Consider the following 116778-nt stretch of genomic DNA (forward strand, 5'->3'; position numbering starts at 1 on the left):
CTTAAGGACAATATCACCATGCAGCTTATATATAGAGTGTAACACGTACAGTGTGTTACATGAACAGAGTAGAAATAATCATCTGAATATTGTATTACAGTCCAGAAAATCCTGTTCTTGAAGGTTTTATCAGACATGAATTGGCATGTTGGTTGTCAGCTGCTAAGAGGATTCTGCTTATAACAGTGCTACTGTCTTAGCTTCAATCTCATCATCTTGTTATGTGCTCTTCATGTAGCGATTTCCCCTGCTAATAGTAAAGAAACCAGGGATGATCGGATATGGCTGTTGTCACAGATCATCTGTGACTAGCACTGCAAGGAGCAGAGTGCAGTGGTACCTTGGTTTAAGAACAGCTTAGTTTATGAACAGCTTGGATTAAGAACGCTGCAAACCCGAAAGTAGGTGTTTCGGTTTGCGAACTTTGCCTTGGAAGAAGAACATGTTTCACTTCCTGTTGAGTGTGTTCTATTTGTAAATTGAGTCCCCCGATGCTATGGGAATGCACGCCTTGGTTTAAGAACGCTTTGGTTTAAGAACAGACTTCCAGAACAGATTAAGTTTGTAAACCAAGGTACCACTGTAGTTATATTTATATCCTGGCTGTCATCCAAGGAGCATAAGGCTGTATAGATGGTTATCTCCCCTTTCCTTTATCTTCACAACAACTTTGTGTGGCAGGTTGTGCTGAGGGATGGTGTCTGACCCATGATTACCCAATTAAGATCACAGCTGAATGGAGTTGTGAATGTGAATCTCCCGTAACCCAGCACTAACCAAATGAAAGGCTGTCCTGGACAATGCAATACAAAATATATGCAACATGACAGAGACACATTCATGCAACTGGGCACAAAAACCTCTTCCATTGTTTTCAGAAAGTGCAGCTAGTAGGGTAGCATATATAATGAATTTAATTTGTTATTTTCCCCATTCTATTGACTTTTGTGCGTATTCTTTGGTTGGAAGGCTGTGTCACAAAACTGGGATCAATAAGAGTTTCAAAGGATAGCTGTGTTCCGGTTCAAGAAGTGCAGATCAGGTAGCTTCTTATTAAAAACAAAAACAAAATCAATTTATTCCTCCTACTTTACTTGGAATCCCTTTTGAGCCATGATTCTCGATGGGTGACCTTGTGTAACTAATGATTTATTTGCCTAAGCAACCGAATTGGGTGGTGGTGGTTCAAATAAAATGAATTGAACATACACTGCAATTCATTCTTGCAACATGGCAGGAAAAGAAAAGTAGGAATAAAAACAAAATGTGTGCTCCATCCGAGGAGATGAATTTGGGAAAATTCTCATGACTATTCATTCCTTTAACACCATGTTTTCCTTGGATTGTTTCCAATACTGCTATGACCGAGTTAGTGTTCTAGTGGTTTTGATTAAGGTTTAAGAAAATTAAGACTAGTGTCTGTAATGATTAACTTACAACAGGTTTAACTTAGTTCCTTCCATCACATTAACTCTGGCAAATTATCCCTGTTCAGCATAAGAAGTTCCAAACTCCAGCTACTGTTCCCTGCAAAATGTATGATTTTTGGTTTGTTTTTGCTGGCCAGTGTTACTCAAATAAAACTCAAAATGGTAGTGGAAAATCCATGTCAAACGTACTGTACATTCTGGAATGGCAAGGATGGGAGTATGCGTGTTCAGTACAGTATGCACTTAATTTTTAAAAGGCAAATATATCTACATCTAATTTAATTTGCAGCTGTATGTAGAAAAAGAAAGCTAGAAAAATTGATTAATTTGATTTTTTTTAAGTAAAAAAATCAGTCCATCATATATATCCCAATTCTTTTTATAACATTGTATATTCATTCTCCATCTCTTTAATTACTATTTTTCTTCCAATGTATTGCATGACTTAATCTCTACTGCCAGCAAACATTAGGAACATAGATGGGTAGATAGGGTATTTCCACGTATAATAATATAAAAAAAAACCTAGGAAGAAGTTCAAATATGTTAGAATATAGGATCAAATTTAAAAACAATATCAGCCTACAAAAGCTGGTCAGGCTGCTGAGCAGCACAGAATCAGATGTGTGAGTGGATAACTATGCAGTCAACTATAAGGAAGATTTTAAATTGATAACCAGGTCCACTGTGTAACAGGCTCAAGGTTCTTATCCTACATTAGCTGGTTGTAATCACAAACTCATAGGACCCTGAGGATGATCCAGTCCAACCCACTGCAATGCAGGAATATGCAGCTATCCCTTATGGGCATCAAACCTGCAACCTTGGTGTTACCAGCACCACACTCTAACCAAGTGAGCTATCCCCAGCTTAGGTAAGTCAATATTCATTTCCCCCGTGTTTCAGAGTTACAGTATGCATAATGCCCACCTCCAATCAGCGGCAGAGCAAACTGATCGGGCGACTGGGGTTGCGCACATGCCCTGCGCCCAGGGGCGGGGCCAGCCAGGGCAGGACACTCCGCGGGACCTCCAAGGAGTTTGGCTGTCTCCTCCCACTCAGCCGCCCTGGGGGGGGGAGGCAGCGGGTGAATTTTTGGGCACCAGGGATCCCACGTGCACCCAACCCACCGCGTCACTCACAGGAGAGATGCATGGGTCGGGCACGCTGCAGGCCCCGTGGTGATTGTAACTTAGAAATCAGCCCTGAGTGCTCACTGGAAGGACAGATCCTGAAGCTGAGGCTCCAATACTTTGGCCACCTCATGAGAAGAGAAGACTCCCTGGAAAAGACCCTGATGTTGGGAAAGATTGAGGGCACAAAGAGAAGGGGACGACAGAGGACAAGATGGTTGGACAGTGTTCTTGAGGCTACCAGCATGAGTTTGACCAAACTGCAGGAGGCGGTGGAGGACAGGGGTGCCTGGCGTGCTCTGGTCCATGGGGTCACGAAGAGCTGGACATGACTAAACAACAACAACAATATGCATTGGCAGCTAAGAAGATCAGGAGAAAAGAACTAGATAAAATAGTAGTGAATTGCAAAGGTGATTCGGACATTTAACCTGGCACATTCTACCTGAGAACCCCTTGCTATTCTATCGTATGCAACAAATAATTCTTAGGAGATGTGATCGTGGTTTATTGCATCTGCAGTACCTGATGTCTTTATGGTTCTTGTTGCTTTTCTTTTTGTTCCCTTTGTGAATGATGCCATGGCCTTTGGCCAGTGCAATAAAGTTGTTGTTGATGATGATGATGATGAGTGCCACCCGGCATTTTGTCACCCCCCCCCTCGGTAGTGACACCTGGGGTGACCCGCCCCCACCACACTCCCCTTCCTTTGCCCAAGCCTCCCAATAGCCATATTGAAGCTGCAAAAGAGGGGCTTGCTAAGGAAATTCATGCCAGAGGCTGAATTCAAACTAGGGGCTTCCTGATTCATAACTCTTAGCCGCTAAACTGCACTGATCTGACTAAAAAACTGAAAGGTGCTGTCAGGGGCTCAGGAGCAGAAGCACAGGAAAGGGAGGAAATGGAGAGCGAGGGGGAGGAATCCGAAGGAAACGTAAGCGATGACAGTGGTCCGACGTCCCTGAGTCTTTCCAGCGAATCGGAAGGCTCACAGAAAGGGGCTCCCATGGTCAGAGCAAGGGGGGTGCCTAGGGGGACACCCCAGGAAGAAGGGGCCAGAGGGGACTCAAAGAGCAGCAGTTGGAAATCAGGACCAGCTTCCCCACCAGAGCGCAGTAGGGGGGAGGAGTCCCAGGTATCGGGATCAGGCTGCTCACAGCCAGCGGGAGGAGATGAGTCAGGATTGGCCACGCCTCCATCGGAGAGCGAGGAAACGGTCAAGAGGAAGGTTGGAAGCTGGGCGCACGCGCCAAGTTCAAATGTACAGGCGAGCGGCACAGTGGGTAGCCCGGATAGGGAGCCAGGTCCTAAAGCCAGCCGAAAGGAGGGACAGGAGTCAGGGGGGTCAGCGTCAGAGGAGTCCAGGAAGGAGGAGACCCCGGGGGGCAGAAGGACCCAGAGGAGAAAGGAGCGACGGAAGAGGTGGAGTAAGGCGAGAGTCTTAAACTGGTGTACAGGGGGTGGAGACTCAGACGGAGCTTCGCCGATCTAGCTTCTAGACGTAGAGCTGCACGCTGCAGCTTGTAAATGGAAACTGAACTTCAATAAAGACTTTTGTACATTACTACCGGCTAGCGTTGGTCCTCTGTGAGCTGGGACCTGGAGGCAGCTCTGACAGGTGCCACAACTACGGCATGCCTGATATTTGGGAAACAGTTTTATCAGCCAATGTAGATGCTTGCTCTCATGTTTCATTTGTGCATATTGTTGTTTAGCCATAAAAAGTACCATTAGAAGGAGCCATGCAATGACTATGCATAACGCGCATTAATTCAATTGCTTCATTGCACTGGCATATTTAAACCCTGAAACCCAAATCCTGATACTCATTTGACCCCTGCTTTTCCTGAAAAATGACACCATGACATATGACTGCAGGGTTCAAATGCTAACTTCAGGCTGTCAGATGTCTGTTGCTGACTTAGAAGCTGACTGCTCTAAGCTGGGGACGGACACATATTTCATTTTTGGCCCTGTTCTGTTCTGCAGACAGTAGCCTGAGTGACAGAAGGGTATTCTGCTGCAAAGATGATCGGACTCCGTGATAAAATATGTTATGTACTGAAGTTCTCACCCTGGGCCAGCAAACAAAATATGTGCTCCCCAGCTCTAGGGGTGCTTCACAGTGATTGAACACATTTATTTGGACGTAGCAGGGACATTAAACACAGAGAAATCCAATGTAAAACTGCACAAAAGAGGTCTTTTGCACATACAACTTCTGGCAGGCCAAACTTCAAGAGATTCTCAGAGGACAGACCATCACTAGGTTACTTTAATCAAGGGGTGGAAAGGGGTGAAACACCTACCCCAAAAGGGAGATTAGCCCCTTGAAACCCCCCAAACATCAACAAGCTAAAGGGCAGGGATTGTTGCTGTAACAGTGTAGCTCTGTGAGGCTCTAATTCTGAACAAACTACAGTTCCCAGAATTCTGGGGAGCAGAGACTCTTAAAGTGGTACCATAGTGCTTTCAATGTATGGTGCAAAAGGAGGCGTGTTCTTATTTCACAACCTCACTAGGAAGCATATTCCAGAGCAGAATAGTTACATAAAGGTCTGATTTCTTTGTTGTTTTAATGCAATCTGCAGGAACAAATGGAAGTTATGATTTCTGAGAGCAGAAATGACAAAGCGGAACAAAGCCAACTGTACAGGAAAAGCCAAAAACTTCACTGCTTTTAGCTGAGGTTTGATATGCAGAAATCAGGAGTAAAAATTTTCATGGGATGCAGGTACAGTGGTGCCCCGCAAGACGAAATTAATTCGTTCCGCAATTTTTGTCGTTTAGCGAATTTTTCGTCTTGCGAAGCACGAAATCCCATAGGAATGCATTGAAAATCAATTAATGCGTTCCTATGGTCAAAAAAGGTCTAAACAAAGCCAAATTTGGTACAACAACAGTTTATTAACTGCTCTTTAAAGTCACACATACTGTAAAGAGCAGTTCAAAAACTGAAGGGAAAATAAATTAACTTTATAAACAAAACATGTCTTTGTTTTTAGACGTCGCGAGACGTTTTCGTCTTGCGAAGCAAGCCCATAGGGGAAATTCGTCTTGCGAGGCAAATCGAAAACGGAAAAACCTTTCGTCTAGCGAGTTTTTTGTCTTGCGAGGCATTCGTCTTGCGAGGTACCACTGTAAAATGAAAACCTGCTAATCTCTGCAGAAATAAAAGTGCTGCTACAGGGAGCAGCTACAGGGACCAGTTCACAAGCAGGCAACCCCAAAAAACCAAACCACAAGGATCTATTAAAATCCACTCCTTAATTTTATTTTGTCTTTGGAAGTTCGTCCTATCACTTTACAACCAATTTACTCAAAAATCAGCGCTATTGATTTCATTGGATCTTACACTCGTCATTGCAGTGTGTACTCGGAAGTCTTACTGAGCCCAATATGGCTTACTCCCTCCTAAGTAAACTATGTCTAACCTTTTGCATCCCTAGTCGTCCTTACCCTGCTTTATTGAGTGAAAGCTCCATTCGTTTTTGCTCTGTAGTATTTAAGCCTATATTAAGTTTTTTCTTTGTATTACTGAATTCATTCTGTGTTTGCTAAATGGATGGTTTTCGTTATTTCTAATTTACTGACATGATCTGCATTTTGTATTCCCAGGGTGCTCCGTTGTGCCGTTCCGAAAGTTTGCTGCGAGCTGCTCCTTGTGGAAAAGCGGCAGATAAGTCAAATCCACTAAGCAACCAAAACATTCGGCTCGGTCGGGGGCATCATTAGTACAATTGTATATTTATTAAATTTGTACACCATCCTTCGTCCGAAGATCTCGGAATAAAACCACAAAGTACATAACGAAAACAAGAGGAAAACCAGACCAAACCATCCTAGAAACACGTTTCAAAGGACACAGTCTGCTAATCTGTAAGGGAGCCGTTCCTGGGAGCAAGCGCCACGGAGCACAGAGCGCGCCCTGTTGCATCTCCAACTCCCAGGCCAAGAGGCGCCTCTGCGCCTCCTCCAAGGAGCCGGTGCATTTCTCCAGCCTCTCGCTTGGTTTTACAAGGGGTTAAAGACGACGTCAGACGTCGAGCCCCCTAACCCTCCCCCAGCTTCGCATCCCATTTGACAGGCGCGCCCTGCTCTCTCTTTTTTTTCCGGCAGCCTCGCGCCCAGGGGGTTGGGCATCAGCCGCCGCCGCCACCGCCTCCTCTTCTTCTCCTTCTCCAAGGCCGCTGTTCGCCCCGGCTCCTTCCTGCTCGCCTTGCACGCCGCGAAGCGCACGAAGATGGCGGCTCAGAGCCTCCTGGCCCGCTTTGCTCGCTGCCTGCCCGGCTCCGGCACGGCGCAGCTCCTCCGTCGAGCCCCGGCCAAGGTAAGCAAGCGCGCGGCGATGGTTGCAGAGGACCCTTCTGCGGCGGCTTTGTGCGCGCTTACTCGCGAGGAAGCCTTGGCAGCCTCTGCAACTTGGACCGGCTCGCCGGCGCAGCTTGAGCCTTAGCAGGAGATCGGGTTTCGCTCCATGTGATGCAAAAATCCTCCCCTACGAAGGCGCAAGAGCAGGCCATGCTGCTTCTCTCCGCCACCTGCCCCACTTTTCTTTTTTCTTCTGGCCACTGGGCAGCCTTTCGCCCCCTTCTCCCCCTAAACAGCAACGCGTCCCACTGACATTTCCATGCCCTCTTGCTCTCTAATCCGCTCGCCGGCCTCCTGGCTCCCTTCCCTTTGGCCCCTGGCCGGCTCTGAACCGTGGATGAACCTCCTGCTCGCCTTTCCCTTCGTTGCGCGCGAAGGTTTCCTCGCAAAGGCGCAAAGATTCCCCCGCGACGCGCGGCAGAAGGAGCGGCGCGCCTCTCTCCTTGCGCCCCTGGGCTGACCAGGCCGGAGGGGATCCCTACCTGCTGAGCGCGCGTCCTTCAGCGGAACAGAGGCGCCTGTTTGTTTAGCTGACCTTGAGGAAGAAGGAAGGGAGCGAGCTTTGCTTGCAGGCCCGCACTCTGTCCCTTTCTGTCCCCAACCCCAGGGGCCTGGCTGGCTAAATGACTTAGGATAGGAGCAGGCTGGCTGGCGGTAAGACAGGCCTAGCCAGAGGTCTTGCACCTTTCATTAAGGCGTTCCCTTACGCCTCTTGGAAGATGTGGAAACACAGAAACAGGTACGTTCCAAATAGAACTGGTATAGTCAGGTGGGGTCAGGATTTATGTTGGCGGCAGGAGACCCACCTGTCATCACCCTCTGTCTGACTGCCTAGCCGATTGGGAATGAAATGTCTCAACAACAGTTGTTTTAAAATACTTTCTTTTGACCCCAAGTGCTCGGGGGAGGGGGGGGACCCCTGTCAAAATCTTTCTACAATTTCTGCTTTTAGTTAAGTATTTTTATTTATTTTATTTCCTTGGCTACGCCCATGAGTGCGTAGCCAAGGAAATAAGTGTGAATGTTTCTCCCCTCCCTTCTACGCCCTTCAAGGAAAGTCCCCCTAAATAAACTGGAAAAAACCCAAATTTAAAAAGTTTTAAAGAGCCAAATAGCATGCAGAAAGCAGTGAAATTCTAAAGTTTTTGTTGTTTTTTTAGAACGTTTGCTCCCCGGGGCTGATGGGAATTGAAGTCCTAAACATTTGTTTATTTGTTGCATTTATATCCTGCCTTTTCTGCAAGGAGCTCAGGGTGTTGTATGTGTTACTCTCTCCTCATTTAACCCCCCAAAGGGAATCTGGTTTGCCTGGTTGGCAAACGCTAGTCTAGGCCGTGTTTCTGGTCTGGACTGTGCCAGCCCTACCTAGAGACTGAATCTGGTACTTTTTGCATGCAAAACAGTTGCTACCTTTTGAATAAGAAGACAAGCCTGCTGGATCATGCCCATTCAGTCCAGCATCCTCTTCTCACTGACCAGATGCCAATGGGACATGAGCAGAATAAGTGGTATTCAGAGGCCCGATTCCTCTCGCAGCAGAGGCAGAACAAAATATAGCCTTGACTTGTCTAACCAGTGCCAGAATTAGTGGAATGCAGGTAGTTCCCATGCCTAGGGTGCCAAGCCAAGGGGGTGCAAAACCACCACCACAACCCTATATTTATGCTGGTACCTACTGAGAAGATCCATAAGAAAGCAACTATACTAAAGACATTACAGTGGTACCTCTGGTTTCGTACACTTCAGGTTACAGACTCCGCTAACCCAGAAATATTACCTTGGGTTAAGAACTTTGCTTCAGGATGAGAGCAGAAATCGTGTGGCGGCAGCAGGAGGCCCCATTAGCTAAAGTGGTGCTTCAGGTTAAGAACAGTTTCAGGTTAAGAACAGACCTCCAGAACAAATTAAGTTCTTAACCTGAGGTACCACCGTATTGTGAAAATAAGCAATGCGGTGGCAAATTTTGTCCTTGCTCAGGGCACCATATTTATTACCAAAGTCCGCCCCTGGTCTGATCCTCTTCTAAAGCCATCCAACTTGGTGGCTGCCATTGCCTCTTGCGGGAGCAAATTCCATGGCTCTGCTTCTAGTCTCCTGCTTTGGGAAGGAAGACAGGGTGTGTCACTGGGGAGGGAAGCAATAGCATAGGCTTAGCTGTGTTGTGCCATAGACTCAGGCCCTCTGGGCTCTTCTGCTCCTGTCTAGAAGTGCCACAACTTTCAGCTGTCTGCGCTAGAGGTTGGCCATTTCTGTTCTGCAAGTGAGCATGTAATCCTGTGCTGGTCCCTAGCAATCTCTTGTTTATTGGGACGCTGCTTCAGGTGTTCTGCCCTGTTCTAGATTTCCTGACAAGGCAATGGAAACCTTGTAGGCCAGATTTAATGTCACACCAGTAGATTGAACAGAATTCCCCTCCCTCCCTCCCTCCCTCCCTCCCTCCTCATTCTGCTCTTGGAGGATTCCCCAGAGGACGGTTAAGTAGAAGTCCTTCACTGGATGCCACAATTCAGTGTCACCCAGTGTTTTTAACATGCTGGACACAACTTTTCTCAATGTGCATAATATTGGCTCACAAAGTTTCCATATGCAGAAATTTGGACTACTGTACTGCAGTATAAATTGGAGACTAGCTGTAGCTCTGTGTCAAAGGATAAGTGACTTTGACCTAGTCGGCACACTTTGACTGGCTGAGAGATGTGTCCTTGTTGGAGAAAGGGTTGCTTGGGGTTTCTGTTGTTGTGCCAGTGTTGATGAAGCATAGCATGTGACTTTCCATGCTGGGGAGAATTGTTGGCTGGTTCTTCTTAAAGTATCTTGTGCAGAAGGCAGCCAGAAGCTTCTGGTTAAGAAATCCTGAGTGCTCCATTGCTCATTATTTCTGGGGTTTATTAGTAAGGAAAATGAGTTCCTCCCCACTCCTATTTCCTATCCCTGTCTCTGTTTATCTGCTTAATGTATGCTTAATAATTTGTCTACAAATATGGCATAATTTTACATATTTGGTCAGGACAGGAGACATCTCAGATTTTTGTAAATAGGTAAGAAGTAGTTCAGATGTCATAGGATTACATGGAGGATGTGTTGCTATTAATCAAACTTACTCCTAGGTAAATGGGTATACAGTATAGCAGGCACCCCCAAACTCAGCCCTCCAGATGTTTTGGCACTACAGCTCCCATCATCCCTAGCTAACAGGACCAGTGGTCAGGGATGATGGGAATTGTAGTCCCCAAACATCTGGAGGGCCAAGTTTGGGGGTGCCTGCAGTAAAGTATATGCTGTTGGATGGATTTCCCCCTTAAATTGATTTTTGAATTCTGAATTTATTGTTATTCACGTTTTATACTGTATTTTAAGCTGTTTTTTGTTGCATCAATTAAGTGTTTTAAATTTGTTGCTAACCACCCTGAGCCCGGTTTTCTGAACTGGGAAGGGCAGGGTATAAATAAAAATTTATTATTTATGATTATATTACAAAACAGGATTGAACCCTCTGGGCCAACCACTTCTTGCAAGAAAGTAACATGTAGAGCCAAACCAAGCTGGATTAAAGTCCTGCCAATCAGTTGATGTCACCTGCTCATTGGGTGATGATGCTTGATTGACAGGTGACCATGAAAAATGGCTTCAGAGCCCAAAATGGAATCCCTGCTGGGCCAAACTGGCCCATGGATTGGAAGTTCCCCACCTTGCTGTATCAGAATGCATCCTGAGACTACATTTCTAAGATCATTTATTAGGGAGTACTGTATGTTTCATAGAATTCAGTAGAACTTGCTGCTGACTGAATATACTTGCACTGCCAGGTTTATTAAGAGATTTACCTGGCGTTGCCATTTAGAAACACCCACAAGGTGACTGACACGTAGTTGAAATTCCAATAGAAAGGGTTTTCACTACAATAGAATCAACATTTTACTGTGTTGCCCTAGCTATGCCTACTCAGAAGTGCTGTAAGTCCTGTTGAATTGAATGGAGCTTACTTCCAGGTAAGTAGGGTTATGATTGCAGCCTTAGAACCTTGGATAACTTAAGACTTTGTGTTGTTTACTCAGATGGCAAAACATTTTCAAAAATAATGAAGAATTGTAAATAAATTTTAAATAGGAACATAACTCAATTGTATGTCATTTTACAATAAAGTATATTGTTAGTATGACTAGACAGATCCTTGTTTATTTAAAAAATATTTATATATTGTTCTTTATAAGATATACCACATTAGTTTTACTATTTAAAATAAAACACTCAGCCTTGAAGTTTACTGGGTCACCTTGGGCCAGTCACTAACCTGCCCCCCCAGGGTTGTTATTCTATGAGGATAAAATGGGGAGGGGGGGACAAAGTATGACACCTTGAGCTCCTTGGAAGAAAGATAGGATATGAATGGAATTTTTAAAACAAAACAAAACAAAACAAAATAAAATAAAATCCATAAGTATCCATGTCTGCAGAATCAGAATGAAATTTAATGGCTTCAATGGAATTTACTTCCTACAGGATTTTAGCCTGTGATCTATGGCAATTGCTTCTAAGTTAGTCTTTTTAGGATTGGAGCATAAAGTTTCTTAACTCTGATTCTGCAAGTTTGTGAAGCTCAGGCATTTTGTTGAAATCTGAAATATACTCACCCTTGCCCTAGTTGCATGTCTAGAGAAAATATATTTCCTAGGAGTTGCTTAAGATAGTAGTACTGTCTGTTCAGACACTGTTTTCTTTAATTAAAAATGTGGCCAGACATATCGAGGACAGACCCCTAAATGTGGTTTTGGAAATTCAAATTTACAACATGTTTATTGCTTAAGAGTATCTGTATTTGTAATAATACCCTTACTTCCAAGCTGCAAAGAATAAACAAAGAATTTAAATCTTTCCCCTACTGTCCTTCACCTAAATACAGTATTTGCTAAAGTGATTCAGAGCTCATATTATGCAGAACATGGCTGGAACTGCAGATCCTTCTGATGTTTCAGGGTGCATTGCCTGAAAACTTTCAAGCACAGTAGCTAGAAATTTGCCCTTTTAAAAAGGAAGGAAAGCAAGCTAGGATTATTGGGAAATTCAACATCACATTCATTTTATTAGTTGTATGGTTGTATAAAATGGCAGCATACATGTCGTTTTGACCATAGTGACGTACACCCTTCAAATCTAGTGTTACCCATGAGCCTCTAGCATGCATTCTTTGCACTTTTTGATCAGCACAAATTTCTTGTGCATGTCTTTCTAAAAACTGCTGGCGGGATATCCTTTGTTACTGCGAATGAGCACCTAAGGTTGTACCTTGACGCTTTCTCCCCTTTGTTTCTTCTACTCTTTCTAGAGCTGTGGCTGCTATTTTTCAACAAGCAGCCGCCACAACACCCAGTTTTATAATGATCCGGTGGAAGCAGTAAAAGACATACCCAATGGGGCTACGCTCCTCGTTGGTGGTAAGTACTTAGGAATCTACTTGCTCAGTTTTATAAATTGGAAACATTTCTGCTACTCCATGAACATAAATGATAGGCTTTAGATTTTCAGTACTTCAGACAAAACATACCGTATTTTTTGCTCTATAAGACACACATTTCCCCCTCCAAAAATGAAGGGGAAATGTGTTTGCATCTTATGAAGCAAATGCAGGCTCCTTGGCTTCAGCGATAGCAATGCGAAACCTCTGAAGCGCAGTGGGAACGCTCCTGCCGTGCTCTGGAGGCTTCACATTGCTTTCGTTGAAGCCTGGAGAGCGAGAGGGGTCGGTGCGCACCGACCCCTCCCGCTCTACAGGCTCCAAAGATAGCCACCTGAAGCCTCCGGAGCGCAGCGGGAGCTCCCGCTGTGCTCCGGAGGCTTCAGGTTCCTTTTGCTGAAGGGTAGGTGTCCCTTCAGCTAAGGCGCAGCGCCCCTCCAGCTAAGCGGGAGGAGAAATGGAAGGGGCTCCGTTTCTCCTGCCACTTCGCTGAAAGGGCGCTGCGCAGAGAGGGGGAGATTTTTTTTCTTGTTCTCCCCCTCTAAAACAAGGTGCGTCCTATAGAGCGAAAAATATGGTAATACAGCAGTACCTTGGTTCCCAAACTCAATCCATTCTGGAAGTCTGGTTGACTACTAAAACGTTTGCAAACCAAGGCGTGGCTTCTGATTAGCGCCAGAAACAATGCTGACAGCCAAAACGGACATTTGGCTTCCAAAAAACGTTTGCAAACCGGAACACTTACTTCTGGGTTTGCGATGTTCGGGAGCCGATTTGTTCAGGAGCCAAGCCATTCGGGAGCCAAGGTACCACTGTAAAGGATTTCTAGGCAGTTGGTAAAATGGGAGAAAGGCTGTAGGTCAGTGGTAGAACAGCTGGTTTGCATGCAGAAAACCAAGGTTCAAACCCTGGAGAGCCTCTGCCAGTCAGTGCTGGTAATACCATACAGCTTCCTATGTTCCTGTATAATCAGATGTAACCTGATTCCTTTTCCCTTGCATTCTTCTATAGAAGCCTTCTCCAAAATTGGGTCTCCACAAATTGTTGGACTACAATCCTCATCATCCCTAGCCAGATTGGCCAAGGATGATTGGAGGCCAACAACCATCTGGGCACTCAAGGTTGGACAAGGCTGTTCTACAGGTTTGTTTATACTTCCTCTGCATTCAGGGAGCGAGGAGTAGAGCTGGGCTTCCCAGCACCATTCCCAACCTTTGGGTGCCTTGGGGTTCTGCCCCATATGTATTTGGTCAAAGGTCTCGAAGCAACCTCTGCGTACATGGGTTCTCTGCACAACTTGGAATCCCGATTAAACCGGGTTCTGAGTTTGTGGAACGGCTACATGCCTACATGACACCTGTATGTCAACAGAGGCCCTTTTCAGACCTTCTGCCAATTGTGTGAAGGTCATGGGGTGGAGACAGTGGGTGTGGAACTGCTTCCCCTCCGCGCATTCAGTATGCATGTGATTTAGAAGATGAGAAAAAGGGCTTCCATTTTGATTGGACCAGGAAGTTGGGCTTCTGCCTCTGAACAGGAGCTGCTACCATCATTGGCTTCAAGGAACCAGCCTAGGAGACACACCTAGTGCTTTTAGAGCTGCAAAAAACACCTTCGCCTACTCAGACTTATTGTCTTCAGTGGCTTTGTGTATCTATGGGCTTTTCAGGGATGGTGTTAAAATGATGGGGAAGCAAGCATAAAACACTTTTTACGAGTAACGTTTCTAGGGCAGGGTGAGGGCTTCAGAATGCATAGTTCTCACGTCAGGGCATTAAAAATACTTAAAGCTGAGAGCTCTTAAGACTATAAAGGGCTGTGGTTTGGTCTCTGCTGACTTCAGAACTGTACCTTTATCACCAAGAGAATTGCTCTAGAAGTTGAACAGCCCAGGGCAATAGAAAGATAAGTAAAGGAAGCATTGTGTACGCTGTTTTATTGTTGTGGAGGGAGAGTCGTTATATAGGCCAGTAATTTCACAAAGGGGAGACCAGTGCAGAGTTCAGTTAAGAAGGAAACTGTGTTGGTCCTGTCCACCTGTCAAAGTTAGTCCGCAGAGGTGAGGGAGAATTGAACTGCTGCTTTCTGCAGGTTTGAGTGTTTCCACCCATGGTTTCAGGTGCTAGTTGGGTTTTTTGCCGCTTGGCAAACCACATCATTTGATCACAACACTTAGATTTAATAGGATCTGTGTGTTTTGGGTCGGCTTACTAGTGGGCTGAAATTTGTGGTCTCCATTGGCCCTTCCCATTCCCCATATCTTCTGGGTATGCAAACAAAAATGGGGGTTGTGTTGGCTTTGAAGACCATCATAATATGGGAGAGACCCCTTCTTCTGGGTTGGAAGGCAGGGTCTCTGCTTGAGGTGAACGAATGGTTGATGGTGGGTCATTTTTGCAATGGAGATGTTCACTGCTGAATAATTTGTGTTGCATAGGTTTTGGGCTCTGTGGCATCCCTGAGAACCTCATAGGAGCACTGTTGAAGACTGGTGTAAAAGGGATAACCGCTGTCAGTAACAATGCAGGGTACGTGTGCATCTGTTCTTGGAATAGATTTTGTACAAAATCTAATTGGGATTCTCCTTTTGCAACTGGTGATGGACCCCAGCCTGTGTATGTGTGAGGAAGCTCCCTGGTTTCCCTCTGGAGGAACCCACATTTCAAAATAGAAGACTGTTTTGGCATAAAGCGATATATACATTTATACAGTGGTGCCTTGGTTCTCAAATTTAATCCGTTCCGGAAGTCCGTTCCAAAACCAAAGCATTCCAAAACCAAGGCACACTTGGATTAATCCGTTCCAGACTTTTAAAAACAACCCCTAAAACATGAATTTAATATGGATTTTACTATCTAATGAGACCACTGATCCATAAAATGAAAGCAATAAACAATGTACTGCAGTCACACAATCAGTCAGTAGGTAGCTGAACTGGGTTCCACACAGTCGCAAAAACAAAACAAAAAGGGCCGCAAAATAAATAGCAAAAACAGACAGACTTCAGCGTAACACTCAAAACAGAAGTGTGGCACTCAAAATGGAAGCGTAACACTTGAAACGGAGCACATTCATCTTCCAAAAAAAGTTCGCAAACCGGAACACTTACTTCCAGGCTTGCAGTGTTTGGGTTCCAAGTTGTTTGAGTACCAAGGCATTTGACAACCAAGGTACCACTGTAATTAATAATAACTTGAAATGATGAGGCTGGTACTACGCTAAATGCATTACAGTTTATATAAGTGCAATGAGGGCTGAGCTGCCAGTGGCCATGCCTGGTTACATTCACATAAGCAGAGCACCGAGACCTGCATTTTCATTTAAATTAACTTTGTCCCATGTTATCAGTGTTAACGCGTGTTTACAGAACACCAGAGGGATTTGGATTCTTGGTGTAAAAGACCTGAATCTGGTTAAATATTAATTAATAAATAAGGTTTTCCCTGATACTGCTATTTACAGTGTAGCTAAATGATAAGATCATGCTGATATCCTCTATAATCAAAACACTTTTAGTCTTTTTTCATTACCCAATTTGAATGTCATTGCTGGAAACTTGACACAGTACTTGGAATACATGAAATGCTCAAGTTTTTTTGGTGATGCTGAAGAATATATATGCACAAGATATACATATATCTATATATCTATATATCTATAAAGGGACGCGGGTGGCGCTGTGCGTAAAACCTCAGCGCCTAGAGCTTGCCGATCGCATGGTCGGCGGTTTGAATCCCCGCGGCGGGGTGAGCTCCCGTCTTTCGGTCCCAGCTCCTACCCACCTAGCAGTTCGAAAGCACCCTTAAGTGCAAGTAGATAAATAGGTACCGCTTTATAGCGGGAAGGTAAACGGCGTTTCCGTGTGCTGCGCTGGTGCAGGCTCGCCAGAGCAGCTTCGTCACGCTGGCCACATGACCCGGAAGTGTCTCTGGACAGCGCTGGCCCCCAGCCTCTTAAGTGAGATGGGCGCACAACCCTAGAGTCGGACACGACTGGCCCGTACGGGCATGGGTACCTTTACCTTTATATATCTATAGCTATGCATACTGCCCAGATAACTTTTTGTTATGGGACGTCATGCAAATTGTGGAAACAAAGAAAATTATGCTTGTTGCACCCAGTGTTAATCTTCTGCAGTCATTTACATATTCCCCCAGTTGTGTGTCAGATCTATTACTTTTCTTTTGACTTCAGTCATATATTTTCTTAATGCGTGTCAAAAGGGGACAAAGGGTATATGGGGTCATGATGACCAATATTGGCTAAGTTCCTGGGCGACCTATTTTAAATTCTGCATCCCTTGATGCTGGCACCAGTATCAGCATTCCCGAGTGCCTGGCTCAACCAGTTGCTCTGCTGCCCTACGCTACACCTGTGAAGAAGCTCATTGAGGCATTTCCCCAGGGCTTGGGTTTCTGCTTTTTGTATGGGGGTTCTTGTTGTTAATTAAATTTGTATACTGGGTGGCAACTTCTTTGGGCTTGTAGGCACATTTGCAAATGAGTGAAATCAGAAAGCACACGTGCTACAACCACACACACAATCTCTTCTCTCTCTCTTTCTTCTTCTTCTTCTTCTTCTTCTTCTTCTTCTTCTTCTTCTTCTTCTTCTTCTTCTTCTTCTTTTTTCCCCCACCTCCAAAAAATAAGGCTGTATGTTGGTTTGCAGCCTCTTTCTATGCAACACTGGATTGCCTATGGATTTGTTTGCTTTCATTTCATCTCACAACGGCACCCAATTCTCACCTTGAAATAAATGGAAATACATATTCGGAGCAGCCAAACTGGTCCTAAATTATTTTAGCATATTTCACCAGATGTTAACTGTGTTTATTTTTGAACTGACAGTTTCAACGCTACACACTTCAGAACAGCACTTTCTTTTTATAGGGAGAAGGTTACTTCAGCATTCTGGCAGGTCAGACAGTCCCGGTAATAATTCCTAACATACAGAGGCTCTGAATATTCACACACTGTCGACAGGGTTGTTTGCTATTCAGGCGACAAACGAGGAATGGAAACATGGGAGGTTTTCCAACCCTGAAGTCAGCCACTGCATTAGAACAGTCTGTCATGCATGAGAGACAAAAAGATTAACCTTGGCTTGCAGCCCCTATTAGATGTCGTTTAAAATTTATTTATTTATTTATTTATTTGGTTCTTCGAATTACAGTTTTACAATCACATATCCAACATGCAACATAAAAACAAGATTCCAAAGAATCTCCTGGACTTCCCTCCTCCTCTTTGTGGGTCCTATTGTTAGCCATTTCTTCCTGAATCTTTTATAGTAATCCATCTCCATTAAATCCAAAATTCACCATTAAACTACAAGTGTTATTCCAATCCTACTAACAATTTTAACTGTTTACAATGCTTTTTAGATAAGTTATAAATTTCTCCCATTCTTTATTAAAATGTTAGTCTTCCTGATTTCTGATTCTTCCGGTCATTTTTGCCATTTTGGCATAATCCATCAACTTATTCTGCCATTCTTCTCCGGTTGGGACTTTATCGTCTTCCCAGGCCCTATTAGATGTCATTTGCTAGGCCTGTGTTGTGAGTATTGTGACTGACTGCATGATAGCCATAATGTATAACATGAAGGAGGGGACCCCTAAAAACTTGAGGTTTCCTTTTCTGTTGTACTTCTATTTCCTTCACCCTCAGAGTGACCAAGAAACAGAAGCTGTTCTAGGAAAAAGAGAGGACACAAATGAACTGAACTGAGCTGGGGTGGAGAACCATTGGCCATTCAGTTGCGGTTGGCTTTCAACTCCCAAGAGAGCCCCAGCCAGCATGGTGGTAGCCAGGGATGATGGGAGCTGTAGTCCAGCAACACCTGGAAAGCTACTGGGTCCCCATCCTTGGCCGAGAGGAGGGCTTTCCAAACTTGGGTAGAGACAATTGGTTGGACCACAACTCCCATCATCCCTAGCTAGCAGCCAGTGGTCTGGGACGATGGGAACTGTAGTCCAAAAAAACAGCTGGAGACCCAAGTTTGGGAAATCCTGGCCTAGAGCACTGGTCTTCAACTGATGGGTCCAGGATCCACTACTAACCCCACTTGCATCTCAGCAGGAGCACTGCCAGCATGTAAGTACAGTGGTACCTCTGGTTATGAACTTAATTCGTTCTGGAGGTCCATTCCTAACCTGAAATTGTTCTTAACCTGAGGTACCACTTTAGCTAATGAGGCCTCCTGCTGCCGCCATGCTGCCGGTGTGCGATTTCTGTTCTCATCCTGAGGTAAAGTTCTTAACCCGAGGTACTCTTCCGGGTTAGTGGAGTCTGTAACCCGGAGTGTTTGTAACCCAAGGTGTTTGTAACCCGAGGTACCACTGTATTATAAGGCTAGGGCCAGGCGACCTGGGGGCTAAATGTGTCCTCTACCAGACCTTTCCACCTGGCCCTCGGGACTCTCTCTAGGCTGCACCTCTCACCAGCCCTGCTCTGCACCTCCTTTTAAGCGCCCTTTGCCTGGCAGGAATGTGTCCTTGAACTGTGGCGAGGCTTCTTGCTGTATGGAGATATAGGTCTTAAAATACCAGCAACACCCACCGGCTCCCTCTGCATGGCTGGAGTGCACAAAAGTTTGGAGCTGCATCTTTTGCTCCGCCCATTTTTGCCTCTGGCCCCACCTACTCTTGGCACATAGCCCCCAGAAGGTTGTGTGCAAGGGAACATGGCCCTCGGCTAATACTGAACAAAACATGTATTTGTGACCCTACGGCAGCATTGCAGGGAGTTTTAACACCCCTGTTATGTGCAGATGCCAAAGTTACAGCTGCATTGTGTGCTGCAGTAGAATCCACTACAATTATCCTTACTGCTGTTTGCTGCTACAGTGGTACCTCGGGTTACATACGCTTCAGGTTACAGACGCTTCAGGTTACAGACTCCGCTAACCCAGAAATAGTACCTTGGGTTAAGAACTTTGCTTCAGGATGAGAACAGAAATTGTGCTCTGGCGGCATGGTGGCAGTGGGAGGCCCCATTAGCTAAAGTGGTGCTTCAGGTTAAGAACAGTTTGAGGTTAAGAACGGACCTCCTGAACGAATTAAGTACTTAACCCGAGGTACCACTGTATTTCCATAGGTATGCAGTGGTACCTCAGGTTACATATGCTTTAGGTTACAGACTCCGCTAACCCAGAAATAGTGCATCAGGTTAAGAACTTTGCTTCAGGATGAGAACCCGAGGTACCACTGTATCTGAATTAGTGATGCTGAGATCAAAGTAAGTAATGCAGGCTGTTTGCTCTTGCTCCCTGCCTGGGAGTTAAAGTGGTTCATCTCTCTCTCTGCGTGTTTCTGTGGATGGAGGCATGGCTTTGCTTAGGGGCACTGACAACTCTTTAGGAACATGATTCTGTGATCTTATCGGCTTCCATAAGCTCAGCTTTGCAGCATTGTCTAATGACCCCTTCCAGCCCGGTTTCCTATCTGATAATTACTGGACGATAAAGGGAGATGTATTTCCCTGTAGTTCACATCTGGCAGTTTAAAAGCCTTGGGGCAGCATTAAATCCTGCCTATCCTACCCACTCCTGTTCTTGCCATCGTTCGCCAAGTCCATTTCACGATGGCGCTTATGGTGACTTTTATGACTTTATGGCTTGGAGTTAGGCATGCAGGAGCCAGCCTTGCAGGATATTTTGCCAGATGGGCCAGTCCTATAACCTAGGAAGAGCAAGCGAGCAAACTGAAAAATTCCATATAATTATTGAATTCTGAATTACAATGTGTCCTCTATCCAAACTGGTGTCCTAACGCTGAAGAAGATAAGACACTCACAATTTCCATTCCTGGCACCCCCAGATTTAGGGGAATAATGCCAGTTGGTGTACACCATTGTTTCCCAAACTTGGGTCTCCAGCTAATTTTTTTTGAACTACAGTTCCCATCATCCTTGACCACTGGTCCTGCTAGCTAGGGATGATGGGAGTTGTAGTCCAAAAATGGTTGGAGACTCAAGTTTGGGAAACACTGGTATAGACCCAAAGTAAGGAGCCTCAGGACTGGGGTGGGACGGTGGAGAATGTGACCTTCCAGCCCTCCTTATCTGGACCTCAGGACTCTCACCAGGGCACACCTTCTCTTGCAACTTGACACCGCTTACTGTCTTTGCTTCAGCCCCTCCTTGATTTTCTTTGCTTTGAACTCAGATCATGAACTCTTTCTCCTGGGTAGAGGACAGTGAGGGGAGAAACTAGCTTAATGAGAGTGATATTTACATTCATTCTCCACCCGCTGTTGACTCTGGTGCTGCCCATCTCTGGCAAGTGGCCCTTGGAAGGTTGCCAGAAGGGGTAGAAGCAAAAAATGGTCCCCCACTCCTGTTTTCGAACAGCTTTAATTCTCGAATGTTTTGGCTCCTGAATGCTGCAAACCTGGAAGTGAGTGTTCCAGTTTGCGAACTATTTTTGGAAGCCGAACGTCTGACGGGGCTTCTGCGGCTTCTGATTGGCTGTAGGAGCTTCCTGCAGCCAATCAGAAGCCACGCTTTGGTTTCCGAACGTTTTGGAAGTTGAACCGACTTCTGGAAGGGATTCTGTTCGACTTCTGAGGTACGACTGTATAGACAAATGAATGGTCTGTCAGCTTCCTTTTGTTACTGGCAAGATGTAAGCACAAACTGATTGCCTCATGGCTGGTCCAGCTGTGCGATACAATTAGTGCCACCTAGTGATGGGCCTTTGCAATTCTGACACAGAGGCACTTGTGCAGGTTATTACATACAAAACTCAAAGGGTGATGCCAAGTATGGCATATCTATCTTATTCTCCCTTTTGGAAGGCGCGTGCCCCAGGGTGGAATTTTCATGATATTCTGTGGCATTTGTTTTGTTGTAACTGTCGCCCAACAACTTTTTCTGTGCAGGGTAGACAATTTTGGGCTGGGACTCTTACTCCAAACGAAGCAAATCAAGCGCATGGTGTCGTCCTACGTTGGGGAGAACGCAGAGTTTGAGCGGCAGTATTTATCAGGAGAACTGGAGGTTGAGCTTACGCCACAGGTAGAACACCTTTCTTAAGGGGCTAAATATTTTTTTAGAAAATGTGTTTCATTATTTAGCTAATAAATTTATAGACACGCACGCAACACACACATGCACACACACACACACATATATAAACAAAAATGGAGTACTTAAACAAGACACTGAGCAGTGCCATCTAAAAATTAACAACAGGAAATGCCTGAACAAATAAATACATTTTTAACAGGCCTGTAGAACACATCACAGCTCACTCCTCTTGGATTTGGCAGGAGAAGGTTTTACAGAGAATCGCTGCTTTGGAAAGAGACGGCTTCTGCTTTGTCACCAGATGTCAGCCTGCTAGCTGTGGCCATTTAAATATACCTAATAGAGTGAACCTTGGCTTCTTGGCCTGTTCTGGGTGGGGTTAGACTCCCCTGGAAGGAGCAGGTCTGTAGCTTGAGGTTTTTCCTGGATCCAACATTTTCACCAGAGGCTCAAGCGGCCTCAGCTCGGAACATCTGCTTTCAGATCCTGCTGGTTCACCAGCCCCTTTTGGACAGAAATGAGTTGGCCACTGTACTACTCCAGCCTAGATGATTCAATGTGTTTCATGTGGGGCTGCCCTTGAAGAAAACTTGGAACTTCCACCTGGTCCAACACGTGGCTTCCAATGAACTTAAGGGAGCTCCTCTTGGAACTTGCATAGCCCCTGCTCCAAAATAGCTGTGTAGGTTTCCAGTTTATTTCCAGGCCCAACACTAGTGTTTGAAGCCCTGAATGACTAAGGCTTGTGACATGGACCACTTATAAAGACCATCTACAACTCATCGAAGGATTCCATCCAAGGTGTCTCTGAAAAATTTTACACATCACTTGGGAAGACAGGCGAACTATGCCAGTGTACTGGAAGAAGCAAAGATCACCAGTGTTGAAGCAATGATTCTTCAACATCAACTTCGTTGGACTGGTCACGTTGCCTGATTATCGTCTTCCAAAGCAACTACTCTATTCCAAACTTAAAAATAGAAAGCGTAATGCTGGTGGTCAACAAAAGAGGTTTAGAGACTCTCTCAAGGCAAATCTAAAAAAAATGTAGTATAAACACCGACAACTGGGAAACACTGACCTGCTAGCACTCCAGTTGGAGAACAGCCTTTACCAAAGGTGTCATGGGCTTTGAAGACACTCGAACTCAGGATGAAAGGGAGAAATGTGCTAAGAGGAAGGCACGCTTGGCAAACCCTCACCATGATCAACTCCACTCGGAAACCAATGTCCCCACTGTGGAAGGACGTGTGGGTTCAGAATTGACCTCCACAGTCACTTACAGACTCACTGTTAAAACCGTGTTTATGGAAGACAATCTTACTCAGCTACAAGTTATCGCCAAAGAAGAAGGCTTAGGCCATCATATCTGAAAGACCACCTCCTTCCCCACAGACCCTCGTAAGAGTTGAGGTAGACAGAAGGGGCCCCTCTTGGTGTTCCACCACTCTTGGAGGCTCAGAGGACATTCTCCACAGCAGTCCCTTAGCTGTGAAATTCCCTCTCCATAGAGGTGTATTTGGCACTTCCGTTATTTACCTAAGAATCGCAGCATCACAGAAGTGCAGAGATGTCTTTACCCTGGTCTTTGACACCTGAGACACCCCATTCTCTTCACTAATTTGGTTTAAATGGTTCTTCATATTGTATTTTGAAACCTTCTGGCAAAGGGCGGCTAAGAAATCATAAGCTGGGGTAGCTCAGTTAGCAGAGCATGAGACTCTTAATCTCAGGGTTGTGGGCTTGAGCCCCACATTGGGCAAAAGATTCCCACATGGCAGGGGGTTGGACTGGATGACCCTCGTGGTCCCTTCCAATTCTGCGATTCTAAGCCCAAACCTGGAGGCTTTTCCCCAGCTCGGTCTTATTTGTGGGAGTTCTTATGGCTGACAGTTCTAACTGGCTGGACAGAAACGTTACTGCCGCTTCTGGGTCTTTTTGGAAGAGTCAGATGTTCAAAACAAATCATGAGGAAAGTTACAGTAAATAGAGAGCAGATAGTCCATAAGGCACACATTTACCAATAGGTATTGGTATCTTAAAAAGCAGAGACATCACCTTGCCAACATGCATGGAAGTGAGAGCTGGACCATCAAGAAGGCTGACTGCCAAAGAATTGATGCTTTTGAATTATGGTGCTGGAGGAGACTCTTGAGAGTCCCATGGACTGCAAGAAGAACAAACCTCTCCATTCTGAAGGAAATCAGCACTGAGTGCTCACTGGAAGGACAGATCCTGAAGCTGAAACTCCAATACTTTGGCCACCTCATGAGAAGAGAAGACTCCCTGGAAAAGACCCTGATGTTGGGAAAGATGTAGGGCACAAGGAGAAGGGGACGACAGAGGACGAGATGGTTGGACAGTATTCTCGAAGCTACCAGCATGAGTTTGACCAAACTGCGGGAGGCAGTGGAAGACAGAAGTGCCTGGCATGCTCTGGTCCATGGGGTCACGAAGAGTCGGACATGACTAAACAACAACAACAAATTGGGTGGGTAGATAAGAATTGTCAGAGACAGGTTTTTAAAGTACAGATGCTGCCATCTTGTGGATCAAACTTAAGTATGGAATGAATTTATTCAGGCCTTTCTGAGATCAAGCAATTTTTTGAAAGGTTTGCAGGTTTGCTGGCATGTTGAATTTCCTAGCAACAAAAAGTACTGTATCATATCCATAAAATAGGCCACCGTTGCAAAGGTGGAATAAAGCAGGTTCTAGCCAGCAGGTCCTAGAAATTGTCTGTTGCTCTGGCAGGATGTTCTCCCATAAAATAGTTTCATGGACCTTTCTGCCTCTCTCTGTTGTCTTTGGGTGATCAGCTTTCATGTCACCGTAGGGAGGAGTGGTTCTCCAGGCCAGGCAGCAGAGTGCTAAGAGAGCCTGTGACATCAGAGCAGGCCAGCCAATGAGATTCGAAATCTCGAAACCATGTGCACCTTCCGTGAAACCAAATCCCTTGATGAGGGCTGTTCTGCATACTTTTGCATTCAGATGGCAGTACATGCCGTTTGAGGGAAACTGGAGCTGTTTGGTGGACAGCAGGGAGAAGAAGTCAAAGGAGAGAAAGCAGGAGAAGTAGGGAATTTGAGAACAGGATGCTGGACTAGAAGGGCCATTGGCCTGATCCTGCTGGCTCTACTTATGTCCTGAACAACCTGGGAATCTCTCTTGTTATCGGTCTCTGTACTTACCAGTTTCTTTCCTTCTAGGGCACCCTGGCTGAGCGCATTCGAGCAGGAGGAGCGGGTATCCCAGCTTTCTTCACCAGCACGGGGTACGGGACTTTAGTACAAGAAGGAGGGGCTCCGATCAAATACAACACAGACGGTACTGTTGCCCTTGCCAGCGAGCCCAGAGAGGTAAAAGATCATGCCTGTGTGTTTTAATGGTGGAACTTGGGCAGCGGTAGGGGACCATCATTCTTGGGAAGAGAGAGTCCATAACAGACAGACAGAGGGCCTTCTCGGTGGTGGCGCCCGGCCAGTGGAGTGTCCTCCCATCAGATGTCAAGGAAATAAGCAGCTATCTTATTTTTAAAAGACATCTGAAGGCAGCCCTGTTTAGGGATGTTTTTAATATTTAAAGCTGTATTGTTTTTAACACTCGATTGGGAGCCGCCCAGAGTGGCTGGGGAAACTCAGCCAGATGGGCAGGGTATAAATAAATTATTATTATTATTATTAGTATTAAGGTAAAGGTAAAGGTACCCCTGCCCGTACGGGCCAGTCTTGCCAGACTCTGGGGTTGTGCGCCCATCTCACTCAAGAGGCCAGGGGCCAGCGCTGTCCGAAGACACTTCCGGGTCACGTGGCCAGCCTGACATTGCTGCTCTGGCGAGCCAGAGCTGCACACGGAAACACCGTTTACCTTCCCGCTAGAAAGCGGTCCCTATTTATCTACTTGCACCCGAGGGTGCTTTCGAACTGCTAGGTTGGCAGGCGCTGGGACCGAGCAGCGGGAGCGCACCCCGCCGCGGGGATTCGAACCGCCGACCTTTCGATCGGCAAGCCCTAGGCGCTGAGGCTTTAACCCACAGCGCCACCCGCGTCCCGCTATTATTAGTATTATTAGTATTATTAGTATATAATACTAATTATTAGTATTATTAGTATTTTATTAGTATTAAAGCCATGTGAGGCTTTTGACCAGTTAGCATCAACCATGCCCCCATCCCTATTGCTTGGCATTGTGCAAAGGAATAATTTAAAATGCCAACATGGGAAGGAACAGTTTTCAAGATGAATAACTTTTCAAATATTTCCTCCCGCTCCCGACTTCTCACAGGTGAGGGAGTTTGATGGGCGACACTATATTATGGAAAAGTCGATAACGGGGGATTTTGCTCTAGTGAAGGCGTGGAAATCTGATCGCGCCGGGAACATTATCTTCAGGTACAGTATTGCACACAGCGCAAATGTGCTTTTCTCCAAAGCAGCAGTTTTCAAAGGGTTCGCCAGGAAATCTTGGACTTCCTTTGGAAGCTCACCAGAGTATCCTGAACGAGAAGATCAGTCATGTTGGACAAAGCTGACCCGTCAGTGTGCAAATGTTCTTCCCCTGTAATACGCAGCTCCAAGGGGCTTCCCCCCCCCTTGTGTTGGGATACACCTGCAGCTCACATGGGGCACATTATGCTCACTTGTATAATAATTTAAATTTAATTTAAAAGTTGTTTAGACCACTCTTCAAGGTTGGGTTTTTTTGGTTATGTTTAGGTTTTGAGTGTGTTAATGCAGACAGTTTTCACCCAGAGGGACCAGTGGTCTGACTCTGTTTCTTATAACCTGTGAAAAGTGGAGATTTAGGAAACATAAGGATTAAATAGACGGAGAATGAATTTATAATGCTGTAAAAAAACAAATGGGGTAGATCTGAATTTTTTAAAAAAGAAATCTGCATTTCTTGTATCATGCAACTCTAAACACCCAAATTTGGCGACCACAGGGACTTACTTAGCATTTACCATATTTTTCGCTCCATAAGACGCACCTGACGACAAGACGCACCTAGTTTTTAGAGGGGGAATGCAAGAAAAAAATTCTTTAAAGGGAGCGCTGAGCAGAGCCTGTATGCACCCCAGGCTCTGCTCAGCGCTCCCTTTCACAAGCCGCAAGGAGTGTGTGTGTGGCGCTTGCAGGCTTTTCCCCAAGGAGGGAGAAGAGCGCGGCTCTTGGGGGCTTTTCCTCCTGCAAAAGCCAGGGATAGCCCCGCGAAGCCTTCGCAGGGCACGGGGATGAAGGCTCCCCGTGCCCTGCGGAGGCTTCATGCGGCTAAGCCAGAAGCTAGAACAGCTAGAAGGAGTGCTGCGCAGCGCTCCCTCTAGCTGTTCTGGCTTCTGGGATAGCCGCGCAACCTGCATTCGCTCCTTAAGACGCACACACATTTCCCCTTACTTTTTAGGAGGGAAAAAGTTCGTCTTATAGAGCGAAAAATATGGTAATAAAGCAAAGGTGTCCAGGAGGGGGCAGTAGAAGCCCAAACATTTTTTTATGTTGTATGATAAGCTCAGGATAGAGAGAAATATCTAGAAAATAGGATCCTTTGATTCAGTTTTGAGGCTGCTCTACCAAGGCTTAGAGTCTGTGCCTTAGACCATCATTTGAGACACATTATCAGAAAAACTTGACACCTCCTGTATAACTGTGGGATTGACCCCCTGTTTGCTCTGGTCACCAACACCCCCCCGCCCAATTCCCTTCCCCCTCTTCCCCCATGTACAACACATGCAAACAAAGACAGCTCATTTCCAGGAATGGAGAGTTGCTCTTGCACTCAGATCCTCCTTGCTGGTTTCCCATAGCATCTGGTTGGCTACTGTGAGAACAGGATGCTGGACTAGATGGGCCATTGGCCTGATCCTGCAGGCTCTTCTTACGTTTTTATATTCTTAAGCATATGTCAGATTTTTATATAACACCCCCCCCCAAAAAAAAACCCCAACCAGTATTGTGTTTGCCATAGGCCTTGGTTTGCTAGTGGGAATCTTCTGGGTAGAAGGCAGTGAAGTATTTCTGCAGCTAAGTCTTGCTCTTCCCCCATTCAATGGTCAAATAGGGGTCACAAATGATGTGCAATTTGGATTATCTCCTTTCTCCCCTCCACGTTTCAAAATGTGCCCTGATGTGCATCCTGTTGCCCATTTTATTTAGCTGGGAGTAAACACTGCTGAACTCGGTGGAACCTACTTCCCAGTTGACACTTAGAAGGCGTGCATTGCAAAGCCCCTCCCCCCTTTCTTTAAACAGTATCACACATGCACACAAACACACACTGCATGGTAAACAAGCCTGCAATTTTAAATGTGTTCTTAAACATCTGCTAGGTATGCAAAGGTCTATATGTTACCTCCTTACTGCAATCTTCTCCCTAATTCCTTTAAATTTAGGTTGACCCAGTGCTTTCCCTGATATTACAGTAATATAACAGCCTGAATGTGAGCAGAAAATACTCTCCTATCTTTTGCTTTCAGTTAACTTTAGCTTCCCCTTTTCTCTGCCTCAAATAGGAAAACTGCAAGAAACTTTAACCAGCCCATGTGTAAAGCTGCCAGAACAACTGTAGTAGAGGTAAGGTCAAACAATTTGTACTTGTACTTCAAAGCTTGCAAGGACTCCTTACAGATCTTAGCGAATTGCTCAGATGAAGTTGACAGATGCTGTATACATGCATAACTGAAACCAGGCGTGATGTTCTGCTCCAGTTGAAGATGATATGCCTTTACCTGCAGCAGGGATAGAAGAGGGAAGGATTTTAGAGAAGCCCAAATGATGACAAGCTGTGGTATCATTTGTGTGAACGTAAAACCTGAACACCTGTTTCTGGTAGACAACTACGAAAGGCCTAGTGCTCACCTGAGGCCTGCAGGCTGAAGGTGGAGACCCCCAAGATTTAATGTTCCTCAACCAACTAAACCTAAACCTAAACCTAAACCTAAACCTAAACTAAACTTTCATTGCATAGAAAGCAGGGACGATCGCAGTCCTCAGAGTGGTTTAACAGTCTGTCCCTCTTCCCAGGGAACTATGGGAATTGTAGCTCTGTGAGGGGGAATAGGGGTCTCCTCACAACTCTCAGTACCCTCAGCACACTACATTTCCCAGGATTCTTTGAGGGAAGCCATGGCTGTTTTAAAACAGCATCATACCACTTTCAGGTATAGTGCAGATGAGATCTTCAGCAGCTGTATGCTGGCATACCAGTCTTCCCGTGCTTGTGCTTATGAAGCCAAAACTTCACTGACGCTCAAGGGAAGAAGTACCCAGCAGACTTGAAGTAATAATTATACATAGACAGAAAAGCAAAACAGTAGCTAAAATATAACCTAGAGGGTGGGCAAGCAGCCACACAAAAATTAAATGTTGTAGAATACCGACAGACTGAAAAATGGGGAAATTGAGAACTAGGTAGCAGAAGGGAATAGAATAGACTGGGCAGAACAGGCTTATGTGAATATATAGATTATATAGAGAGCTTTATAACCATCTTGTTTTCTGGATAGGTTAGTTCCTGGTTCACACTGAGAAGCTATTTTTTGACTCCCCCCAGACAGCCTGTTTATTGAGCTTTCACTCTGATCTGCTTGTCCAAAACTTACCCAGAGGTTATTTTATTTATAAAATTTGTTTCTCACCCTTTCTCCCAAATGAGCCCAGGGCAGTATATGTCCAATTTTTTTACTTGAGCTTTCAGTCCGATTTGTTTGCAAGGAAGGTTTATGACTGTCAGCATTCATCCTGACGAACTTACATGGTGATGGAGTGTGACTGTGTTGGACACCATGACTGTACACCTTCCCTTTAACCATTCATTCATCTCACCTGTTTCAGTGTGTTTTCTGGTTACTCTCCTGGCCCCAAAAGACACTCTGGTCATGGTGGTGGTGGTTTTTTTTAAAACAGATTTGTTGAGCCAGGTCAAACAGAGCAACTTTGTTCCTGTATTTTTGATTATTATTGTCTGTTTTTCTTTCTTTGTAATTGTTAAACTTTAATAAATATCTTTTAAAAAAAGAAAAAGAAATGAACACTCCAGAGATGTCCGCTGGTGCTTACTTTGCTGTCCTTTTGGCACCAGGCAAAGACCTTTCCATTCTTCTAAGCCTTTTATAGATTCAGTTTTTATCCTGCTCACTGTTTAACAAAAAATATAATAAAATATTTTTGGCCGAAAAACAAACAAACAAACAAACAAACAGAGCAACTTTGAGGCACTTTTAATTTGACAAACCTGAGTTTCCAGTGTGTTCTTGTTAACCCTTCTGCAAAACAATGGGTGTTCTGAAGGCCGTAATTATTTGATTGTTCCCAGGGATGGAAGAGAAAGCTGCCCTTATACATCTAGAGAGACGTTGAAGAATTTTGTGTAGCTAGGATTGGGCACAAGTATACCCATCCCATGGAGTTTTCTTGGCAGGGATACTGGAGTGGCTTCCCGGTTCCTGCTCCAGGGGGATCACGTTTGGTCAAAACTCTTCACTATGACCTGTCCATCTTGGGTGCCCTGCTCGGCATAGCTCATAGCTTCTCTGAGTTATTCAAGCCCCTTCGCCACGGCAAGGCAGTGGTCCATGAAGGGATCACTTTGCCAACAAAGGTCCGTATAGTTAAAAGCTATGGTTTTCCCAGTAGTGATGTATGGAAGTGAGAGCTGGACCATAAAGAAGGCTGATCGTCGAAGAATGCATGCTTTTGAATTCTGTTGCTGGAGGAGACTCTTGAGAGTCCCATGGACTGCAAGAAGATCAAACCTATCCATTCTGAAGGAAATCAGCCCTGAGTGCTCACTGGAAGGACAGATCCTGAAGCTGAGGCTCCAATACTTTGGCCACCTCATGAGAAGAGAAGACTCCCTGGAAAAGACCCTGATGTTGGGAAAGATGGAGGGCACAAGGAGAAGGGGACGACAGAGGACGAGATGGTTGGATAGTGTTCTTGAAGCTACCAGCATGTGTTTGACCAAACTGCGGGAGGCAGTGGAAGACAGGAGTGCCTGGCGTGCTCTGGTCCATGGGGTCACGAAGAGTCGGACATGACTAAACGACTAAACAACAACAACATACCCATCCCACCTCAAACGAAGAGACAAACCCCAATGCAGGATATAAACAGCAAATGGAGATAAAAATTCCAATGTAGTCCAGCGAAGATTGAGCATGCTGTTTTCACATGCCATTATTTTCTTTTTGTATCCCATTTGTAGAATACTTTGTAAGTGGAATGGTTCCTTACTAAAGGGAAAAACAAAAGCTAAGATAACAGAAACCTATTTTTCCTCCTGATTTTTGAGTTCCTCATTTATTATGGAATAGTTGGGAGACTGGAAGATGATGTTTGATTTAGCAAGGAAGAGGAACAAAGGGGTGGGGGTGGGGCACAGATCTGAGTGCAGAAATGCTCTTTCACCCACAACTAATTAAGGAAATGTAATTAAAAAACCCACAATGTATCTTTGGTTACTTAGCAACGCCATTAGAATGCTGCTATCGCAGGTACAATGGACTTTTATTACGTTGTGGGACAGGAATGAATAGCTCCATTAGTCACCAAAAATTGTGGTGTTGCTTTCATTGTTAACGATGAGATGCTGAGAAATGGCCATGCTTATAAATGCACACTCTTATATTGCCGATAACAGTCCTGGCTCTTCCATCTCAGAAACTCTGCTTAATTCTAATTCTACCTCACAAATTTGAATTCCGAGATGCGCCACACTGACTACGCATTAGCCAGGAAGCTGCAATAGGGGCTTTGGCCTACCAGTGAGTTTCTTCAAACACAATTCAAAGTGTTGGTGCTGACCTTTAAAGCCCTAAACATCCTCAGCCCAGTATACCTGAAGGAGTGTCTCCACCCCCATCGTTCAGCCCGGACACTGAGGTCCAGCTCCGAGGAACTTCTGGCAGTTCCCTGACTGCGAGAAGTGAGGTTAAAGGGAACCAGGCAGAGGGCCTTCTCGGTATTGGCGCCTGCCCTATGGAATGCCCTCCCATCTGATGTCAAGGAAATAAACAACTATCTGACTTTTAGAAGACGTTTGAAGGCAGCCCTGTTTAGGGGAGTTTTTAATGACTGATGTTTTATTGTGTTTTTAATATTCTCTTGGAAGCTGCCCAGAGTGGCTGGGGAAACCCAGCCAGATGGGCGGGGTATAAATAATAAATTATTATAATATTATTATTATCTTGTCCCTTTTTTCTAATTCAGGGGTAGCTAACCTGAGACCCTCCAGATGGTGTTGAAATCCATCTCCTGTTAGCCATAGGCAGCATGGCCAAAGGTCGGGAACGATGGGAGTTGGAGTCTAATAACATCTGGAGGGTCAAGGGTTGCTTCCTGGATCGTGTCCAAGCTTCCACACAATCACTTTTCCGCATCAAACATTACAGCGTTTGCCACTCAAAAATGCTTTTATATACTGGTGTAAGATATGAATTTGCACCTGCTGAATGGATGAACTTGGGCATCTGTCTTTAGCGGCTTCCCAGCTGCAAGGACACAAGAATTAGCCTTTTGTGTCCAGGAAATTCCCGTGGCAATTGTCACTAGTAGTGAATCTTTGCACACTTTGCGAAGAGCAAAGGTTTGTACCCAAGATTCCCAGATGCACCAGGCTGCAGTGCTTCACGCAACTTGGGAGAAAAGTAGGATATCAATACATACAGACGACAACAACAACAACAATGTATTTGGCCATGATGCCATCTTGGTCTTCCACATTTCAGCCTTAGCAATCCATCTAGTTACTGTTTTTAGAGCTCTGGTTCTGTTTCCCCCTCTTTCATAGTTTAAGGTGGGGGGTAGAATTAATGGTTTGAAAGGTTTATTAGAAGGCTAGAATAGAAAGACATTTTTCCTTTGGTGTTCTGCTGGGTACCTACTGCTGTTTTGCAAAGTAAGGCAGGATGGAGAGAGGCTTGGCTGTTTGCTTGCTTCTGTCAAATTGGAAAATGGTGCGTTTTGTTGCTTCCCCCACTCCCACGGTGCTCCTCAATCCTATTTGGAGTTTCTGTGGGAAAGAGGCTTGCTGTGCTTCGGCTATTATGTTGCATGCAATGCGCATCTTGAGTTATGATGAGTTTCTCCGACTGGCATTTCAAAACGCTTATTCTTTTATAAGCCCATGGGGACAACCCACCTGCTTAAATAAATGTCTTTGGTGTTCTTAGCACATGTTATGAATTGAAATGTCCCAAACTATACGCTCAGAATACAGTGGTACCTCGGGTTACATACGCTTCAGGTTACAGATGCTTCAGGTTACAGACTCGGCTAACCCAGAAATAGTACCTCGGGTTAAGAACTTTGCTTCAGGATGAGGACAGGAATCATGCTTTGGTGGCGCAACGGCAGCTGGAGGCCCCATTAGCTAAAGTGGTGCTTCAGGTTAAGAACAGTTTCAGGTTAAGAATGGACCTCCGGAACGAATTAAGTACTTAACCCGAGGTACCACTGTAAATGCGTGCTCATATATATATATATTTTGCTTTGTAAAATGCTCCTTGCTTCCAAGAAGTAAAGTGAAAGATCATGGATATATGAAGAGAGAGGGAAAATAGTGTCTGCTCAAATATTTTCCTCTTGGAAAGGCGTGTATGGAAAGAAGCCTCCCAGTGACTGTAGTAGCTGCTGGTTCTCAAAGCAGCTACAGGCACAGTTGCACCTTCAGGTTGCACTTCTAAGCTGTCGCCTTGGCTGAATCTTTGGTTAAAGAGAGGACCATTGCACAGTACCTCACTGTTTCACTGGAGAAAACAAGAAAGTTAAATAGTGGCAGGGGACTTCCTGTTCCCATCTGGCAATTAATAGCAAGACCTTGCAGTGCTGAGAATGTGAGTAGGCAGCCGAGGCGGCTTTCTCCTCTAGCATAAACATGCAAACGCTACCTGCTTGGCTTCAGGCTCTTTTATTCTAGAATATTCAGTGTGGAAGCTTCGGTGGGGTGTCAGGAGTCGGTGTAGTATAGTGGTTGGCCTGCTAGACTAGGAAAGGAGAGACTGGATTTTAACTCCCCACTCTGCAGTGAAGCTCAGTGGGTGATCTTGGGACAGCAAACTACCTTGGGGAATGGGTGGCATAAAGTATTTTGCCACAGTTATTCTTGGGAACCACCTGACGCTCTTGACTTGAAAGCATGCTGTGCACATGGCGCTCAGTGTGTTTAGACACAATCTGTGTAACGCTTACTTGCAGAAAGTAGAGAAAGTGAGACTTCCAGTTAAAGGATCTAAGAAGAAGAAGAAGAAGAAGAAGAGTTTGGATTTGATATCCCACTTTATCACTACCCGAAGGAGTCTCAAAGTGGCTAACAATCTCCTTTCCCTTCCTCCCCCACAACAAACACTCTGTGAGATGAGTGAGGCTGAGAGACTTCAGAGAAGTGTGACCAGCCCAAGGTCACCCAGCAGCTGCATGTGGAGGAGCGGGGAAGCGAACCCGGTTCACCAGATTACGAGTCCACCGCTCTTAACCACTACACCACACTCTCCCAAGCCCTCACCTCACTTCATAAATTGCGAGCTCTGGAGCTTGGAGCTATGTAACTCATTGTTGCTTCAAAAACAAACCCGGGGACTTACCTCTTCAAAAGGAACTGAAGGGCCCTGCATGTTGCCATCTGCTAATCTCTGTGTACTGTGTGCACTCTCTGATTTTTACCCTTTTTGTTTTTCACATCTGCTCAGGTAGAAGAAATTGTGGACGTTGGTTCCTTTGCCCCAGAAGATATTCATGTCCCCAAGATCTATGTCCATCGTCTCATCAAAGGGGGAAAGTATGAAAAAAGAATCGAGGTAAGTTTTAACGAGTTTGGGGCCATCCTGTGTGTTTGCCCATGCAGCCTGGGCACATTTGTGTTGCTGCTCTTATTTTGCATAATTATGGGTTTTGCTAGTTACAAGGAGTGATGCATTCCTAGCACGGGTGAAACTTACCTCTCTGACTTCTAAAAAAATTCAACACACCCACACCCACCCAAGCATATCTTCATCCTGAGGGGTTGGAAACTTGATTTTTTCCTCTCTTTTTTGAAAAAAACAAAAGCTGATAATCTCATCGGAGCTTGAATGTATAAGCAGTAAAACATTTTTGTGCCTCTGTGGACCTCAGCAGACACCATGCCGTTTCCATATCCAATTATAAATGAAGGTTGAATCCCAATGCGACCCACTTAACAGAACGCATCCTCAGCACTTCATTAATTACATCTGAATTTCACTAAATAGCCCCCAAAACTACAGCTGTGTCCAACATCCTTTGGTGAGAAATAGTGGATGAATTCTGAGCTCACGTTTAGGATCCGGTTATTACCATATTTTTGCATTGGCAAGAAACCTGACCTGCCATCCTAGGATCTGGGGATGCTTGGCTGGTATGTTGTGTGTGGGCATGTGTGCCCAAGCATCCCTCAGTCTTTTAGCTTGGCTTACTGAAGTCAGCTGGGACGCGGGTAGCGCTGTGGGTTAAACCACAGAGCCTAGGGCTTGCCGATCAGAAGGTCGGCAGTTCAAATCCCCGCGATGGAGTGACCTCCCGTTTCTCAGTCCCTGCTCCTGCCAACCTAGCAGTTCCAAAGCACGTCAAAGTACAAGTAGACAAATAGGTACCGCTCCGGCAGGAAGGTAAACGGCGTTTCCGTGCACTGCTCTGGTTCTCCAGAAATGGCTTAGTCATGCTGGCCACATGACCTGGAAGCTGTCTGCGGACAAACGCTGGCTCCCTTGGCCTATAGAGCGAGATGAGCGCCGCAACCCCAGAGTCGGTCACGACTGGACCTAATGGTCAGGGGTCCCTTTACCTTTACTTAAGCCAGCTAGAGCTCTTGTCTCTGCAAGTGCACGCCTCTTCTCTGGAGAATGGGTGTTGTTTGAGTGACCTTTGGGGGGGGGGGGTAGCCAACTTCAGTTGCTCCCAGCCAGCATGACAAATGGTCAGGAATGACAGGATATTTTGGAAGGTATCCTGACTACCTCATGCCAAGAGGGGATCCTTTGGAAGCCTGTTGAGCAGATAATTGTGTTTCATGTTGCTGGTGGTAGGGCCAGGTGGCTTTCATTTCTTACGATTCTGTTGACCTATTATTAGAAATGGTTTCCATACTGTTTTGCGAGAAACGCTGAGATTAGGGAAGAGCTGCGATTCAGAACTGGCGCTCATTAGTTACATGCAAAAAGGTTCAGTCCATGGCAATCTCCAGCAACTGTAGAGAGAGAGAGACCCCTGGCTGAAACTCTGGAAAGCCCCTGCCAGTCAGTATTAACTGTGTTTTGGAGGTTTAAGTTATGTTTAAATTTTTGCACAGTGTCTATTTTTATTGTTGGCAGCCACTTTGAGACCTACCTGGTGGAAATAAATAATGTAAAATAATTAAAAAATAAACGGACCCATGTTGTGACTCCCAGTATAAGGCAGCTCCATGGAAAGTTTGAGGCAAAAAAAAAAAAAAGCTTGAATTGGGAAGAAACACCAGGGCAGTGTCTCACATCAATTTGCACACCCTCTATATAACCTGCCTCAGAACTCTTTGCAGAGCACAAGGGGTCTGTGGCAGATACGGAACCGTTCCTCAGCAGGCATATCCATAGGGGAAGCTTTGCCTGAACATTTGTTGTTGTGGTTGTTTAGTTGTTTAGTCGTGTCTGACTCTTCGTGACCCCATGGACCAGAGCTCGCCAGGCACGCCTGTCTTCCACCGCCTCCCGCAGTTTGGTCAAACTCATGCTGGTAGCTTCGAGAACACTATCCAACCATCTCGTCCTCTGTCGTCCCCTTCTCCTTGTGCCCTCAATCATTCTCAACATCAGGGTCTTTCCCAGGGAGTCTTCTCTTCTCATGAGGTGGCCAAAGCTTCAGGATCTGTCCTTCCAGTGAGCACTCAGGGCTGATTTCCTTAAGAATGGATACCTGAACATAGAAAACTTGAAAAACCGACCCTTGTAATAAAACTCTTGTTTTAGTGCTTTGGTTCCAAGGCAAGGTCCTAAGGGCATATGATGCAGCCCCCTTGCTGAAGATAAGCAGATCAGGGTCTGACCGGTACCTGGACAGGAGACCATTTTGGAACCTCCATATATGTCACTTTGAACTCCAGGAAGGAAGGAAGGGAGAGAGAGAGAGATAATAAATAATTAAATGCATCTTACATGTGCTGAACGATAGCACTGCTTACCTTTTCCTTTTGAGGCTAAGCATCAAATATTATTCCTGATTCTTCTTCAGCCCGATAGGAGGCTGGGTATAGATTTTCGTTACTGCATAGCCAAGCCATGATTGTTTTCAGTTTTTCTCCTGTTCTCCAGACCGGCTTCTCCCCACCCTCCCTACGGCGCCACTGCCCTCCCACCTTGTTTTTAAGTGTTTTATATCGTCTAGACCAAAGTTACAGCAGGGATTAATTTTGGTCTGCTGAGTTTTGTAATCCTTCTAGGGATCTGCCTTGTCAAAACAGGCGATGAAACAGCAAGCTCCTCTGTTTACTGTCTTAAGAGTGAGAATGCCTATAAAAATTGCATCTACCTTGGATTTTCTGGGCTCGCTTCTTCAAACGTAAATTGGTCTTGGACGGAATGCGGTTATCCACCCGAGTGCTGAGTGAGGGTTCCAGTATAAAGCAGATTTAGCTTAGAGTGCCTGGAAAAGGAAGATAGTTTATCATATTAGGAGAGGAATAATTATGGCTGTAATATCTAGCCTGGCTCTGGCTGGGAGAGCAAAACATCCCAAGGGAAGCCTAATTCCGATTTAAGCTGCTATTAAACATATCTTCGTGTTTTCTTTATGCCTCAGTTTCAAAAGTGAGAAGAAGCAGAGACTTGGGCCAAGATGCAAGTCAGAGTTTTAGATTCAGAAGCCTTGGTGCTTCGAATGCATGGATACAGTATACAGTCGTACCTTGGTTCTCGAACACCTTGTGACTCAAATGTTTTGTCTCCCGGACACCGCAAATCCGGAAGTAGGTGTTCCGGTTTTCTTTTCTTTCTTCTTCTTTTTTTGTATATAATTTTTATTAAAATTTTCCATTATATCAATTCCAATATCAAACAATTTTCACAAATTTCAATTTTTAGACTTCCATCAGCTTCTCTGTCAATCATCCATGTTTACCCATTTTTACATATTTTCTAAATTTAATATTGCATTTTAATATTACTTTTACAATCCTCTTTCTGTTTAACAATACTCCTCTGACTTTCACAAAGCCTCTTTAAATCCCACTAGCGTTGTTTGTTCATCACATATACTTTTCAGATATTCTGTAAATTTTTCCCAGTCCTCGATGAACTTGTGGTCCCGTTGATATCTGATCTTCCCAGTTAGTTTGTCCAATTCAGCATAGTCTATAAGTTTCATTCTCCATTCTTCAAGAGTCGGTATTTCTTCCTGTTTCCATTTTTGGGCCATTAATATTCTTGCTGCTGTTACTGCGTATTGAAAGAGTTTATTGTCCTTTCTATTTATTTCACTTCCTATTATTCCTAACAGAAAGGCTTCTGGTTTCTTTACAAATGTGTATTTCAACATCTTCTTCAATTCATTATATATCATTTCCCAGAAACCTCTCACTTTCTTACACTCCCACCACATATGAAAAAAAGTTCCTTCTTGGTGCTTCGAATGCATGGATACAGTATACAGTCGTACCTTGGTTCTCGAACACCTTGTGACTCAAATGTTTTGTCTCCCGGACACCGCAAATCCGGAAGTAGGTGTTCTGGTTTTCAAACTATTTTGGGACGCAGCTTTCATGGCTTCCAATTGAGTGCAGGAAGCTCCTGCAGCCAATCGGAAGCTGTGCCTTCGTTTTCAAACATTTTCGGAATTCAAACGGTCTTCTGCAACGGATTCTGTTCGAGAACCAAGATACAACTGTATAAGCATCCTGGTAGGGACGCGGGTAGTGCTGTGGGTTAAACCACAGAGCCTAGGACTTGCCGATCAGAAGGTCGACGGTTCAAATCCCCGCGATGGGGTGAGCTCCCATTGCTCAGTCCCTGCTCCTGCCAACCTAGCAGTTTGAAAGCACGTCAAGCGCAAGTAGATAAATAGGTACCGCTCCAGTGGGAAGGTAAACGGCATTTCCGTGCGCTGCTCTGGTTCGCCAGAGCTGGCCACATGACCCGGAAGCTGTACACCGGCTCCCTCGGCCAATAAAGCGAGATGAGTGCCACAACTCCAGAGTCGGCCATGATCGGACCTAATGGTCAAGGGTCCCTTTACCTTTACCTAGCAGTCTTGCTGCTTCCAGGCTTCCACTTCCAGTTCTGAGATGCATGCAGGAGTGCCCCTGGCCTCTGTCTGCAGGATTCCTGTCTTCCTGGAGGGAGAATGTAAAGATGCGTAATTTCTCCCTCTCTCTATTTATCTACTTGTACTTTGACATGCTTTTGAACTGCTAGGTTGGCAGGAGCAGGGACCGAGCAACGGGAGCTCACCCCGTCGCGGGGATTCGAACCACCGCTTGAGAGCCAGTGTGGTGCAGTGGTTAAGAGCGATAGACTTGTAATCTGGGGAGCCGGGTTCGCGTCTCTGCTCCTCCACATGCAGCTTCTGGGTGACCTTGGGCTAGTCACACTTCTCTGAAGTCTCTCGGCCCCACTCACCTCACAGAGTGTTTGTTGTGGGGGAGGAAGGGAAAAGGAGAATGTTAACCACTTTGAGACTCCTTTGGGTAGTGATAAAGCAGGATATCAAATCCAAACTCTTCTTCTTCTTCTTCACCGACCTTCTGATTGGCAAGCCCTAGGCTCTGTGGTTTAACCCACAGCGCCACCCACATCCCAAATCTTGGCATATCTGCAGCTAAAAGAATCAAATGGTCCCCCCTACTGAACGCAGCCCTGACTCACCTTCTTCAAACAGCTGAGCTAAAGGACATCCATACTGTGATTATATCAGCTAACTTTGCTGCTGAGGCAATGAAACTATTCAAGACACTCACAGAAAGGCTGAAACTACACTTAACAACTGTGATCCAAAATACGGCCACAAAAAGGTTAACGGAATTTGCCACCTGGTTTGACTCTGAGTGCAAACAGGCAAAGGGACACCAGCAGAGAGCTTACTGTAAATATAGGACCTCCAGGTCGCCTCTCTTATTTACTGCAAGCGTTTCTCTTCGTTTACGTTATGTGCAGATCAGGGCAGTGTTTAGCATAAACCAACCCAGGCCATCTTAAAAATGTTTCTTACTGCTTCAGGGTGCCTGAGGCCTGCCTTTACCAACTGTGATATAATATATGCTGGTCCTTAATGTTCCACGAAAGAGTGCAGCTGTCACCACCCTTTTCACTCTGCTTGCTTTTCTAGAGGTTGTCGCTACGCAAAGCTGAAGATAGCAAAGGCAAGCAGAAGAAAGATGGCGATAACGTAAGAGAGAGGATCATCAGGCGAGCGGCCCTTGAATTCGAGGATGGCATGTACGGTATCCTTTGGCTGTGTGGAATGCAGTCGCTTTTTAAGGCGCATTTGAATTCAATAAATTTGGGTACAGAACTCGGATCCGTTTAACCTTGACCGAACCGTTTAAGCTAACCTGGGTATCGGAATCCCACTGCTTGCCAGCAACTTCATCAGTCCAGAAATAACTGTTCATCTACAGAGTGAAAATGGAGTCCTTGGCTTGGTAAGAATGGGACACAGGCAATGGGAATCAATAGACAACACAACACAACCATTTGACTGGAAAGTTAATGCAAGTGTTTGTTTTGTGTTTTAACTAGGGACCTTACCCATCTGAAAGTGAAGTTGACCCTGACCTCATCAATGCAGGTTAAACCCGATTTTTGTCTTCCTTTCACATATTTATACTGCCCTTCCTTCAAGAAGTTAATGGGGAGGTGGGAGAGGAAAGCCAGAGAAACAGAACCGTGGGCAGCTTCAGATAGAGCCAGGCGGAATTCAAGTTTGATACAGACATTCAAGAGCAACAGTCTCCTTTCTCAACCTTGGGTTCCCCAGATGTTGTTGGACCACCAGTCCCGTCATTCCTGACCGCTGCCCCTATTGACTATGGATGATGGGACTTGTAGTCCAACAATATCTGGGAACTCGAAGTTGAGAAGTGTGGACTGGGATATTGCTCCATCAAAGGTCTGGAGCCAACTGAGGGTTTAAGCAAGTCTGCAGGTAGGTTAGAGTTTCTTGCTCAAGCCTTTCTGGGAAAGCTATCAGTCTCTCAAAGGGGCTGCACTCAGTTCTTCAGGTATGAACTAGCATGGTAGAACAACGGGTGGTGGTGATCTCCTTTAGAAGCAGAGCCATCAGAGGTGGAGGCCAGATGTTCTCAGATAGGAGAACTGGGGGCAGTGGTGTTTTCTGGAATTCCCCTACACCAAGGTCTCTGATTGAGTGGAGTCTCTGAGGGCGATCCCCATGCCCGTCTTTCCTGGATTATCTAAATCCTGGGTCATGTCATGTACAGTGTTCTCCTTTATCTTCTCATCAACCCCCAGAGGTAGGTAGAATGAGTGCCCCATGGTCATTCAGCAAGCTTGATTTCCTGATACAATTCAAATATAGTCATAACTTGGAAGTCAAATGGAATCTTTTCTGGAAGTCCATTCGACTCCTAAAATGTTTGGAAACCAAAGCGCAGCTTCTGATTGGCTGCAGGAAGTTCCTGCAGCCATTCAGAAGCTGTGCCGGTCGTTCGGCTTACGAAAATCATTTGAAAACCGGAACACTCGCTTCCGGGTTTCAATCGTTTGTGAGAGCTGATTTGTTTGGGAGCCAAGGCATTTGAGATCCAAGGTACGACTGTGCAGCATTTGAATGTCTCTGGCATGCTGGCTCTTAAGTAAGCTTTAATTTCTCTGCAACCTTTATATAAATATATTTAAAAGGTTGCAGAGAAATTAAAGCTTACTTAAGAGCCAGCATGCCAGAGACATTCATATACAGTGGTGCCTCGCAAGACGAAATTAATTCGTTCCGCAAGTCTCTTCGTCTTGCGAGTTTTTCGTCTTGCGATGCACGGTTTTCCATAGGAATGCATTGAAAATCAATTAATGCGTTCCTATGGAAACCGCCTTTCCCCGACCTCTTCTGGCGGGCGGCATTTTAAAATCGCCCGGGACAGCGGAGGACCTCTCCGCTGTCCGGGGCGATTTAAAAGCCCCTGGGAAGGCAGGCAGGGGGGACAAAGACTTTTGCCCCCCGCCTGCCTTCAGAAGAGGTCCAGGACAGGCTTCGCGGACCTCTCCGCAAGGAGCGCTCCAGGAGCGCTCCAGTTGCCAGCGCGCCCAGGCTTCGCGGCCCCGCCGCCCGGCTTCGGGACATCGTTCCGAAGCCGGGCGGCGGGGGGAGGCTTTCTTGCCCCGCCGCCCGGCATCGGGACGATTCCCCGAAGCCGGGCGGCGGGGGGAGGCTTTCTTGCCCCGCCGCCCGGCATTGGGACGATGCCCCGAAGCCGGGCGGCGGGGGGAGGCTTTCCCGCCCCGCCGCCCAGCTTCGGGACATCGTTCCGATGCCGGGCGGCGGGGGAGGCTTTCCCGCTCCGCCGCCCAGCTTCGGGACATCGTTCCGATGCCGGGCGGCGGGGGGAGGCTTTCCCGCCCCGCCGCCCAGCTTCGGGACATCGTTCCGATGCCGGGCGGCGGGGGGAGGCTTTCCCGCCCCGAAGCCGGGCGGCGGGGGGAGGCGTTACCGCCTCGCCGCCCGGCATCGGGGCATCGTTCCGATGCCGGGCGGCGGAGGGAGGATTTCCCGCCCCGCCGCCCGGCATCGGGGCATCCTTCCGAAGCCCGGCGGCGGGAGGAGGTGTCCCCGCCCCGCCGCCAGGCTTCGGAGGAGGTCCGAGGACAGCGGGGAAGACGCGCTGCGCTTCCCCACTGTCCCGGAGATTTCCCTATGGGCTGTCGTCTTGCGAAGCAAGCCCATAGGGAAATTCGTCTTGCGACGCGCCTCCAAAACGGAAAACCCTTTCGTCTAGCGGGTTTTCCGTCTTGCGAGGCGTTCGTCTTGCGAGGTACCACTGTATATTTAAAAATCTGTGTCTAAAGGAATGTCACAAAATTTTATCAGAGTCACTGGCATTCTCCCTTGGAAGAGTCTACTTGAAGTTTGGAGGGACTCTTGTCATTTGTGTTTTATTGCTTTTGTCTTTCTGTTTTCCTCACCCCCCCCCCAAAAAAGAGTACAGTCATACCTCATGTTACGTTTGCTTTGGGTTGTGCGTTTTCAGGTTGCGTCCTGCGGTGACCCGGAAGTACCGGAAAGGGTTGCTTCGGGGGTTTGCTGCTCGTGCATGCGCAGGTGTGCAAAATGAGTCATGCGCATGTGCAGAAGCGGCGAATCGCGGCACGCGCAGACACGGGTTGCATTCTGCTCATGTTGCGAATGGGCCTCCGGAACGGATCCCATTCGCAACCAGAGGTACCACTGTAGAAGCTTTGTGAAGCCCTGTTGTGTGACACAGACAGCATCGATTCCCAGCACCACCCTGGGATTTTGCCTGTTGGCCATAGCAAACTTAACACTGAGTTTCTTCTACAGGCAAAGAGACGGTCACCGTGCTTCCAGGAGCTTCCTACTTCTCTAGCGATGAATCTTTTGCAATGATTCGAGGGTATGTAATGAAAAAACCTAATTTGCTAAATGTCAAGAGCACAGGCCCAGCTGGTGCCTGAACTTATTAGTAACCCACACCAAAGTGACTATCCGTCAGTCTTCTGCGAAACAGCAAAATAATTAGTAGCTGGGTGTTGGAACTCAATAGATTTAGCAGCTGGGTATCGAACTCAAAATAGTCAACTCGGCTGGTGCTGTCAGTTGTCAGGCCAACACTTTTTTTGTATTAATCTTTTGTGTTGTATGAACAGAGTATTAAGGGTGATTTTGTGGTACAGGCTGTGCAGTGATGTTTTGTTTTTACCGTTACCGCCTTGGTGTGTTGTTTAGCAAATGACGAATGGTACCAAGTTTGACATGTAGATAATTATCCCAGGCCGCTGAGTTCAGTGGGACATAATCCCAGGTAATGACACTACTCTTATATCTGCCTTAGAATTCAATGGATCTTACTCCTCGGTAAGTGGATATAGTCTCGCAGCTATCCAGCGGCACTTGATCTTTAAGCTATTTTTCTGCCCTTGTTTTTATAGAGAGGTACTATTGGGATGCGGGTGGTGCTGTGGGTTAAACCACAGAGCCTAGGACTTGCTGATCAGAAGGTCGGCAGTTCGAATCCCCGCGACGGGGTGAGCTCCCATTGCTCAGTCCCTGCTCCTGCCAACCTAGCAGTTCGAAAGCACGTCCCAGTACAAGTAGATAAATAGGTACTGCTCCAGTGGGAAGGTAAACGGCGTTTCCGTGCGCTGCTCTGGTTCGCCAGAAGCGGCTTAGTCATGCTGGACACATGACCCGGAAGCTGTACGCCGACTCCCTTGGCCAGTAAAGCAAGATGAGTGCTGCAACCCCAGAGTCGGCCACGACTGGACCTAATGGTCAGGGGTCCCTTTACCTTTTTACTGTTCAGGAACGGTTAGAGGGCTTGTAGATGGAACAAACAAAAACTGTGCCAGAATTTCTGATGCCAAAAGCGTGCTCGTTTCTTTCTTTGTTCCTTTTATCAGGGGACATGTTAATCTGACAATGCTTGGAGCGATGCAGGTGTCTAAATATGGTGATCTAGCCAACTGGATGATTCCTGTAAGTAGATGGAGAAGCGTCCTTATTATATATTTGCATCATGCATTTTATTCGAAGTGATTAGAAGCGTCTTTTCATTTCACTGAAATGATGTGTTCTCAAGAATAGTAAAAATGACTCCTTTTGGATGCATGCAATGACCCCAATGCTTTGTTTTTGTTCTGTAATTGAAGAACAACTTCTTCCTTTTTTTACATATAAAAAAATCCAGCATCAGTTCATAAGTTCTCGGAAGAGCAGGGTGGGTGCTCACAACTCCTTCTAACAAAACATGTTATTGTGTAATTAAAGTAGAGAACGGGCTAGTAACCTTCACCTACCAATTGGGCATTGGAAGCTGTCTTATAACTGGCCCATTTAGCTCAGTATTGTCTAAAATGACTGGCAGTAGTTCTTCCTGATTTCAGATAGTCTTACCTGGAGGAGCTGGGGATCAAACCTGAGATCCTTTGCATGCAAGGCAGATGCTTCACCATTGAGCCACAGCCCTTCCCTAAACATCTTTGGTTCTCTACTTTGTAATCTATTCATTCCTAGGCGTGTTGGCTTTTTCAGCAAGGAATCCAGCTGTCCATAGAGAAATTGGCAAAGGCCTAAAATGTAGGTGACAGAATGAATTAAATCAATTTCCAGAAGTAAACACACATGTAATGTAGTCACCATCGTCATCACCATAATATGGGCTGTTTAAAAAACTGGTTTTTTTTTCTTATTGCAAGGATTTCCTTTTCTTAGTGTGTATGACTGTAGTTCAGAGTCTATTCACCTCCCACTGAGAACTTGCAACTTGTGATATTTCACTCTCAGCAGTTAAGCCTTTTCATGCAGCCTCGCCTGACACCAATTTAGGGATCCTGGGAAAAATAGTCTGGTTCAGTCTTGAGGCTTGACCAACGAAAGATGAATCTAATATTTAGGCCCTCTTTGCTTTGCTTGGAATCTGAAAGAGCAATGGCTTCTTAAGAGTTAACCTCTTAAGAGTCCAACTCCTATCAGCCCCAGCAAGCATGGCCAGTGGTCAGAGATGCTTCGACTTGGAGTCTGAATGGCTATAATTTCCTCCTGTTATAAACCTGCTGTTAGTGTTTAAGATCCTCACTATAGTCTAGTTTCTTAAAAGAGTCCTAGTTATCCTATTTATGTCCCATTGAACTTCTGATTAAGCATGTAGGTTTGAATGAAATCATTCTTTTCATACTCTACTAAGCTCCATGTGAACGGTGGGGCTATTATTTTTGAAAGATTGGGGGGGGGGAACCCCAGCCTACCCCTATACCCTCACCCCCCAGATTTGAAAAACCAAAGCATTTTGCAACACAGCAGCACCAGGGGCTTCCATTTGAAAGCGAATAGTCAAAACTCTGCATCCCTATAATTGAGCCCATTCGTGCATCTGAAGGAGCTTTCTTTTCAGACGAGATACACCTTCATTTGAAATAGGAGGAAAACAATACGTTCTGACATAAAACATGCACAAGTCATCATTTTTACGATTTGCAGGAGGTGTTTCCAACCCCGTAGTATGTCCATTTTGAACAGATTTGACGTTCACTAGCAATTTTTCCTTAATAGTATTTGAAGCACTAATTACTATCGATTAATTTTTTTGGTTCTATCTTGTAAAAACAAACAAACACAAAGCACAATTTTAAACTGGTTCTTTTGTGATGAGTTATCTGGAACGGCTGCATCAAGAAGTACATTTTGCGATGAATTATGTTGCTCTTCTGGATGGAACCCTCCCTCCTTCCGACAGAAACGTTGAATATGAGGCTGTAGTTTCTTTGACTAATGATGCTTTTATATTGGTAAAATAGCCCTGAGCCATTGAAGATCACACTTTAAGAGCAATGGGGTAGGAGTTGGAGGAGAGATTAAAAGTGATGGATGAGGTCTCCTAGGGATTTATTAATATTAATAACATAAATACTGGTGCTGCTGATCTGATGCAACAGCAAATAAACCACTGAACCAGTGACAGATGCCCTGAGGCTAACTGTAGATGAATCCTGAAGAATAAATTTTGGGAAAGTTCTACAGTCGGCATGCAATCGCTTCGAAACTTTCTGCCAACTTTTATCAGCTCTCCTTGTATTCAGAAAGGGGTTCTTGAGAAATGCCTGTTCCTGGCAGCTGCTTCTCCTGGGCAAAACCATATTACTGAAGATGCCTTATGACGAGGCTACCAACCATGGCGGCAGGCACCCCAAGGAACCAGGCAGAGCCCTTTCTAGCCTCCTTGAATGCTTCTTTGTAGTGCTTATTGGCAAACGGCCTTAAAGTTGCTTTCCTGTTCATCTCCACAGCAACCCCATGGGACAGTAAATATTGCAGGGTGGGGGTAAAGTCACCTCATCGTGACTCTTCCACTTCAGAAATGGTAGACTAACTTACAATGGCAAACCTAGACAGCATCTTAAAAGGCAGAGACATCACCTTGCCAACAAAGGTCCGTATAGTTAAAGCTATGGCTTTCCCAGTAGTGATGTATGGAAGTGAGAGCTGGACCATAAAGAAGGCTGATCGCCAAAGAATTGATGCTTTTGAATTATGGTGCTGGAGGAGACTCTTGAGAGTCCCGTGGACTGCAAGAAGATCAAACCTATCCATTCTGAAGGAAATCAGCCCTGAGTGCTCACTGGAAGGACAGATCCTAAAGCTGAGGCTCCAATACTTTGGCCACCTCATGAGAAGAGAAGACTCCCTGGAAAAGACTCCCTGATGTTGGGAAAGATGGAGGGCACAAGGAGAAGGGGACGACAGAGGATGAGATGGTTGGACAGTGTTCTTGAAGCTACCAGCATGAGTTTGACCAAGCTGCGGGAGGCAGCAGAAGACAGGAGTGCCTGGCGTGCTCTGGTCCATGGGGTCACGAAGAGTCAGACACAACTAAATGACTAAACTGTTACCATAAAGCACCAAAGCTGCTGCAAGCAAAGGCTCTAGCAGCTAAGGCAGCTGCTTGTGGCTGGAAAGCCAAACAGGATGTTTGTGACTGTTGCCATGGGAACAAAGGGGCAGTCCATTCTGTACTGAGCACCGGATGTTAGCTCAGTGTGTGTGTGTCATATGACCCGTACTGGAAGTACATGGGTGGAGTTTATTCTTACTGCTGTTGAGTGCAGACATGTTTCTCTGTACTGATGTAAGAGACAGAAATAAAAGATGTAAATAGTTTTCTGTCTGCATCTTTCCCCTCCCTGGGGGACACCAAAGGGGAGAGAGGAAGAACGGTGTGTTCCTCTCACACATCTGAGAAGAATCGCCGAGACCTCGCCTGCTTATCAGCAGAGTGGCGTAGCGGGGAGGTCGACAAGGAATATCTGCCGGTGCCTACGCTGTGGCACATTCCTCTGACCCAGGCAGAATTCCAACAACAACAAAACTTACATCCCAAGTAACTAGAAATAGGGTTACATTATACATGGTATTTTTCAGGTGTTGAGAGCCTCCCATTTGTGTGGGGTGGGTACAGTGATGGAAGTCGTATTCCAATACCACCTGAAAGATACCACATGGGGTACCATAAATGGAGAGGAAGAGGGTATCAGGAACTCTTTTAAAGATTACTTATCTTAAGAGTTATTATCAGAGTCAGAAGAAAGAATGCATGGTGCGGCTTACCAGAAGACACAGATGTGGTAAAAATGTTGCTCCTTTCCAGGGTTTGTATTTGCATTTGGTTTTCCATAGATGCCACAAGACAAGGAAAGTCAGATACATTAATGAATGCATCAATTTATTACAGTGGTACCTCAGGTTAAGAACTTAATTCGTTCTGGAGGTCCGTTCTTAACCTGAGGTACCACTTTAGCTAATGGGGCCTCCCACCGCCTCACGATTTCTGTTCTCATCCTGAAGCGAAGTTCTTAACCCAAGGTACTATTTCTGGGTTAGCAGAGTCTGTAACCTGAAGCATCTGTAAACCCGAGGTACCACTGTATCTTTAGAGCTCAGTGTAAGCCAAGACCCTAAATAGGGGGTAGGAGAGCTGAAAAGAATTTTGCATCTGCCAACCAATGCACCCCTTTGGTTTCAGGTAGTACATGGAGAGAAGAGTCTAAGAAGCCCAGGACACAAATTTCCACAGCCCTCTAGCAGCTATGGCGGCTCATTTACCAGAAGTGATTTATTTAGATTTAACTCTGGAAGTGTATACCGAATTCTGACCAAACTAGGCCTCCTATGTATATTTTGCTCTAGGAGGCTTAGTTTGGTCAGAATCTAGAATACACTTCCAGAGTTAACGCTAAATATATTGCTTCTGGTAAATGGGCCAGCAGAGGGCCGCACAAATTTGTGTCCTGGGCTTGTTAGATTTGTCTCCCTATGTACTATCTGAAGCCCAAGGGGCGCATGGTTTGTCAGATGTGAAATATATTGGCATTATTTTCACCTCTCCTACTGGACTATGAAGCTTTAAGGAGGAATTAATTTCCCAAATTGGCGTGAAAGAAAGAGCAATTCCGCAGTGGAACCAATTACCTCAAAGGGATGCGCCCTCTCGCTCTCTCTGTGTGTGTTTTGGAGGGGGGAAGGCATTACTGTTTTGTTTGCTATTATGTTATGCATTTGTGTGGTTCTAGGCTGCAAACTGCCCTGTGATCCTTGGATGAAGAGCGGCGTATACATTTAATAGCTAGAAAATAAATAAATGTTCTACGCTCCGTAATGGGGAGGTCTTCAAGCAGATCCCGGCTCTGTCGGGGATGTCCTAGGTCTCACGCTCCACCAGCTGAGCTATCACAGAAGGATAAGCTGCATGCACCCAAAGGTGACCCCCTATGGATCATTTGAGGTTTCCCCACTGATCCAGCAGATAATTTCTTCTAAAGGAAGCCTTTTTAAGATCGGACTGTGGCTTGCCTCTTTGCCCATGGGAACGTGGGTGGCAGAAAGGTCCAAGCAAGCCTGCCATTTTCATAGGCAGAATTTCAAGTCAGTTCTGGGGTCTGTGATGTATGTCAAGAGTGGCAAATGGCATGAACGTTACATGTTTGTCTCTGTAAATAACGGTTGGTTCAAAAGCAGGATTGCTCAGACAGCACTGCGACAAAGGGAGGGAAGTGTCACATTGTGGATATAGGATACCGTATATTTCGCTCCATAAGACGCACCTCTTCCCTCCTAAAAAGTAAGGGGAAATGTGTGTGCGTCTTATGGAGCAAATGCAGGCGGGAGGCTCTGCTTAGTGCTCCCTTTAAAGAATCTCTTTTTCTTGCATTCCCCCTCTAAAAGCTAGGTGCGTCTTATGGTCAGGTGCGTCTTATGGAGTGAAAAATATGATGTATACTCATCTTTTGGAAGCTTTAAGCGTGCATGTGCTCAGATTGGCGTTTGTATATCTTTCTGCATTGCACTTGAAGGATTTTTGAACCAGCTTTATGCTTTTATTCCTTGTACTGCCGGGGGGCGGGGGGGGGGGATGTCAGCATAGTAATTTCCTTGCATTTCTTGATAAAGTTCATTGGGCTCTTCTTTCCTCCTCTGCATTCCTCCAGATCTAATCTATCTGTCGGAGATAGCAATATGATGACAATAGTTCTGTAATTGTACCATTCTGAGGCTGGTAGTCACTTGGGGGGAAAATGACACAGCAAATATATTTCAGGGCAATTCATCTTTGGTTCTATCCAGTCATGTACTTTTTTTATTGAGGAAATGGGAAAACAAAGTATTCAAGCACAAGGGGATTGCTTTTGGTTTTTTTTAAAAAAAATAACTCAAGCTGCAGTAGCAGGTAGTGGATATTAATATTGTTTACATTTTACACACAGTACTTTACATACAGTACAAAAAAAATATTTCAAACATACTGACTTGGGGAAGAAGGAAGTCCTTATGGTTAGTTTTTCATGACTTTCAACGATTTCTAAAACTGCAAAAAATTACATATTGCCGAACACTTGTTTTTGTGCTGCTATTTTTAAATCTTTTCAATTTCTTCCATGGAAGGAGAGTATGAGTAGAAACTCGCTTTAACACCTTACCCCAGTGGTTTTCAACCAGTGTGCCGTGGCTCCCTGGGGTGCCTTGAATGATGGTCAGGGGTGCTGCGAGCAACACTGGCCTCTGTCCCTCTTTCCTTTCTTCTCTCCTTCCTCTGATGCTCTCTTGTGTCTCTGCCTCCCAAAGGCTTGCACAGCTGTTTATTGCAGCAGCTCCGGCTACAAGCTCCCCAGGCGAATGGTGCCTCTGGGGCTGGCCAGGGGGTGCTTCCCAGGTCCCTGTGGGGCAGTGGGGCAGCTCAGAGACCAGGGGCTGCAGTTGCAGCTGCCCAGAGGACTTCCAAGGAGAGGGGAGAGGAGGCTGAAGGAACTCTCCACAAGGGAGGGTGTTTGAAGAAGGGTAAGAGGCTGGTAAGAGGGACGACAGAGGATGAGATGGTTGGACAGTGTTTTCGAAGCTACCAGCATGAGTTTGACCAAACTGTGGGAGGCAGTGGAAGACAGGAGTGCCTGGCGTGCTCTGGTCCATGGGGTCACGACTAAATGACTAAACAACAACAAACAAGAGGCTGCCAGATCTGCAGGCAAAGGGTGACATAATTGGGCTCCTGAGCCCCACAGAGCTGCAGAAAGAATGTAGTTGGTCAAGGGAGCCGTGGACTCAAAAAGGTTGAAAACCTCTGCCTTATACGATGCAGAGCCAGCTCTGGTTAGCTGCTGCCTCAGTTCTAAACAGGTTTATTTGGGTGTGGTCCTGTTCATTGTGGAAGGGTCTTGGCTCAATGGTAGTGCATCTACTTGCATGAACAAGGTTCAATCCCTGGTATCTCCAGGTAGGACTGGGAGAGATCCTTGCCGCAAACCTTGGAGAGCTGCTGCCAGGCAGGTTAGACAGTATTGAGCTTGATGGACCAATGCTGATCCTGTCCCTGCTGAATTTTCAAACAATTGGGCCAATCCAAAGAACCAGCTGTTTAGATACGTCAAGGCAGTCACACGAGGCTTTCGGCAGCAGCGCTTGCTTGGCGGTCTTCTGCTTCACATAAAACAAATGGGAATTACCCTTCAGGTGAATGTGTGCAGTTGTCACCTGCATGTTGGGAAAGCACTCAGTCCTTCCTCCGGAAAGATCCTGGGAAATAAAGTGAATTAAATTAAATTTGAGTTTGCCATTTTGAAAGGACTGTATTTCCCAAACAACCATGAACGCTAAGTGGTTGCTATCAGGTTTGCAACTAAATTGAGCCTTTCAGTGGCCTAGCAATATAATCCAAAACTTTTGGTCACATAACCCATGTGTGCTGAAGAATTATAGTTATTTGGAGACAAGACGCAGTTCCTCGTTTTGCCCATCAATCTTCTTTCCCCATAAATAATATGGTAACACTCTCAAAATGGTATAATTTATTCAGAATAATTTATTCAGAGAGAAACTAAAGGGACCGTTGGCATAATTTTGCATTTTGTGCGGGTTTGATGCTTGTTTTCCAAAATCTGTAGATTAAATGCATCAAAGCAAAGAGTGTTGGTATGCTGAGCTGTGCTGTTGACATCTGTTCTTCTTTTTCTTTTTTTGTGTGAAATCTTGTGTTTTTAGGGTAAGATGGTGAAAGGCATGGGAGGCGCCATGGATTTGGTGTCCAGCTCAAGAACTAAAGTGGTCGTCACTATGGAGCACTCTGCAAAGGTAATCTTTTTATAAATATTCTCTTCTTGTGGATTTCTCCTTAGACTGAAAACATACCCTAGGTTCTGTCCAATTCTGTGTGCACAGAGTTCCAGTCACACAATGGGTCTTCTTCTCCTCTTGTGTTTTCCTCCAACTATCTGGAGCAGGTTTTCAGGGTGCACGGGTTGTGGGGAGGAGGAGAAAGTTTTGCTGCACGAGTGGAAGAGCAGATTTAAAAGCCTGTGGCTACTAGCCATGATGGCTGTGCTCTGCCTCTACAGTCAAAAGGGACACGGGTGGCGCTGTGGTCTAAACCACAGAGCCTCTTGGGCTTGCTGATTGGAAGGTCGGCAGTTCCAATCCCGGCGACGGGGTGAGCTCCCGTTGCTTGGTCCCTGCTCCTGCCAACCTAGCAGTTCGAAAGCACGTCAAAGTGCAAGTAGATAAATAGGTACTGCTCCGGCGGGAAGGTAAATGGTGTTTCCGTGCGCTGCTCTGGTTCGCCAGAAGAGGCTTAGTCATGCTGGCCACATGACCCGGAAGCTGTATGCCAGCTCCCTCAGCCAATAAAGCGAGATGAGCGCCGCAACCCCAGAGTCGGACACGACTGGACCTAATAGTCAGGGGTCCTTTACCTTTTATGCTTCACAGTTGAGGGGTGTGTTGGTGTTTGTGCAAATGGACCAATGGGAATATGCTGCAGAATGGGACTGTGTAATACAGATTTTAGAAATAATAATGCTTTGACTCTTGACCTTCAACCTTTGGGCTAAGCATGAGTCTTCCCTTATTAGTTGCTTGTGGGGAGATTTGATAGGACGATGTTACAAAGGCTGGGCCAATATCTCTGTTCTTCTATTCCCATTCTGGCGGCTATTTTTCTGTAGATGCGGCTTCAGAAAGGTTTTAACCAGTGACAGTAAGATCATATTTAACTGCAGTTAAGCAAGATCATATTTAACTGCAGCATTCTGCAATGCTTGGGGGTCACAGCAGCTGCCTGGAAAGCAGTCTTCTTTCCTCAAGCCTGAGCATTTCAATCTCCCCGGGATGCTTAGAAGGAGATATTGCATGACCTTAAAGGTATACCTGATGGGTTGATGAACACTTTTCTATAAAAATAGCACAGATGAATTGTTCCTTTCCCGGGAACAGAACTTGGAAGGTCCTTGAATTAAGCATTGTCATTTCCCCTTAAATACCTGTCAGTTTCACTCGGGGGGGCTAGCTGCCTTGAATGCAGAAACAGATGTTAACTGGTAGGAATTGGAGTGAAGCAATTGTTCCTTGACATAAAGTGGGGAGGGGGGAGAATAAATTAAAAACCCATTTTGGTAGGCAGAGTCGGCACCGCTGTAAAATTCGTAAAATCATCACAGTTTAAAGGGACAATGCTTGACTACCCAGGAAAGCAGTTTTCAATTCTTTTTTTGTAATTGGGGCAACCTGCAAGGAGCTGGAGAGAGGGCTTGATTTTGCAATAAAACATTATAGGCAACAGTTTTTTGTTTTTTTATGTGCCAATCATAAGAGAACAACAGGGCAAGAGTAGGAAAGATTTTAAGATAATCCCATATGCCCCTGTCCTTTACAGTGTTGCCTGTTCCTGCATATAAAGGAGGACATACCATTGCAACAGTATATTGGGACAATTTTTAAAATTGTTATCACAAAATATGAGCAGAGAATAGCTGTGTATCGTTCTAGGCAATGCTACTAGGAAACTTCAATATTCCTGGAGCACAATTTCCGGGCACAATTCAAAGTGTTGGTGCTGACCTTTAAAGCCCTAAACGGCCTTGGTCCAGTATATCTGAAGGAGCGTCTCCACCCTCATCATTCTACCTGGACACTGAAGTCCAGCACCGAGGGCCTTCTGGCGGTTTCCTCACTGCGAGAAGCCAAGTTACAGGGAACCAGGCAGAGGTCCTTCTCAATAGTGGCGCCCTCCCTGTGGAAGGCCCTCCCACCAGATGTCAACAAGAACAACAACTACCAGACTTTTAGAAGACATCTGAAGGCAGCCCTGCTTAGGGAAGCTTTTAATGTTTGATGTTTACAGTATTTTAATAATTTTTTTGGAAGCCACCCGGAGTGGCTGGGGAAGCCCAGTCAGATGGGCGGGGTATAAATAATTTTTTAAAATTATTATTATTTTATTTATTTATTTATTTACTTACTTACTTACTTGCTTACTACTACTACTACTACTACTACTGGGGAAAATGCCGTTTTTACTCATAAAGTGAAGCGGCATTAACAGAGCTATTTTAGAAATATACTGATAGTATTAGAATCTGCTTCTGTGTGGTGAATCCCAGAATGCACCAATAATTTCTGGCCAGGCAGCCAACATGATTCCTTTTAACACCAATGTTGCTGTCTGCTCCCTCCCTTGAGAAGGGACATCACAAGCATGGAAAGGAACTATATGGTCTAGCTGTGATTTTTGCATTGCTGGGGGTTGGACTAGATGACCCTCTGGGTCTTTTCCAACTCTATAATTCTTTGATTCAGTGATCTGCCGAACCCATGTCTGTGTTTCATGGTGTCCCAGAAGTGAGCAGGAACAGGGAGTGCTGAAGTTATTGTTGTATTGCTATTTTTATCTATAAAATTTGCACCCTGCCCTTCATCCATAGTTCTCAGGGCAGTTCACAGCATAAAAATACAAGACAAAACCACAAAATTCGTAAGGAAAACAAGAACAAAAGCAAAGCAAACCAATAACTCCCACCCCCTTCCACAAACACATTTGAAAGGATATAGGATGTTGCAAACTGGTTGAAGAGGAACGTTTTGCCCTGGCGCTTAAAGATGTATAACGAAGGCTCCAAGTGAACTTGAGTGTATGCCAGTCCTGTTGTGTATGCCTTCTTGAGTAAGTCATCGTTACCCATGTCACTAAGGACCTCGGAATATTTCAGCAATGAATTCGTGAGTCTTCCGCAACAGGTCCAAACACAGTGGAAGCTTCTGAGCTGGAGGTAGCATATATTTGTCTCATTCTGAAGTTACTGACTGCAAGTCCTTTTGAATTTCAAGCAACTAGTTTGCTCTGACAAGCTGATCATTCATTTGTATGTGTGTGTGTGTGTTCACTGTAGGGCAATGCCCACAAGATTTTGGAGAAATGCACTTTGCCAATTACGGGAAAACAGTGTGTGAACCGCATCATAACAGAAAAGGTAGGTTATCTTACGTTCGTTGCATTTCTGATCCATCTTTTTTGCTGAGTGGCTAGGGAGGGGCATTTTTATCTTCTCGATAATCCTGTAATGAGGGTTTGAGTTGCCGATGAGTAACTCTTGAATTTTTATATCCTGGCTCCCTTGATGAGAAGGGGTGTTGCAAACCTGGCCCAGGAAGAAGATGCAGATGTCTCTCACACGCTATCAGCTCTTGTAACCGTGCAGCAGTCAAGCCATATTTCCCAAATACTACAGTTTGCATAGCAATCTTAAGTCCTTATTTCATTTTATTTAAGGCATTTATAACCCCATCCAGCCAAAAGTGCTCCCGAAAATCAGTGCTAAGGTGGAGGGAATTGGTATTTATCAACTTGAAGCATTGGCTTCATTCAGCTAGCAAGGCTCCCTTCCTTTCCTTTTCTTAGACCGAAACATTTTGCATTTCTTTCCGAACCTGCAGGCTGTGTTTGATGTTGACAAGAAAAAGGGACTGACACTGATTGAAATCTGGGAAGGGCTGTCTGTGGATGACATCAAGAAAAGCACTGGTGCTGAGTTCACAGTAAGTCATTGTCTGGCTAACATTGCAGTTGCGTTTCTTGGCTTTGAGGGAGCTTGGTAAGGAAGCAAAGATCAGCCCAAATGAAGGTTTATTTATGCCGCTTGTCCATGCTGCAGGTGCAAAAGGCTGCTGCAGAAGTTTGTTCTGGAGAGGTTTCTGGTGCTTTTGGAGAGGGAAGTATGAAAAAAGGTTCAAACACACACACACACCAGTTTCCATTTGTTTGGTAGGATTTTATTTCTTAGATAATAATAATAATAATTTTTATTTATACCCCACCCTCCCCAGCCAAGGCCAGGCTCAGGGCGGCTAACAAGCAACAATAAAAACAAGTTGAATGAATACAACTTAAAAACAAGATTAAAATACAACAATTAAAATATTGAAACATTAAAATATTAAAATGCAGCCTCATCACAGGAGGAGAAAGGAAAAAGGAAAAAGAAAGAGGGGGAGGGAATCAAATTGGCTCCAAGCCAAAGGCCAGGCGGAACAACTCTGTCTTACAGGCCCTGCGGAAAGAAATCAGATCCTGCAGGGCCCTAGTCTCATGAGGCAGAGCGTTCCACCGGGCCGGAGCCAGCTTCTGGTTGAAGCTAATCTAACTTCCTTAGGGCCTGGGACCACTAGGGTGTTGCTATTTATGGAGCTTGAGGCTCTCCGTGGGGCATACCAGGCGAGGCGGTCCTGTAGATCTGAACAGAGAATTGAAAGTGGGTGGAACAGTGAGTGTAATTTTTACCTTTCTTAGTTTCTTCACACACTCACATATCCCGACTGATTCTTGCATGAGTGGATGGAATTTGAGGACACGTTCCATCCAGCCGAAAACACCCAGGATGCAAAATCAGTTCCAGTGAGGACTGTGGCCTGGGGAAAGCTCAGAGTGGGTACCACATTTACTTTCCTACTCCTACTGTACATTGGATGGAGGCCTGCTCTGTGTGTATCTGTATTCACGCATAGATTGAACGTGGAATGAAGTGAATATCTTGCTTTTAGCTGGGAGCGTTCGGTTCCCAACCAGCAATTTGCTCACTTCAGGGACTGCTTCAAAGAGAGAAGCCTCAGGGAAGTCCTGGAAACTTAGCTTGCTGCTAGAACCGTGTGAAACTTAATTTATATGTCTTGTTCAAAGCAAGACCTGTACACTTTGCACCAAAATGGCTCCCCTCAAAAGAAACCACGCAGCAGCACTGTGGCTTCTTTGGAAGGCTGTGACTGAACTTTCTGGTTTTCACAGCTTTATTAGAAAGAGCATCCTCTAGGCAGCATGCACAGCAGCCTCATAACAAGGGAGGAGTGATTTACAGCCTCCTGTCTTTTTTATGAAGCTGATATTATAAGCAGTCCGCTCGGGATTTTGTTGGGCCCCAAAGACAAAACTTTGACTTTCCCTGTGCCCTTAAATCAGATCTGTTACAGCTTGGCTTCAAGACAGATTGTCCCACCAGGACGATTTTCATTTGTACGTGTCAAATTTATCATCTGAATTACAACGCCACCATGGGGAAAAAAATCAACCAGAATGGAAAGCTGTACCTGGATAAATCGGATATGTTTTGTTTGTTTTTAAAGCGAGCAAGTCCACAAACAGCAAGATTCAACTGCTTTATCTTCCTGTGAAAGCTTGGTTCTCTGTCAGGGGACACAAAAAACCATTAAGGCTGCAGGCCTATACTCACTTCGTGGGAGCAGTCCCCATTGACCTCAGTGGGGCTTACTTCCGAGTAGGTGTATAGGATTGCACTGCAAGGCCAAATACACTGGCTTCCAGAACATAGATGGAGAAGTTTGGTGTGTGCAGTAGAATCCTTAGTTCCTCCAGCTGTTCTCTTTCTCATGTAATCATCACATTCTTCTTTGCAATTGCTAGCATTGATCATCTGTCATTAGCGCACCTGTGGCTCATAGATCAGCCATAGTAGGAGACAGAAAAGATGATTATTTCAGAGAGTTGGAAATGGCATTTGACATGGCCACATCGATGTTGGGGCAAAATGGCAAATGGAAACTGAATCTGTAAAAAAAAAAAAAAAGTCTTTCTCACCCCTGGTACAAATCAAAACAGGCAGGATGGAACCTAGGAAGATTCCTTATATCGAGTCAGAAAAATGGTCCAACTAGCACACGGATGGCGCTGTAAACCACTGAGCTTCTTGAACTTGCTGATCAGAAGGTCGGCAGTTCAAATCTTCGCAATGGGGCGAGTTCCTGTTGCTCTGTCCCAGCTCCTGCCAACCTAGCAGTTTGAAAGCACGCCAGTGCAAGTAGATAAATAGGTACCACTGCAGCGGGAAGATAAACGGCGTTTCCATGTGCTCTGGCTTCCCTCACAGTGTTCTTTTGTGCCAGAAGCAGTTTAGTCATGTTGGCCACATGACCCGGAAAGCTATCTGTGGACAAACGCTGGCTCCCTTGGCCTGAAAGTGAAATGAGTGCCACACCTCAGTCACCTTTGACTGGACCTAATCATCCAAGGGTCCTTTACCTTTACCTTTTTTACGCTGGGTGGCAACAGCTTTCCTGGATTTCAGGTGCAGGGGTCTCCCTCAGCCTGGAGACACCGGGGCTTGAACCTGTGATCTTCTGCGTGTGTGTTCTCTGTAGACATAGGATGTCACGTTGTCCAATCCTGAGCTCACTGTGAGACCACAAAGTGTGCATGGATTTCTCCTGTAAATCATTACATGAGTATTCTGGTAGACATAAGTGATGTATGGTATTAATCAGGAGACAGGGAAGCATCTCAGTCCAGATCTTGATAGCCTTCAGCTTCCATCAACTTCACCCAGCATGGTCTCTCCTTGGTTTCTGCATAGTCGTTGCTGAAGGACTTGGGCAGCTGTCCAGCAACATCTGGAAATAACATATTCACCATTCCTGCCCATGATACTCTGATATCTCATTGGGAACAGTGATCATGGCGCTGTCAAATTCAGCATCTATATAAATGGATAATTGCCAAGACAATCCAGCATGGTCACATTTTGATTTCGAAAGAAGAAACTTCCAAAAAGGAGGGGAATGATTAAAAAGGAAGCTGAAAGGCAAAATGGAGAGGGTCATATCTCTCTAAAATACATTCTAGATGCTCAGCTAGAAGGTATACTGTATATGGCACCAAACTGCATTATTCATTTTTTGATTTTTCTTTTCTTTCATCACTAGGTTTCGCCAAAGCTCTCGCCAATGAAGCAGATTTCAACTTGAAAAGTAGACTGGGCTTAACATCCACGCTTCCAACGAAGGGGAAATCAAATGTCTGTTTTGCAATTATGCATTTTAAAGAGGTCTTTGTAAAGTAGTTTCTTTGGTAGTTAGCGTTCAGGCTGACTATGTAACTAGAACTATGTAAATGTTTATTCACAAGCAACAGTTTCCAAAAATAAATCCTAGCTGGTACCTAGATATTTATAATTGCCACACTGCAGGTTTGACTGCAAATAAACGCTGGCAAGAGACAATAACCTGTTTTGGATGATCCTATCTTGGTTTATGAAGCGGAGAAACACATGAGCATTTTCTTGGCGCATGCGCAAGCCACAAATCACCCAGAAAGTCTTTAGTTAGCCAAAGTTCCCTTTGTGTGGGTGTGAGCAAGCCAGGATCTTCAGCCACAGCATGGCTTGAGACCTTGAGTTGTTCCAAAGCTGGTAGCCATAGTTTCCTGGTTGGGATGAAACAGGTGACTGTGGTTCAATAGGAGCTCCATGCTTTGCTGCGCAAATGGGCTGCAGGTGTGGGCAACAGGCTCATGCATATCTCTGCTTAAGCCGAGATAGGATCAAACACATCCAATCCCTTGTAGATGTGAACGTTAATACTGTAACTCTGTATGGAGGCAGAGGTCACTTCCACGCACAGAACATGCTAATTTGCAAGTGCCTGTACGGTAGGCTGCAACTGCGCACACACAAAGAAAAAGGTACAGGACAAGTTGTTGGTTTTCAAACATGTAAATAATCAGATGTTTGGAGATTCAGGAGTTCTACTTACAGAAGTTTGCATAGCTAAAAACCTGGGCAGGGGGAGCTGTTTATATTCTGTAATTGAAAGTCCGTGTTTTGTTAAACCACCATGTTTCTGGTCTTCAGGGCTGCAAAGACAGAAAGTCTGTGGGCTCTTCCTGCTGAAACCTCAGAAACCAAGGAGAGACATTTGGATTTGAGATTTCCAGCAGTAAGGGAATTGGGCTTTGTGCTCTGCGTTAACTAACTCCTTCCCCTTCTTCATAAATAGCACTTAGGACACTTTTGTGTTGAATTTTCAGAGTAGAAGTAAATGAAATGCTAGCAGAATGAGGTATGCAAAACAAACAGAGGGATGCAAATTTAATTTGCATAAATTATGCAGGCCACAGAATGCGGCTGTACTTTATACAAAATTTGGGTTACCTCGGCATAGGATTTTCATTATTTAAGTTCTATAGACAGCCCTAGGTTGCATAGGAAACATACAGTGAGTTGATAAGCTTTCAGATAATGGAAGTTTGTTGAAATGGAAGCCATTGTCCTGCTCTCATGGTTAATTTTTTTTAAAAAACTGACTTCTTAATAAATGCATACAGAGTTGCATGTTTACAGTTAGTGTCTGGAGTCTGCCTTCCCCTTGATATCAACAAATCATTCGCACAAATATCTAGCGACACAGTGGGAGCAAGGTAGGGCCTTTTTACGGCAGTTGTTGTGCCATTTATCTGTTTGTATAGTAACTATGCCACCCGAAAGTGGGCCTTTCCCTCCATACTTTAAAATGGTAGCAGGTCACATTTCTCTCTTTTTGCCCTTAGCAGTTCCAAAGATGGTGGAAATGTACGAATTGGATTGTAAAAGATCTTATCTAATACTTGATTAATAAAGATTCCTAAAAGAAAAAGAAATTACTGGATGAAAGCTACATATTAGAACTGGGGCAACTGAGAACCAGTGTCGTATAGCAGGCATAGGCAAACTGGGCCATCCAGATGTTTGGGACTACAACTTCCATGATTCCCAGCTAACAGGACTAGTGGTCAGGGATGATGGGAGTTGTAGTCCCAAAATATCTGGAGGGCCGAGTTTGCCTATGCCTGTGGTTTTCAACATGGAAGACTTTATTTCAAGTCCCTGTTTAGCGATTAAGCTCTGGGTGGCCTTGGACAAGACATTCTCAGCTTAACCTACCTTAAGGGTGGCTGTGGGCCAAGGTGCCATTCCTGGAGGAACATTGATGGGGCTCTGATGTGCTGGTGTTTGGCTCCTTCTCTGAAGATGTTGGTTGTGTTATCTCTCTCTCTCTCTCTCTCTCTCTCTCTCTCTCTCTCTCTCACACACACACACACACACACACACACACACACACACACGTTTCCTCGGTAAGGCTCAATCACCACCCCGTCTCATCTTGCTCAAACTTTGGCAGTGGTGGGGAATCACAAAAGTGCCATGGGTGGTGTCCTTTATTAATGGTCCCCTCCTTTTTTCTCATAAAGGTTACATCAAGTACAATGGTGTCCTAACTCCCTAAGTTTGCTGCGTGAGTTCAGACTTCCATGCCTTGATCCATGTCGACCTCCTTCCTTCCCAAATATCCTGTGCTTTTTTTTTCTTTAAAAAATATGTTTGGGGGTACTCTCATTTTGATTCAAGAAAATCACCGGGAAAGGAAATGAAGCTGCCATTGGAGGTGGTAACAACGAAAATGACAAATCACCGTGTTAGATTCCGACTCCTACTTCACACATTAAACACTCGCTTCCGTCTGAGACTTGGGAAACACAGCGACAGGAAATGAGGCAGCCATCGGGGGTAGCAAAGGAACCGATGATTCACCGTGCTAGAGAAGAAATGGAAATTGTAATTTTTTTTAGTTTCTTCTCCCGTTAGATTAACAAAATGTTTAGGGGTATGCATACCCCCAGAAAAAATCTCTAATCTGGCAATCTCTAATCACCATTGCCAGAAGCCACCACTTCTTCCAGAATCAACATCCTAGGGCCCTGCAATCCTACAGAGTTTAGGTATTTGCCCCAAAAGAATAATATTGAAAGCCCAACTACAGTCATATCTTGGGCTACAGACACTTCAGTTTGTGCGTTTTTGGGTTGTGCACCATGCTGAACCCGGAAGTACCGAAACGGGTTACTTCCGGGTTTTGGTGCTCGCACATGCGCAGAAGCACTAAATCACGCTTTGCACATGTGCAGAAGTGCAGAATCGCAACCCACGCATGCGCAGATGCGGCGCTGTGGGTGGAGAATGTGCCTCCCGCACGGATCATGGTCGCAGCCCAAGCGTCCACTGTACTGTACTATTCCTCAGGAGCCTAAGGATGGATATTGTATTATTATTATTTATTATTAATTCAATTTTTATACGGCCCTTTATCAAAAAAAATCCCAGGGTGATGTACAATGTTAAAAACACATAACAGAGCACCAGTAATAATACTGACATGCTTTCGTCAATGCTGGATGACCCAAGATCATATTAGCACGTGCCCCTGCAGTGCCATCATTTTGTGTGACTATCAGGGGGAAATGAATCAACTTTACATCTTGACAGCCGATACCTCCTTTTATGGATGATGGTATGCATGTATGGCAGTTCCCCCGTGCCCCCAAAAGCACTTGCAGATTTCTTCTTAAAGTATACAGTTATGGTAGTGGTCATGACAGGCTTTGGGAGGGCTGTAGCTCAGTGATAGGGCATCTCTTTTTCATGCAAGAGGCCCTGGGTTCATTCCCTGGTATCTCCAGTTGGAGCTGGAAAACCTGAAATCCTGGAGTACTGTACTGTGGGCAGGACTGAACTAAGTGGACTTTTGAGGCAACCGCCTATGTTCCTGTGGAAAATAAAATGAGAAGTAGAATTTTTCATTTGTCCTTCACAGCATGGGAACTGCTAAATACTTAAACGAGATGCAGGCCCATCATGACACACATTAGCAGGTCCTATTTTAGTGGCACCTCAGGTTACATATGCTTCAGGTTATAGACTCCGCTAATCCAGAAATAGTACTTCAGGTTAAGAACTTTGCTTCAGGATGAGAACAGAAATTGTTCTCCAGCGGCACAGCAGCAGCAGGAAGCCCCGTTAGCTAAAGTGGTGTTTCAGGTTAAGAACGGACCTCCGGAACGAATTAAGTACTTAGCCCGAGGTACCATTGTATACAGATGTCCCTGGGCAGCTTTGTAGATGTCAGGCTTTGGGGACTCTGCGTCCTCCCCCACTTTGGCTGTAGATAAGCAGGACAAAGTGAACAGAGCTCCTTACAATTTAAAGGGTTTTTAATAATCACAACAAAAGAACAAAACATCCGTACTCAAAATAAAAGTGTTCCCAATTAAGGATTCCACCCACTTCCCCCCTAGTCAATTCCATCTTGCAACCTGATCTTGCAACCTGCTTTATATGTCGCCACGTTATCTGCTCTACGTGACCTTGGACTGATAGGCTGAATACTTTCCAGCGAGAGAGAGAGAGAGTCTGTTATATATCATTTATACCCTGCCCATCCAGCTGGGTTTCCCCAGCCACTCTGGACGGCTTCTAACAAAAGATTAAAAAATTATTAATACATCAGTCATTAAAAACTTCCTTAAAAAGGGCTGTCTTCAGATGTCTTTTAAACGTCAGGTAGATGTTTATTTCTTTGACATCTGACGGGAGGGCTCTCTTCCTGTTCTTCATTTTACTGTCCGCCCCTCAGTTCTTCCTAACTTCGATCTTCTGAACTATGTCCCTCTGCAAACCACTGTTCGAAATCTATACTGATCTACTGCTCCTGGGCAGCTTAAGAATCCAGGTGGGGGGGGAGGCTCCCACCATTTTCAATCACCTCAGACAGTAGCTGACTGAACTCCCACCAACCCCGCACTATCCAATGTGCCCAACTGCCCTAAAAGCTAATAGTTTATAATCACGTTTAAATGGAAGGAAAGAGGCAGGAAAACCAGTGGCCAGTGGGTGCATCTGGGATGTGGAGAAAGTGTTGTGGGTGCCAGTCACAAAATGGCTGCTGTGGGAGTGTGGCGTGGCACAAAATGGCTGCTGGTTGTGTGTGCAGGAGAAGCAAACGAACTGAGTATTTCCTGAATTGTGGATCATTGAGAAAATATTTACTGAGACCTTTCTCTGGGGCCAAAGGTACCAGCAGGCTACAGGCACATACTGTGGGTGCCATGTTGGTGACCCTAAAGTCAATTACTTTCTGAAAGAAAACGGTTACATTCAAAGAACTGAAGGCATCCTGCTTGGTCCGTGGTGCTTTCCTGCCACTGTCCCACTGCATCATCATCATCATCATTATCATCATCATCATTTATTTATACCCCGCCCATCTGGCTGAGTTTCCCCAGCCACTCTGGGCGGCTTCCAATCCAGTGTTAATACAGCATATACAACAATACAACCTCACACAAGACACCTGACCAGTTCTTGAGGATTTGTGGATACTGTCCTGGAATAGAATATGATGCAGGATGAGATGGGAGAGGAAATCGGCAAACGCACCTCCCCTCTTCCTCGCTTATGTGTGCAGAAATGCCTTCTGATGGCCTTGCACAAGGGGCTCATTTGGATCCAAGTTACTGAGTGTAAAAAGAACTGGTGACACACCGCAAAGATCCTTGGGAACAAGAAATTTCACGAGGCATAAAAATTTAGCATTTTCAGTTCCAATAGCTCCCTGGTAAAGGTTTGTCATGCAGGGTTACCAACACAACAAAGCCATTCCAGCTACAAGTCAACGCCTAATAGAAAATCACTGAGAGAAATATGGCTGTTTTCTAAATACATAGAGAAAGGCTATACAGCAGATATACCTCTTTCCAGAGGAAAGAGATACCAAGTGGACTCTTGGCAACAATAAAGACAAATGCCTTGTTGCTATCAGTATTAATAGATCTGTACTGGGTGTGTGTGGATAGGGAGAACTCTCCTATCCTGTTGAAATGACCGAGAGCAATTTTATGCCTGGGTATCTGTGTGAAGATAAGTCTGCTGCCCCATTATTCAATTTGTTGGTTAAGAACAGTGAGAACTGTGAAGAACTCATTTTACAGGCGCCATTTCTCGTGTTCTAGCAAACAGTTGATGGCTGCCATTATCACATGAAAAAGGCCCATTTTGCATTATTCTCCTGTGATTATGCAACTTGGACTGAGTGATTTAGAAAGCCTTTTTTAAAAAATAAAAGGGCACAAAATGCTCGAGGTGAGATGGGCAGAAAGTGCATTTCATTGCTTTGAACTTAATGTCACTTATCTAAGAGCAGTCCAAGGTTGATGCTATTGTCTCCAAAGATACTATTTAACCTCTTCATAAACCCAGTATACCCAGCGTCTGTGCTTCTTTATTTTTAACCGTCTTGTATCCCGCCGTTGTATGTATGCTCTTTCTTACTCCAGCCCGACAACTTGGCAACTGTCAAAATTCTTCCTGATCAACACAGTTATCAAAGGACAGCAGGCTGTGAGGATCCAGTGAGTTGCAATGCAATCCTATGCAATGCAATCCTATGCAATTCCATGCAGTAAGTTCAATGGCACTCACTTTCAGATGAGGGTGCATTATCAGTCACTGGACATCTGTGCTTGGCAATGCTACATCAGTTGAATTTCTACTGCTGGAAATGCAAGTACAAGGTGGCTGTTTCCATCTCTAAACAGCCCTAACCTATCCGTCAGCTCATATTTTCCATGTTTTGGTTAAGGATTGTAGGGTCACAGCCACACTATGCATTTAAAGCAATACTACAACACTTTAAACAGTCATGACTTTCCCCCAAATAATCCTGGGAACTGTAGTTCGTGAAGAGTGCTGCGAGTTGTAAGGAGACTCCTGTGAAGGGTTTCTGGGAGATGATTTATAATGAAATGAAAAAGATGTTAAAATATACATTTGTAAATAAACCAGAGACCTTTCTTTTAGGAATTACAGGGAATGAAATTAGAAGAAAAGACTGTAAACTTTTACAATATGCAGCCACAGCAGCAAGAATTCTACTGGCCCAGAAATGGAAACAAGAGGAAATACCGACAATAGAAGAATGGAGACTGAAGCTGACTGACTATACAGAATTGGACAGACTAACCGGAAAAATTAGATATCTCCAGGACCAAAAGTTCATCAAGGACTGGGGGAAATTTGTTGAGTATCTGAAAAGAATATGTGATGTGCAAACAACACTGGCGGGATTTGAAGAAGCACTGTGAAAGAGGAGTGGGAGGGAAGTTTAATGGCAATATAAACAGAGGAATGTGTAAACTGAGAGATAAATACGGATGATTGTCAGAGAAGCCGAAGGAAGTCTAAAAAGAACTAAAATTGTGAAAATTGGGCAGAATTGTATATTTGTAATGGAATAATAAAATTATATATATATATATATATATATATATATATATATATATATGCTTTCGTAGATTTTCACGGGTACAGGAATGCAGGTTTTGGTGTCCTCGGGTGTCTTCCCGTGTAAAAGTTGGGGTGTCTAGGCGACGTTTCGACGAGGTCTCACTCGTCATCTTCAGGCTGGTGCTTTCGGCTTCTTGTTACTGGAACAGAGCAGGATCTCAGTGTTTGAGTTCCTATAAATACTGTTGAGGGGGTGTGGTGTATAGCCTCCAATGTTCTGGGCAGAGAGGAAGTTCCCAGGCTAGTGTGCCTTTTCTTCTTTTGTTCCTTAATTACTTGAGGGATATCTTGAGTGATTTCTTGAGTGATATCCTGAGTACCACTTAGGTGGGTCATTAGGTGTGGATTAGTTGCTAAAGTCTTTGTGTCTTGACCTCTTGAACTTTGTGAAGAGTTTTTCTGAGAAGATGGCTGTACTGCACTTAGTTGTGCTCTGGCTTGGCTTCGTGTATAGGGGCGAGCTGTGGTTTTGTGGCCTGTGTCAGCCAGATCTGTGTAGGGATTGCAGGGGGGTGCAGCATCCGGAGGTGCCACCATGGTTTGGCTACTGGATGGTGTCTGTAATTTATCTGTGGAGAGGGTCTGGGTTTGGGTCTGGTGTGGTTGATTGGTGATGGCGTTCTGTGTGCCTCTGGATCTGGTGTCAGTTTTTGTGGGGAGGGCTAATTTCCAGATGTCTGGCAAGCGGGATGTGTCGTCACGCTTGTTCATGTTGTGAGGGTGTTTCTCTATCTCGATGGCTTCCATGATTATTCTCTTGTGGTGATGTTCCATGTTAAAGAGCAATTTGGAATCTGCAAAATTAATTTCGTGTCCTGTTTCTTTCATGTGTTGGAAAAGAGAGGAAGTTTTTTCTTCTTTTTTGACGGCATTCTTGTGTTCTGCGATACGTGCATTTATTCGTCTGTTTGTTTGTCCAATGTACGTGGCTGGGCAGACTTTGCAGGGTATTTCATAGACCCCTTGGTTTTCCAACTGGATTTTATCCTTGGGGTTTCTGAGGATATTGGCTATTTTTTGGTTGGTGCAAAAGGCTGTTTTGATATTGTGTTTATGGAGGATTTTGCTAATTTTATCTGTAGTGCCCTTGATATAAGGAAGGAGGCAATCCCTACACAGATCTGGCTGACACAGGCCACAAAACCACAGCTCGCCCCTATACACGAAGCCAAGCCAGAGCACAACTAAGTGCAGTACAGCCATCTTCTCAGAAAAACTCTTCACAAAGTTCAAGAGGTCAAGACACAAAGACTTTAGCAACTAATCCACACCTAATGACCCACCTAAGTGGTACTCAGGATATCACTCAAGAAATCACTCAAGATATCCCTCAAGTAATTAAGGAACAAAAGAAGAAAAGGCACACTAGCCTGGGAACTTCCTCTCTGCCCAGAACATTGGAGGCTATACACCACACCCCCTCAACAGTATTTATAGGAACTCAAACACTGAGATCCTGCTCTGTTCCAGTAACAAGAAGCCGAAAGCACCAGCCTGAAGATGACGAGTGAGACCTCGTCGAAACGTCGCCTAGACACCCCAACTTTTACACGGGAAGACACCCGAGGACACCAAAACCTATATATATATATATATATATATAAAAAGAGAGTTGTAAGGAGACTCCTATCGCCTTCAAAGAGCTACAGTTCCCATAGTGGTTTAATAACACCTCTTCCCAGGAAAGTGGGAATTGTAGCTTCAAGTGGCACAGGGGGTTTCCTAACAACTCTAAGCACCCTTCACAAACTACAGTTCCCAGGATTCTTTGGGGGGGGGGAACCATGACTGTTAAAATGGTATCATAATGTTTAGAGGGCAATATTCAACCAACTCATCGCAATAGCACATTGATTACCACTAGGACAGTGTTTCCCAAACCCAACAGTCTCCACCTGTTGTTGGACTACAACTCCCATCATCCCTGGCCACTGGTCCTGCTGGCTTGGGACGATGGGATTTGTAGTCCCAACAACAGCTGAAGTCCCAAGTTTGGAAAACACTGCACTAGGGCAACAGGGCCTCCCCAAATCTGGTATGGAAGGTTGGGGGAACCTGTAGAACATATTTAGGGGGAGAAGTCCAATTGCACAATGGAACCCTTAGTGCTACTTTGAATACAATCCACAGTGTGAATGTGGCCTAGGAAAAATGCAGCATTGCCTCCAGGGATTCGCTGCCATAGTTCCTCCCTGTACTCTTCCAGGAGACCCATGATGTTGCTGAAGAACCCCTTCCTTTTCCTGTGTTATATATTATTCAAGTAGGTTCTGTGGCTAATCCTCGTCTCCCTTTGCCCTCTGTTTACTCAAGCAGGTGAAATTTGTGGTAGAATGCGTTCAAGGCTTGTAATCCGGGGAGATGAATTCAGACCGCAATAAAAATGAAAGGGCTACCATGAGGGAGAATCTTTGTCAAGCAATAATGCTAAAGGAACCTTTGTTTTGCTGCGCTATTGATCATCATGTCAACGTGTAATCCATGCTTTGTGAGAACCGGGGCAATCATGAAACACTTTGTATTTTGTTATCGTCCTGCTTCACATTTCACAACGCAGATGATTTCACAACGCAGCTTCATTTTTCTCTAAATCTCCATAAGGATGTGGAGTGACATTTGTTGTTGGGGTTTTTTTTTGGGGGGGGGTTATAGAGAAAAACAAGTGAGATGAGTTCTTTCTTTTTTAAAAAAACAAAACAAAACAAAACGCAGACAGTTCTACTGCCAGCAGAGTTTGACATTTCAAATAAGGGGGGAAATGAAGATTTCTAACACCTTCTGCTTGGAAAACAGAGCAGTAAAAAATATAGAAACAGAACTGCAGCGAGGTGAGGGTTAATATTAGGAGGCGGAGCCACCTGCTTCCTAGTGGAATGTAGGCGGAATTTCCTTTGTGCTTGAAAGTGGCTATTTGAGTTAGTAGGAGGTATCTAATGCACTTGTTCCATTAGTGCAAGGATTTACGCTTGAGCAATGGTACTTTCCCTGTGCGCCTCCATGCGCTCCCCAAATTGGCTCTGGAGAGTTGTGTGAACCCCCCCCCCCTAACAAATGTCAGGGGAAGGTGTACATGCTTGCACTAATGGAACAAGTTACTAAGCACTGTATTGTCTATCACCCCCTGAAAATGAAAGGCTTGGTAGTGTTAATATCAAAAATAAGCAGTTGGCTGTCTTCATAGGTGAGATGGTGTCTTCGGTGGAAGCTATGTGGAGAACGGCTCTAAAATGTTACAAGGAAAAATGGTGGTGGTTGTTATAGAAATTGCAGCCTCTCCCTCTGCAGCAGGGCTGTGAAACCTGTGCTTCTTGCTAGACTCACAACAGCCTCTACCCAACAGTGATGAGAGGTGAAGCACCACCTTCCCCACCCCACTGTATAAATAGGGAGCCAGGAGAACCCACATTTAATCCGACTTGTGCAATGAAGCAGGAAAAAACCTTAATCAGACCATTGTCCACCTAGGCCAGTGTTGTCCATACCAGGAAAAGGCCAACCTGGTGCCCTCTGCCTGTTAGATCACAGCTCTCGTCTTCCCTGAGCGTTGGCCATATTTGGTAGGCACTGATGGTGACCCCATACCTTGTGCATACATACATATTCTAATTGCAGCTGAAGAGAGTCTGAGCAAACTGTAAGTTAGTCCTAATCCAAGTCAGTGGGTGGAAGTTGCTTGCCTGCCATTGCAAGCATAGGGCGAGGGAGGTAGAGCTGAGCATCTTCGGCTGGTAGGCTGCAGTTGCCTTGATGGCAAGCGAATTAAGAGCATATTCTGTTGGCCGATCTAGCTCAGTACTGTATACAAGGAGAGTTTGGATTTGATTTCCCGCTTTATCACTACCCGAAGGAGTCTCAAAGCGGCTAACATTCTCCTTTCCCTTCCTCCCCCACAACAAACACTCTGTGAGGTGTGTGGGGCTGAGAGACTTCAGAGAAGTGTGACTGGCCCAAAGTCACCCAGCAGCTGCAAGTCGAGGAGCGGAGACACGAACCCGGTTCCCCAGATTACGAGTCTATCGCTCTTAACCACTACACCACACTGGCTCTCAAGGAGAGGCAGTGGCTCTCTGTGGTTTCAGATTAAGATCTCTTCCAGTCCCACTTGGAGATGATGGGGACTGAACCTGGGCCAGGCAGATGCTCAACCACTGAGCTAAGGGGCAGCCTGGCAACTGCTGCGGGTACAGCAAGGAAAAAGGCAATTCTGCCCTCAAAATTCTGCTTTCTTGCCAGTGTTTCCAACGCCTGCAGGTAACAGACGCGCCTCTCTGGCAAGTAAAAACAGAAAACAGTTTCCTTTTACCGCCTGCCTTGTTTTAGCATTCAGCACCATTTGTAGCTTGCTTTGGCTGCGCCCAGTTTGAGTAGCTCTCAAGCAGTTCAAAACGCAGCCTCATCTGCATAATTACCAGGATCCTGATGATGCAAGTTCGGATTCTCAAACGCACGCTGCTCAGCAAACTGTGAACACACAGACATGAATGCTGGTTGATTTTCATTGGGAAAAGTGAGCCAGCAAGGTGAGGAATGATAAAACACAAAGAGGCATGTTTCCTGTAGCTTACCTCAACTGCTAATCACATTGTTATGTATTATTTCTGTCGCAAAAGCTTCCAGAGGATTCCATTGGACTCAGCACTGTGCCCAAACTCTTTATAGTTTAATATTTGTGAGCAGGAACATCTACTGCAACACTATTTGTGTGTGTGTGTTTCTGAGTTTGGTGCGGGGGCGAAGTAGGCTGTGTGCAAGATTCTTCTAGCTTTCCATGTTGAGGCGATAGCCTGGGCGATGGGCCATTAAAGGAAACAAAGGAAAGGGGCTCTGTGGGAGATGGCAAATGGGTGGTTAGTTAGAAGGACAAAGCCAGAGTTTGGAGCTGAGTTTCAGTGATGTGACCTAGATGGAAAGAGCCTGGAATTGAACCTGGAACCGTCTCCAAGCAAAACAGGTTCCCTACTAGCTGTGACCCTTCCCTAAATAAGAACATTGCATTCCCAGAGTATGCATGCATGTACTATTAGCAATTTGTAGGATTGCCTGTGTCTCTCCTGAACAAATCTGCAATTTAATTTCTAACCCAGTAATGCGAACGAGTAATTTTGAATCATTCAATTCACTTGCCATTATCTTGCAGCGGTCAATAGTGACCTTAACAAACTTCCCCAAAAAAGCAGCAGGCTGAAATACAATCCATCATCCAGCAGTTTCTCAGCAGAGCTAAGCTTTGATTACCACAAGCATTTGATATCAAATGCAAATTTTGTTACCTTACTTGGCAGCTCTCCACCTGTGATGGCCTGGGAATCTGATTCAGAGGCTGAACCGGAGGAATCCCAGCCTGCACAGGAGTCCCCGCCTCCAGGGCCGGCTGAGCTGGGGCAGGGCCTTGAATCTGAAGTGCCTGTACCTGTGCCGGATCCTCAGGAGCAGACGCCAGATGAATCCGCTCTGACACCGGAGGTGATTGAGGACCCATTGCCTACAGGTGCTCCTCTCCCAGCCCTGTCAGGGGAAGGTGAGCCTCCCCCTGGGTCCAATAACCCTCCAGCCTCTCCTGAGCTGCAGAGGCTCAGGGCAGAGAGGCGGAGGGAACTGGGTTCTCTCAGGAGGAGTGCTCGCCTTAAGGCCAGGAGAGGCGGGTCACCTGTGGGCCAGGACAGCCCTTGGCCTCAGAGAAGATAAAGGCCAGTCAGCCCAGTCCCAGGTTGTGGGAGCAACGTCGTTGGAAACCTGTTTCTGCCAGCACCCAGACCTGTTCTTCCAGAGTTCCCAACCTTGCCCAGCTCCTCGCTTTGGACCCCGCTTCACCCTTGGTGCACAGTCTCCAGACCCTCGACCCAGGACTGGACTCTGACCACGCCTCATGGTAACCTCCCCCCGGGACCAGCACACCACCTATACTAGGCAGTGTTTCTAGCACCAGACTTTGAAATATGGCACCATTCTGCTGTGTGTGCGCTTTTTTTTGTAGTTGTAGGCTAAGAGCCAAAGACCCTTCTAAGGTATGCCCATGCTCTTGCTGTGCTTGGTGGAACTTGACATTTTCTTGTAGTCTGGCATGCCCCAGGGCTACGTTGTAATTGGCTCTGAAACACCTCTCAGTTTCCAAAGAGATTTGTCATATAGAAGCGTGTACATACTAGTGCCCTCCAGATGTTGTTGATCATGCTGGCTGGAGCTTCTGGAAGTTGCATTTCTAAAATACCTGGATGACGCCATGTTTGGGGAGATTGCTATATTGCATATGACAGGGGTGGGGACAATCTGCCACTCTCAATATGTTGTTGCACCACAACTCTCAGCAGCTCCAGCCAGCATGGCTAATGGTCAGGGATGAAGGGACTTGTAGTCCCAACAACATCTGAAGGGCCACTAGAAGCCGCTCTTTGAAAAGCAAGTCTGATGTTCTTCAGGACTTTGGATCTAAATCCGAATACTTCATTCCTGTTTGGGGTAACTAGTGTCTGTTTTGGTTCATTAACACGCCCTCTGTGGGGAATTGTTTCCTTAGTAATATCAGTGTAATTTTCCAAAAGGCTCTTGAGTACAAATAAAATGTCACCCTGTGCTCCTTTGTCTATTATGTTGCTATTACTATTTTTTAATGGATTAACCATAATGGGTTTTCTCTTTCTTTCCAGAAGTGATTATTAGATTGCAAATCCTGAATTCATTTGCATCATACAAAGAGCTCAGACCACTGAACTCTATTACCCGAATGAGCAAATGCCAGGAAAAGGGCTTGTAGTATTATTTAAACACCCTCACATCTGATGGGAGTTGTTATGTTGGATAAATTTAAAAGGGGGTTCATAGACTGGAGGTATCCCTCTCTGAAACACAAAAGAAAAGAATGCAGGCTTCAAGTGAAAATATAGGCCTTTGCTGAAACACAAATGCACATAGTGACGGCCTCAAAAATCAAGAGGAGGCTGCAAAGAACCACATCCAAAGCAATGTTTTTTATACACTTCCAGATTACACACATGATTTCTACCCACCCATAAAAGGATCACAGCAACCTTAATAGCTGCAACCCAATGGCATCATCCTGAATCAAAATCATTGATCAGCCCTCGTCATAATATCATGTGATTACACATAACCATTTTTCAGTGCCTTTCCTTATGAAGACTTTGACTAATTTTCCTGTTCATTAAATGTCTCCCAATATCCTCTTTCATCTGTGTACAAAACAATTCAACATTTATCATGATTGTGTCCTGGAACAGACATTCACTATGTACCGTACCTAAAAGCAGCTGGTTTGTACTACAAAAAAGGCAGGCAGAGGGGCCTGTTTAGTTTAGCTAGGCCATAGGCTTAAAAGAAAAAGGAATCATCAAAATGATACAGTTTTAAAAATTATTATTTTCCCCCAACAGTTATTTTCACCATTCAGTTAGTACTTGAATATACCTCAAAGTGCTACTCCCTGTTAGGTTATAGTGCTGTGGATCAAAATGGCACTCCACACATGAAATTCCATTCTTTTCCCTACAATGTTAGGATTACTTACCCCATCTTGTGACATGATGTTGTTTTGCAAGCGGCTAACAACATTATTTGCTTGTTTGCTTATTTATATATTTCTGCATTCACATTATATTCAGTACATATTATATTCACAGGATGGCTAACAGAATATCAGTAGAAGTACAATAAACACAATAAGATCAACAGAGAAATACCAACGAGCGTGTTTGGGGGACAGGCCATAGCTCAACAGCAGGACACATGCTCTGCATGCAGAAGGTCCCATCAGAAACTGAGACTACCCAACTGACTAATAGCCTTTTCTTAGAAGGTGGGATTCCAGCAGTTTTATGAGCCTCCAGGTCCCCAGGGTTCATGAAAGCCATAAGGTGTTTGAACACCTTATTGGCCAAACAAGCCTTTGTATCTCTTCAAAAGAACACCACTTGGCATCAAAACCTATCCGAGATCCTGGTTAGATACACCCTTCCAGAGTTTAATATCCTCAAACTGTGGAGCCCGGACAAAGTTCGGGAATGGATCCTGGAGAGAGAAGTTCTGTTAGATATCACAAAAATACAGAACCCAGGGTCCTCCCACTGGTTTCCCCGACTGAAAACAGTCAAAACCTGCGCCAATTACTTGGCGAATATCACCAATCCCACCCTTCAGAGAGCCTTCACCATGGCCCGTTTTCAAACCATTCCTACGGCCTATCTGTCAGGCAGATATGCAAAAATCCCAGTAGAGCAGCGTATATGTCCTTGTCATATGAGAACCAAAGAGGATCTCACACATTACATGTTGTATTGTCCCATCTATTCGGCCTTCAGGGATGCGATGTTACAAACTATTCCCAAATCAATAGTCAACTCTGAGGACCAAGTAAAGTTTTTACTGGTGGACGCTGATCCACGGATTTCTCACGTGGTAGCGGTCTTTGTGGTGAAGGCTATGAAAACTAGGGTATGGTTCCTGGATGAAATGGTGAGGTCCCTCCCATTGCTCTCCTAACCTGTTGCTGTATCTTCTTTCCTGAATGGTGGGGTTTTTTGGGTAGTTTCCTTGCTGGGACAGCATGGCATGAATTTTAGCTTATTTTTATAACTTGATTGTTTATCTTTTAATAATGTTTTATGGTATTTTGTGTAAAGGCATGGACCTCACAAATTTAATAAACTTGTTGTTGTTTGTTGTTTGTATGAAAGCCATAATCTATCTCATGTAGGCTAGCTCTATAAATAAATGAAGATTGCATAGACAATGAAATACACTTTGTTAGCCTTTTTATTAGGGATCTATATATATTCCTCATCTATTAATGAAACAGGATGGAGCAAGAGGAAGGCTGGATTAACCAAGTCCATCATCAAACCAAATATAATTAATGAATTAGATGCCCCTCTTCTGTCAAAGTCTCAGCATCTTAATCTTAAAGCAGGCAGGCAGATCTGCAGAGCAGTGATATGCACATGTGTCAGTATCATCTGTCACTCACTTATTTTAAAAACCTTCCCTTCCCACCCCCACCCCACCCTGACTGCGTGGAGAACTCAGGGTTACTTGGTTACTTCTCTCAGCCAGGAACTCAAGCCTGTCAGGAAAGGCTGGTGGTTTTCTAATGGGTAAGAGGACATATACGAATTATATTTAATCCTCTACAGACCCACATGTGTGGGTTAACTAACAAAGGGGGGGAATGGCTGGTGCCTGTTTTAAAACTATGGGACTAGCACATAAAGATCCCCAGTAGCAGAGTTTAAATCCCATCGTTAGGGAGATTAATGAAGCATAGGAATAGATTATCAAACCTACATGATGTTCCATCTGCTTGAGACAATTGGCCCCCTCTCTACCCTTATGCAATGAAACAGACTACACTTCGAAGCAAGTTTAAAATTGTTTTACTTACTTAATCCAAGGTCACAGTCATGCATTATCCTTTGTGCAGCAATATGAATATGTAGGTAAATATGTAGGTAAATGCTGCTGTTTAGGGAAGCTTTTAATGTTTGATGTATTACAGTATTTTAATATTTTTTGGAAGCCACCCTGAGTGGCTGGGGAAGCCCAGCCAGATGGACGGGATATAAATAATAAATTATTATTATTATTATTATTATTATTAGGTATAAAAATACAAAGGCAGCCTCAGATACATGTTTGAGGCAGGGAGCTAAATTGAGGCATGTCTGCCTCCATTATATGCAGAGAGAAAGGGAGGGGGATAGAAAAGGAAACGAGCCTTACTTCCTCTCAGGAGAAAAGGGGGCATAGGATCGCTGAGCCTACTCTAGAAATTTAGAACTCTGTGGTCCTTAACCCCTTCCCTTACTAACTAGCATTGTTAGGTTTGAATGCAGATCTCCCACCATTTCTTCAACAGATGCTAAAATAACACTCAGACTTGGCATTCCTCAGGTATCCCCATGAGATCTGCTCTGGTCATTAGCTCATCCAAATGGCGCCCCTCTGGCTGTCCTTAGAAACTGCAGTTCTCAGGCAGGATCTGTTGTGGTCCTGTCTCTGAAAGCCTGGACAACCACTGGAAGTCAATACAGCAGACTGATATTGAGCTGAACGGTACAATGGCTCAAAAATGCTTTTCCTATACGTGAACCATCCATCTTACCCATTAGAGCTGGTTGGCAGGCCACCATTCAGATGCAGAAGAAAACGACCTTTGCTGCTGGAAGGTGTCTATTGGTGTGCTCCTGTTTAAGATTAGGAATAGCACACTCAACCCCCCACATCTCCTGGTAAGGCTGGGGAAAGACTGAAGAGCCACTGCCAGTGAGTGTAGACAGTCCTGAGTTACATGAACCAATGGTCTGATGTGGTGGGAGGCAGCTTTGTTGTTTAGTCATTTAGTCGTGTCCAACTCTTCGTGACCCCATGGACCAGAGCACGCCAGGCACTCCTGTCTTCCACTGCCTCCCGCAGTTTGGTCAAACTCATGTCTGTAGCTTCGAGAACACTGTCCAACCATCTCGTCCTCTGTCGTCCCCTTTTCCTTGTGACCTCCATCTTTCCCAAGATCAGGGTATTTTCCAGGGAGTCTTCTCTTCTCATGAGGTGGCCAAAGTATTGGAGCCTCAGCTTCAGGATCTATCCTTCCAGTGAGTACTCAGGGCTGATTTCCTTAAGAATGGATCGGTTTGATCTTCTTGCAGTCCATGGGACTCTCAAGCGTCTCCTCCAGCACCATAATTCAAAAGCATCAATTCTTTGGCGATCAGCTGAAGGCAGCTATGACTGCTCAATTCCCCTTTCCCCTTTCGCACATATATAGAAGAAACACATGTTTGAATGGATTCGCCTTGTTGCTTGTTTCATATTCTTATCTGCTCTTTTGTACTCTCTCTACTTGAGAGCTATATTCCACACCCCACCAAAAAAGGGGTATTTTGATTATGAGCATGTGTTAGGTTCAAATTAATGTTTCTTGTGTTCTCTGATAGATGTGCATTGCAAGAAACATGGCATTCCATATCTGGAGCGCAGATTGTCAGATTGTCTCCTTGTATCAACTTTCTGGAATACAAGAATCCAATTCGAGCTGCTATAATTGCGAGAGCATAAGGTTGCCAGGAATAGCAGCTGCCGGACTTATCCGTTGACAGGCATCTTACTTATGAATTATTGCATCTTTTGCAATACCCACTTTGGTGCATTTTAACCAAGCAGGCTGTTCTCCCTATTGGCCGGATTCTCACAGCTCAGACAGAGCGTTGGCAGTTGTCTCATAACTTGCACCCTTTTTACTTGCAGTTTTACCCGCAATTATGCATGGTGTGTTCCTTCATTGTTTTATTAGGATAATTTGTGTCCCTCCCATATATCATAAAGACACCACAGTCTACGCTGTGCCTTATTTTCCAAAAGGAAACACAGACCCTGGATAAGTGTGCTTGGAATCCCTGGAATCTTGCGCCGCTGTGGAGATTGGGGTGACATATCTACATATTTATGGAGGTAGATTCAATAAATAAAGGAGATTGCAATGGGAAAGTCAGGCCAATGACAGCATGATTCACAAAATTTAATGGAATCAATATAAACAAAACTGCATTCATCTGGTAGCACACAAGTGACTCTGATATGAGCAGTCCATCACAAGTGACTCCGATAATGAAGTCCAGGATGTTTATTGATAAATCATTTAGCCCACTCAAATGTTCTTATTTTGTTATGCACTCCCTACATCAAAGAAGTGAGTCGTTCCAGTCCAGGGGAGGGTTAGGGAAACTGTGGCTAAGGATGGCCAAATCAGTCAGTGCCAGTTTCTCTCAGTTTTTCATTTATCCAAGCTTAAACTCAGTTCTGTACATTTCCAAGCCAGTCTGCAAAGGTTTTCTTAAAGTCCTCCCAAAAATTCACTGGCATTTTTGTTGCATTTATCCTAATATACATATTTGTATGCAATTTTGCCTAATAGAAGCCTTTTGCTAAGCAAAATGCATATTTTGTATGTTATTGTCATCACAACAGTGGGGTGTAGTGGTTAGAGTGTTAGACCAAGACCTGGAAGACCAAAGTTCATAATCCCCACTCAGCCACATAGCTCACTGGGTGACCTTCGACCAGTCACTGCCTCTCAACCTAACCTACCTCATAGACTTGTTGTGGGGATAAAGTCAGGAGGGTAGAATCATGCATGCCACCTTCAGCTCCTTGGAGAAAAAAGGTGGGATATAAATGCAATAAATTATATAAATATAAATATATAGTATATTGGGGACGTGGGTAGCGCTGTGGGGTAAAGCCTCAGCGCCTAGGACTTGCCGATCGAAAGGTCGGCGGTTCGAATCCCCGCGGCGGGGTGCACTCCCGTCGCTCGGTCCCAGCGCCTGCCAACCTAGCAGTTTGAAAGCACCCTCGGGTGCAAGTAGATAAATAGGGACCGCTTACTAGCGGGAAGGTAAACGGCATTCCGTGTGCTGCGCTGGCTCGCCAGATGCAGCTTGTCACGCTGGCCCCGTGACCCGGAAGTGTCTCCGGACAGCACTGGCTCCTGGCCTATAGAGTGAGATGAGCGCACAACCCTAGAGTCTGGCAAGACTGGCCCGTATGGGCAGGGGTACTTTTACCTTTTTATATAGTATATGGGCCTTTGCCTACATCGCTTTGATGGGGAACCTTGCTGTGAAATTGGGGAAGGATTGAATTTTGGTTCCCATTTTGTAAAGTGTGAATTAGAAAGATTTTCCTTTAAGTGCAAACTGAATCAAATTTCTTGCACAACCCCACCTTGTTGTTCCTCATTGTTGGGCTTCCAACTTCCATACACTTAGTCCATCAGCTAATACTGATCTCAGAGTAATAATTTCCAAAGAAAGCTTCCAATAACACCCAGCAGCAGCATTATGCACTAGCTATAATCACCAAATGCTCTTCAAAGACAGCCCCATGTGGAGCGTTTCTCAATACTTTATCCTGGACGCGACCAAGCCATGTGTCCAGGTTGGCCTTCTCTAGGGAGGGCCACACTTGGAACAATTGCCAGAGCAGTATGCCTTAGCATTCCTGGGCACAGCCACAATCTGGCTACCATAACATCCACACTGGACCTGCCATTTTGCTGCTCACGCATCACATAGATATGTTGCAGAGGTGCAACACTCTGGTGCGGGGCACTGGTGCAACATCACAACCAGAGATGACGTATTGTGTAAATAATAAAGCATATATCATAAAGACACCACAGTCTCTGCTGTGCCTCATTTCAAAAGGAAACACACCTGGAACCCCTGGATTCTCACACAGCTCGAGATTAGGGTGGCATGCAACATGAGCATGGCACATCTCATCTATAAAAGTAAATGCTTGCAAGACAAACTCACCACATTATGCTCTGCTGGAAATATTTTGTTGGAGGACTGAATGTCATAAATGTCTGGAAGGAAGAGTTGGCTATCACCTTTCAGAGATTGTTGATGTTTTTCCAAGTCAAATGATGATTTCAGATATAGAATCACTTATCTGCTATTTAAAATAACATGTTCTCCACATTTAATCCATGTGACGCACATCACTTCCCCCAGATAATATGATCTTCCATAATATGAATATTTGATATAGCATAGTTTAAGCAAGATGGATGGGGAACACTTGGCCCTTCAGATGATGTTGGACCATTGCTGGTTTAAAATTTTGCAGCGAAATAATGTCAAGAGAAGAAAATGCATATATTCAAAGACCAAAGTGAGAGAGAAAAGGAAGCAAGATGGGTTTAGAGCCATGGTTCCCAACATGGGGCACACGCCCCACAGGGGGGAAATTTGAGAATGAATTATTAACACATGAATAGTTCGCTTTTTGAATAATAAGAATTATATGTCACTGGGGAGGGAGGGCATCAGGATTTTAAGATGCTTAGGTGGGGCATAGGGACACAGGTGGCGCTGTGGTCTAAACCACAGAGCCTAGGGCTTGCCAATCAGAAGGTCGGCGGTTCGAATCCCCGCAACAGGGTGAGCGCCCGTTGTTCTGTCCCAGCTCCTGCCCACCTAGCAGTTCGAAAGCACATCAAGTGCAAGTAGAAAAATAGGTACCACTCTGGCGGGAAGGTAAACGGTGTTTCCGTACGCTGCTGTGTTTCACCAGAAGCGGCTTAGTCATGCTGGCCACATGACACGGAAGCTGTCTGAGGACAAATGCCAGCTCCCTCGGCCTATAGAATGAGATGAGCGCGCAACCCCAGAGTTGTCCATGACTGGACCTGATGGGGGGGGAGCTTTACCTTTAGGTGGGGCATGGCCAAAAAAAGGTTGGGAACCATTGGTTTAGAGGAAGTTGGATGGTTTCTAAATAGAAGTGAAGAAGAAGAAGGTAAGAATGGATGCATTGATCTTTAAGTGACAAGAAGTGGCATGACAACCAGCCCTGAGCATGACATGCATACGTAAAATGTATACTCACGTGGGAGGAGCTAGGTGTGCTCAGCCAAATTTCAGTCAAGTCCAAATCTAAAGATGCTCCGTTGTCAGACACCATGCAAGATTCCTTTACAGGCACTGCATGATCACGGTTGCCAATCACAGGGAGTACCTGTTTGCATTCAGCCCCCAATGTGTAGACAGTGAGGTGGGCAGGATTGGCAAGGGATATAACGGAGGGGAGCAGCCTGTACGCACAGCCCTATTCTCTCTCATTGCAGTCCTAAGGATGCGGAGAGCATACTGGCCTAACAAGGCTATTGTCTGGATGGATGGCAGCAGGGGCGAGGAACCTCAAACCCAGGGGGCAAATGTGGCCCTCAAGACTTCTCTACCTGGCCCTCAGAACTCTCCACAGCTACACCTCTCACCAGCCCTACTTCATATCCTCCTTGAGTGTTTTGGCCTAGCTGGAGTGTGTCCTTGAATTCTTGGTTGCCTGGGGGGAGGATAGAAAGGGGTGTGTGACTGTGTACAGCCTACTGTACAAAGGGAAAAAATTCTCCTTTTTTGAGTGACTTTTGCTTCTAGTGCTGCCCACCTGCAGACAACCCCTGGGAGGCTGACCAGAAGGGAATGCCCTCAGTCTGAAAAAGGGTCTTCGCCTCTGGACTGCAAGTTTCTTCCCAGGACAAGAAGCAACAGAGATCGTGACTCATTATAACTGTCGCATATCAGTTGCCTTTTTTTCTGATACCAGAGTCCCTTAGCCACATGGTGGCATTTGCATCAATGTCTGTCGCTTGATATATCGAAAAATAAAGGCGTCCATGTCAGTGTGTAATGCTCCTCGTAACTGCCTTGCCATTTACACATACCAGCCGCGGAGACAAAAACTTGTGCAGGAGTTTCATTGCCTTGGCATTCTGTGGCCTCATTAAACCTCTCCTTACCTTCTCCAACATTCTGCAGATGCAGCTGTCGTGTTAAGCAGTCTCTGATCCTATTAAGCTGTCGTTCTGAAGGTGGCGACAGACGTTACCCCCATAGCAGCCTTTGCTAACCTGTCCCCCCCCCCGATGTACAGGCTGGGGCCGATAAGACTGAAATCCAAAATGTCTAGACAGCACTATGTCGGCAAAGGTTGTTCTTGGACTACAACTCCCATCACCCCCAGCCAGCTAAGCCAATGGCTAAGGATAATGGGAGTTGTAGTCTAACAGCATTTGGGAACCTCAGGTTGAAAAACAATGGACACTAATTGGCAGCACCTATCCAGGATTTCAAGGGACGTGGGTGGCGCTGTGGGTTAAACCACAGAGCCTAGGCCTTGCCGATCAGAAGGTCGGCGGTTCAAATCCCTGCGACGGGGTGAGCTCCCGTTGCGTGGTCGCAGCTCTTGCCCATCTAGCAGTTCGAAAGCACATCAAAGTGCAAGTAGATAAATAGGTACTGCTCTGGCGGGAATGTAAACGGTGTTTCCGTGTGCTGCTCTGGTTCGCCAGAGCATGCTGGCCACATGACCCGGAAGCTGTACGCCGGCTCCCTCGACTAGTAAAGGGATGAGCGCCACAACCCCAGAGTCGGTCACAACTGGACCTAATGGTCAGGGGCCTCTTTACCTTTACCTTTATCCAGGATTTCAGCCAGGGGGTCTGTTTTGCAATAAGACCAGCGCTTCCTAGGAAACAGGCCATGTTTGACAACTCACTTTGTAGAGCCATCCACAGTGGAAAACTCCAGCTTCCTCATGAACTGCAGGAAGATATATTGATATCTCAGTCATAACTTACTTGAAAACTTAGGAGTAGGAGAAATGGGGGTATTTCAATTTCCTCAAAGAGTGTGCGAGCAAGAGTGATTGAAAATATAGCCAAGGAGGTCTGACATCATGTGTCAGTGCAAAATAAATTTAGTAATAACCTGTCAAATGATCTTCCCACTGCACAGCAAGCGTTCTGACTCCATCATGATCACTAATGTACACAACACCTGGGTTTTTTGATTGGCAGCGGGTTTAAGCAATCTTACAAGGTGGGGTGGGGTGGAGGGAGACATAGGCAAGGAGAGGAAATTTGTAAAGATCCATTGAAGTTAAGGAATTGCCAAAGCAAACCCACATTCTGGATTTCTAAAAGAAAAGAAAAGAGGCTGAATGGTTTCTTTCCCTATCTCAGCAATTTGATTATGTCACATCTGGAGCTCAACAAGAACTGTCTTAATTCATGCCAGGAAACAAACAATCTGTGGACCACAATTATCAGCATGGATGTCAGGGAATGGCAGGACGCTGACGAGTGTGGACTTGGGGAAGGGGGGGCTGGAGTCTGACTTGGGAGAGGGGGCCACTGAGTTGTGGGGGAACTGCACCAGCCAGGAGGCCAGAGTCAGAGGCAGGGGAAGCTTCAGAGATGGAGGGAAGGTGGAACATTGGCTGAAGAGACAGGTTGAGTGAGTGAAGGGCTGGGTGCTTCCTTATCCTCTCCTGCACCACTGTCTCCTAGTACCAGGAGGGGGTTGAAGAGGGATGAGCAGAGGACGTTTCCACACAGGCAAAGTCTCCGGCTTCATGTGTGCAGACTGTCGGGGGGTGGGGAGGTACATAAATTGGTGGAGTGGGAGTAGCTCCCTGTCACTGCAAGCTGCTCCATAGAGCACAGACCTGGCAACAGCTACCTAGACTGATGTGGGGAGGTATTCAGAGCCATAGAAATGACTGTGTCATCTTTGACAATAAAGCGTTAACTATCTGCTGTGTGCCACGGAGTGCCCTTGACAATGGATTACTTCCACTTAAGCCAGCTTGCTCTCATTAGAACCAAGATCTTGTTTCTGGGGGCTTCTCCACTTACGGCAGCAGCTCACAGGATCTGATGCAGGAGCAGATGCATTTAGTGCAGGCATAGGCAAACTCCGGCCCTCCAGATGTTTGGGACTACAATTCCCATCATTCCTAGTTAACAGGACCAGTGGTCAGGGATGATGGGAGTTGTAGTCCCAAAACATCTGGAGGGCCGGAGTTTGCCTATGCCTGATTTAGTGGTTTCACTTGTGTTTCGGACCGCAATTCCCATCAGCCCCAGCCAACATGGTTATGCATACAGCTGATGGGAGCTGTAGTCCAAAACATCCGAAGGGCACCACATTGGTGAAGGATGGTGCAGTGCATTATTTCTCAAATTTGGGTCTCCAGCTGTTGTTGGACTACAAGTCCCATCATCCTGAGCTAGCAGGACAAGTGGTCAGGGATGATGAGAGTTGTAGTCCAACAATGGCTGTTGACCCAAGTTTGAGAAACAGTGCTGTAATGGAAGGACCCTTGGACGTGATGGAGTGGCAATTGGAAGATGTTGGCCTGGAGCAAAAATAAAGGCCCTTTCCTGCCCATTGCATTTTGATTCCCACCATATTGGCAGATACTCCCATCAGCCCCCAACTAGTATTGTCAGAAGCTGAAGTTCAGCACCACCTGGAGGGCTTCTGGTTCCCCCTTCATGGTCCAGAAGATGCTTAAAGCAACGGCTACTTATTTTGCAAAGATCAAATGTGGATTCTTCTATAAAAGCCTCATTTGGTCCTTTCATTGCTCTGGTCTTGATATTCGCCACTTGATCTTTTCAAACAATCAACAGCAGTGACAAAACAAATGTACGTCCAAGCTGCATCAGATATGGGAGAGAGGAGGGGGTGAGACATGCCCGCAAGTGAGTGCTCTTTTCATTATTCTGCTCTGATACCTTCCCTTGGAAGCCGGGGCGCTCAGATCTCACAGCTTCTATTTAAAATGATAAATCAGAGGCATTAAGCACAACGGATCTCACGCGCAACGGACAGCATGAAACCAAGCCTGCTCAGCTGCCCAAGCAACCTTTCGGAAATGTCAGCGCCAGCAGAGTTGGAAGAGGGGGGGGCATGCGATGGCAATGGACTGAACTCCAGAGCCGTGGAGTTTTGGATGCTCCATCGTTTGACACCCTTCAGTGCTGAGCTCTTGTCTAATCATGACAGAAGGCTGCTTGGCATGCTCCTTGCCACGAACGCCTGCCATCTCGGAGAAACGGATTCCTCTCTCTTTCTCTGCAAATTAGGAGCGGGGGAATCTCAGACCCAGGGGACAACTGCAGCCTGGGATAGCTCAGCTGGTACAGCATGAGACTCTTCATCTCATGGTTGTGGGTTCGAACCCCACATTGGGCAAAAGATTCCTGCGTTGCAGCAGGTGGGACCAGACGACCCTTTTGGTCCCTTCTGACTCTACAAGTCTATGTTTTTCTAGGCTTCCCTCTCACTGGCCCTGGAGCATGTTTGCTTAGCTGGGATGGGTCCCTGAACTTGGATATAGTGCCTCTTGCTTGTCTGGATGAAGGATTCAGAGGGGTGTAGAAACTGGCTCGCTGTAGAAATGTAAAATGCACATTGATTTATCCAGCCACGATTGCCTTTGCCCCTGCCTACTTCTGGCATGTAGGGACGCTGGTGGCACTGTGGGTTAAGCCACAGAGCCTAGGGCTTGCCAATCAGAAGGTCGGCGGTTTGAATCCCCGCGACGGGGTGAGCTCCCGTTGCTCGGTCCCTGCTCCTGCCAACCTAGCAGTTCGAAAGCATGCCAGTGCAAGTAGATCAATAGGTACCGCTCCGGCGGAAAGGTAAACGGCGTTCCCGTGCACTGCTCTGGTTCTCCAGAAGCAGCTTAGTCATGCTGGCCACATGACCCGGAAGCTGTACGCCGGCTCCCTCGGCCTATAAAGCGAGATGAGCGCCGCAACCTCAGAGTCGGTGACGACTGGAGCTAATGGTAAGGGGTCCCTTTACCTTTACCTTTCTTCTGGGATGTGGCTCTCAGAAAGCTGCCCGGAATGGAATGTGGCCCTCAGCTGAAAAAGGCTCCCAACCGCTGCTCTAAAGCATACCTTTCTATAGGACCGCTCACTGTAGTGGAAATGCAGAAGACAATTGTATTTTGAGGAGTTAGATGGGATGTCCCTTTCCCTTTAACATCCCCAGTTTGAGGTCTGCTGGATTCTTGTGTTTCACACACCTGTCGCGAGTTTCTTGGGTTCTTCTGTGTTGCAAGTGCTGGCTGGATGCCCGGCTGCAGGTAGTGGGAGACTCTCAGCCGCTTTGTATTAATCCCATCTCAGGGTCCTGGGCTAATCATGAGTAATGTCAGGTCCACTTGATTACATCAAGGCAGGCTATAAAAGCCATAGGTGGGAGGGGCCTAGGGAGCTTCTACCCAGATCAAAGGACCTGATGCTGGGAGACCGATGGTCAGGGTCTTTCTCCTGCTGCTCTACCTGGGGCTCTGGGCAGCTTGGGTAGCCCCTGTTGGGTATGTTTTATTTTATGCTTTGCACGCCTGCTGTTTATTTGTTAATAAAACTGTTTTGATTCCCCTTCCACCTCCTCATTCCTTTTGTCCTGATATCCTTGGAAAGAACTGATGTATTTGGCAGCACACTCACCTATCTTGGTGGGTGGTGTTGCGGCCAGGCATCCAAGCCCTTGCAGTGATCTGGCTCGGAGATGTGGGATAGATGCCCCTTTCTGCTCTTGAGCCAAGGGTGGTATCTGTTGTTGGCATGCAGAGGGTTGCAAGGCCAGCTGGCTAGCCCCAGCCGTCTCGCTGCGAAGACCCATCGGCCTCTGCTCCGACATAAATCAGCAACCCAGGCTTCAAAGCCAGGGCACACTATGTCAGCAGAGCGAACTGCGCACACAGAATAGGCTTGAGGCTTGTGGAAGCATACTACAACTATGGATTTATTAATCATAAATCAGGACAAAGAAACATGTCATCTCTCTCTCCGTCTTCTCAGAGAGACAGGGAAAAGCAAAAGCTATACACACAACTGAAGTTCCCAGCAAGCTGTGCTGGTATGTAAACAGACATGTGACATGCAACAGTTCTATGTCTGCAACTAAAGGTGGAATGGAATTTTCCAACAGTATCTGTGACACTTTGGGAGAAGATGACTAGGCGAGACAGACAGCAAGCCTTGTCCTGTAACAAGAAACCCTCACTCCAACCTCAGGAGAATGGGAGTAGCTGCGGAGCCTCAGACAGAATGGCTGGGCAAGAGAGATGATGAATGGTTCAAAGCCAGTCACAATCACCTCCCAGCATCAGCTGCCGGAAGTGGCCACCTCATTCTCTACCTAATGGTAGGGCTGGCCCTACAAATGAACCAGGGATGTTTTGCTCGCAAAGCTCCTGTTCTAGTCTTGTTCTGTGGCAAGAGGCTTCATCCTTTTAAAAGGTGTTTTAGCACACCAACTGCTGGCAAAAACACAGAAGTATTTTGCAGTAAATGGTTCATACAACCACAGGCCAAAGCTTCAGTCTCGAACTGATTGATGCAGAATAAACAGCCAGGGCAAAAAAGGGGCTTTTAGCAATGGGTTCAGCCTTGAAACAATCAGGGATGTACACACTTGCAGGTCTAAAAATAAGCTTGGCCCGATCCCAGTTTGCATGGTTCTTAATGGATTGAAACCGAGATACTTTAGGGACTACGCTATCTCTACAGACCGTTCAAAAATAATCCTGCACTTTCAGATAATCTAGCTGTGGTATAGATTTTTTAGCTGTTGGGAACGCCGTGTTTCTCACTGCAGAACCTCCACCACAGAGGTCTTTGCTGAAAAAGATTCCAGGGCAGATGCTTTCCTTCCATGGAGAAATATCCAGGGAACAACAGTATATCTGCATTCAAAATCTTCAAGGGTATCATGACCAAACAACACATGGTTTTGGGGTGCGGTGGGGGAGGAGGGATGTGAATTGCATTCAACCCTTTGCCTCTGCATAGTGATGTCACAATGCAAATCACCTTCATTCCTTTTTATTATTTTTTTAAATTAAAATTTCAACAAAAAATAACAAATAAAAAACAAACAACCACCACAACAACCACAAACAAAGAAAATTATACACAACAACAATATCAAATCGATAAAATGGGATTCTCTGAATCCCATGACCTCCCCCCGTTCCTTAAATTCCCTTTTCAAATGCATGTCATTTCTATTCCAAATTATTTTTTTCTACCTCAAATTGTTGGTTTCTGTTTTCTTCTCTGTGCAGCGAAGTGCTTGTCACGAGACAGGTGTTTACATTCCACAGTCAGTTGCTGTGGGTTTTCCCACGGGAAGAGGAGACTGGATGTGACGTACACTGGTTTCCTGTTTTTCACAGTTCTCTCGGAGTTTCTTTGTTTCCGAGGAGAGAGGAGTTGCTTCTCTGCTCTAGCAGAGGCAAGATGCCTGCTTGTAAACTCTCAGCATTGAAATGTAAATAAACTGAAATTAGGCATGTGGCATGTACTGCTCATTCTTCTGCTGTGTACGGGACTCTGCAAAAACAACACAAATATCCTATATGAATTCTAAAATTACAAGTGTTCTTAAAATCCTGCCACTGTATTAACCTGTTTACAATACTTTTGCAAACACATAATAAACATTTCCCATTCTTTTTTAAACTTCTTATCATCTTGATTTCTCAGCGTTCCAGTTAGTTTCTCACCATTTCAGCATAGTCCATTAACTTGGTTTGCCAATCTTCTTTGGTCAGGACAGCTTCTTCTTTCCATCTCATTCCTAATCGCTTAGAAATGTTTCCTAAGACCCTGTGTTTTCAGCTGTACAGGCCAGTTGCCTCTGTATTTCCCCCCTTTCTCTCTGTGTGGTATCTTCTTCTTCTTCTTAATTTTAATTAATTAATCCCTCATTGCATTGTGGACAATAAAGGATGAGTGGGGATTTGAACCCTGGTCTCCCAGGTCACAGTCCAACACTCTAACCACTACACCACACTGCCTCTTCATGCTGCGGCTTCAGTATTAATCACCCTTCCTCTGGGGCTACTTTTTGGGAGAAAAATATATCTCTAGATCTCTGCAGTTTGCCCTTTAGTTTTCTGCCAGCTTGTGCTAACAAGTTCTGCAAAATGGATGTGGATTTTATGTTCTTGACACACATTATTTGTCACACAGAATCACAGAAGGGACACCAAGGGCCATCTAGTCCAACCCCTTGCAATGCACGAATCACAGCTGACAAGTTGCCACCCAGCTTTTCACAAGCGCTCCGTTTAGAATCCCAACCTACGGAGTCGTCTTTTTTGTGTGTGCCTGCTGCTGGAAATAAAAATGGGTCTTTTGCTCCTCATTTACTCCATGGAGGAAAAAACGGCCGTGTTGAAACAAGCTGTTAAGAACGAACAACACTGAAAAGAATAGATGGTGCACACGGATGAAATATAAAGTAATATTGTAAAGCAAAAGAGCTATTGTGTGGAATAAAGTAAAGAGGGGCCATTATTTGCCTCTTTGATTGCTTTCTAATGGGCTCTGATGGTCAGTTGATGTTCCTCAAAATAGCTAAGGATTCTTCTTCAGTGGTTTTTCCTAGTTTGAAGATGAGCTTTTAATGAGCCTTGGTCGTTTCTGGTTATGACAAACCCTTATGTTCCTGGAAAGGATGTAGAGAGAAATAGTTGTGAGGAAGAAAGTAGCCAGTGACTGAGAACAGAAATCTGATTTTGATCAGGCTGGGTGCATGACGGGGCCAGTGGCGTAGCGTGGGGGGTGCAGGGGGGGCTGGCCGCACCGGGCGCAACATCTGGGGGTTAGGGTTAGGGGGCGCAAATCCACGAGTTAGGGGGCGCAAATCCACGGGTTAGGGGCGCAAATTACTTGCCTTGCCCCGGGTGCTGACAACCCACGCTACGCCACTGGACGGGGCACAGTCCTAAAGCGCTCATCCTTTTACTGAATAAGTTATTCATTAATTGCATTTTGACACAAAACTGGTATCCACCTGTGTATATTGAACAAGACACAGCTTTCAATGAGATGAAAAGACTCATACTCACACATCGCCTAATCTTTAGCTATTTTTTTTGTGTAATTGATTTCATCTTTTATTGTTAATGATGGTTTCATGTGTATTTGTTTTTAATTGGCTGGTGGATTTTAGTCATGTTTTATGCACTGTATATAACTTGACTTGCATGCTACTTGGGTTATTTTGTGAAAAACCAGTTTATACATTTTTTTAAAAAAATTGAAACAAACTTACAAACTGTTTGGCTTAGATCAAAGGAGGCTGAGAGAAGATATTAGAGCCATCTTCAAATCTCGAAAGGGCTGTCACATGGAGGAGGGAGCAAGCTTGTTTTCTCCTGCTCCGGAGAGCAGGACCTGAACCAATGGATTCAAGTTACAAGAAAGGAGATTCTGACTACACTTCAGGAAGAATTTTCTGGTAGGAGCTGTTCCACCGTGGAACTGAGTCCCTCAGAAGGTGGTTAAGGGACCCTTGACCATTAGGTCCAGTCATGGCTGACTCTGGGGTTGCGGCACTCATCTCGCTTTATTGGCTGAGGGAGCCAGCGTACAGCTTCTGGGTCATGTGGCCAGCATGACTAAGCTGCTTCTGGCGAACCAGAGCAGTGCACGGAAATGCCATTTACCTTCCCACCAGAGTGGTACCTATTTATCTACTTGTACTTTGACGTGTTTTTGAACTGCTAGGTTGGCAGGAGCAGGGACCGAGCAACGGGAGCTCACCCCATCGTGGGGATTCGAACCGCTGACCTTCTGATCTGCAAGTCCTAGCCTCTGTGGTTTAAGCCACAGTGCCACCCGTGTCCCCAACCTGGTGCCTATATCAACCCAATAGAGAAGTCTCTTTCTTTTCACCTTGCATAACAGAACAGCCTAGCTCTAACAGTCTTAGCTGACATGCCTTGATGGCTCATCCTTGACCGCCCCTTCCTCCCCACTTGCCAATTCATTAAAATGCAGCTACTGCTACCCAAGTCGCCCTTGAGAAGTTGAATTCCCAGTCATTCCGAGACAACCTCATTTTCCTTACAGAAGCCACCGGCTTGGGCCTCCTGCACCCTCCACCCCGCCCCCAAACCTAGCTATTCATCATTTTCTCTTTATATCCTTTAACATCAGGAACTGTCCTTGACCACTATGTTTCAGGCATGGTCTCCTGTCAGCAGCTGGAGCGATATTTGGCAAAGAAGATCCTTAGCCAGGTCTCCTTTTGTGTTAGATTCAGCTTTATCTAAAAGAAGGCACTCGGCTAGCCAGTCTTTTTAATTGGCACCGGGCCGTGTTGATTTGGATTTCTGCAACCCTTTCAAAGAATGGTCTTAGCGGATCAGACACGTGTCTCCTAAGTCCAGCAGTCTGTTGCCAGGAGCAATCTCTCTGGCTGGAGAAGGGCAGTTGTTTTTAAGAGATAAAATTGAAGATGGTTTGGGAGAAGCATTGCCTTCCATGTTGTGTACACTTATTGTTTTGGCCCCCCAGGAACCTGCAAGTCCAAAAGCTTCTGGGGGATTTTGAAAAGACACAACACCCCTGCAAAACCTGTTTACCAGAGGCCGACATGGAGTGTGTCTGCTGCTCACCTGTGGGCTTCTGCTTCTAATTGGTATCCTGCTTTCTCTGTTCAAGTGTGAGCTGCCTCTGCCCCCAAACACCTGGCCAGTTCAGTTTCTCAGCATGCTATTAGGGCAAAAATCAGATCAGCAGAGTCAAATGAAAGTACCGTATTTTTTGCTCTATAAGACTCACTTTTTCCCTCCTAAAAAGTAAGGGGAAATGTGTGTGCGTCTTATGGAGCGAATGCAGGCTGTGCAGTTATCCCAGAAGCCAGAACAGCAAGAGGGGTCGTTGCTTTCACTGCGCAGCGATCCCTCTTGCTGTTCTGGCTTCTGAGATTCAGAGCATTTTTTTTTCTTGATTTCCTCCTCCAAAAACTAGGTGCGTCTTGTGGTCTGGTGCGTCTTATAGAGGGAAAAATACGGTATATCCAAACGCTCATTAGACAAAAAAACATTATGCATTATACATACACACCACAGATACCCCAAACAGCCAGACCTGCAAGTGATACTGTAAACAAATAAGAAACCTTAAACAAACATTACGTTTTTGTGTATTGCTGGTCTGAAGCAGCTGTTTTGCCAGAAACCATGGTGTGAGTGAGTACAGAGGCAGCACTTTTTCTCTCCTTGTTTGCCTTTTGCAAAGTTCCAAAGGGTTTTCTTGGTTCTCTCCCCACCCCCATCATTTTGGTGTCAAAATTCTGTGGTATAGAACTTATTGGAAATTTTCCTGTGGGAATTGTTGATAATCGTTGACTCATTATGCAAATAATCACCTAACAAACAATTTCTTCACAACGCATTATGTTCATGTAGCGAGACTTCAGTGTATACCAACAGTTCTGAAACATGCCAATCACAGTGGTGATGAATGGTGATGAATGGTATTTCTTGCTAAGAAATACATGCCTGATAAGCTCTAGTTTCAACAAATATGACAGATCTCAAAGAGAGCAGGGGCAACTCCAAACTGTCAGTATTTTGTGGGAGGGATTCAAGCACGTACTGGAAATTTAGGTTTGTGCAGCTGAAGTGGTTTAAATGCAACATATATACTTAGAGAGCCAGTGTGGTTTAGTAGTTAGAGCAGGGGTCAGTAAACTTATTCAGCAGGGGGCCGGTCCACTGTCCCTCAGACCTTGTGGGGGGCTGGATTATTTTTTTTTTGGGGGGGGGAAATGAACCAATTCTTATGCCCCACAAATAACCCAGAGATGCATTTTAAATAAAAGGACATATTCTAATCATGTAAAAACACGCTGATTCCTGGACTGTCTGTGGGCCAGATTTAGAAAGCAATTGGGCCGGATCCAGCCCCCGGGCCTTAGTTTGCCTACCCATGAATTAGAGTGTTGGACTAAGACCTGGGAGACCAGGGTTCAAATCCCCACTCAGCCGTGGGTGACTTTACAGTGGTACCTCGGGTTACATACACTTCAGGTTACAGACTCTGCTAACCCAGAAATATTACTTCGGGTTAAGAACTTTGCCTCAGGATGAGAACAGAAATTGTGCGGCGGCAGCGAGAGGCCCCATTAGCTAAAGTGGTGCTTCAGGTTAAGAACAGTTTCAGGTTAAGAACAGACCTCCAGAACGAATTAAGTTCTTAACCCGAGGTACCACTGTATTTATGTTATTTCACAAAATCTATACACTGCCTGAATGCTTAAAAAAACACCTCAAAGCAGTCCATGAAGAGAACCAAAACAGTTTACAAAGAGAATTGGGCCAGTCACAGTGCCTGTCAGCCTATCCTACCTCACAGGATTGTTGTGAGTATAAATGGACAGAAAGAGGAAAACATGTTCTCTACCTCGAGTTCCTTGGAGGAGGTAGGATTTAAATGAAATAAATAAAATAAAAATGCAAGCTGTCCTTTGCCCTTACGGAAGTGAGAGGACGAAGTAAGGTTGTGGGGTTGGGGGAGGCAAGCTGCAAGATCGACTGCAGGCACAGGTTAAAAGCAGCAAACCGAGAGTCTGGAAGGCCAGACTCAGGCATGTATAACCCAAGGGCCAGATTTATTTTAGGGTGCGAAGCAAAGAACCCCAAGATTCCAGAAGGCTAGATTTCAGAAGGCTGCAGAGGTGAGGCAGGTGGAGATTACCCACAAGAGCCTGGCTACTCTGGCAGCTAAGGAGCTAGGCCAAGCCTAACGTCATTCTTATATAACAGGCATGTCCAACTTCCAAGAGACTGTGATCTACTCCCACTATAAATAAACTGGCAGTGACCTACCCGTTGGATTGACCAGAGTTGTTCAGCTTTTTTGGGGGAGGATGAGCAAAAAAGCTGTTGAGATTTTTATGGGGAGGGTGAGTCAAAGGGTTGAGCTCCCTCCCCCCTTTTTTGGGGGGGGGGGAGACAATCGATCAGGATTCCACGATCGACCACTGACACCCTGCGATCAACAGGTGTATCACAATCAATATAAGGTCTGTTATATAAGGTCAGAAGGGCCGTGATTGGCTCTGCAGGTCACCTGATCCCTCTGAGCTTACCAGCTGCCATCTCCTTTTCTGCCAGTATCAAGGTGATGCTGAGGAGCAGCAAAGCCCAGGCCAAACATTCTGTCTGCCTACAAGCTGTTCTGGTGGCACAGAACAGGAACACACCTGGTCCCTGCTGTCAGATTCCCTGGTTCAAGCCCACCATCACCTTGCACAGGTCAGCAGATCTTGTAAAGACTACCACTAAATGTTATTTTTTCAGACATTTAGCATGCCTGCCAGGGGTGTGAGCCCGACTATCCTGATACAGATACCTTAGTGTGGGTGAAGCTTTTAATATCATACAGGTTTTTTAATTTTAAAGGTTATTTGCTAATGATGAATCATCCCTACCTAACACAGAACAGCCACTTATATTATTCCCCTGCCTTCTCTTCGTTCCTCAGTTGTCAAGAATAACTACCCTCTAAAATGGCTGGCTATATGACCAAGGCCAGTAGTTACACATCACTGTGAACAATGTCCCTCCCCCCCCAACCACCAATCCTTGGTGGGTGGTGGAATTATTCCCAGCCTCTGTTGTATTGTAATAATTTATGCCAGTAATTCTTACAACACTGCACAGTATCAATATCGGGGTGCCTTCAGGGTTCATGCCCCTTCCATTTCACAACAACTAAAGGTTGGCTCAAGTGAAGCCCATTGAGCTCATCTTTTCATGCACCCTTATTTTGTTATTATCCCTTTTGTATTCATTTGCCACTCATTCAATGCCATCCTTGTGTGTGCATCTAACTTATCTATATATCTGGGTTACTTTTTATGGCAAGCGGAACAACCGATTTTGGTGCATGCTATTTTATTTTCCCAGATTGCTTTGAATATTTCTTCATTCTTGGGGTGTTAGGCAGGGGAAAAAATGGGTCAGTTAGGGATATTAAGGGGAAATAAAATGGTATCTGACAAAATCAGCTCTGCTGCTGCCAGTAGCCACTAACCAATTTTGTGGAACTGCCTTCCAGCTGAGGTCAGACAGTGTCCCACTCTGCTGAATTTCCAGTGCCTACTGAAGATGACTTCTTCTTCTTCTTCTTCTTCTTCTTCTTCTTCTTCTTCTTCTTCTTCTTCTTCTTCCTCCTCCTCCTCCTCCTCTTCCTCTTCCTCTTCCTCTTCCTCCTCCTCCTCCTCCTTACAGGCATTTTAATTAGAGAAAATTTATAGTTTTAACTAGTGTCCAGAGCACTGCATAGTCCTGTTATGCTGGATGAGTTTCAGTTAGTAAGGCTCTAGGATGGTGACAACTGCTTGGATCCCTTGAAGATCCCTAGGACAATATGGCGGGGGGGGGGGGGAATGACAGGGACAGTCCTAGTAAACAGGAACCGTTTCCACAAACATTATTCTTATCTTCATATTGCAGACTGTTGGTGGTATTGGAGGGGAGAGATGGCAGAGGCACTTTGCCAGAGGTGGTGCTAATCAGTTTCAGGGAAATGCTGGGCTCGTATTTTGAAGGCTGTTCTGTAAACTGCGACAGCGCTCTGCGCACCATGCACACAGATGTGGGGTGTGACTCAAACTTCATTTTGCAAAGAAAAATAGAGAGGCCATTAAAAAAAAAGAATAGTGACAAATGAAGAGGAGATGGCAAAAGTGGTCAAGTGCTGCATGTAGTCTAGATTCAGAAGCCATGGCTTGGAGAATGAGGACAGCTTTCAGGGACAGGTCCTTCAGCACCCTGGACAGATCCCCAAGAGCTACGGTATCTACACACTCCTTTTTCTGGCCTGCTCCTAAATCTAAGTGGAAATGCAAGGCGATAAATACATTATGATCTAACATGGGTTCAGAGGCATGTGGGTGAGTGACTAGTTAAGGTCAACAGGCCATGAGCTTTAGAAAGAAGAATCAACTGTTTTCTCTCTCCTTGGGGACATCACCTTGCATTTTTATTTTGGGAAAAGGTGGTCCCCACAGACAGTGAAGCTCCTTCCCTGTGGGGACAAAAGAAATATATCTGGGGACCAAAGAAACATATTAGTCACTGTGTTTGTACAATGTGTCATACCATTTCCCAGATTAGAGAAGGGTTTGTTATGTTACTGCAGCGCTTATGTTTCTATTTTCTCTCTTCACAGCAATAGCACAATTTGTATTTATACTCTGAATCATATTTTCTCTTCACCTTTCTGAAGGGTGAAAGGAAGGGGGAGGGGACCGGAGCCAATTTTGGAGTGAGAAATAAGAAGCAGGTATAAAAAGGCAGGAGGGGAAGCTGAGGTGATGAGTAAGGGGGGGGGGGAGGAATTCAAGGGTTATGCCTTTTGATTCCTGTTTCTTGGCTTCTTTAAAAACATAATATGGAAATGAATAATGCAGGCATGTATTCTAGGTTTTGGGAATCCACGCTTGGGAGTATGCACAGTTTGCAAGGGAACAGAATAGGAGCTCTTCCGAATCAGACAAAGGACCTGTCTAGTCCAACATACTGTTTCATGCAACTTTTTTTAAAAAATGCTTCTTGCAAGAAGAGCATGCCAAATTTTAACATGCCACATTAAAAAAAGACCCACTATTTTTGTTTCTTTCCCAGGAGGTCTGGCCGCCTCCACAATGGCACCTATGGGTGGGCCACTGGGAGAAGAGGATGCTAAATGAAATGGGCCTTTGGTCTGATCCTGCAGAGCTGTTCTTCTTAGGTAAGAGCAAAGCAGAAATTGCAAATGTACACAATTAGTTGGTGTGAGCTTGTTATGATTTATTGGCTATGATTCTGTCAACGGGGTGACAGACCTGCTGTTGAAAGCTTTTGAACATTTCAGTATTTGGGGAATTTGGACCACACACAAAATATGAAGAGCACCTGATATCACCTCTTGGTTTTAAACCAAGCTATGGTCCTTGGTTGTAAGGGGATTTTATTTGGCAATAGGTCAAGCCTTCTGTACGAATATGTGTGTGTGTGTATTGTCAAAGTTGTCATCTATCTCAGTACGGCTCACCAAGAGGATACTTTTCTTTCAGCTATTTTAAATCCCCGTTGAAGTTTCCACATTCCTAGGCTGCTGAAAGAAAAAGGTCACTTGCCACAAACTGTATTTCTTCCGCAGCTCATGGAACACAAGGTGTTCCCCGTGAGATCTGGCACTTACCTTTGCAAATCCCTGGCTGCTGCTATTTTCTCATGAGCAAATAAATAAGGACGCAAGCTAGGTTAAAAAGCATACATAGATAGATAGAGCCAGGTCTATAATTTGCTGTGCCAATTAACATACTGCTGACTCCTGGAGGGAATGCAAGAGAGCCGCTGTTGCTTTTTTTGCATTGTGTGTGCAATCATTTATTGTAGGAAGGTGCTATAAATAGAGTGTGGATGGAATGTATGAATGATTTAATGAGGAGAAAGTAGGGTTGGTCCAGAAGCTGGGTCAAGTCAATGCTTGAGACTTTAAAAAGCTGTTTCATTCCACTCATTAAAAAAAAAAAAAGCAGCCTCAGCCTCACAAATATCTAAACAAACAAAGCTCACAAATAAGAATGCTAAATACTAAAATACACTTCTGATGTTGCAGAACTATAAATCCCACCATCCTTGGCTTTTAGGTATTCTGACATGGGCTGATGGAAGCTCAATCACACCTTGAGGCTCCACAGATTTTGTGCAAAAGCGACAATAGACCAATGCCTTTTAAAGGGCCAGCTAAAAACCGCCCAAGAAATGAGCAAGCTTTTGAGTTCAATGGGTTAAATTCTAGCATCTTATAAAACTTTTAAACTTGGAGTGTTTTTTTTAAAATAGCTTTTCAGTTGTCTGACAGGGAAAGTGTCTGTTTTGTGTATGGGGGGGGGGGGAGTGTTGCCTACTTTTTTGTCTATACTTTATTCTCTCTCTGTCTCCCTCTCCCTCCCTCTCTCTCTGTGTGTGTGTGTGTTTGTGCGTGTGCGTGTGTAGGGGCTTTGCTTGCTAATTAGAAAACAACAACAACAACAACAACAACAGAGCATTGCCAGTTTTTCTTCAGTGAAATGAGTATTTTGTGGTGCCCACATCAGTTTCTTAGATTTCCAGATACGACTTGGGCCCAAAAAGGGCTGTGGACTTCTGTGTTAACATATAGAGAGAGTGCCAATCTAGCATGGAGATTTATTTGGAGCATGTGAATAATTCCTCCCATGGGGCTTTTTTTTTTCAGATCAGGAGACAGATCAGGGCAGCTGGGGAGGGTGCAGAATGTTGAAGAGGTCTTTACTGGAAAGAAACACACACACACACACCAACCTTGGCCACTTTGCAACAATAAGGTAAACCTCGCATCAATCCAATTCCAAAGAAATGAACCAGGGATGATTTCAATGTTGCAAATAATTTCAAAGTGGTAATTCCATCTGGGCAAACATTCCAGCTTACCAGACAGAAGAACCCGCCCTCTCCTTCCTCTGCAAACTCTTTTAGGGGTTCTCTTGACCTCCCCGAGCCAATTTTGTGGGTTGCAGGGGAGTATGGGGTGAAGAGAGGAGGAAAGCCCTGTTGCACCAGTGGCAGCCCTTGCATAGGGTTCTGCTGATGCATCTCATTAGCTGACTCCTGCCCTGAAAATAATGAAGAAGAAAATGAAGAAGAAAAAAACTTTTGAAAAACCGGAGGACAGATTTTAGCAAAGCACTTGGAAAACAGGAGGGCGAGTGGATTCAGCACCTAGGTCAGCAACTGTTATGGTAAATACAGTGGTAGCTCGGTTTACGAACTTACTCCGCTCTGGAAGTCCGTTCTTAAACCGAAACCGTTCTTAAACCAAGGAGCGCTTTCCCCAATGAGGCCTCCCGCCGCCAGTGCCCTTCCACCGTTCGGCTTCCGTTCTTAGACTGAGGTAAAGTCCGCAAACCAGGACACTACTTCCGGTTTTGCGGAGTTCGTAAACCGAATTGTTCGTAAACAGGGCTGTTCTTAAACCGAGGTACCACTGCACGCCTTTTAAAAAGGTGTGCTTAAATTGTCCATTTTCATTCTGGGGGAAAAAAGGCAGGTGTAGAGCACCTAAACTGATGTGTTCCTGATCTTCATTGGGGCTCAGCATTGGTTGCTTGCAGAAATCCCCTTGACTGTTTCTTGCCCTCTGGGGGCAATAGCAGCACCTTCAAGGGGATGGTGGTAGCAGAAACTGCTGGTCAGAGCAGATAATATCAAGCTAAGTTAAACCAATGGTCCTTCCTATGGTCCTCTGAAAACAGAACTACCACCTATCAATGATCATTCAGGAAGCTCAGAATAGTTGGTCCAATTCATTCAAGCTAAGCCAAGAGATGTACTCCCAACACTAACGGCAAGTTGGTTTTTGGCATGAATTTCCGGTGCTTCTCTCCAGATAGGTGAGCAAGTGAAGAAAGGCGCTGCATGTTATCAAAGTAGAAGAAGAGGAGGAGGAGTTTGGATTTGATATCCCGCTTTATCGCTACCCTTAGGAGTCTCAAAGTGGCCAACATTTTCCTTTTCCTTCCTCCCCCACAACAAACACTCTGTAAAGTGAGTGAGGCTGAGAGACTTCAGAGAAGTGTGACTAGCCCAAGGTCACCCAGCAATTGCATGTGGAGGAGCGGGGAAGTAGCTATTTACACATGTGAGTAAAGTATTTGCAGAGCTATTTCTTGCCGTTTTCCTACAGGCATCCGGTTGACCACTGTGACACTGGACTAGACTGGCCACTGGCTTGATCCAGCAGCCTCTTCTTATGTTCTTATGGCTAGTGGAAAAGCATACCATAAATGAACAAAATGAAATATGCAAACTTGGGCTTCGTTTATGGAAATGAAGTAAAAGAGGGATCAAGAGAGGTTGCTATGCAACTGGGTGTTTTCATTAAATTAAAAAAAGGGAAAGTATGCTCTTGATAATATATTTGACCTAAAAAGGAGCAAGTTTAGAACTGGTAGTAATGAGGGATTCCTGTAATAATTATATTATTTCTAGCTGAGCTGCAGAAAGATTTGGCCATTATTTTACAAAATAGGACTAGTGCTGTAGTCTTTAATTACAAGAGCTTTGGCAGCCAGGAATGAAGCTAGCTAATGGAAAGGAAAAATAATAAGTGGATGTATTTAATCCATTTCAAACACAAGGGTAATAATCAGTGTGGGAAGTATCCATAGCTCTCAGCCTTTAAGATGGTCTCTTATGCAACCCTAATGAAAAATGGTTTTGAAATGTGCTGCAAAACCCTTTGGAAATGGGCTTGCAGCAGGGGAGTTCCCCGGTGGATTGGGCCCTGCGTTAATATTCTAGTCCTAACACGTTCCTCTCTGCCAGGAAGGTGTGATGTTCAGCAGATCAAAGAAGAAATAGCAGCTGCTTTGCATGAATAACAACAGTTTTAAACATGTTTTCATTCAAAAACTGAAAAGACTTATTTAGTATTCAGTTGCAGCTTTGACTATACGGGACAAAAAATGAGAAGAGAGGAGAGGGAATTAAAACGGAGCAAGGCTTTGGTGTCAAAAGCGGTCATGACAACTTTGCTGCAGCTTTAGATTGACAGACTAACAGCACAATCCAAACCGTGTCAGAAGTAATGCTTATTGGATTTAATAGGGTCTTGGCATTAAGGATTGCTGCCCATTTTAGCTGAGATGCTAAGTTATCCTATTGCCATTGGATCAAATGGAATAAAAAACAAAAACATTTTTTATCATTGTGAGTGGGTGTGTTTGTACATTTTCAGAACTAGAGAAGAGTAATATTACTTTCTGAACATAAGAAATGCCTACTGGATCAGGCCTTTGGCCAATCTAGTCCAGCATCCTGTGTGGTGTAGTGGTTAAGAGTGGTAGCCTCGTAATCTGGTGAACCGGGTTCGCTTCCCCGCTCCTCCACATGCAGCTGCTGGCTGACCTTGGGCTAGTCACACTTCTTTGAAGTCTCTCAGCCCCACTCACCTCACAGGGTTTTGTTGAGGGGGAGGAAGAAGGGTTTTGCCGCTCGCGCATGTGCAGACGTGCAAAATGGCATCACGCACATGCGCAGAAGCGGCGAATCGCGACCCGCTCACGCGCAGACGCAGGTTGTGTTCTGCTCATGTTGCAAACAGGCCTCTGGAATGGCTCCCGTTCGCAACCAGAGGTACCACTGTACTTAGAAAAGTCCCTTTCAGTTATATTCCTCCGTTGGGTGCAGCCTGGAAGCTGCAGCTGGCAAAGAACCCCAGCTGCCGGCTGGGATGTCTCCCAGACAGAATAGGACACCTCTGCTGGAAGAATTGCACTGGCTGCCAAGATGCTCCTGGGCTCAGTTCAAGGTTTTCCTTTTAGCCCTTTACATCTTGGGGACAGGTTACTTGACAGGCTACTTGAGGGAGTACCTTTGCTCTGTGTACCCCAACCTGATGGGGTATATTATAAGTTCTTTATGCCCCAGAGGTACAACTGACATCAGCTAGAAACCAAACCTTTAGGCTTGCACTCCATCTCGATGGAATCAGCTTCTGGATGAACATAGAGAATCACAACTTTTAGACAGTGATTAACAATTTTTATTTTTGTTTTTGTTTTTTTAAAGGGCTTCACCTGAAGAAACTCAGCCATTTTGTATTGTATATGATAGATAATTTTGTAAGCTGATGCTTTTAAGAACTGTGTTTTAGACTGTTGCATGTGTTTCACATTCTTTCTCTTTTGTGTGTGTGTATAGTTGTTTTGGGATATTTCTGTTGTTGTTCAGAAACACTTGTTGAGAAGAAGTTTATAAATCCTTAAAATAGATTGATAGGCACACATACCATTATGCAGACTGCAGAGAGTTTTGTTGTTGTTCATATGTTTGTCTGGCTTATCTCTTGGCTAAGATGCTTAACACTGAACGACATCTCCTCAAGGAGCCGCAATATCATGTAATTTGTTGGGTGCCTCACATTCTCTCTCTCTCTCTCTCTCCCTCTCTCTCTCTCTGTGTGTGTCTGGGTGCCATCTTATTCCATAAAGAGTTCCACCCTTGGCCCAGAAAATAAAGGGCAGGGGACTGGTGAATTGTGGGACCTGTAGTTCCTTAGCACTCTCCTTTGTCTGTGTGATTGAGGGAATGAAAAGACCCTTCTCCTTTTAATTCCTCAGTTGCTGCCACCACGGCTTCTCTGCCACTGACAAGGACAATACAATGCGTGAGGGGAGAGAATTCTGTGGACCTGGAAGCACTGCAGGGATGGGTCCTCTGGTGGTGTGCAGAAGAAGTGGAGACAGGGATTCATCCCTCAGTGCTACAGTTTTAGATCTGAGCAGGGGAGCAGTACCAGGGGTTGGGAGTTTGCCCACTCCCTTTGGGACAGGCTTTCCAAACTCCCAGGGTTCTTCTTCAGGCAAATTCCCATGATGTCTCTAATTCTAAGATCCTGATGCTCTGGAATGGAGATGTCCAATTTAGCTACTCAACACGGACAAATCTATATTTGTCCTTTTAAAATGTGTGGTGGAAATGCGGATTATTGGGTTGTCTTTGTTTTTATTATGTGTTTTGTGTTTTGTATACTGTGATTTTATGTTGGGAACCACCCTAGGATCTATGGGTATAGGGTGGTATACTGAATGAATGAATGAATGAATGAAAATATTTTTGTCAAAAATAGAAGGCAAAGGCAGTTCCAAGATAGTGACCATCCGAGTAGACAATTCCATGAAATGAAGAAAGATATTTGTGTGAATGATATTTTCCCCACTCTTGCTAGTAGAAATTTAAAGGATCATGTATTCACAGACCATAATAGCACAACATGACAACAGCTTCGTGCTGTCTTTCTTTGTTGATGCTAAATGCTCCCTCACCAAGCTGAAACACATTCTACCTGAATGGAGAGACTGCTTGTTATTCATCACTGTCAGCAGGGTATAGAGAATCGTGGGGTAAATTCTAAAGTGACACCTCTAAAGAATGGCAAATGTCCCGATTTTGCTTTTGTGTTTGAGCCCAGGGAAATGTTTTCAAAGAGCAGTCCCCAAGGACAAGTATGTTTCTTGTATTATTATTAAATGTTTTTTAAACCACACTTAAGGGAAATTGCAGAGGGCATCCAGAGCACTGAAATTACCTTTATGAGTTGCATTAGGCTTGCCACTTGAAAGGTGACTTCCCTCTCCATGCTAGATTGACAAAACAGGTTTAAACAAAACAAAACAAGAAAGAACCCTGGCTCTTATATATGCGATTTGTACTTGTCCTACAGCCGAAGGGACAAGCCCTATTTACACTCTTCTGTGGCTTGCCTCTTCAGCTGTGGGGATGGCTGTGTCACCAGTGTCAACAAAACTCTGGCTATGCATGAGATTCTGCCCCATCTCTCACTTCTTTGGATTAAAACTCTTCTATTTTAGCCCTTGGGGTGCAGGTGGTGCTGTGGGTTAAACCACAGAGCTTAGGACTTGCCGATCAGAAGGTTGGCGGTTCGAATCCCCGTGACAGGGTGAGCTCCCATTGCTCGGTCTCCGCTCCTGCCAACCTAGCAGTTTGAAAGTACATCAAAGTGCAAGTAGATAAACAGGTACCGCTCCAGCGGGAAAGTAAATGGCATTTCTGCGCGCTGCTCTGGTTCACCAGAAGCGGCTTAGTCATGCTGGCCACATGACCCGGAAGCTGTACACCGGCTCCCTCGGCCAATAAAGCGAGATGAGTGCCGCAACCCCAGAGTCAGCCATGACTGGACCTAATGGTCAGGGGGTCCCTTTCCCTTTCCCTTTATTTTAGCCCTTGGATATCTTGACTCGAGGATTGTCCAGACATTACACTGAACACAAGCACAAACTGTCGTGACATGTGTACAAGCATTTGTGTGAAAGAGTGTACACTTGTTCATTTGTACAGCTCAACTATGGTGTGCAGACGCTGTACTTTTTTTGAACGTGACATGTAAAAGTACAAGGGTACAAGTGTTTAGCCATTTGTGTGCACTGCTTGTACACTCCTGGATGGTAGACACCCCACAAGAGATTAATGCTGCCATTACCTCTAGTTTCTGGTGGTCTGGCTGCTTCCTAAATAACTATGTTTATTTAGTTCATCCTGAACCAGTTCTGTGGATTGGAATAACTTATTTTAAGCATAGGAAATGAGGCCGGGGCAATCATGATTTGCTTATTGGTCAGTTACTCAGTACACACTAGCTGTTCATGATGCAGACTCAATTTTATAGAATTTTAGAGCTGGGAGGGACCATGAGGATCACATAGTCCAGCCCCCTGCAATGCAGGAATCTTTTTGCCCATCGTGGGGCTCAAACCCATGACCTCGAGATGAAGAGCTTCATGCTGTTGCCAGCTGACCACAGATCCATAGCTGCTCTTAATAACCATGCAGCACGATTAGAAACATTTGATGAAGACAGGCTGTAAAACAGCATCTGCCAAAAAATAGACCTTTCTCTGGCCTTTTCACCCTTAATAAAACAAGATACCTTGTGATTCCATGGGGTATCATTTGAATGTCTCTTGTGGGAGACATCTAAATACAGCAATGGCATCAATCAATAATGGGCATCCATTGATTTGATTTGCTAAATGAGGATGTGCGTAACAGAGAAGGTAAAATATTAGCTTGGTAAAAGAATACCTTGTTATTGACTACTGGGGCTAAGACTAATAAGAGGCAGCTGTGCACAGCTCTGTGCCTTTTGACGAGAGGATCAGAAAGGAAATTATTCCTCTCTTGTGTTAAAAGCACAGATAAATGGGCCAGTTTAGTGCATTTATGAAGGCTGTGAATTAGATGCATAGAATTACAAAGAAGGCAAAGAAAGATGCTTTAGTGCTGCCCAGGGATATTTTAAGCAGAGCCTCCATGGCCTTTTATTGGCTAAAGTTCTGCTACGGGCCCTTGTTCTTACTATCACTAGGGGACAAGAAAACTAGGTAGGATCGGATTGCTGATGGCTGCAGAAAGCTGTAGCTGATGGATGAATTGACAAAATGCATATGGCTTAAAATCTGTCGCTGTTGTTATGAAAGTCACTGTTTATTCAGGCACAGGAGTCAAACCTTGATGAGAAAACCCAAAAGCAAATCACAGTCAGTGCACAAACAACAACAACAACAACAACACACAGATAAGAGGCCCCCATGTGAGAGGCGGGTAAGGGGAGATCTCACAGGTTGAGAGGCTGTGAAAACAGAGGGCTGAGCCCAGGTGAAAGATGGAATGGGGTACCTTCCTCTGGAGAGGATGAAAGTAATGAGATAGGATCTTGTAGTTTCTTTTTCTTCTTTCTTTGGTTTCGTTCTTTTCTTCATTTCTTGTAGATTAGTTTGATCTTTCGCTCGCATTGTGAAAAAATCAGCAATAAATTCTAAACAACAACAACACACCAGCTACTACCACATTACTGAATCAGACCGTAATATTGTAAGAACCCTGACGGATTATAATACAGTCATACCTCGGGTTACAGCCTCTTCAGGCTGCATCTTTTCAGGTTGTGGACCACCAAAACCCGGAAGTACCAGAACAGGTTACTTCCGGGTTTTGGTGGTTTCGCATGTGCAGAAGTGCCAAATCGCAACCCGTGTGTGCACAGACGTGGAGACGCGGGTTGCGAGTGCTGCAGGTTGCGAATATGCATCCCGCATGGATCACATTCACAACCCGAGCGTCCACTATGTTTATTTTACCCCGCCTTTTTCTCTGTCAGTGACTCCAAGTAACAGAACACATGGAAGCGAAGAAACCATATTGCAATGAGTTACCCGGACCAGTTGGGGGCAACAGACAGAAAAGCAACCTGCTCTTCGCGCCCAGGCCTCCCTCCTTCCTTTCTTCATCAGTGTTAGCGTTGAGTCTTCCTTTTGTTGCCCTCATTGACTCCATGATATGGCCAGAAGGAAGCTTGCGCTTGGGCTGGCTTTCATTGGTCAAAGGCCTGGAAACGATGCCTTATGAGGAACGGCTAAGGGAGCTGGGCATGTTTAGCCTGGAGAAGAGGAGGTTAAGGGGTGATATGATAGCCATGTTCAAATATATAAAAGGATGTCACATAGAGGAGGGAGAAAGGTTGTTTTCTGCTGCTCCAGAGATGCGGACACGGAGCAATGGATCCAAACTACAAGAAAGAAGATTCCACCTAAACATTAGGAAGAACTTCCTGACAGTAAGAGCTGTTCGACAGTGGAATTTGCTGCCAAGGAGTGTGGTGGAGTATCCTTCTTTGGAGGTCTTTAAGCAGAGGCTTGACAACCATATGTCAGGAGTGCTCTGATGGTGTTTCCTGCTTGGCAGGGGGTTGGACTCGATGGCCCTTGTGGTCTCTTCCAACTCTATGATTCTATGATTCTATGTTTTCTACACATGCACATTATTGCAGCTCAGCGACCAGCAAAAGCACTTGAGGGGGGTGACTTATGGAGAGTCCAAGGTCCTCTGCCCCTGCTTCAGACATTTGCTCTGGGCATACTGATGCCAGTGGGAGGGGCTGCCCTGTTCGTTTTCTCTCTCTGGAACCATAATGTCTGAAAAGGGGCTTTTGTCTGATCTGGATTGAGCTCTACATCAGGCCCAGTATCCGTGGAGTTCACTGCGCATGCTGCAAGCATCGATTTATAACTCCCTCGTGCGGCTTTCTTGTAGTTTAGGTAGAAATCTGTTTTTATAAATATTTCACTCTCATCATAGCAAAATCCCCTTAACTGTCTCTTTCCACTATATCACTCCTTCCAAAACTCGGAACATCTAAAGGCGGTAATCCTTCAAATCACGCTCTGTAAGCCTCTGTTTCAGTTTGGGGAGCTGTCCTTTACCAAACAAGAAGAGAAAGGTTCTGAACACGGAGAGAAACTGTGTTGTATTTTTTCACATCTGCCAGCTGGATTAATAACGAAGTGCTGTGGCATTTTTCAGGGACCATGTGTTCCATGAAAGATACCACTAAACCATATCAGTCTGCCTTGCTGATTGAATTGTTGCTGTAAGTTTCGATCCAAGAGCATTTGAAAAAATGTTTGCAATTTGCCACTTTAATGGGCCAATACCATGAATGGTTGCTTTAAGATAAAGGCACATTATACATCAGGAAACCACTGATTCTCTAGCACAGCTGCAAAGACTCACTCCAACTTTCACTCTTGCTTATTACTCCTGACTTTCACTTTCACTCATACCTTCTACATATTATTAGCCCAACTTCTGTGATGGGTCCAAGGCCACAGGAGGGCAGAAATTTTTTAGGACAGGTTTCAGCACAGCACCGGGGAAGTATCTTTCCCTGTCTTGGCTACATAAGACAGCCAAAGGAAGTTTGGGTCAGAAGAGCAGCTAATGCCTCTCCGTTGAGAAAACTCTAGTTCCATCAAGTCTTAAAGTGCCTCTGGTTAGATCTTTATTGTGTAGACTCTCCATTTTGAAGAATTCTCTGCCAGTGTTGAATATTCCATTTTTGGACTAGGTGTCTGGCTATGTGGTAGCAAGTCAGCTTCAAAGGTTCTCAGATGAAGCAGATGCACATTCCAGTCCAGCTTCAGGAATGATTTTTTGGGGAAAGAGACAACTTCAGCCATCCTGGTAGATGACCTCTGCTGGGAGCTATACAGGGAGAAGAGAGCTGTTGTATTCTCCCTTCCACTTTTCTCATTTCCAACTGCATCGCATTTATTGGATGCAAAGGCAACATTAAGAATTTATGAAGGAACAAATGAGAAAACTTGAACACACAATTCTTAGATAAGGAAATGCAGAAATGAGAAAAGGGAAATACAAAGGCCAAGTGAAAGAAGGAATGCAGGAAACGGCCTTGTTTCAAGTCCATCTAGCTCAGTAATGGCTGTGGCTCTCCAGGGTTTTAGACTGAGCAGAGATTCCTAACCCTACATGAAGACGCTGAGGTCTGAGCTGTGGTCCTGAGGCAAGGTTGCTCTCTTCTGCCATTACTTCTCTGCCATTAGCTTCTCTGCCATTACTGACCTTCTGATTGGGAATAGACTTTTAAAGCGCCTCAGAGACATTAGGAACACGAACACAGGAATTTCTCTTATACTGAGTCAGACCGCTGGTCCATGTAGCCCAGTATTGTGACTACAATAACTGGTAGCTGCTCACCAGGGCTTCAGATTGTGGGATGTGAAACACAAGAGCAGTCAAGTACAGCATATTTACACATGGGGAGGAATGTTTGTCGAGCCAGCAGGAAACTTCCTGTTTCCTTCTGGGCTGGGACAGACTTCCTCTGCATGTGACTGGAGGTAGGTGTGGCCTCACCTGTGCAGGTAACGACAAAAAGCACAGGGCAGGGCAGCTATCTCTCTCTCTCTTTCACCACATGCATCGAAGAAACAACATCTACTGAGCCAAAGACTGTCTCCTTATGAGATAGTTTCCAAGTGTATGTTACTTCATTAAGCTAAGTCTGCCTTCTGGGATCTGATTGTGAACAGAATGTGAGTAAACCCTTTTTATACTTTCATAAAAGACTGTGTCGTCTCTTATATTTTATGAGGGAATAAGGGGGAAATACCAGAACAGTTATTATAAAGGCTTTAGCGAGCCTGAGCAAAGTTTAAAATAAGGAGAATGTTACTCTGCTGAAATTGTGGAACTTGTTAACACAAGTTGGATAAGGATATAATCAGACAATATATCCTCTCCTGCATCCCTGAACATTCCCACACAGATGGGATGCATTTCCAGCATTACTTGAGGATGCCAAATTTTGAACCTGGGACTTTCTGCATCCAACACAGATGCTCCACCACTGAGCACTGGTCCTGAAGCAAGGGCGCTCTCTTCAATGCAGCCATTTCAGGACACTGCAAGATAGGTAAGTCAAATGATTTGTTCATATAGCCCAGTAACGTCTGCTCTGACTTCAGCAGCTTTCCAGGGTCTCAGGCAGACTTTTGCCCATCACCTGGTCCTATTAACCTGTGGTAGCCAAGGTGGAACTTCAGATCTTCTGCATAGCAAGATAAATAAGACTACAAAAATTCTGCAGGGTCAGACAAAAGCCTATCTAGTTTAGCATTCTGTGCCCATGGTGGCCAGCCAAATGTTGATTGGGAGCTCACAAGCAGGATATGAGCACAGTTGCCCTCAGTGCCCCATCACTTAGATATAGTCTTTCCCATACCTCTCCCTTCATTACATAGGTTTGATTGATTGACAGAGGACCAAACTAGACATAGCATTGGGGTTCATTCTTAGGCTGCATGTGCACACACAGATTCAATCTGCCATCTCAGTTTGGACTGAGACGGCATTCAACTGCACTGCATCCTGCCTTTCCATTTTCCCTTAGTGCAGGGAAGGCTGGGAGTGAAACCTGCATCTGAACTTGCCTTGCCAAATTGGTCCCCGAACATCTGTTGGAATTTCTGATGTCTCAAAATTCTGCAGAGTATATTTATTGATATAACATGTCTGACACTTCTCTTCAGAGCTACACTTTAACTAAGCAAAGTACAAAGACATGAAAGACAGGGGGGGAATTCAATGCATCACTAAGGAGACCACTCCATTAGTGAAAATATTTCTGTTTGCCTGATGGTGCGATCTTCCCTCTCATGCAACCCGACCCTGTTCTGGAGGTTCCAGCAAAAACTCTGAAGGAGGCTGCATATTTAGACCAGTGAAGGGTGTGGCTTGCATACCCTCCAACATTTCTCGGATGAAAATAGGGAGGTTCCATTTCACAATGATACTTTTACTATTTATACCCCACACATCTTACTGAGTTTCCCCAGCCGCTCTGGGCAGTTTCCAACATATATAAAACATAATAAAACATTAATATATATATTTTAAACTTCCCTATAAATGATTGCCTTGGGAGTCAGATAGCTCCATACCTTCCAACATTTCTCCAGTGAAAATAGTGAAATCCTAAGGAAATGTGGGACATTCCTGGATCAAATCAGAAACCGGGATGGCTTCTCTAAATCAGGGATGTCCCTGGAAAATTGTATCTCGGAGGGTCTGGTCCTGAGGGACAGAAAAAGAGATTTGCAGAGCCACTTTTGTCCCCTTGGTCTGAGGTTCAAGACTCTCTGATTTAGAGCTTTGAAAAGTTAAGTCCAGCAGCAGCCATGTTCTACACCACCTGTAGCCTCCAGACCACCTTCAGAGGCAGCCATTATCCACTCTACATTATCCACTGTATCCAAACAAGTTTTACAAGTAACCTTTGGATGGCCGCTCTCTAAAAACACCCAGTGCCTCTTTTTGCACATGCTTCCATTATATACTTGAACTCTATGGTGGAGATGACATGGGCAATATACAGACATTCAGCGTTAACATGCACTTAAGAAACTGAATGCCAAACAATGTGGCTAATTAAATGAAGGTGCTATGGAATGTCATTGTAAAGACAAGCCTTTTATTTTCTGATGATTGCTACAGAGAGGACCTGAGCTTTCAAAACAATGTGTTAGAAAAGTGGTTTAGAGTCTGCAAACCATCAAGGACGATGCTCTTGTCATTGTGCAAGTTCTTATTAGAACTATCAGAAATAACAGGATTCTTCATTTGAATTGTTCCGAACTTACCACGAGCCATAAAGATAGAACTTTCTCTACAAAACTGAATAGATCTTACATCATCATGATGCGGGGGCAGGGGAGAGCAGTCTAACATTTTTTACTCTGAAATAAATACCGTATTTTTCTGTGTATACGCCCCCCTCCCCCGTTTATAACACGACCCCTATTATTTTTGGGGATTCAAATTTAAGAAAATGGGGGGAGATGCCCTAGAGTTGTTGAGCTTTTGCTTTTTTGGTGGGGGGGGGAATGCCGAAAATCACTAACCAGAGTGACAAACGCTCTCTCTACTTTTACAAACTTTGAGGCTTCTCAAAGCCTACTGATACCCCCTTTTTGGCATAGATGGTGCTGTGCTGATAATTTAGGTATCCACAACTGGAGAATGAGTTTGCTGTTAGCTTAAGATACGGGTTCTTAGTTGACCGGTGCTGTATTATTCATCATGTAGCTGCTGAGTTCTATTGTTCTCCTTCTGTTATTTTAAAATTCCAAACAAGATTCTTACGCTTCCAGGGGAAAGCTGAAGATGTCTCCAAAGGTTAACTTCTTATTTAATCCATGCCTGCTAATAGCGGTAAGTTTACTTTGCAGGAACCGATAGCTGCAATTTGTAGCTCAAACTGAGAAACAATAATGAGATCCAATCCCATGGGGTCTGAGCTCTTTATTAGCAATTCATCCCTTATTTTGTACAATGTTATTACAGTTACAACACCTAATTATCTGTATAATCCAAAACTATTCTGCATGTAATGAAAATATTTTAACATATTCATCAGAGCTTTTGCATATAATGACAACATCCCCCCACTTTTTTTTGAGAAAGGCAAAGTTCAGTATGAAACGTGCACATAAATTATTTTTAGGATGAACAGGCAAATGTTATTACAGAAAATAAATAGCCGGTTTTTAAGGAAGCAGGATCTAAAATTAAAAGAGACAGATGCACATAAGTTTATCATCAACCATGGTTCAGGAAACAGGGAACATGGAAATTTCTGCTGATGCTAAGAAGCAGAAGCTAGATCTGGTGTGCGCGCATTGGTGTGGTTGGTCTAATTTGTGCAGCACAAGAGATATGATGACAACCACACAGATGCCAGTGTAGTGTCTGGGTTTAACTGCTTAACCAGGACCTGAGAGACCAGGATTCAAATTCCCACTTGGCTGTGAAGCTCACTGGGTAACCATGAGCCACTCACTGCCTCTCAGCCTAACCTACCTCTCAGGGTTATTATGGGGATTAAATGAGGAGGGGGTAGAACCATGTATGCTGCCTTGAGCTCCTTGGAGCAAAAAAAGTAGAATATAAGCGCAATAAAATAAATAAAAACAACACCTCAATATTTCATTAGTAAATCCCTTTCTTTTTTTGAATTTGAAATACTTTATTGTCACTTGTACAACTTGTATACAGTGAGATTACACAAGCACCCCCCACTCAGCTCTCTTAGTCTTAATTCCCCTTGTTTACTGACACACACCCACTGAACCCGAAAGTCAGTTGCCCTGTTGTAATCTTTTCATTCAGCAGCCTAACAGCCCACGGATAGAAGCTGTTCTTTACTCTGTTGGTGCTTCTATATCTTCTGCCTGAGGGCAGGAGATCAAGAAAGTGCCGGCCAGGGTGTGAAACATCCCTGAGGATTTTCCTCACTCTCCTGAGGCAACGTTCTTCCACTATTTCATCCAGCGGATTCACGGGACAGCCCATAATATCTTGTGCTGTATTCACCACCCTCTGTAGGCACTATCAGATGATGTCAAACCAGCGTACCACACCATGATGCAGTATGAAAGGACACTTTCTATTGCTGACCTGTAGAAGGAGATCATCAAATGTTGATTGACATCGTTCTTCTGCAATACTCTGAGGAGATGAAATCTCTGTTGGGCTTTCTTAACCACCTGGGTTGTATTTATTTTCCAAGGAAGGTCTTCATTGAGATAAACTCCTAGGAATTTAAATGAATTTTAAAAGGATTGAGAAGGAATTGTTGGAAAATAATGTGAAATTACTTTCTAAAATGTACATTTTTTTATTGGAATGGTATACTAAAGATGAAGAAGTTAACTAGGTAATGATCCAATGGGCGAGGTATTTTGGATATAATATACATCTGTCAGCATGGGAAAAACTATGGAGAGAGGATTTAAAATTTACGGCATGTTATACATTAAAAGAAATTACATGAAAATGGTGTACAAAATGTCTCTAGCACATGCTGGAGATGTAAAGAAGAAATAGGCACAATGTTTCACGTGTGGTGGCAGTGTAGGAAAATAGAGGTTTCCTGGGAGGACATTTATTCCGAGCTTTAAAAAACAACAACCAGAAGCCTTCCTACTGGGAATCATAGATAGATCCCCAAAATGTCAGAGAGATCTTCCTTTATGTCACAGTTGCCGCCAGGATGCTTATTGCATCAAATTGGAAAAGTGACAAAGTTCCTTCTAGGACAGAATGGATTAAAAAACTGGTTGAATATGCAGAGTTGGTCAATTTATCAGGAAAAATGAAAAATAAACCAAAACATGTATTCATTTCTAAGTGGGAAGTAGTTTAAATATATTTGAAAAATGATTGTTGCAGTCTAAACTCTGTTGTAGCATTTGAATAACATCTGTAGTACTGTAGTTGGTAGTAAGAATAGGGACCACAGATAAGTAAATATTTATTTATACTTTTGGCTTTGATAACAATTTGACAAGTTTTGGCAATAAGTTAATAATGAATATGTGAAATATGGAGTGGATGGGAAGTTGTATGTAAAGTAAGAAGATATTCTTTATTCTATTCTATTAGATACTTTTTCTTTCTTTTAGTTGATTTGTTTTAGCTTTTTGTATTAATGGATGGTGAAGAATGTTTCTTTTGTTTATTTCAATAAAGCAATTTTTTAAACAAACAAACAAACAAACAAAATCAAGAAAATGATGTATTGCTGGTACTTAACGCTGAGTAAATTAGCAAAAATGTATAGGACTAGTTGAAATATCTGCTAGAAATGTAAAGAAAAGGAATGTACCTTTTAACATATGTGGTGGAATTGTAAGGTAATAAAAGAATTCTGGGAAATGATATATAATGAATTAGAAAAAAAGATAAAATAACATTTGTTAAAAAAAACCAGAAGCATTTTTGTTAGGAATTGTAGGTGCAGAATTACCGACAGAGCAGAAAAAACTATTCATGTATGCAACGACTGCCACCAGGATGCTGGGTAGCCCAGAGCTAGAAAGACGACAAGGTCCCTCTTGGGATACTGCCAGGGAGACAGAGGTCTCACTGGTCTCCCGTGGAAACAGCATCAGTCAATTAGTGACACGAGCCTCAGACACATTCCAAGACTCATGCACGCCCTTTTCAGCAGTCTTCGCAACGGAAGATTCAGGCAGAAGAGCATATTTACAGCTTTATTCAACGTAGGTCAGAACAAAGGGAAAATATGACTGCTTGCATCTGTGTCAAGGAAACAGCCAGAACAAAAGATATATACAAAACGGAAGTTCCCAGCGAGAACAGTGCTGGGAGTAAACAGGAATGTGACACACAACAATCATGCCTGACTCTTTTAAGGAGGAACGGAACTATATCCTAACAGTCCCTACCAGAGTGGAATGGCAGACTAAATGCTTGGGCTATGCAGAAATGGCAAAAATGACCAGGAAAATCAGAAATCAGGAAGATCAAAATTTCAGTAAAGTTGAATACCACTGTAAACATTTGAACTCTTTAGCAGGTCTAAAATAACTATTGTAAGGTAACAAGGACTTTGGATACAATGGAAAACTGAAAAATTGGAGCGACACACAATATGCAGTAGAAAAAGTTGGAAGGATGGAGGGAAGTCTAAAGATTCAGAAGAATCTTGTTTATTTGTTCTTATTTATGATTGTGAATGTAAACAATAATTTGTAAAATCGAATAATTTTTTTCTTAATAAATAAATAAAAATAATAAACTCGGGGGACAACCAGAGATGCTCCTACAGATGATCTCAGTGACTCAGCTGAGATATGAGGGTTCAGTAGATAGATAATTTATTACGGCTGGAGACTTATAACACACACTTGGGGGCACAACCCCAGAAGGAAAACAAACATTTAAAACAATGTACAATGATAAATTTATAATTTATAAATGCGAGAAGAGTATAGACACTTAAAACTTTAAGATAAGCTACCGCAGAGAGGTGACCCAGAGTCACCCATGGAACCGAGTTTGGGGATTTTCTTAACAAACTAGTTTAGGTTGAGGGATGGTCTGTGCCTACAGATCTGTACACATAATCTGGCAACCATCCGGGTCGTCTTATGATCTTTGCCTAACAGGAAAAGGTCAAATTTTTGCTTTACTGGGAGGTCAGCGAGCCTCACCAGCAGGGGATCAATGGTCTCACTACATGTCTCTTCATAAAAGGGACATCTAAAGCTTCCTATCTCCCCCAATGAACAGGCGCAAAGTCTCTGAGCATATGGGAATTTTTTAAAGGATCCTTCCAGGACCGGCGAGGGCAGAGCCGAACCCTTCTGGCATAAGGGTTCAGTAGTCTAGTCTCTGCACTCTGCACCAGCTGAAGCTTCTGTGCCAAAGCACGGACTGCAGAAGTCAGGTTCACCATTTCCAGGAGTTGGATAGATGCATATATTAACCATCACCACCACAACAAACTACAGTCTTGCATAATCAACTTGATTAGGTCCCTCTGGTTTTCAGGCCTGCAAGATGTGCATTGTAGATGGTAACATAACCCGCAAACTGTGCTGTGGACCGAAACCAGCATATTGATTTAAGTAATTTTCATAAAATCTCATTAGGCTCATTGACGGCTCTCTACACCTTTGGGGAGTGCTTCATTACCATGTAAATAGAGATAGGTCCTCTGGGCTTCCAAAATTAAGAAACAGTGGAAGCTCGTCAGGCGAGAAGGAAAGCTTCTGTGGAAAGGTACCAATAAACCAAAATGAGATTTATTGCTGCAATCTGTGCTTCCCAACATCTGCATGTGTTGCATTTTGAATTCCCCGAACTCTTTACAATCTTTACGTTGTTTCAGAAGAGATAAGAAGGAGTTGTCTCTGTAGTGTTTGATACACATGGGTGAGATCTTCCAGGGAAGATCCTCAGGGGTCAGTTTCCTTTTGGAGGAAAGAACAACAGGGACTTGTCTTATTATATGATATGCTTGTAAGAAGAAGAGTTGTCATGCGGCTGGAGCGAGAGAGTGAAGCAAGCAGGCTGGTGGCATGAGTGAGCAGGCCAGCAGTGTGAGCAGGCAATTGAATGGCCCAGGCAAGCTTTCCCACTTCCCTGAATGAAGATGAGAAAGTCTTTCTTCCCTTTGCTCTGTGCCACCAACAGAAGGAAGTGTAGCAGGAATGGGGGGTGGTTAAAGGAGCTGTGAGGTGATAATGGGTTGAGATATAAAGGGAGAGGGTTGACAAGGTGGTTGTGTCGGATAACCAGCCTCATATAAGCAACATGTTTAAGTCTAATTAATGCATGAAGGAGTTAAAATCATAGAGTAAGCTGTCCTGCCAGGCTTAGCTATGCCACTTCCTCTTACCTTGGGAGCATATATTCTATTACCTGGAGCATATATTCTTTTCCTGTGATTTTGGCAGTTGTGCCAGAGGACAATTATTTGAGGCCCTAAAATTTAATAGACAGATTTTTACACAACCAACTGTTCAGGACCTGCTGGCGGACAGCGATGACCAAATTACTTTAATAGCGGCTGAATTTTTAAGTGCTGTCCATGAAGAAAGAATGGGCCATGATAAAGAGACTTAGTGGTTTTTATTGGTAGGTGATGTTGCTATGTTGTATTATATTATCTATGTTCATCGATTTATTTCTTGGAGTTAAGAATAAGACTGGGATAAACTGTGTTTGCTGAGCCCGTATTTTATACAGTCTGTATATGATGCTTGTTAGTTAATGTGTGGTGTGTTATGCCTAATAAAGGATTTTGAATTGAAATTGGTCTTTTCCTATGCTGGGAGAGAATTTTGGAACTCAAATTTTTAGGTCTAAAGCCTATATTTCCATGCTCTACTTTGCTGTATACTTTTGTGACTTTAACTCTCTGCTGGGGCTTTCTCACCAAAGAGTACTTGCCCCAAACTTGGAATTTGGCATCTAGGAATTCTCCTTTCTTTCTTTTTTTCCTTTTTTACACCAACTGGTTGGTGGAGTGGGGGATAGGCCGCATTTCCTGGTTCTGTAATGTCTGTCTGCAGTAGTTGCCAACATACAGGTTGAGCAAGGATGAACAAGCAATGATAGTCTCAAAACAGCAACATCAAGGCCAAATAATAGCATTGCTCCTCAAGCTTTTAAGGCTCCTATACCTTATGCATAGTTGAGAGTATTGCTGCCTCTACCTCAGTATTGTCTGCACTGACTGACATTTTCCAGGGTATCACATCCCCACTTTCTGGCTTTTTTAATCTGGAGATGCTGGGGACTGAACCTGGAACCTTCTGCATGCAAACCATGTGCACTTCCACTGCGCTATTGCCCTTTCCCCAGTGGGCTATGACCCTTCCCCAATCAATTGTCATCTGCAGTGAGAGCTTTCCAGCTTTTGTTGAGCGCGTGCAGCTGCCTGTAATGGTCTGCATCTATTTTTACCAGAGAGTTGATCTTCACTGCTCCGAAAAGTACAAGGCAGCCTTTTCATTAATGGACCTTCAATCCTGCCTCAAAAGACCAAGAAGAAAGAACAATCCATTTTGTTATTAATTAAGCGGCCTTTGGGTCCGCCATTTCGTTCAATAACATTTAGTACGTATATGTGAATCCCATGTCAAGTGTCTTTTATTGGCAGCGCTGAGGCTCCATCTGGCTAAGCCTCCCTCCCTCCACAATTTCACAACTAAGGTAATAAAACAAGGATTTCTCTGGAGGTTTGGAACTGCCTTTCCAATGACCCTCCAATAAAGCAATCAGAAATGCATAAATAATCACTGCTTAAGCAGCATTCAGCCTTAATTAAGATAAATTACAAGGTGTGGCAGCAAACATCTTGTGATAAAACCCACAGCGGCTCTCGTATATCAAGAGGTCCACTTCCATAAATATGGAGAACATATCAATTTTGAGCTTAATTTAATAGGTTTATTTTGGAGGAGAGAAATCCTCTGTCCAAAGCAAAGTCTCTTCTTAAAGGACTTTTGTCACTTAAGCTTTAATGCTATAGATTACAGCTCTGGGAAAAGCGGCCCAGTGGATCAAT

The 116778-nt window shown here is 44.8% G+C and overlaps 1 protein-coding gene and 1 long non-coding RNA gene across 2 annotated transcripts; one reads left to right on the forward strand and one right to left on the reverse strand.

Moving 5' to 3' along the window:
- Positions 1-6677: 6677 nt before the first annotated feature.
- OXCT1 (3-oxoacid CoA-transferase 1) lies at positions 6678-60010 on the forward strand. Its single transcript, XM_081929942.1, has 17 exons — positions 6678-6893; positions 12258-12366; positions 14824-14914; positions 21268-21403; positions 24625-24774; positions 25700-25806; positions 27921-27981; positions 34095-34202; positions 39715-39829; positions 39936-40030; positions 40128-40176; positions 42901-42973; positions 43980-44055; positions 51601-51690; positions 54780-54860; positions 55324-55425; positions 58597-60010. Exons 1-17 carry the CDS (start codon positions 6807-6809, stop codon positions 58636-58638), a joined length of 1572 nt encoding a protein of 523 aa, XP_081786068.1. The 5' UTR covers positions 6678-6806; the 3' UTR covers positions 58639-60010.
- On the reverse strand, positions 59745-62361 carry LOC309380286. The gene is made up of 2 exons (XR_014172809.1): positions 61861-62361; positions 59745-61242 (listed from the first exon to the last, which is right to left on the reverse strand). It is a non-coding gene; the product is annotated as an uncharacterized lncRNA (long non-coding RNA).
- Positions 62362-116778: the final 54417 nt, after the last annotated feature.

This window comes from Podarcis melisellensis, assembly GCF_964234715.1.
Source record: "Podarcis melisellensis genome assembly, chromosome: 11".
NCBI classification, from domain to species: Eukaryota; Metazoa; Chordata; class Lepidosauria; order Squamata; family Lacertidae; genus Podarcis; species Podarcis melisellensis.

Bases quoted from the DNA above. Each gene is read 5' to 3' on its own strand.
- OXCT1 (XM_081929942.1), top strand. From the start codon at position 6,807: ATGGCGGCTCAGAGCCTCCTGGCCCGCTTTGCTCGCTGCCTGCCCGGC. The intron at 42,974-43,979 runs GTATGTAATGAA...TCCTTTTATCAG, and splicing joins TCTTTTGCAATGATTCGAGG to GGGACATGTTAATCTGACAA. The intron at 51,691-54,779 runs GTAATCTTTTTA...TGTTCACTGTAG, and splicing joins CTATGGAGCACTCTGCAAAG to GGCAATGCCCACAAGATTTT.